The sequence below is a fragment of the Accipiter gentilis genome, chromosome 18 (assembly GCF_929443795.1).
Source record: "Accipiter gentilis chromosome 18, bAccGen1.1, whole genome shotgun sequence".
Taxonomy (NCBI): Eukaryota; Metazoa; Chordata; class Aves; order Accipitriformes; family Accipitridae; genus Astur; species Astur gentilis.
The window spans coordinates 18,751,323-18,860,175 of NC_064897.1; the positions used below are offsets into that span (position 1 = coordinate 18,751,323).

The 108,853-nt window shown below is 40.1% G+C and overlaps 2 protein-coding genes across 6 annotated transcripts; one reads left to right on the top strand and one right to left on the bottom strand.

The window, feature by feature from the left end:
- The first annotated feature begins 3,379 nt into the window (after positions 1-3,379).
- On the top strand, positions 3,380-45,277 carry DNM1L (dynamin 1 like). 5 transcript variants are annotated; one of them, XM_049821556.1, is made up of 20 exons: positions 3,380-3,601; positions 14,966-15,113; positions 20,964-21,002; positions 22,184-22,230; positions 23,365-23,436; positions 23,999-24,085; positions 24,559-24,721; positions 26,654-26,774; positions 27,396-27,527; positions 27,809-28,015; positions 28,221-28,341; positions 29,705-29,860; positions 29,972-30,061; positions 31,053-31,145; positions 32,722-32,778; positions 34,064-34,141; positions 36,362-36,529; positions 37,218-37,327; positions 39,686-39,845; positions 41,275-45,277. In XM_049821556.1, the coding sequence occupies exons 1-20, from the start codon at positions 3,500-3,502 to the stop codon at positions 41,329-41,331; spliced, it is 2,208 nt and encodes a 735-aa protein (XP_049677513.1). In that variant the 5' UTR covers positions 3,380-3,499; the 3' UTR covers positions 41,332-45,277. The 5 variants fall into 5 exon arrangements, with proteins under 5 accessions (XP_049677513.1, XP_049677515.1, XP_049677514.1 ...); XM_049821558.1 differs by lacking the exon at positions 34,064-34,141; XM_049821557.1 differs by lacking the exon at positions 20,964-21,002.
- Positions 45,278-47,192: 1,915 nt separating this feature from the next.
- YARS2 (tyrosyl-tRNA synthetase 2) lies at positions 47,193-52,800 on the bottom strand. The gene is made up of 5 exons (XM_049821561.1): positions 51,974-52,800; positions 50,949-51,116; positions 48,853-49,008; positions 48,352-48,522; positions 47,193-47,893 (listed from the first exon to the last, which is right to left on the bottom strand). Exons 1-5 carry the CDS (start codon positions 52,783-52,785, stop codon positions 47,734-47,736), a joined length of 1,467 nt encoding a protein of 488 aa, XP_049677518.1. The 5' UTR covers positions 52,786-52,800; the 3' UTR covers positions 47,193-47,733.
- Between the last annotated feature and the right edge of the window lie 56,053 nt (positions 52,801-108,853).

Genomic DNA, 108,853 nt, shown 5'->3' on the forward strand with positions numbered 1-108,853 from the left:
TGACAGAGTCCTCACCTGGGCTGAGGTAAGTGCTGTATTTTCTAAGTCGGTACAGGACGTGACACCTCATAGCAGAGGCATTTCCAGCTCTCACTTTTTAGCCAGAAGTGTACAATGTGTTAAACTTCGCATTCTGATGCTTCTTAGTCTTATCTCTTCTTTAGTGCTTTCTTCTTGCTTTCCTTCATTAATTCACTTCCTCCATCTGTGCTGTGCTTCTCCATTTGGGTATCCAGCCCTTGGTAGGACTTTCGACATCTCTGCTGGGCAGGCTAGGTTATCTCAACTCAGTTCAGCAACGGATAGTTTCTCTGTGTGTTTCTTGAAATATTATACTGATAAAATTCTAAGAATAGCTACACTGGGACAGACTAAAGGGCAGGCACACACAGTACTTCTGGATGATACCCTCCCAGTTTCCAACCATTGTCAGCTCAGAAACATCCAGAGCTAGATTTGATTCCTACATAGGTGTTTATTTACATGCAATACATTTCTCTTCCTTAAACTTGTCCAAACATTATCTGAATCCATTTCAACCTTTACTGTCTCCAACATCCTTTGGCAAGGAGCTCAACAGGTCACCAATCCACCCACGAGGGGCTACTGTCTTTGTTTTGTTCTGACCTGGCTCCTAGTTTCATGAGATGCTGCCAAAACACTTGTATTGGAAGGGAGAGTAAACACAACTGGTGGTCTTCCACCCACTCCAGGCTGCTAAAGATTACACAGACCTCTAATCCTCCCTACCCCCTGTCATTTCTTTTGTACAGTGAAGACTCCTAGCTTACTTAGTTGGTCTTGATATCGAAGCTGTTCCACACCTTTCACCATTCCTGTTGTCCCTTTCTGACTCTTTTGCGGTTCTACATTCTTTCTGAGATATCTCCCTTCTGGTCTAAATTAAAATATAAACCAGGTTGCACTTGCTCCATTTCACAGTGGTGTCCATGAGGTCATATGGCAAGATAAGGCAGGAGAGGCAGGAGAAAAGAGATTCACATAGAGAAATAAGCTGGTGCTATCTATCTACTTTACGTGCCAGCAGCCTCTATTCCTGTGCAACCGGGATGCTTTTTTCTTCTTCTTCTTTCTTTTTGTTGCGGTTTGGCCCCAGCTGGCAACCAAGGACCACGCAGATGCTTGCGCACCCCCCCGCCCAGTGCGATGGGAGAGAGAACTGAAAAAAAGTAAAGCTCATGGGTTGAGATAAAGACAGTTTAATAGGACAGAAAGGAAAAAAAAAATTTACAATAATAATAAAAAAAATAATTGGAATATACAAAACAAGTGATGCACAATGCAACTGCTCACCACTCACTGACCAATGCCCAGTTAGGTCCCAAGCAGCGATTTGCTCCCCCCCTCCCCCCAGCCAAATCCTTCTGGTTTATATACTGGGCGTGACATCACTTGGTCTGGAATACCCCTTTGGCCAGTTTGGATCAGCTGTCCTGGCTGTGTCCCCTCCCAACTTCTTGTGCCCCTCCAGCCTTCTTGCTGGCTGGGCATGAGAAGCTAAAAAATCCTTGACTTGGTACAAACACTACTTAGCAACAACTGAAAACATCAGTGTGTTATCAACATTCTTCCCATACTGAATCCAAGACATAACACTATACCAGCTACTTAGAAAGAAAATTAACTCTATCCCAGCTGAAACCAGGACACTTTTCTCTTCCTTACAGGGACTCAGGAAAGGAAAGGAGGCTCCATGCTAGACAGGGAATGGCAAACCCGTTAGGAAGAGTATTTGCTGTGTCAGGTGTACAATGCGGGGCACGTTTGCTATTGTCCTGGAAGCTGGAGAGGCAGATGCCAAATGGCATCCTGGTATTAATGATCTCTGAGAGCAGTTGGCTGCGGCACGCTGAAAGCTAATGGGTGAAATGGCTGGATAATCATGGCTATGACAAGAATTCCTCATCAACAGGTCATTCAGGACCTTCTTCACAAAATTTTACATGTGTTAACTGTCTCCCTGTGCTGAATACACTGATTTTTGAGTGTTTCGATTTGCTTAGCCATCTTTATGCTTTTATCACAAAATAGTCCTCTCATAAGCAGTGTGAAATTTCCTGGATAAGAATGAGAAACTTTGTTGTAAAGATATACAGATAAGAACATATTTCCTTTTTAAGTTCTTTCCATCAACATTTAAGGGTTTCGAGACATGAAGACTGGAAAAGACTAATTTGTTTAGAATAAGAATACAAATTCTAATGCCATCCAGAACTTGAAACTTTCGGAAGCATTTTTACTCTGTTGGCTTACAAGAAAGGACGAAGCCAGAATTCAACTCAGTGCTAGTGTATTCATAATTTATCTTTGAGGAAATGCACTCAGTGGAAAAACAATTAAAGATCAAACAGCTTATTTGTTGTGATCTTGCATCACAAGTCATCCTCTGGTTTCATTCTTTTTGTGTAACGCAGCTGAGTATTAGATCTCACATAGTTTCCCACTTGTCAAGCCCTGCCACACACCCCAACCAAACCTACTAGTATGCATCTGAGAAAATTCCAGATGCAGAGATTAGCCGACAGACTCGCAGTAAAAACAAAAATATCCACAAAAAAGCAAACAGAATAAATATAGCTGTTCCAAATGTGTCCCCTGTAACTCTGAATATGTGAACAGAAATGGGAGAGTGCTCTTTTCGCTGCACAGTTAGTAGGACCAGATCTTCCCCGGTTCTTTTCTCCCACTGAAGAGACCTCCATAATGCTTCCTCCCTGTCCCCAGCAGTTTTATTTTCCCACTCTGTTGGCTTCGTGACACCAGATGCCGACAAGGTCTAGCCATTTGCCATTCAGCACCTCTCCTTGCGGTATTCGGGCAGCAGGGCCGCCACCCCTGGAGAAGCAGCGGCGAGGGCGGTGGGGGCACACGTTTGGTTGTTTCCCCGCTTTTCAAGGGTTTTCCTGAACACAGCGCCTCGAATAAACGGGGCCACTCCATCCTGCATGCTGAAAATGGCCTCCCACAGCCGTCCCGGGGGCAGCCATGAGGCCTGCCATCCCCACACGGGCTGCGCATCTACTGGTGAGGGACCAGCTCTATCGCACCGAAAGAGAGAACAAAACCAGGGAACGGCCTGTAACGCACGACCACAGCGACCGCGCTGCCCGATCGCCAAACGCCTTCGGCCCCTGGGCGCTCGCCAAGCAGAACCTGGGCAGGGGACGGAGCCTCGGCGACGCCTCACAGCCCCCAACGGCCGCCGCCGCCTCACAGCCCCCAACGGCCACCGCAGAGGGCGCCCGCGCGCCCCTCCCCGGCGGGCCCTCCCCTCCCCGCACTACAACTCCCATGATGCCTGGCGGCGTAGCTGCGCCCGGCGGGCTCGCACAGCCTGCTGGGAGGCCGCGCCGTGCGCGCGGGGGCCGGCGCCAATGGCGGCAGGCGGAGGGGGCGGCTGACGGTGAGAGCCGTTGCCCCGTCGCGCCCATTCATCGCCGACGCCTTCCGCGGCACCTCGCCCTCCCCCCTCGCCGCTATGGAAGCGCTGATCCCCGTCATTAACAAGCTGCAGGATGTTTTCAACACGGTGGGGGCCGACATCATCCAGCTGCCGCAGATCGTGGTGGTGGGCACGCAGGTGAGCGTGAGGCGAGGGCCGGGCCGGGCCGGTGGTGGGCCAGAGCGGGAGGCGCGGGCCTTTACCGCCCTGAGGGCAAAGTCGAGGCGTCTCATCGCGCCGACGGTGCCGCCTGGCCCGCGGTCGCCTCCGCCAAGGGCACGGCGGGGGGGGGGGACGGGACGCGGGGCGGCCGAGGGCGGCCGGGGCGGGCGGACGCCCGCCCCGGCCGCCCTCGGCCGCCCCGCGTCGTTTTCCCCCCCCCCCCCCGGCTCCTCCCGTGGCCCCACGTCGGCCCCTCACACCGGGGCTGTGGGTGGCAACCGTGGGCCCGCTGCCCGGCCCTGTGCTTCAGCGTGACCGCCATCGCCGGTCGGGTTGGCTTCCCCTCTCTTTGACTACCGCCGCGAATAAAAGGGATGTATGTGGTAGCGGAACGGCGTCTTGGAGGCGTGGAGCGTTTTGCCTCGCTGCGAGTTCTCCTGCCGGTTTGGACCTCTTTGTCTTGGCGGAGGGAAGGTGAGGGGCGAAGGCAGCCTTTGTCGGCTGTAGCAGTCGCAACGTGCGTGTCTCAGGCCGATAATGTTGCCGCTGGGCTCGAAGATAGAGCTCGGAGCCTTTCAGATCCCTTCAGATGGGACGCCGTTCTTCAGCACAACTTCTGGCAGCAGAACATGAGTGACCAGAACTGCAGCAGTCTTAAGGGTAGTGAAAATGAAACGTTAAAGGCAACTAAAACTTTGAAGTTAATGGATCTCTCTGGTTTTGTTTCTGTGAAATTAACAGTGTGTGTTGAGTGTGTGGTGTTACTTGATAATAGCATGCCTACCTGAGACAGCAATACCAAGGACTCTGCAGTCCGGGATTTCATTATACGCCTTAAAACACGATCTCTACGTTTAAAGCTTGCGCACTGCTGAAGCATGGAATAGGTTTGCTCAAAGGCAACTACAGTGTCGAACTGGCTGAGAGGCAGCCGGCTGTCATTGTTTTGCCCATATAAATCAGATAGATTAATTGACTTTATATCAGCCATTTTATAAAATTGATCTAAAACACTTGAATTGGGTGGGAGAGATTTTGCACTGGTAAGCTATATTAGGCACTTTTGTAGATGACGGGAGTCCACCGCTTTATGAAGACATTTAATCTCCTTTACATTAAAAATCATATAAGCAAGCTGGGTATTTCCCCCTCTCCCCCGTTTTGTTTTAGTTTAGTTCTGCAACAGAAAGTGCAAGGCAGAGGTGTGGCGTTTTTCTGTGTAAAATCAGTATTTTTTTCAGTTTCATTTTATGAAATGCATTGAAGTGGCATTTTTAATTATCGTCCTTTTAAACAACTTTGTCCTGGTTAACTTTTCATAAGTGTGTACAGGAGATACTGAGAGTTAAGACAGTATTGACATGCATTTGACTCAATAGTCTGTCCATCAGTATTAATATCCATTCAGTGCGGTATTCAGTATATTCATAAAAACCCTTGAATTAGCGTGATATTTCCTAGCATGCCAAAACAAAGTCCTTTACAGACTTAAGGAAAATATATAGCAAAATGTCTAGCAAGCTGTATCTTGTTTTTTTTGTTTTGTTTTTAGTCAGGGTTGTTGGAAGGAATAATTGTCTTTACTGACACGGTAATTCCATAGATGGTTATTTTATGCAATTAGTTTTAAAATAATTTAAATAAAATTTCATTATTCATTTGAAGTTAGTTTATTGTAGACCAGATTTCTGGAGACATCTCAAATATGGCCTCAGATCTGATAGTTTTGCTGCTGGTAGCTTGCTTCCGTGGTTTTTTGAAACGTGCTTTGAAATAATCTTGTTTCTTGAGATATTTTTGGTTAAGTGCTATGTGGCCTTTAAGTTTGTTCACACGGTTTTGTTTGTAGCCTGCTGGCATATGAAGTCTTTACTTTTTCTTCTTTGAATAATATTCACAAATGATTTTGAAATTTGCACCTCCATTTTTCTCTCTAGGCAGCAAATGCTACCGGTTAAGATTTCTGTAACTCTCTGTTAATTGATTTATGCTTCTTTTTTTTTTCCTTCCGGTTTGCTTGTTGCTTTTCTGAAATGACCTTTCTATATATTCAGCAAGGAAAAGAAAAATGCTTTTTAAAGTAATTTTTGCTATTTATTTTTCTCATCTGTCTTCTGTATTTCTTCTCTACCCTTTTATTGTTTTGTGCTTGTGCCTTTCTTCAGTTCTGATTTATTTCTACTTCTGTGCATCAAGTTAATTCTTTCTTTTCTGAAGCATGTAGAACTAGAAACTGCTTATAATCCTTAATTTAGCTTTGAATGTTCTCTGTTTCCCATGTCCCCTTTGGCCCCCTCCGTTGTTTTGGGATTCATTTCCTACCAACCTTGTGTTCTGAGCAATTGAAGTGTCTCAATTTTTCCTCTTTCTAGATGGATTTTGGTACTAATTACAAAATATTTCTCAGTAAATTTTACACATTTAGATGGCCTCTTGCACTTCTAGTGGTGTTCCTGTGACTCTGTCATACGAGAATTCCTTCTCATTCTCTACATAAATACTGTGTAAGTTATTTCTGTGTCCTAGTACAGGGTCTATTCGGAAAATTGAAGGCTGTCCTGCTGGTAGAACTTGGAGCACACCCTCAGACTGCCAGCATTTCATCACTATTTCAGGGTTTTTTTTGCCATTCCCAGATATGTGTTCTATTTTTTTTCTCCCCAATTCAGTATTTCAGTTCCATTTTTAGAAGTGTATTACTGAAGTGCAAAAAAATGTCCAGGCTGGGAATACTCTATAAACTGTATTTGTTCAATAATACTGTAATACCCAACCTTCTGATGAATTTTATACAAAGGCTTTGTGATCCGTACTTGTAAGGGTTAACAAGGTGGTATTGAAGTGCCTCAACCAAACACATTAAAACTATAGTAAAAGGAGGCAAGGGGAAGAAAAGAAATTTGGTTAGTTATGGCCTTTTGTATGTTATGGGCACATAGATGCTATCACAAAAATGAAATGTCTGCACTATGGCAGTGGGCATGAATTTTAGAATAAATTTTAAAAAAACAACAAACAGCAAAATCTTTGCCAAAGGATATGTAAAAATGAATTGCCTTTATTTTTTTCAGGTCATTAATTCTTGGAATCTGTTTTGGGTTTTTAGAAGTCATTGACCTAGCTATATACAAACTTTAGTGTCAGTTTTGTAGCAAAGTTCTTCCAATACTGACATTATAAAAACAAGTTGTGGGCTTTATTTGTACTTGGTAGTGTTGATTCTAGTAGAGACATCATGGTGAAATTGATCTAGCAACTAATGTAATTCACAATGAGATTTTTAAATGACCTTTCAGGCGTACGTTTATATAGTACTTTTGCTCAGTCTTCTGTTAATGCTATTTTGGGATTTTAAATGGGAAGTTGTTAATTACAATATTTAACATAGACTGTTCTGTTGGATGTTTCCATCTGAAAGAGCTTTTTTGCTAGCCTCTGTGAGTGGCTCACAGATGAGCGATACATTTATTTATCTTTTTGCTGTTTGGAATAAGTATCATGTTTGATATTTCAACACTTAAGCCAATTTTTGTTGCCAAGGGGGAAGGTTTCTTGATCTGAGATAACAGATAGCCTGAGCATTTGAATATGTATAACTATATATTCTGTTAGGCTAAACAATTAGGACGGTAATTTGCCTGTTAAGAAGCTGACAGCAGTGGGAAACTAATGTACGGTCCTGGCTACTGGGATGAGGAGAGGAATCCAGTGGATGCTCTATCAAAGCATCTGGTTTGAGAGAGACTGGCATTGTGGTCTTAAACTTCAGATGCTCTACAGAGCTTCTGTGACCTTTCCCTGTCAGGGAAGGTCAGGGGAACAGAAATTTAAGCCACTTCAGTTTATTCATTTTATTCAATGTATCCTACATTGTGTTGGCAAAAAGCCAGTTTTGGGTGAAGGAAACTCCAGCTTATACCAAGCAACTAGGAAAACTCCATGCCAAGCTTAACTCAGGAATGTCTTCCTCCCTCCACTCTTTTTTTTTTTTTTTTTTTTTTTTTATTTGGTCCAGGGATCTTTCCTGTGTTTTCAAGCAGGTGCAAAAAGGCATTTGTATCTACACTTGTAAAAGGGGATGTAACTAGAGCATAGCTTCAGTGCTGGCTGGGGAGAGCTTGGTTTTTCTCCCAAATGTTTTGCAAACTTACTTCCTGGTTTGGTTTTTTTGTTTGCTTTGATACCTGACGTTCACTGTATCTGGTTTTGGGTGCAACTGTTTTCCTTTTTGCCATCCTTTTCTCCTGCCAAATCATGCCCTGACTCTTCTGGTGTCTGTTTCAGACAAGCACTAAAGCGAGGCTGACGTTAATTAGCTCTTTACATTTACCAGACATAATATAAATTTTGCTGCTAAAGTTATATAGTGCAAACAACATTTGCTGTTGTACTGTTTCTTTTCTCTGATGTGCCCTCTCAGTTTCTGAACAGCTATACTTTTTAGGTCCTGAAGGCTTTTATGACTGGAAGGATCGCATTTTCACTATGTCTATGTTAAGACTTTATATGAATTAAAATAAAATTATAGGTCTAATAACTGTAATCCTGCCTTTAATCTCTATAGATTTTTAATACGAAAGCAATATTAAACATCTTTTAAATGAAGATAGATTTCATTGTTTGCAAGTGCCCAGTTATTTTGGAAGAGTAGAGAGAATGCACAGTGGTAGAAGGATGTCAGTGAAGGTTTTTTTTTGTTTGTGGTTTGTTTTTTTTTTTTTTTTTTTTTATTCCCCTCACTAGTTTTGTATTCTTGCTGCCAGGGTCCTGTTCATCTTGTGATTGGCAATTGTTTTTCTTGGAAAACTTGTATTTTAATTTGAACGGATGGTTCTTGTATCTTGTCCGCAGGGGACAGTGCAAAGGAAACATCTTTTCAGGAATATTAAGAGGAAGAGTGTTACAGCAGACAGCCCTGGCGAATGTGTTTCAGAATCTGGAGAGAAAATGGCTGTGTAGTTTTTGGAAAAGATTTGTTCGTGTTGTAGCCAGAAGGTTGACTGGGTTTCTCTTTATTTATTTATTTTTTTAAAATCTCTGTTGATTATAACTTTTTTTTTAATTTGAAGATACAAATTGGCCTTGGTTTTGATTCATTTTACTGAAAAATAATGAATATAGTAGTACAAGCAAGGTCAGTCTTACATGGCTTTGAAATGTGGATCTTCAGATACTGCAGTTCCATGATCTAACTTAGAGAAATTCTGTACTCGTTGATTCTAATTACATGAGGTATTTTTTAAGTGAATTATTGGAGGACTTTGGGAATTGATGTATTGATAAAGAATATGTCTGCAAATCTTTTATCTATTTGCTGTTGGTTGGCATGTATCTACATTTAGATATGGTGTAAATACAGGATACCTGAAAAATTTTGACTAAGCTGTGCAAATTCTGGCTTTCCTTACTACTTGTACATAAACTGTCTGTTGTGGAGGGAGTTCCTTCCACTGGAAACTGTGGCTTCCAGTTTCTTCCTGACTGATTCAGGAAAGCTCTCTGCTCAAGGGAATGGGGAATGCCCTGCAGGAACAACAGTCTTGTAATCTGGACAAGATCTTTCAAAGATAAAGTGTATTTTGCAACAGCCATGAGTGCATTATGCTGGTTTCACTGCTTTCTCAAGTCGGGATCTGCCTGTTAGCTCTTCTGCATCTTTCTAGAAGTATAATTCTGTTTCAAAGAATGTCTTAAAGTAATTCATTGGGGCCGCTTATAACTTCAAAATTCTCTTCTGATTAGTAAGTACATTTTAAAATTTGTTGGCTGTTTAGAACCAGCCTTAGCTTGGGTTGTCTCTAGTTCACATAGGAAAATTTTGCCACAATACCTATTCTAACCAAAGCAGTTCCCTTGTGGAACTGCTCTGGAATTGCATGTGTGCTGACCTTTTATTTCAGAATAATTCATGTTTGCAAAACAAGGAAAGAAAAAAAATCTTGCTGCTCTTTGGTTATAACACGCTGAATTCTTCCAGGATAGCTACTGCAGAGAACTTCTTTTCAAAGCACCTATCTGGGTAATATTCCTATGGATGAGATCCCAGCAAAAATGCATTAGCTTGTATTTCCCAATAATAGAATTAAAATTTAGTAAACCATATATGTATATATTGCTAAAAGCATTGATATAGCCAGCAGGACTTTTATAATTCTTGTATCGCAGAAACTGCAAAATTGCCACCATTCTGCCTCAGGCATCAAAATAGATGCATTGCTTTTCGTAAGAGAATTCTTCAGGAATTATTATGTCTCCCTGAGAAATCTCTCCTACTTCGTAGTTCCTTACTGTCATTCTCAAATGTTATTGTTGTGCCACCACAAAAGTCATAGGGAATACAGATATCACTGCCTCTTCATTTTCTTGTGCTCTGCTGTAGTACATCTGTATTGTGTTGCAGGAGCTCTTGGCAGTTTTTTCCTATTTGATCAGATAATAAACATTTATCAGTTTGTCCTATCAAAAGCAATGAAGAAAGTTTACACCCCTTTCAGCCAATTTTCTTGTTGGAAGTTCCCCAGTAGTTTATTGGACATGTTTCCTTAAAGGTTTTTCCCACAGATGATTTCTTTTACATTGGCTTCACAAAGTGATTATAAAGTCTGAAGGTAGACAGAAGGAAGGCAGCAGATTCTTGTAAGACAACTTGAAATTTGTTGCAGCCGATACAAGTCCATTATCATTTTAATAATTCTTGAAATATGCAAAAACCAACAGTCTGAGCAAATGACTGTAAAAAATCTCACGGTTCTTGTGCATCAGTGAGACTCCAGGTGAGTCTTGTGTTTATTGCCTTCTTGCTGCATGGACGTCATAAGAATAAGAGCAGACTTTGGCTTATTTACTGAGCTAACTGGTGGTATCCAGTGAGCTATAGGACTGTGAAGCTCAAGAGACCTGGCATGCCTTTAAGGACAACCTCATTGGAGCACAAAACACTAGTCCATAGAAATGCTCAGGAAAGTGAGTAGACATGTGAGGAGAGCAGTGTGGAGGAAACTCACGACTGAGCATCAGCACAGAAGACTCATGCAGGAGGTAGAAGTGAGGACAAGCTTGCTCAAGGATATAAAAATACTGCCCGCATATGCGGAGATGGTATTAAGAAAGGCAACATTCCAGTAGAGTTGAAACGGGTAAGGGACATCAAATGCAACAAGAAGAACTTCCAGCACTGCATCAGCAGTTAAAGCAGAAAAAAGAGAAACGAGGGAAATACAGGCTTGCTGCTGACTGTGACAGGTAATTTGGTGACAGTGAATATAGACAAGGCTGAGGCGCTTGGTGCTATCTTTGCCTTGGTCTTCACCAGCAGGGTCTACTGGGCCTTTGTACCTATAGGTGGTGCTCAAAGTGGAAGGTACCTATCAATAGTGGAAGAGGATTTGGGTCAGGGTTCTCTTTTGGATATGGAGAAGGCATCTTTGCATGCTGTTGGGCATAGGGTGCAAGTCTTCTAAAATTAGGAATGCTAATGAGGACTTGGAAAAAGAATAAGAAAGCCAGTGAAGTAAATCTTTGGGATGAATGTGAATGGTTGTTCATAGTGTTACTTAAAAATTTTCAATACAGAGTCTCTTCCATTTGGCTTGTCAACAAATCTGAAGTGTTTTTGAAAGTAACATCTCCTGCTGTTAATGAAGCTGGACAGTTACAAAGTCATTCACTGCTGTCTGCTGCTTTGAATTCTTGAAAAATGTGGTTAGTAACACAGCAGGTTGCAAACCAGATTTTCTCATAAGAATTAGTGTAATGGATGGGAGCAAATGCCTTTTGATACTTAAGAACTGCACACAGTTGAAGTATGCAGGGACAAGTAAAGAAGAAATGAAGGATGGGGAGGCAGAAGCAAGATCATTAGGACTGTTAAACAGTAGAGATGCTGGCTTTTTGGAGTGGATCATGGTTCTTACAGATTTCAGCTTTTTAATTTGTGAGAGTAAGTACACCATCATTTCCCTATTATGCTGCCCTTCATCCTTGATTGTTTTAGATTAACCTGAAGATGATGTTGACAATGATGAAAATATAACCAGTAAGGAGGAAGTAAGAAAGCTGATAAGATTAACATCATGTATACTGTCAGTGTGTATTGAAACAAAATATTTAAGTCCCTGTGTGCATCATCTCATCTTAATACTTGTGGAAAAAATGGTTTTACCATCCATCAAACTCAGGTGCTTATCTGTGAAGCTGATGTCTAACAGAGCAGAATGCTCAACATTCAGCAATGGAAGTTTGACACAACGGTTAAAGCAGCAACAGACAGTAAGATGTTCCTGTATCTGCCCTTTTTTTCCTGAGCAATCTATATAAAGTTCCTCTAGATATCACTGCTTTTAGATATTTCAAATTAGGATCAGGTATTAGGGTCCAGAGGAAAACCTGACTGATCTGCTACAAAAGGTTAGAATTTGTTAATGCTTTTCTAGACCCGTCATTAAATGAGTTTATGGGTTTCAGTCCATGCTTAAAATCGTGATGAGCACAGTCCATGCTTAAAATTGTGATGAGCATTCCAATGAGATAACAAAGCAAGCATGATGCTGTTGCAGACTTACTCCTAAAAATTCTGTGGTACTTTTGGTCATCAGTATTGGTCTCTCTCTATGTCTGTTGTATGAAGGATGGGTTGAACTGAATTTGTATTCTGAACAGACCCATATCTTTCACTTCGCCCCACTGGCAGAAAAAGGTCATCTTTGTGTTTACTGCTTTCTTCACCACATTCCCAGACAATTCTTGGTAATAGACGTGTATGGGGCCCCGATTAAGGAGTGCGTCATTAGATACTGTATTATGTTTCAAGAACAGATTGCTTTAATAAGGGAATGTAATGCAATTTGAAACAAATTTCCTGATGCTTGGAGTACTGTAGTCTCTCATCTAATGTATGACTTCACATTTGCAAAGGATCCAGATAATTCGTTCTACATCCAAAGATAACTGTGGGAGTGGTGTAAGGCATAGTGTTTTAGTTCTATACGTAGGTTGGTGTGTGCCCATCTCAACTTCCTGCAATACCACTCTTTCGGAAAGACCAAACAATGAGCAGTAGCGTGCAGCAGTTTGTCCCATGGATTTTGATTTCCTGTCTTGATGAGGTTCTTGGTAAGGACTGGCTATTTATTACTGTCCCTCCTCTTCTTGGATTATATGTTCAGGAGAAGCCACTTCACCTAAGTGTCACCTCCAGCCCTTCAAGACTGAGTGATCATTCTAGCCGTGTGTAAGAAATCTTGCTGAAGAGGTGTTAAAGAGATTTTTAATAAATGAAACCTTGGTGGCTTTGTTCCACCCCCCCCACCCCCCCCGCCCAGTACAGCTGGTGAACCTTCACCATGTCTCATCTTTTTGAGCAGGCATTCCACTTGTTTTAAATTATGAAGTTTGTTAAGAAGTGGTTTGTTGTTTGTCATTCTGAAATTTATGTTTTTTCACATTCTGTAATATCAGTAATTCTTCAGAAGTATTCTACAATGGAAGCTCTCTCAGGGAGGCTTCCAGACCTGGTTCGTGCTTTGGCCAGATTGTGCTTCAGTTACTCTTTGGTAAGATTTCAGTGCCCAATGTCCTGTCATAAGCTCTTTGAATGGAAGGTGCCCAAAGTTGATTGGAGAAGGTCAGTTGAAGAAAATTATTCATTACTTTCTATGGGAGTCTTTTGAAGCAAAAAATCTTAATAAGGCTATCTTTCTGTTTCATGTGACCCTGTCCTTCTCCCTACTTTTTCTAGACAGTTGACCTCACTGCTGTCAAATTTAACTTAGATTTACTTTGAAAAATATACAAAATCTGCATTGGTTTGTTATTTACCTATTGAGACAAATGACATTGTTGATAAAACAGCATTTTTTTGTGCCATAAAGCGTAGTTATACAGTAAAGTGTTAGAAGAAAAGAAAGCTTTAATTTGTTGTCAATTGTTGAAGCTTTCTAGGGGTTTGGACTTGTTTTTTAATATTTATTATGTGTTTCTGCATACAAGTCCTATTTTAATAGGTTCAAATGCTCTCATATGATATGTTCCTGTCTTGTCTTACTGCACTCATAGAAATGTGCCGTCTGATAGTGTTGTGTTGCTTGATCTCTGCTGATGTGTTTCTCATTTTTAGAAAAGTCACCCAAGATGTCACTAAAGGTATGATATTTTAAAAGATATGCAACACTGCTTTTATTTCATTTTATGCTAGGTTATGTACTCATTTTATGATTTACTTAAAGTCTTGAATCTGTTCTTTCAGAACTGCTAAGCTGAACTGAGGTTGTATAGCAGTAATGCACATTCTAGCTGTCAGAAGCATCTGGTGGTGGTTTTGGGTTTGTGGGTTTTTTTGGTTTTCTTCTTAAGATAATTGCTTGGTAGTAGCATTAATATAGAAACATTTCCTAGCTGATGGCAATAATTGTCAGAGTAGGTTTTCTCATGGCATGCTCATGTTGACTTCCCAGCTGCAGAAAACTGGAAGAGTTTAATACAGTTCTATTAAAAAGCCAAAATCTTATCAGTCAGACTTTCAAAGTATTACACTGACATATCTGGGTCTGTTGTTTATTGTTAGTTTTAACATGGTAGTAGTCTTGAATCACTCTTAAAACCCATGTATTCACAGCTGCTTATTGGACCATGTAGCCCAATTCTGCGTTTTATACAGAGGTGCAATAGGACAACATTTTAAATGTAGACTCTCAAAGCAAATTTGTAATTCCACAGCTTTTAAGTACTTCACAATAGACAGATGTTTGCAGTCAATTCAGTTGTAAATACTTATAAATATATATATACACACACACAGATTGGGAGAGAGTATAAAACAATGGGGTTTTTAATATATTTAGAGTATAAAACAATGTCTGCACTTATGGAGCTTGTATAAGACACTATACACACACAAACACACACACACCCCAAACCTGAAAGGAATATAAGATTGTAATAGCTTAATGTACTCAAGTGTACATAGTTAATATCTTTTCATATAATGCTCCTGTTAGTATTAACATGAGCTGGCCATGTTAATACTAACAGAATGTTAAATTCCTTAGTCTACAGAGTGAAGTGTTACTGCAAGATGTAGAAGACATAGAATTTGCTTCTGAGCATTATAGAGAAAAATAATTTTTTCTTTTCCAAAACTGTTTCTGGAGAGATTAATATTTGGGGTGGAAAATGTTAAATAGGATATTAATTTTTCTAAGTCTATCAGATGCTCCTTTAGGCACTGAATAGCAGAGGACAGAATAGGGCACTGTTTGCAGGAGTGATGAAAGCAAGCTAAAACTAAAATATTACAGCATTTTGATGTTTAAGAAAATCATGTAGCTGTATTCCAATTTTCAGAGCAGTGGAAAGAGTTCTGTGTTGGAAAGTCTTGTGGGGAGGGATCTGCTCCCACGAGGTACTGGAGTTGTCACCCGGAGACCCCTTATTCTGCAGCTGGTGCATGTTTCCCCAGAGGATGGTCGGAAAACAGCTGGAGATGAAAATGGTAAGTGTGATCCAAGAGTGTGTTTTGCCTTGTAGGAAAGAGACTTCTAATCTTTCTTGTTCATTTGACTGAAAAATCAGTTGTAATCTTAAAACTCGCGTGTGCTTTTTAAAATTTACTTGGAAGAAAACGCAGCTGTTATCACATCTGTTCTGTCCATCTAGCAAATGTCATGAAGTCAAAATCTTTTGGATATTCAAAATATCTTTACTGTTTTAAGTTTCCCTGTTTGTTCTTAGGAAATGCTTTTGAGAAAAGCAGGCCAAAGAAAGCATTTCACTTAGGATGATGATTATCTGGAGTACAGAAAACATGATTTTCTTGTTTGTGCTTTTCTTCCCCTCCTCTTTTGCTGTATAAATAAGGTTTTGCCTTGAGAGGATGAGTATGTTACAGAGAAATGAAAACAAACTTGCAGTAGATGCAAACAATTTAATGGGCATATTCTGTAGCTTACAGATGCTGCCTTACTGGGCTGCACTGAGAGGTTCCAAGCACATCAAAAGCAACTCTTTAAATGTTCTGAAGCTGTATAGTTTAAAGCTTGTGTCTTGTGTATTGTTTCTATATTATCCTTCAGCAGATCAAGAAAGTAATTTCAGTTGTCCCTTGGGAGTTTAAACGTTCATTCTATACTAACTAGTGCTCTTGATCTTAGTGGCATAGCCACCTTCTGATCATAAGATAAATCTTAGCTTTTTGATGTAGACAGTAAAAAGTACACAGGCTTTTGATGGTGTGATAAACTTGGGGCTATAACTATTAATTCTCATTGTGTTCAGTCTTTTTGGAATTTATTAGCAATAGTAAGTCAAGGTATCAAAAAAGTTCCTCACAGTATTCGTTTTCATGTAATATTTGTAGCCTTTGGTTTCTGAAGAACAGTTACTAATATTGTGCGGTTTGAAAGGTTTAAGCTCCAATTTTCATTACTGCTGCAAGCAGAGAGCACAATTTGGGTTCATAACAATTAAGAACTTTTAGTGTGCGATCTAGGGTGTGCTGGATTGTGAGAGGTTGTAGGACAATTCAGGTTGGAAATGATCTCGGGAGGTCCCTAGTCCAACCTCCTCCTCAAAAAAGGGCTGACTATGAACACAAGACCAGGTTGCTTGGGGCTTTATCCAGTTGGGTCTTGAAAACGTCCAAGGGTGGAGAACTGTGAGAGTCTCTGGGCAACCTCTTAGAAGTGGCACATTTGATCTCTTTAAGTGTGGTTTTATGTTACTTACATTGTGTAGTGTATAGTTTCTGGTACTTTTCAGAATGCCTTGATTCTGAGTTGTGGGATAAAATGTGATTTTGTTTTGCTCTGCAACTTCACAGGTATAAAAGATGGTTTTGGGTCAGGGCAGAGCCTTTCTGTTGTGGGTTGCATTTGATCTGGGGATTCAGATTTTAAATTTAAAATGGGATAATGATATTATTGCATAAGGATGTTGGGCTAAATTAGTATTTATAAGGCCCATTTAGATCTTTGGGGGGGAATCAATATGTAAGATGTACATGTTATAATCTCTTCTTGATGTTCCTTAGAGAGACGTGGGCTTTTTTGGTAAGAACAGACAAGCCTTTATGACTTACCAGTTGTGTTTGAAATGCCTCTCTTCTACCTCCAAAATTCAGGCAAATTGCAGTCTGGTTTTGTCACTGATCTTGTTTACCATACGTATAGATTGTGGTGTTACATCTGAGAAGATGGGATCAAGTAGCTTGGAAGGAAAAAAGATGGCAACCTCTTATCCTGGCTATGCTGTCTGACATTGTAATAAGTAACTATACTATTACAGGTCATATTTTTGTTTGTTATGAGTTGGATGTTGAGGTAGGGTTGGATATGTGTTTGGGATTTCCCAGAGGTAAATCTATCCGTAGTCTTGCAGAAAAGGATTTTCTCCAGATGAGGGGTTTCTTCTTTATAAGTTGAATATTGGACAAGAGAATATCAGTCTCGGCATGCTGCTTTCTGAGTGTGCTGGTAATGAACTCTCTGTGTTCACAGATACTTTTATGCAACTGCCTCTTTGTTTTGTGGTTTGTTTTGTGATTTGTTACCTTTACCCATCCTAATGCTTGGTCTACATATGTACTAGTGTTATATATTGCCTTGTCTTTATGACTATGAAGGAAAAAATTGTGTCTCTCCAACAGCTTAATTTTGATATCTTCTGATGCATGTGAGCTGCCAAAGAGTATCAGTTCATATCAGTTTATATCAGTTTAGGGAGTTTGGGGGTTTTCTGGATTTTTTGGATTTTTTTTTTTTAATTTTTTATTTTATTCTTGGGAGCACGTTGTGAAAGACTGTTGAGAAAGAATTGCAGCCAGACACTTGAACTAACTTCTGATTTTCTGACATGAAACTTTAAAGATCATCTCTCCTGTTCCTCAAAGTCACTGATGAGCTATGCGATACCCTTGTACTGTGGTTACTGCAATAATTCAAGGTAATCAAAACCAGCAGAGAGATTAATTTTCCATTAAATAAGAAATGCTGTGTTTTCATGACATGGTATCTCATACTGGTACATATATTCTTCAGAGGTGTATAGTTTGGTGTGAAGGAAATGTTCTCATTATGCTTTTGTTGTTTATTGTTAGCCTCTAGTGGCTACATGGGACATATAGTAGCACATATGGTATGTTTTGATGTGGTGATACCACACTGTGGGGTTCTCTTATCAAATTGCAAGAGAAGAGGTGTTTACAAGAGAACTGGGCCTGGACTCGTGAATTATTAAATTGGTCTTGTAGCTAAGACCTATTCTGGTAGTTTATCCATTTGTTAGGAAATGGAGAAGAGGAGGAAATGTATGAATGGTCAATTAGTAAATGTTTATAGGTTCTTCGTCCAGAATAGGAACCTGAACATTGTTCTGAACAGATAGAATTGATAAGGAACACAGGAATAATTAATACAGATCAGTTGCTTGCTAAATCAACACTGTTTTGTCAGCTTTTTGTGCTCTACTTCAGATAGGAATCTCTTACCCCTAGCTCCCAAACAGTGTGGACTGCTTGATTGTACTTTGCTTTGTAGGAGCACAAGAGAAAAAGAGCTTTCACTCAAAAGAGCTTGCCATCTAGTTAGCGTCAAGGGTGGAAAAAATGGTACAACATACAGAAGGGACTGGAAGATGTGCACATGTTTTTTTCACAAGTTGGATTTTTTTTTTATTACTTATTTTATTTAAACAGCTAGGAAAGGATGAGGTGATGGAGGCGGGGGGGAAGAGAGTTCAGATGGTAGTCTACTGGGTCCAAGAGCTGTGAAGGTAAGGGAACTAGAAAGCTAGGAAAACAGGTAAGATTCTTCATGCTTTGCTGATTTTTATCCTTTTTAGTATTTGGGAAGGTCTTGTTGCCTGGCTGCGAGAAATCCTCTGTGTTGGTAGTCTTTTATGACTGAACAACTTCTTTGTGTTTCCATTGTCTATGAAGAACACTTCTGTTGCTTTATGAAGACAGAAGAGATACATGAATGACTGAAGTCAGTTAGCAATGTACTGTATTTGAACTTCTTAAAGGAGCATTGCAGTATAGGGGTTAACAGTCCTGAGAAAAATAACATAATCATGTCTAGTTTCCCAGTATATCAGTTAAAGTTTTCAGGTCTCACTCCAAGATATGAAAAGCTAGAAAAGCAAGCAGACTGTTGCTTTATTCAGGAGATGTTTTTTTGAAAGGCAGGGTCTGTTTATTCTTAATAGCTGCTGTTTTAATAATTTCTTACAATCTGTAATAATTTTATAATGACCAAAATGTCATTTGTACACACTTTTATCTAGCATAGAATCTTGAGTATAATCAGGAGATTAATTCACCTGGAAGTTTTGTCTGAAAAGCTTCCAGAAAGTAACATAACCAGGGGAAGACTGATTTACCAGTGAAACTAGTGATAAAAAAAATGTTCTACATGTAAACCAGAACATTGGGTTGTTGAATGTAGGCTAATTAAAATATTTTCTCCTTGTCTTGATTGTCCTTGCATTTTGAGTAATGCAAATCCCTTCTCCTTTTCTAAAATCTCCTTTGCATTCAATTAGAGCTATTGGGAATTTTTTCTCAAGTATTAAAGGAGTGTCAGTACAGACTTCCTCTGAAGAGTGGGGCAAGAGTTTCCCTGCTGTGTAAAATGAAACTTCTAAAAGCTTATACTTGGACCAGATGAGATTTTCTGTACATATCAGGAGCCTGCATTTATTCCTTAACTTTTTTCTTTTTTTTTTTTTTTTCATGTGCACCAAGACTGAGGTTAGGACTAAGCCACTTATCATGGCCTCAATCTTCTCTTGTGTTACATATAGCAAAGAAAACTTGTAGCTTGTTAAAGCTTAAAAAATTTTCAGTCTCCTTTGATCCGTAGATGTTAACAAGTTAAAATGCAATGCCTCTGACTAGAATGCATCTTTTTTAATATGTATTTTAAAAAGTTAATAGATTATACTAAACCAAGACACTTCTTTATACATAGAACTAAGCCTAGTACCTAGCTGGAAATTCCTATGCCAGCACAAACTCAGTAATTTAAGGCTAAAACAGTGTGTGCTAGGAGGACATCATCTCCTTAGGAGGGACGTAACAGGAGAGTGCTTGTTCCATACCTTTCACATGTAATGGTGCAGTACCTTGCTGTATCTTTTTCTTCTTGGCTTTATGCCTGTGTTTACTTTCTTAGATTCAATTTTTAAGAGGGGAAGGATGAGCAATACAATCCTGAAGATACTGTAGTTTCTTCCTGTATGTGCATTTTGCTTTATTTCCTCTGAACTGTAAATAAACTAAAACTGTTTAATAACCTGGAATTAATAAGCCCTGTCATTTTGCAATTAATTTGGAGACTGGTATGTAATTTTGCTTCTTCACTAACCAAGACAAACAAAAGCTGCCTCTTAACAATGGTTTCTTCATAGCTCATGTGCCTGCAGAACAGTAAGGATAAAAGCAGTTGGTTTTAAAAATTTGTTATCTTAATGGATCCATTCAATCTAAATCAATGTATTTCCACTGATGATAAAAACTTTGACTTACCCACCTAAGCAAGACATTAAAATAACTCCCCAGATGTACTAGGCTTTCCAAACTGAATTGATTGTTGCTGTGCTACTTGCATTTTGTGCCAGACAGGCATGTGCCAAACGTCTTCACCGGTTTGTTTGATTCTTGCATTTCCATGATGCTGTACTAGCATCACATAAAAATAGAGAGTTGTAAGCTCATCAACCCTTCAATAAAAAGGTTGGGGTTTTTTTGTAGTGGGATTACCATAAATATTTTCAGAAAATTAAAAGTTGAGAAGGATGATAGCTAATGTTGTCTCTTCTCAAATCTGTCTCAGAACTGCCATAATGAGTTTTTTTAATTGAGCATTAGAAAGACTGATAGAAAACTTAAGATTTCTTTCCCATACAGTAATGTGATTTCCAGTGACATGAAAAATGTTTCCTTACTCTTTGTCATTCTTGCCATGAGTAAATGACGAAGAACATATTTTGCCAAAGAAGTTCAGCTTTGCAGAACCTGATGGTGCTCTTTTCTGTGCTCAGATAAAAATATTGTGAGCTGTTGGAATTAGATGAACAGCAATAATAGAGTCATCATCAAGTAAACTTTGTTGTATAGAGTATCTGATTAATATGCATCATTTATCAGTGTTTAGTTAAGGTCTTATTTCTGTGCCTATTGTTAATATGTTACACATTCTCATCAATAGTAGAATAGCATGAACATCTGTCTGCATGCATTTGTGATCTTTGTAATACAATCTGGTACTGAAAGTTAACAAAATGCTATATTAAATATGAATTAAAATTTTAAACATCATTCAATGCTGTTTCTCTTTAACTGCAGACCCTGCTACATGGAAAAATCCAAGACACCTTTCTAAAGGTTGCCTTTATCCACTTGCTTTTCCTCCCTCCACATAAAGTGCATGCTTATATACACTAAACCACATACATTTCATGCCACTTTATTGTTGATTACACTTTTACACTTTGGCTACTGTGTTGATTGATTATTTTGCTGTCTTGTGATCTGGTTGATTTTTAGTTTTCTGACCTTGTTGCGTTAGAATGAGATGATTTTTGCTTTTCTTCTGTGCCGTTGCCGCTTCATAGAATTTCCCGCACTTTTAATTCCCAAATCCTTTAAAAAAATCTCTATTGCTCAGTATCTTGAAATTCAACTTGAGTGGCAAAAATGTTTTGAAAGATGACATGATTATAGGTAATCAGTGTGTTTGCCAAATGGCCAAATTTCTTGTAGACTATTCTTCTAGAGCAGATTGCTGTATCAGGGATCAGAGAGGAAATGACCACAAACTAAAAATTTGAAATGGAACTTATGCCTAACACTAGGAAGCCTAGCTGTGGAAGTGTGAGTATTACGCAGCGTTACTCAAACTGCTGCCTGCACTACAAAACAGGAATTGACAAAACCTCCTTTGCTGTTTCTGGGACTGCTCTTGAATAGCCCCCAAGTTATTCCGGACATCGGTGGTGACTGACAAGAGTTAAGATGTTCGGTCCTTGGCAGATTTGGGAAGAGACATGTTCTCCTAAGACTTCATTGTTATGCAGAATTCTTACTTATTTTCTGTTTGCTTGGTTTTGGTTCTACAGTTTTTTCTAACTTTTTCTTTCAGCTGTAATTTGATCTTACTTGCATGGTAAAAGAAAAGATGCTAAAAGCTGGTATTTTTTTCAGATTTTTTAAGCTATTGCTAATAATTCTTTTGTTTTCTGTTGCAAGCTGATATTTAATGGACTAGACCATTTCTGAAATATGGTAGGATAGCTGATTGGCTCAGTCACAATTAAGAAGTTGGACCTTGTGTAAGGGAGCCAAATGAAAAAGAGTAATGAGATGCAGTGTTTAAATAGGCAGAATCATAAGCAGAATCATAAATTTGTATTGAGCTATCTACATCTAACAGTAGAAAGCAGACTAATTTTTCTGTTGCTGCTTGGGAAAAAAAAAAGCATTGTAGTTTTCAACAAACAGGTTCTTGGAAAAATGTCATTGTACATTTGCTTCCTCTTCCTCATGTATCAATTCTTTGTTTTCAGAGATAGATGCTGAAGAATGGGGTAAATTTCTTCACACCAAAAATAAGGTATGTTTACTCTGCTGATAGAGTAACAGTGTCATAAATATGCTGTCATATATATGCTTAGTTCTATATCTCTTCCCTTGACTTTCCCAAAAAGGAGATTATTCTACCTGCTATACTATATGCCAGAGTATTGAGGATTTTCTGTTTTGCTTTTTATGAGTAGAAAAATTCTGGAAACATTCTTTTAAACTCAAGACAAAGTTTTATCAATGGTTGTCTGTTGTGTGGGTTATTGATTCTGCCGAGTTATTTATCTTAATCCTTTTTGTGTTATTTTGTTGTGGGTTTTTTGGTGTGTGTGTATTGGAGAAATTAGAATGGAAATTGCAAAGAGAAGGAAGTATATAGTCACAAGTCATTTCAGTCCACTGAAGAATTGGCTACTTCAGAGGTTTATTAGAAAGCGCTGAAGAGGAGGGAAGAACCTAATGCTCATCAAGGGGGAGAAGCAGAAACTGAGATGACCTAGGACTTCTATAAGAGAGTCAAAGCTTAATTCTTTGCTTGAAGACAGTCATCTTTTTGTTGGCAGATGAATTATTTAAGTGCTTATTACTTTAAACTTATTTCCTCACCTTCTAGGCAGTGCTAGAAATTGAAGGATATGTAGAGAGGAATGCAGAGGGAACCTGTGCAAGGGTAGCTCTGTGCTAAGTTATTTTGGATTGATGGAAGGAGAATAGATTTGACAAGAGTGGAAATGTTTTGAAATGAAACTCTGTCCTTGTTGTTTGTCCCCTTTGAGATGAGAAGGGGTTCAAACTACATTTTGTTTATTAACTTCAAAGGATTGCAACTAGATTAGAAGTAGAATTAAGTGTTTGAAATTCTCTGTAGGTGAAAAATATTTCATACCTTGTCTGACATTGATGGGGTAGTAAGTGCTAATAACTGCCATCTCACAGTATTAATCAACAGATTAAATACCAAGATTCTGATTTCTGTAATTTTTAGCACTGATGATTGCTGTTAGCATTAGCTTAAGGGCTAATAGTTATTCTTATTTTTCCTCACCTTCTGTATACTTAGTTACAGAGTTTTTCACTATCTCTTGGAGAAGAGAGCATTGTTTTGTAATTAGGTAAGTGTATGCCGTCTTTGATTTTTAAACAATTTTTTTTTTTCGTGCTTCAGATCTATACGGATTTTGATGAAATTCGTCAGGAAATTGAAAATGAAACAGAGAGGATTTCAGGAAATAATAAGGTAAATGTTGCACTGTCCATCTTTGTCTTGCTATAGAGATTCTCTTCCTGCTTAAACCTTTCTTAAACGGTTTTGGCAGCTAGAAGTGAAAAGCATTGAACTATTCTAATGAAGAACACAGTAATGCTGCTTGCTATCTTAAGATTTTTTCACTGTGTTTGTGAGATAAATGACTTCAGCTAAAAGAAAATCAGAGAACTGCTGTTGCTTTACTTCAAAGCTTCTGTAGTAATAGTGAAAAAAATGAACTTTGAGTTAAACTTGTTTCCATTTGTCCACATACATGGCTTTAATTATAAAAGCAAGTATTCTATTCTTGCCTATCTATGTAATTGCTGAATATAAAAGCTTCTATGCTTATATTGAGGGGGGAAAACATGCCTGCTTCCAAAGACAAAGGAATTGGTGGACAGATGTGGCTGACTTTTTTTTTCCTCAGTTGTAAGGTGCATGATGAAAGAAAGTTTTTTTTTCTCATATGAAACTACAGCTTTTGGCTTTCTAAAGGGTGCGTTTACCAATCCAGTACAGTGATTAATTTTTATTATTAATATATTTCTAGGGGATCAGTCCTGAACCTATTCATCTTAAGATTTTTTCATCTAATGTTGTAAATCTGACTCTTGTGGATTTACCTGGAATGACAAAGGTAAGATGTGGAATGCTTTTTTTCTGATTCATTGTGAACAGTGTGTTTTGAAATGAGTGTATGTTCACTATTTGGCATTATTCTGTAGGTGGTTATATAATTTCGAGATGTCACCATCTTCTGGTGTAAGATCTGGTTTTCTGGTGCTGGTTTCTGATGACAAGATGACTTCTTTCCCTGCCTATGCACACGTACATACCCCACTCTGCCAGTTGTGCAGGTGGTTCTTGTATACCAAGTCTTTTTGACTACTGTATCAAATAATTTGAATTGATTCTTATTTCTAGAAGAGTGTTTTTGACTTCTATACCTTGCAAAGTCTTGGGTTTTTTCATGGTTTTTTTGTGAAGGGAGAAGGAAAGGGGTGGAAAACTTTATTTTATACCATGGTATAGGGTATGAACTTTCAATGAGTGGTCTCACACGGCATAAATATACCATTTTGAACAGTTCTATGTTGTTTTTTTCTCTAGGTGCCTGTGGGCGATCAGCCTAAGGACATTGAACTTCAAATAAGAGAGCTAATCCTTCAATTCATCAGCAACCCAAATTCAATTATTCTGGCAGTTACAGCTGCTAACACAGACATGGCCACTTCAGAAGCACTTAAAATTGCACGGGAGGTGGATCCAGATGGTAAGCAGCAAGAACAACTGGATCCTGTAATTCAACTTCTCTTTTAAAATTAAATCCTAAAATAATAATGAAGTCATTTGGGCGAAAAATAGTAAGAGAAACAAATGTCATTGCATTTCCTAGAAAATACAATTACTATATTTGCTTAAAGACTCTGCTGCAGTCTCTGCAACTCCGAGGATGCCGTGATGAATTAATATCTAATAGATTTCTGGCTTACGAACCAGGCCGGATAACTATTTTAGTAGTCATAGGAGCTGCTTCTGTTTCCAGAGCAGCAAAATAGCATTACAGAATGTTTTGTGATTTTTAGTATTTTACAGAGCTCTGTTACGATGACTTCATGCTTTATTGTCCAATGTTGTTTCTTTTAGTAGAGAAAATATGCCATCCTGCAGCTAGTAATTGACTGTCTAGCTGTTAGTTTAGTGACTTTTAATAAGAATAAAATTAATTAATATATGTTGTCAGTATCCATTTTGGTGCCCTGCATTTATGTGACAGAACTGACTGATTTGATTTACTCTAAAAAGAGGATTATCATTTTATATTTACCTAATGACTTTGAAACAGATCCGACGTTACTGGGTACCTGCTTCTTGTGTGTAGAAAGTCCTCTCAGTATCATTGACTAATTAATGGCACTGTGTTTTGAAAGGATATGGAAAAGTATACTCTAAACATAGGTATACTGAAATTAGGCTAAAATTTGGTGTTGGTATGCTTTACCCTCAATTTTTTCTTCCCATAGAGTGTGATATTTCTTGCTTGTTTTCAATTTTCACAAGTCTGCTTTGGCCTGTCCTTAAGCCTTTCTGTGTTCCACAGCCACGTAACCTTGAGGGAGAACCTCTTCTGGCAGTCTTTCAGTCAAATTGTCCTGGTTCAAGGCAGCAGACCCTTTCCTTTTAATGTACCCTTGTAAAAATGATCAGCTGTGACTTTTGGATCACTTCCCAAAATTCTAAACCTTAAAGATCTGAGTGGCAACTCATGTTGCAGGTTCTGTAGGATTAATGGTATGTAGTGAAAACTTGAAGTACTAAAGTAGGTAGACTCTCTGACTTGCATTATTCTGAAAGTTTCAGGACAGAAGAATCTACTGATTTCACTGAGGTACTGGTTTAGTTTTAGACTTGAGAAGTGTGTTATATTTTAAAGAAAAAGTTCTCACCGTGTTTTTTTCAGACCCAAGAGCCCAGGAATTATTAAGGTCCCATACAAGTCCTGTACATGTTAGCCTACCTGTTTAGATGTGCCATATTTACCTATTTAATGAATTTAGGTCAGTTTTTCCTCCACAGTGTCTAATATGAAGCTTAGTTTTAATTTGGAAAACATTCAGTCACATATTCAATAAAAATTAAATCCCCTAAAGCTTCTTCAGTGGATGGATTTCAAGCCATTCAGTCTTGGGGCTTTCAGTTATGCATTTGATGCACTATGCTTGGAAGTGGGCTTGTTGTCTCCATTAGCAGTTTCTCCAGTGGGTAGTGGTATTTCAAATATAGTTCCAAACAGATTGCCATTACATCTGATCCTACATATATGCTAGAAATATGTTCAGTCCACTCACACTTATGAGTTCCCTGCCTTGCCTTACTTAGTCTTCTTTGCAAGTGCTTAGTAACGCCTCTAACCTCATGCAAAAATGTTTGCTGTAATCAGTAATTACTATAATTTCAAACTGTATGGTGCCTAAACCTTTTTCTTTAACCAGATCTGTGTGGAGAGCAGTACCTGCCAAGTACTTTCTTATACTCCTGTTAATAAGGGGCTCCAGATTGACAAATACCACATGTTCTTGCGCTAGTCTTTGCTGGTTTGCAGTATTAAACTTCATGCAGCTGTCTGAGGAACTTTTTGAATGATGAGTTTTAGCTAGCTTGATCAAGACAAAACATCCCTGTGAGTGAGTTTTCCTTCTGGTAGGTCGAAGAACCCTTGCTGTTATCACAAAGCTGGATCTCATGGATGCTGGCACTGATGCTATGGATGTGCTCATGGGAAGAGTGATTCCAGTAAAACTTGGCATCATTGGAGTAGTAAACAGGTCTGTCTGGACACATTGATGCTATTTTTAAAACTGTGTTAATATGAAGTAATGCTTTTGGCTTTTTTAACCTTTAATATGGTTTTAAGAATGAGGTGACTTGATGCTGAAATAAACTTCTGAATAAGCAAGCGAGAAGCTTGTTACTCACTTTTCAAAAGCCTGTCTGTTTTTCTTCCACTCAACCAACTGCCAATCTAGAAAGGAGTAGGGACACTTCTAAAAGAACTTTAGTGTCACTTCTTTCCACTGTTTTCTAGCTTGAGCAATGCTGCTGGTCAGCTGTTCACATTAGCACTGATCCCATACAGATCTTGTATGTATTAGTGCTAACTGCATGTGGCTATAGTACTGTTCACGTTATTTTTTGCATTAGCTAGGTCAAATCTCATGTAGTTTTGATAAAAGTGTTGCTTAGTCTGTGAGCAGCTCCTACCCGTACTGATTTGTTGACTATGCTGCATGAACAACAAATAAAAACCTTTATTGTCTAAGGAAGATGAGTTATGTGTGTAAAGCAAAAACCAGCTGTTAGATGTCCTGTCCTTAAAAGCAGAAGTGTAAACTATTTTTACTTTGCATCTATTAACTAGTGTGTAACTCTGTCTTTTTTAACTTCAGGAGTCAGTTGGATATTAACAATAAGAAGAGTGTAGCCGATTCCATTCGTGATGAGTATGGTTTTCTTCAAAAGAAGTATCCTTCCCTAGCCAATCGAAACGGAACCAAGTATCTTGCTAGAACACTGAACAGGTATTACATATTATGTAAAATAAAATAAATGTGTGCTTTTATATTTAAGATATAAATTGGTGTGTTAGAAATATGCGTAAACATTTATTTTTACCTTTCCTTTTTCTTTTGATGCTGTACAGTGATACATTAAGGAAAACTCTGTTTGGTTCCAAATTCAGTTTCTGAATTTACCGTAATTTTCCTTTGGTGATTATTTTCTGTCTCTTCTCTGTTTTGATGGAGATGATAAAGCTGAAACTTTTCCTCCCTTCTAATGAGGCACTGTTTTCTATTTTTAGACTACTGATGCATCATATCAGGGATTGCTTGCCAGAACTGAAAACCAGAATCAATGTCTTAGCTGCTCAGTACCAGTCTCTGCTAAACAGCTATGGGGAACCTGTTGAGGACAAAAGTGCCACTTTATTGCAGCTTATTACCAAATTTGCCACAGAATATTGTAACACTATTGAAGGAACAGCAAAATACATAGAGACTTCGGAGCTGTAAGTAGCGAATGGTTTTTCTAGACTATTGACTGAACAGTTAGATTGAGTCGATCTTCAAGTGGCTCTTGCCAATGAAAGCCAGCAATAGTATTACACTAGAGCATAACATACTCAAAAATGTTTGAATCCAAGTAACTGTACAAAATCTTTGCAATGAGAGCTTTTTTCTTGTTTGCTGCTTCAGTTGTTATTTTATTTTCAGATGCGGTGGAGCTAGAATCTGTTACATTTTTCATGAGACCTTTGGAAGAACTTTAGAATCTGTTGACCCTCTGGGTGGCCTTAACACAATTGATATTCTGACTGCCATTAGAAATGCTACTGTGAGTGTTCTTCTGTATTTATAAGTAGTGTTGCTGTATATTGGATTCGAAGATAAGGTTTCAACAAATCTGTGCTCCTTCAGTCCTGTGAATTAATGGTCTCAGCTGAATGACTTAATAGGAAGAGGCTGGATCCTGCTTTTTGGCATTTTAATTGGAATCCAAATTTGCAGCCATTATCCTATATGGAATGAGTTTAAGGTGAATGCTTACATCTCATTGCTAGTTACAGGCTGAAATAAAGCTCAAGCCCAGCTTTGGCAACCCTATGCTAAAGCTATTATGTATTACAGAAATGGTGATGGAAGACTGCCTCTGCATTTATTTTGCATTACGCACTTCTGTTGGTTATGAAGACTCAGTCTGAGATGTATGGGCTAGAACACATTCAGATATTTTAATTCTGTATAAGGGACACAACTTTTCAATGGTTCAGTATTTACATGACAGGTTCAGTTTCTTGTGAATATGGGAATTGTGTTACTAAGAATTAACAGAGTAAGTTTGCTTTTAAATTTTGCAATATATAGAATGTTAACTCCTTAGAGTTTGACTTTGGATGGCAAACACCTGTCTGCTTTTGTATTTTGTTCTGTTGGGTGTGGACAGACAGTCAGGTTCGTGCATGGTCAATAATTACTCAAACTTCTAGCGCATTAGGTAGTCTGCAGCAATGATCTGTGTGCATGCTCCTATCCTTCTGTAAATGTAACATGTAACACAGCATTTAGTAACAGGAGAGATGTCTTGTTTTTATGTGACGTATCACATATTTGTGTTTCTAAAGCTCATTTAATTTTCAAAAAAAGGAAATTTCAAGTAAAAAATGTTTTCTGTGTAGCTAAGCATTTGTCTGTATAGTCATAAATGAAATTACCCAAAACACTGTAAATCAGTGACACTGTATTATGATTATACTTAATAGAAAACCCACCTGCCTTACAGTAAGAATTGTATACCCAGGACTGTCAAATAAATAATGGTAACTTTTCTCTCTGAAGTTAGGAGAGAATGTCCTTGCCTTTTTAATAAATTTCATTTAAACTTGAATCCACAAATGTGAAAAGAATTGTTCATAGTTGTAAGCCTAGAGTGACATTAGTGGCTAGAAATCCTCAGGATTCTGTAAGGATGCTGGTTAATCATTATTTACCATACCGTTTGTCTTAAAGGTAATAACTTTATATTTTAGAGCTTTTATATTTAAATATTCTTGTAACATATTTTAAGACCTGTTCTGAGGGTTCTTTTGGGTGCGAGCAGTGTGACCTGATTTATTCTGGGCTTCATCAGATGCTACTTCTTACAAATACATATTGTTTTAATGCACAATTTAGCAGCTTTTTCCCTCCTTTTGAACTAGGGACCCCGTCCTGCCTTGTTTGTTCCTGAAGTTTCATTTGAATTGCTGGTAAAAAGGCAAATCAAACGTTTAGAAGAACCTAGCTTGCGCTGTGTGGAGCTGGTTCATGAAGAAATGCAGAGGATTATCCAGCATTGTAGTAATTACAGTACACAGGTAAAAATGCATATTTTAGAATTATGTTTCTAATTATTGGGCTCCTCTCCCGGCCCAACTTCCCTAAAAAATTCTGGAAGTCTTATCAGTAAATTTCTGTTTTCTTTTTAGGAATTATTGAGGTTTCCTAAATTGCACGATGCCATAGTTGAAGTAGTAACCTGTCTTTTGCGTAGAAGACTTCCTGTCACAAATGAAATGGTAATTTTCCATCTACTATAGTTTTGCTGGAAAAAGTGTGTGTTTTCTGGAGTCTTTCTTGATGGTTCTGTTTGCTCTGTAATGTCAGGAACCCAAATTATTAAAGGAATCTTAACTTATATTTGTTAAAAAGCTAGGGTTTTAGTATCTACAGTTTGAAACTTCTTCTATATTAGAAGATGGGTACATAAAACCCAACAAGATGGGGGTAACCCTCTTCAGCTTATTGTCCCCTATGTTTCAATTTCCCAAGAAGAATTTTACTAAAACTTGGATTTAACATCTCCTACTCTTTCTGATGTAGGTATATTTTCCTCCCTTGTAACAGAAGCTGTGCATTTACTGTAGATGGGATGCAATGATGAAAATTAAATTGTCCTTATTCTGTGTGTTTTGGAGATAAAATCAACACAAAATGTTGATTTTTGCTTGTAATGCCCTTTGGCTAGTGAGAACTAAAAATATAGTTTCTAGCTTTGAGTAAATATGTTTTAATATAGAAGTCTGCTTTGGGCTGCTTATTGGGGAGAAAACAAAGTGTTTCAGTTATTGACTCTGTGTATGTTTGATGTGAAAAGCAAAAATTGTTCTGTATGCTCACTATCCTCTATAGTGAGCCATCTCTCATTGGTTCAAGTGTTGTATATGGCTTGTGGCTGAAGGCTGACTATATAGCTTGCTTCATTACTATTTAGCTTACGCTCATTAAATTGCTGAGTTTTATTTATTGCTGGAGAGGGGTTAGCTTGATGAAGCTAACAAGTTAAACTGATGTAACATCCAAAACAGCTGAAGGTCTGAATGTATTGCAATGAATGAATGAATTCCCTTCTTGCCTTCTGGATCAGAACTTTAATGTCTTTGGGGCAGTAAGAATGGTCTTTTGCTATGGACAGTTAGACTATGCTTTCTAGCATTATAGGTCATTGCTCTTCACTAGCATTAGATTTACTCACTGAATTTTTTAACTGTGAATGACATTGCGTTGCAGGTTCATAATCTAGTGGCCATTGAGTTAGCTTATATCAATACCAAACATCCAGACTTTGCTGATGCCTGTGGTTTAATGAATAACAACTTAGAGGTAAGAAAATACAGCCTCTTAAAAGGTCTTCTGACTCCTTTAAGTGAGAGCCTAAATTATTGGTAAAAGCAAAAATGCTTCAATTTCTTTCATTGAAGCACAGTTCTACATTTTGAAATATAAAATTATGATATATTACAAATATGGTGTATACTCTTTTATTGTCTGATCTGTTGATTTGTTAGATGTATATTGTATATTACGTTCAGGAACAGTGGTTGATATTTCACTGAAAACAATTCTGCCTGTATTTCTGTCTGGAAAACAAGATGGGCACCTAATTGAGTATTGGCTGTGAAATGAAATTTTTGGAAGAGAAACTTCAGATAGAAAGTTGTGAAATACTCTTGAATATTGAAGTAACTGCATTTTGTCTCTGACAGAATGTATCAATATCTATAATGTTCCTGTCATTCATGAAAAGATAATAAAAGTATTGTTTCCTGTATTCAGGTTCTAATTTCTGCTTCCTTTTGGCATTGTTCTTGAATCCCTGTGTTACCACACTTCAATCTCCCTAAGACACTTTCTCCATCAATCTCCCATAAGCCTTTTACAATTTCAGTAGTCTTTCTGTTTTTCAAGCCCAGCTTTGATTGATAATAGTTGTTGCTGTCATCATCCTATAGAAGCAGTTGTTCTGCAAACGATCTGCTCAATTCTTTCTTGCAATCTGATTTTGTTGCAGTATTTCATCCATCTGGCTAAGAGCTCACTAATATTCTTGTGTTGCCCTGCTTATCCAACACATACTTTCATAGTAGCGTTCTTTTTAAATGCTTCTGTTAAAATTTCTGCTCTGTAGGTCTAACCTTTTACCTTCTTCTATATGTAAATTTTGTATTGACTGGGTATGCAATTGAATTTGCCTTGGTAGACTGCTCTTGAACCTAGTTCAGAAGCGATGTGTGTGCAAACTGCTGTGAGTACAAAAATTAGGACTTTGTAAAGTTGAACATATGAGTTTATTGTATTATCATGTGTTACACAAACTAGTTCTTTCCCAATGTTTTCCTGAACAGGACATTGAAATTTTTGAAGAAACAAAGCATGTAAAATATCTTATCCTTATTCAGTGGACAATCAATTATTAATTTCAAGAAAAATCAGATCTTTGTTTGTCCTGATTACTTCAAATTCTGTTTCACTATAAAGTGAATTCTGCCTCCTTCCTTTTGGGCTAATGGTAGTTAACCCTGCTGGCCACAGAATCAGATCCTTTTAGATTACTGCGAAGATTTAAAGCTTAATGAGGCCTGTAGGGTATCTATGCTGAGCCAAACTGTAGCTTTGATCTTGTTTTTTTAAAGGCTCTAGTTTTGATTATGGAGTGTGTTGCAAAAAGTTTTGCAGAAGTTTTTATACTGAGAATTTACTTTTGACCAGGTAATCAGAGCAGTTTTATCCAAATAATTGAGGCTTTCATAGGATCATATAGCATGACTACATGCTACTGGATGAGATGAAATTACTAGTGTTTGTCTCTAAAATGTAAGTCATCTGTAAAATGTGAATCTTGCATATGTGTTGATACAGAGTAATACATAATTGAGGTCTTGCTGGATTGTTTTTAAAGGAACAAAGGCGTAACAGGTTAGCCCGGGAATTGCTTTCTACTGGGCCACGAGACAAGGTAAATAAATGTTGATTTTTATTTATTTATTCATTTAAAGTTGATCAGTTTTAATTATTGGAAACTTTGGTGTGCTGCCGTAGTAACAGTCCTGGGAGCTTCCAGGTATTGATTATTTTCTTTCAATTTCATAAGATAGAAGTGGAATGTTATTGTCTTCTTCCAAAGATGCAATTTTTGGCAGGTTTTAAATCTGGGATTTCTGAAGACTTGCCTATAAATTTACATTAATATTACCCTTATTACTTGAATGTCATCTGAGGTAAGGCTTAAAATACCTGCAGATGTTAAATATGGAGTCAGAACTTTCAGCCATAAATTTAAGCATGCGACACACTGATTTCAAAAGATACGCAAGTGATTTAAAATATTCAGTGTGCCAACATAGTGACTTGGTGGTGAGTTTTTTTGGTGGCTTTTTTGGGTTTTGGTTTGGTTTTGGTTTTTTTGTTTGTTTGTTTGGGTTTTTTTTGTTTTCTGTTTGGTTGTGTTTTTTTTTTTTTTTGCAAATGGCTTTTAAAACTGCAATTTATTGCAGTCTTGCTTTCTTTGGGAGAAGACCGTAGAGGTGAAGTTTTCAGTTGATCATCATAATCCAGTCATGTATTTTGTCTCTGGAGCTTGCTTACTTTTACCAGGTTTTGGGGATTAGTTCAATGACAAGTAAGTACATGGGTGGAAGAACCAAGTGTCATGGAAAACATTGGCTGGCTGTAGAAATGAATGGTCTGACAATCAGCTGGAATTTTAGACAGTTAGGTATTTAATACTATGTGACATATTTGGAATCCAAATATACAAAATACAGTTTAAGCTCCTCACAGGTTGTAACAGGAGTTACTACAGCTGATAGAAATTGGTTCATAAAGTTTGTTAGCTTAAAAAGTGAGACAAAGTCCCAGAATGGATCTAGTATTACTGCCTTTAATCAGTAGAAGCCAGCTGATGGAGGAACTGGGAATTTAAGATAGCTATCTAGAGATTGCTTTCAGTGCTCTTTGATCCTTCTTTTTATTGACTTCATATTTATATCATCAGTGTAGGAGCTGAAATGAAATTGAAGGCCAGATAAGCCAAAAGTCTCTTTAACTGTCTTGGAGATTCTTTTTTTTTTCCTGCTTATATTACTGTTCTGCTTGTGAATTCAAAATATTTTCATCTCTGTTTTTTTAAAGATACTAGTAGGTAAAAGTGTATGAAATTTGCTAGGTAGATTTGGTGGTCTTCAGTTGAATTTTATTTTATTTTATTTTTTTCCCCTCCCTGCATTTTTTACCTTCCTTAGTCTACTAAAGCTCCAGGTGCATTGACACCTGCCTCCCAGGAGACTGTTACTGCTGCTTCTGCTGAGGCTGATGGCAAGGTCTGTCTTGATTTTTCCTATAAGCACTGCATGCACATTTCTGTTGTGGTGCACCGCAGATAGTATGGAAAGCAGTTTGTATTTAGTGTTCTGTCACTGACACAGTATGCCCTACAGAGTATAGTCTACTTGGCATTACTGATATTAGTATGTGCAGTGGCAGGTAAAGATGTGCCGTTAGGTGGCAAAGTCACTGCTTTCTGTTTGAACTCTTGGTTGCTATATATTGCGGTGCAAGTATGCAGCATAATTTGTCTCAAACTATAGTCAGTAGATTGTTTGGTGCAACAGTATTGTAATCAAAAGTGTTCAGCATGGTTGTTAAACTGCATGTTTTTTAATGTGTTGACAGTTAAAGAAGGAGGACAGAAGATAAGCTAAAAATGTGAGTTTCCTGCTTCCTGCAGGGAATCCTTATAGGCTTTGTTCAAACTGAACCTCCTTTTTGTTGTTTCACGTAATTGTTCAGTCCTTGGATTACTTATATTTGTGAAATGTGTTCTGCAGTGGTTTTTTACACTTTAGGTGTGCTGTCTCTTGTGTTAAAATAACAGCTTATTATTGTAAAGACTTTTTTGTTAATTGCCTTCACGTGGAGTCAGAAAAGATGGGTAGTCAGAAGTTTGTGTATTAGTAGTACCAAGAGGAGTTAGGCTTTCAGCTTTTTGCATATGCACATTCAGCTTCTAGTGCAAAGCTGTCAGTCTGTCTTGAACAAAGTCAAAATCTAGTCAGGAGTAGAATTTTAACAATTATTTTCGTCAGAGTATTAGAGGTTCTGATATGCTGCAAATGTTAAAAAGAAATCAAGAGCTACTGTGAGGATACTGTTGTGACTTAAGATTAACTGCAGGAAGCTGCCAAATTTGGTTTAATTTGTGTTTCCCACAAAACCTGTCCTTTATTAGGTGGTACATACCCAACACTTTTTCTTGTGAAAGAATGTAGCTCTGTTTCTGAAACTACTTTGGAGATAGAGCAGGTTCCATAGTAAAGCTGAATGAGAGTGGCATAGGGTTTTTTGCATGTTGAATAGCTGACTTGCAACCAGAAATAACGTAGTGGAGCTTTCCTCATCAATGGTTCTCTCTTATTAGCAGGGGTTGATTTGAATTCTTACAGTGTATTTTTTACAGCATCTCTGAACAGTTGTGCAATTTTAATAAAAGTTCTGATGTGCACAGTTTAGCAGGGTTTCCTCCTAGTATGCAACTGTTAGTATTCTGTTTGCTGTGCTTTTTCTCATTTTTTTTTTAGACTCAGGATCAGCCTGTGGTGTTTTAATTGTAAACACAACAAATAAGTTTAGCTTATTTCCTCCTATATCTGAAACAAGACATAAGTAGTAGTAGTTCAGAGCCTTGAATGACCTTGAATGTTTTTTTCATGAAAAGGTACAAAATAAAAATTACCACTGTTCCACATCAAAATAAACTGTTTGTTTTTCAATATGAATTTAACATGTGGTGGATACCATCTACTAATATTTCTTTTGTCCAGTGATTCCTAATGTTTGAGTTGCGTGTTATGTCCTTTTCTCAGGAGATCAGTGAGTCATTCTTTGTCTGGAACTTCCAGAAACTCTGATCTTCACTTCCAGAGGATGGAGATTTTTAATTTCTTTTGATTTGGTACAAAAAAAGCCTTCTGTAAATTGAGGTCTGGCAGCACAAATATGTTCATATCTGTGGTACCTGGAAACATAAATGTGCATATTTTTTAGCGGTTATTGTAAGACACTTCAGTTTATATTTAAATAAAATACCAAAGAATTTAAATTCAAGCCTTCCAAGAGCTGTGGTAATCTTCAAAACACACTTTCAGAATGACCCTGATATTATAGGTTGTATTGCTCCAAGGATGTATGGTAAAAGTGGTAAAAGCAAAATGATTTAGAAAGACCATTCCATATTTCAGAAGTGATTTGTAGACCCTTAAAATGCTGGGGAGCTTCTCTATGTGAGGCATCTTCGTACCATCATTAGGAAGAATATGAGTTTTAAAAGCTTTCATTTTACTGGTACTTTGTGTCAGCTGTAAGCAGCAAAGGGAGAACAAAGGTGGGGAATGTGAAGAATAGAATGAAGGGAATATACATATGAAAATCTAATTTTTAGTGAGTCTTACCTATAGCTCAGTAATAGTAGATTTGATCAGACACTACTTTGCAATGCCTAAATTCTAACTCTCCAACGTTTCTTCATTGTGCTGTTTGTGCAGGCTGCTCCTGGAGCGGGAGATATGTCTCAGGAGCCTGGAACAGGCGTCTGGAGAGGAATGCTGAAACCTTCAAAAGTGGAAGAGGTATCAGCAGAGGAAAAATCCAAGCCACCTGCAGCTCTACCGGCTAGTCCTCAAAAAGGACATGCTGTAAACCTATTAGATGTGGTGAGTCATGAAAGACAAATACCTCCTCTTTGTAGTTTGGGCTCAGGAAAAACATCTGAATGTTGTAATTTTGATTATATCCAGATCTTGTAATTTTGCTACTAATGTATGGTATCTTTGTAAATAGATTCAACTATAGGGACAGGGAGCTCTAGCCAGTCTCTTCTGCTTTCCTGCTTGCCCAGTCTTTCATCCTTCCCCCCGCTCCAGTTTCAGCATATGATATGGGCTAACTGGCTTCCTTTCACAAATTTCTGTGCAAATGCACTCCTTGTCTAGATAGCTCTTTGTAGAGAAACAACCTCAGTTCATGTCTCAACTCAAATTCCTGCTCTTTTTTGCTGAAGTTGGCATTTTTATATTAGAGGAAAAGAATCATTAAAAAAAACACTTAAGTTAAAAATAGATTGGAGATCCTTTAAGTGTTTGGAGAGCTTAGTTCTTTTAGTGAGCTTTTAAAAAAAAATAAATTAGTGGTGCCCTCTGACCTTTGTTTCACAGATCTGGATTTTGACATGTCTCTAATTTTATTTCTGAAGACTTAAGAGGTTTGTTGCACGAATAGTTACATCTATCAAACTATCAGACTAAAAGAGCAATAGTTTATTTTAGACTGCACAGTTTGTGTTTTATTTACTTATGCAAATGAGCAGAGTTGGTAAACTGTGGTTTCTATTTTTTTACATAGCCTGTACCTGTTGCACGCAAACTTTCTGCCCGTGAGCAACGAGATTGTGAAGTGATTGAACGACTTATTAAATCTTACTTCCTTATTGTCAGGAAGAACATTCAGGACAGGTAAAACAAAACTTCCTAGAAATACTTAAGGCATACAAATGTTGTGGTATCTCAAGAGTCATGTATATAATCTTGTTAGTTTATCATGTTCTTATGTTTGTAAGCAGAAAGAAAAAAATTATTTTTTTTCTTTTTAGAAGGGGCAGCAACAGTAAAACTTGACCCTTCACAGAATTAAGAAGCCTGAAGAAGCACTTGTTTTCTTTAATGGACTATTTCCTCCTATTTCAAACAGGAAGGTGGAATAGGAACTACTGCAGCTAAGTTTTCTAGTACTTAGCTATAAGGATGGAAATAGCATAAAAGTAATGTTTCAGCTGTGTGCCACTATGGAAAATGCCTTTAAAGTTTTGCTTAAAAATTGTTGTACTTTTTTTTTTTTTTAAGTGAAGAATGATGTAAAACTTAGCTTTGCTTAAGTTTTTGAGGAAAGACCTAACGTATATAAAATATGGGAAATTTGGGGGGAACTACAGGAGTCTGGAAACCAGAGTTTAGAGCAGATTAGTGAGGTCATAGAAGTTTTATTCTATCCAGTAAACTAATACTCTCCTCAATTTTTAGTATTTCATGGCAAGGAATTGCTTTGTTTACCTTAATTTTACTGCGGTGTTAGTACTAGTAGTGTTACCTCCTTGTGTATTCTAAATAATCCCTTCACATTCTTTGCAGTAAATATGCATACATAAGGAAAAAAATAAAATGCTATCTCAAGTATTATAAATTTGATGTATTAGGACATCCTCACCTAATTCAGAAATATTTTTAGGAAATACCTTTTGAAGATAGTACTCATGTCCATCCCATATCATACTTGCAGAACTAATTCAGGCTCTTACTTGGATGGTTTGGATGGTATCTGTACCCACACAGCTTTGAACCTGAGTTTTGGGTTGCTTTCACTCTTAGCCAGGTGACTTCCAAAATATTCTAGGCTTCTTTCTTAACCTCTTCTTTGGTAGAACTTGCAATGTATTGGTTTGAAAGGAGGATGTAAATTGAGTTATTTGACTACTAATAGATCTATATGGTCTCATCATAATTTCCCAGAAGTCTTTCCACAACTGGCTAGTAAAGAATCATAACGCAGCAGAATGTAGTGGCAAAATTCCCAGCCAAACTTGGGAGTATGATTCCAAAAGTTCAGATGTGTTGATCTTGGGTCTGTCTGTTTAGACTTGCATGGTCCTTGTCAAGTTAATTCTTCAGTGACAATTGCAGCACTCTAAGAATGAACAAAAATTCTTGATCACCCATGAAAATTATTTTGATTTAGGTGTAGGGCTGTGGGCACGTTGGAAGAGTGATGTGGTCACTACTTAATGAGTCAGTACTGATGATACGTCAACTCCCAGTCCACTCTAGTTGCAAAATACTGCTGCTAAGAATTACACCAACAAGGTTGCCTAAACTAATATGTTTTATTTCTCAGTTGGGAACACCCATCAGTATTTTTATTGTCAGTTACTGTTACTCTGAAATAACCTGACGTGCACTAATTCAATTTTTGATGCTGTGTTTATATCCCCAGATTTTAGTATGCATTAGTATGATGATTTGATTTTGTCAATACTCATGTAAATATTTTCCCTCCCTTTTCAGAAGAGTACTGCTACACATATCCTAAGTCCCAAAGACAATCAGGTTCAGCTAGATTCAATACTTGGAATTTTTTTCAGGAAGCTTAGTGGCATGGAAATCAGAGCTAAGACAGTGGTTTCTTTCAGATGTTTAGCCTGGCAACCGAGCTGAAAAATGTCACTCTACAGATTCTGTAGTGTCTTTCTGATGGATTATTCTTGATTCTTATTGGTTGCTGCCTGTCCCCATTCCAGCATATATTTTTTCACACTTAAACTCTATTTGCAGTTTTAATTTGCTCTCACATTATGCTCTTTGATATCAGAGATAATGTGGCCCAGTGTTTGAACGGTGGTCCTGTTTTCAGTTCATCTGCTAAGTAAGATCAGATATATGCATTCTTTCTTTGCCTCTTTCCTTTCTCATTCTCGCATTAAGATTGATTTTAGGGTTGAAATGCTTAGCTTTTTGTCATGCCTAGCACAGTGGAGACTTGGGTTGGTCTCTAGTGAGCAATTTTTTACACTATATATATTCATGTATATCATATATTCATATATATCATGCAGCTATCCTATTTGGAAGAAATTCAACAGCTCTTAAATTGCACAAGATACTGCATTTATTTGAGAGAGAGTTTTTATTTACAGTAGTGGTATATTCCTGGTAGTTTGAGCCAAGGCTGTGTGTAGCTGCTTACTTACACTGTGCATTCTTCAATCTAGAGCAGAACTCGTTTTGAATAATTCTGAAGAAACAATCTTTATGTGCTTGCAGTGTGCCAAAGGCAGTGATGCATTTTCTGGTGAACCATGTGAAAGACACTCTTCAGAGTGAGCTGGTAGGCCAGCTGTATAAATCCTTGTTGTTGGATGACCTTCTGACAGAATCTGAGGACATGGCACAGCGCAGAAAAGAGGCAGCTGACATGCTAAAGGTATTAAAAAGATGAGGAGCTCATGGGAGTAGTTAATTAAATTGAAACCATATAAATGTGAGATTTTTTGAAGACTTGCCTTCCTTTTTTCTTTGCTGCTTTTTAAGAGTATGCTAGTGTATTACTCTCTCTGCTAGAGGAATTAAAGCAATATGTGATCAGAAAGTATTATGTAGATTGAGTACTTGGGAAGAAGTGACTTAAACTATATTTTGGGCAGAAAGCAGAAGCTCTAATCTGGTGTTATTTTCAGTTATACATTTGCTTTTAATAATGTGCTTTTATTTAACTTTATAGTGTTCAGCAGTTCTCTTTTGGGGGATTAAGCTTACAGTGTTTTAAGTGCTGTATGCTTCACACAGAGCCTGCTGGCCAATGGCTGGTGCATCTAGACAGTAACCCATAATACGAACAGTGGGAATGTTGGGATTCACTTATGATGAGCCCTGTGTACATCTGTATGACAGGGTGTTTGTGACATGTCTGTGTGACAGAACTCTTCGGTTTTTTTCATTGTTCAGTTACGTGGTGTATCAGTGTCTGCATCAGCTGCATCAGAAGTATGCTGCTTTGGGTTAAACTGCGTAGAAAGAGTCCCTTTGCCAGTTCAGCTCACTGAAGAAGTAGCAAGAGGTGCTTCTCCCTCAAGTGCAGTGTGGTCAGACAGCAGGTGTTTGAGAGATTGGATACTCTGAGATACTGCTTGTCCAAGACCACCTGCAGCAAGTTTAAGCTTTGCTATTATATGATCAATTTTTGAGCGAGGGGAACTGTTAACAGTCTTCTAAACTGTAAACTTTACAGGGCCAAACTCATAGCTCAGATTTCCCCAAACTGGGGTAATCCTTTAAATAATGTTAGTATTAGTTGGTATTCTGAGCTTTTAAACTTGCAAAGTTTAGCAGGCTAGACTGTAATGAATGCACCAGAATGCTAAAAGCGATATAAAATACGTACAGTTTCCCTTTTTATTTTGAGGAAGGTTTAAAGCATTAAAACTGTGTGTGGTGAGTCAGCCCTTTTTGAGAATTTATTTATAAATACCAAATGTTAAGAGGCGTTATTTGGAACACCAAGTACTTAAAAGTTGTTCAAAACAATGACAATGAGCTCTTCTTGCTTCTAACTGGAAATTCAGTTTTCAATTTTTAATTCATACCTCTCTAGCGAAATGATTTAATGACACCTATGCTATGTTTTACCATTACCTTTTGCTTGGTAGTATTTTCCACTTGCCTAATCTTTTGCAGATGGAAGGCTTCAGAGTTGTTAAGCAATGTTGTTGCAGGTAGTCACCACTTATTTCATAATGAAAATGATTAGCTTTAATTTGATTAACATGACACTTCCTAGACTGCTGCTGTTCTCTTTGAGAAATCTCTTCAGAAAAAACTAGGTAACTTTGGTTTTTCTGTCTTTCTATGTGCAGGCCCTGCAGCGAGCCAGTCAGATCATTGCAGAGATTCGTGAGACACATCTTTGGTGAAGACTGTACCAGCCACACTATTTATATGCATTGGAGGTTACATTGACTTGAAAATTGCTAGGCATGGTATACGGAGTAGAATTTTTATTTATGAACTCTTATCTGTGTACTGCAACTGTGTAAATCTGCTCATGTAAAGACAGTTGGTTTGATTTGCAAACAGAAAAATATGCTGTATCTTGCAAGATAAGTCGTATTTAATCCACATAATAAATGGCTCTAAATGTTTCCTTACCAGCTTTCTGGTGCAAATTAAAGCAGACCAAGTCTACTGTCTCAGTGACAGTCTCATTTGAACTTGGGGAAAAAACATTAAAGTTCCAGTGCCTGACTTGCTAAACAGGTTGCCTGTGGTTAAGATGGACGGTGTAGTCTTGTGGCATAGTTTTAAGCTGCTTTTACAACAGAAGTTTAAATACTGTGAAGAGAAGAGAGCACCGAGTATTTTCTTTCATGAATATATTGCATGCACTATGACAGATGGAGGTATCAATTTTATAGCACAGTAGAGGTGTCTACCGTATTACTATGTATGTGTGTCCCCATTTTTTTTCCCCAAACATTAAAACTGCAGACAAAACTCTGAACTTCATTTAATGGAGTATCATGTAGGAAGAATTAGCCTGGAGCTTGCAAACGATAACAGCCTACTAAAATGTGGGTGCAAAGTTATTCATGTGCACTGGAGCTTGTGTATAAATGTTGGGGTTTATAATCAGGTACAAGAACACCTTCCCCTTCCTCCCCCCTGGGACCAAGCCCCTGGACCACCCGACAGTAGATTTGTCCTGGCAGACCTGAAAAATAAAAATGGATTTCAAAACTGTAATGGGATAATAAGTGTTTCTTTTAAAAACAGATTAAGTTGGCCAGGGAGAAGGGGATCCCCACAACTTCTTCCAAATTTTGGAATGTATGTCAGTATGAAAGAAAGTCTGTGGGATTGGAATATTTATACCAGAGATTACAGTTACTTTTGAGGAAATTTTACTGTGCTGTAAGTAGCTTTTTTCTTCTTTTTTTTTTTTTTTTTTGAGGACAATCCTAAAATTAGGGAATTTTAGGTTGGAAATTAAGTTGATGAGTTATTTTCTTCTGTTTATAATTCATACAGATAAATATTGATCACACTAGCCTTTAAAAAGTAAAGATTTTAATTTTTATGAATAAAAATTTATTTAAACTCCAGCCAGCACACTTGCATGTACTTTTCAAGCAGATTCACTTTTTTTGTATAAAAATGTTTACTATGGTGTTGCTGATATTTTATCTTTAACACAACTTGCATGAAAAATAGGTCACTGCTGTTAACATCCATGGCTTGCTTTTATGATATTGGGCTAATATAGTGAGGTTTTTATTGCCATATTCAGTTCCTTCCGCATTTCATCAGTTAACAGAAGTGTAATTCCTTTTGTAAGCTGCTAAAGATTGAAAATCTAAAAACTGTTAAGACCTCAGTTTACAAGAAGGTCTGTTTAAAAATGTGGTTTTTCTCACGGTAATCTTCAGTTTGGCACCAGTATAAGCACAAGGAATTAAGTCTGACAGATGCAACTTTTGGGTACTTTATGCACAATCTGAAATAACTTGTGCAGAACACACAAATATATTCTGTATTTTTAAACAGCCTAAAAGATCATGATGTATGCTCTATGTGTAATGAAAACAAAGGAAGTAATTTTAACTTCTTGCATTGTATCCGGGGACGGTAGTTCTCAGATTTAAGAAATGTGACTGTAGTGAAGAGCAAGCCACTTTTCAAATCAATTTTGGTGAACAGTGAAAGCTTCTACTAGTTTTGTCAAAAGCATTACATTTCTGTTTGGAATTCACCTGACGCCTCTTTCCCTTTTACTTTCAACCTCTAAAAAGTATGTTTTCAACAAGGTAGAGCCGTCCATAAGTGAACTGCTACCTAAGCTTTAACTCTGAAAGTTCAGTCAACAGTCTCTTGTGAAGAAATATTCTGACTTGTAAAGTTTTCAAATGTTGCATAAAACAAATTAATTCCATTTATTTAAGAAATTCCTGCAAGTGTTAACTGGCTCTGTAATATCACGTGAAATTTCCACAGTGTTAATTTGTTTTTTGAAATGTTATGATTTTTTTTTAAGTTTCACAAAAATTTTCAATTTGGTAATGTTTGAGTGCCAAGAAATGAACTTGATTTGTAATCCTTAATGCAAGTCTTTAAAAATCCATGCTGTAACAATCCTGTTATGAAATAAACAGATAATATACAAAGTTAATTATCCCAGAAATAAAGTTTTGAATGACTTGTAGTTTAGGTGGCAGGACTTACATGCTCTTACAAGTTAATAGTACAACTACCTATATTTGTACAGACAGACTTAGGTGTGTTTGCAGTTGCCCTCATGCAATTCTACATATTTAGTTGCGTAAGTAATAGTGTAGACAGGCTGCTAGTGGCATTAATGGTTTTTAAACAATCTGTTGTCTGGAATTGAACTAAAGTACTTAAAATGCTACTGTTACTCCAACCATTAAAATAAATTATGGGGGAACTATGGAAAAAAAAGCCTAATGAAGGCTTTCAGCAACTGAAAAATTCCCAGATTAGACAAGACAGGTTTACAAATATTTTCTAGTCAATCTTATTTAATTTAAACTTGAAATACTTTTGTCATCAATGCACAAATTTCAGCTACCTTAAAATAACTTGTGTTCCAGTGAGACACACAATCATGGGGGAGAAAAACCACTGTAGCTAAGTTTAGATTACTAAATGTTTGACATTAATATCTGACCTATGTGTGGTACTACTGTAAATAAAACATAGTATCCCTATGTGAACAGTTTGTCAATAAATTACTTGGGTTTTTTAGTAGTTGGTTTCAAATTTCACTTAGTGGAATAGATGGTTAAGGGGGATGTCTGTGTGCTTTAAACTGTATTCTGAAGTAAACATAACAAAACTTACATAAAACTTGCTTTTACTCTATGCTTTATGGAGGATTGACTTTGAAAGATGCCAGATTGGATATTGTGAACTCAGGTCCCTGCTTTATGGAATACAGCAGGGGAAACAACACGCCAATCTGTTGTGCCCCTGTTGGTGACTTGAATTATCTTGAGTGTTTTGGGGTGTCTTCCCACAGTTGAAATCCTTTAGCTATGAGAGCGAGTGTGAGCTGGTATTTTCTGGAGATATGGAAGATCTCAAATGCATCTGCTTTTTAACTTGTTGCCAGTAAAACTCTTGTGCTGAGTTGAGAGCTAGATGATTAATACTTCAAAGTTTAAGAGGCAAACAGAGTAGACCACCTGAATATGGTGTTATGCCCAGTGACACTGTTTAAACTAGCAAAGGTGCTTTCATGCTCTTGAGGGCTCCCTTTTAGTTTACTTGCTGCATGCCCTTTCTTCATTGCTAACTGCCAGAATAATGTTAAATTCAAGCCCTCCACATTTTGCTGTCCCGAGATACTGTCCACATGTTTTTTTTGTTTTGGATTTTTTTTAATGTCTGGCCCAAGTAATTACTTTTCTTCTTGCACTTCTCCAAATCATACATTTGTAGACATGTTAAATACTTTATTATTAGTTACTACTTGTTTACACTTGAACAAGCTATGTCTCCAATTACCTGAACATACCTATTTTGGGGTATATGAGAAATGAGACCAGGCTAAGAAAGAATACTTGATTTTTTTTATTTATTTTTTTTGGTCATCCTTGATTCTTGGCCTAAGTGTTCAAATGTTCGGTTGTGACATCCTGTATGGTTATGAAAAGTAGTGGTTTCCAAAGTGTTTCTTTGGAAAGAGTCAGGGAAGGGTGTGGATTGCTAGGAGTTGGTCAAAAAAGAAGCATGGACTAAATTTCTTGGAGTTTATGATCTTATTAAAAACCTTGTATGCAAAGAATTTAATTTCCTTTTTTTTTTTGTATTTGTAAAAATAAATAAAATCCTTTTAATACTCAATCCAAGTGGGTAGTAATGATTTAAAAAAAAATATTTGAAATTTGTGGATATATATGTATCTGTACCATTTGGAGTTGAAGGAAAAAAGGCAGGAGAGAGATCAGACATGAAACATGACTTAGTCTACTCCTAGACTTAGTCTACTCCTAGGAGTTTTATTTTCTGCAACCAGAAAGTAACTGTCAAATCTGATCTGTTACATTTCTCTGGAAGCTAACATGGGTGTGTAGTGCTACATTTTTGTTCCTAGGTGCATGTTTCTGTATTGTTATAATGGTTCTGCTATTTAAGAAATGAGACAGCTCTATTAAGTGGATGAACGCAACATTCCCTTCCCTTCTTCTATCCTTTTCGTGTCAAAAGTTGTGATTTTTTTTTTTTTCCTCCATATGCTTTCTCTAGGATAGTGCTGATCATTACTGCAGCTTAAGGCAAAGTAAAAAGCAACAAATTGGTTCTGAGAGCTTAACAGGGTAGGTAGAGCTTTTTTTTAAGGCAGGAATGACTCTACTTTTTCTTTGTATAGCAGAGATTAGGATAGAGAGATCTCATTATCAGGCAGATAAATGGGATCTAGAAACTGAAATTAATATTATTAAGAACTCCATGTGGTGAGGTACTGAAAGGGCTATGATATTACAATTTAATAATCTGAAGAAGCTGTGATGTATAAGCAGCAAGCCACTATAATTTATCACTATTGAAATCTTGATTGACAGTGCAATTAAAGCCAACATCAAATTGATCACATCACTTTGATCAACATCAAGTAAAATAAAAACCAAACGAAAACAACCCACCTAAAAAAACCAACAGAAACTCCACACCCAACTATATAATATCTGGATTCCTGAGACTGACTTCTTATAACTTCCCCATTCTTCTCATAGGCTGGGTGGTTTTAAACTAGCTGAAATGCCATGACTTACTCTAACAACATCAGAGATGGTGATGAGGTAGCTAAGATTAAAGCCTCTCCCCTTGTGGCTGCAAAACTATTGTAGCAGTTTCATGGACTAGGAAATGATTCTCTTTGGCCTAAGTAAGTGTGAGGGTTACCCTAAACCTCAAAAACAACACTACAGCCAAGGCCCGAAGCAATCAATCACCTCATAAATCAGACTGAGGGCTTCATCTGTGTTTGCACTGGGACAGGGAGGGTCCTGTAATAAAAAACGTTCTGAGCCTGCCAGCTACATTACTGTGTTCTAAGAAGTTAATTAACCAGTTCTAAGTAATTAAAATACAGGCTTGTATGACAAATAATCTTGGTAACCACATGTGGGTTGTGGTGGTGGTGGTGTTCTTCTACCAACTCTCAACGTACATTCTTACTTTCATGCTGTCTTTACAAGAAAATGAGGATGCTGTGATCCCCAGCAGTAGGATCACTTTCTGCTCTTTTATGAAGTGCAGCTTTTGCATGTTGCCCTATCTGAAGGGACAGACGTTTTAAATTGCAAAAGCCTATAGCTTCCCTCACATGTTTCCTGGTCCAGATACCCTTGTGGTGCTGTTCACCCACAACCCTTAGGCATCTAAAATTTAAAAAAGCTTTCATGTACATGTTTCAATTCTTCTGATATGCAACTGACAGTAGACAGTACAGCAACTGACTGTGTAAAGCCCACAGAACTAGTGCCAGGGTATACCTTCAACAAAGATTCTAGATAGTACAGATGCATCCATGTAATTCACAAGACTAAGTGGATTGGGTGGCATCCACATTGTAAGTCACACTTAAGTACACAGAAGGCATAAAAGGGATTTATGAATCATCAGGCTGATTTAACCTTTGAAAGGCTCTATACTGTTACATTTCAAGAAGTGAATTTGCTATTTATTACCATATTAAGGGTGGAAAGCATTTTTGCAGTGTGCCCCCATACATAACCAATAAGAAGCTTATATATTACAGCTTGATCATTGTACTCATTTATTGTGAATCTTCTACAGCTTCCTTCAAAACAAACCTGTTCAGAAAAAAAAAGGTTGATCGTAGGTTGGTTGTCCTTACCCACTTATGCAGGTTTTACAGTTAGAATGAAGTCAAACCGACAGCAGCACACTTCCTCTGTAAGTACTGGTTTCAAGTATGCTTTTGTTCATCTCGCTGTGGATTATGCTGTAGAGTACCTGGCCACTGTTCTCCTCCTCCAACACAGAAGGTTGTTAAAGGAAGGGAAAAGCATCTCCATCTTTGGACTCCGAAATCACTCTTTTCATCTTCTTGTGCACATCCTCTTATGGTGCTTTGAATAAGGCAGAGTATCTAAAAATCTCTGCAGTGGTATAACTTAGCTGCCTTTATTTGAACTCTGTTGGTGTATTTTGAGAACAAACTATGATAGCAGTGGGCAGTCTGTGATAACACACAGTATAGAAACATCTTCAAATACATCTTCAAGCAACAGAGTCAAAACGATACATCATTTCAGGGAGAAGTTCTGTTGTCACAACTGCAGCCATTTTATAATGTAGTAATTTTTCTTTCCAATCCTAAGCAATGATACTCCATTCTTGAGAATGTGCTGTCCGAGAACAAGAACAGTCTCAGGATTAGTGACTCGAATCCCATTTACTGAAACTCCACCATCTGCAATTTTCTGGTACCTTAAAAAAAAACAAACCAAAACCAACAACTGAAGCAGCTATTTATTGCTGTTAAGTATTGAAAGTTCAGTGAGGGTTTTTTTTGGTTGGATTCATAATTGAATAAATTTTAATTCTCTTGCACTTTACTTTCAGTCCAGGTCAAGAGTGACTGAAATTAACCTTAGCTCTACCACTCCAATTCTTTCTGAGAGGTATGAGGAAACTTAGGCTGTTGCCTTCAACTGTCTCTTCATCAGGTGTAGACTTTACAGCTAAGGTACGTAAGACTGCATTACCCTACACTTTCACTTCAAAATGGAATGAGGATGCCTGCTCCCCTCTTCTTTAATGCTGGTATGTAGATCACTAGCCTGTTTCCACTTGATTTGGCTGTCCTAATCGTTTAACTTCTGAAAGCATACCACTACAACCTATTTACATTGAGGTATTACCAAAGAGCACAGGTGATAACATACCCACTAGGTCCATCTGGAATGGCATTTGCTTTGCGACACAAGTCAAGAATGTTCATTCCAGGTTCAAGCATCAATTCAGCTGAAGGAGCTTGTCTAAAAAGTTCCTGTAACTCTTGGTCAGACATAGCTTCCAGTGCCTCCATGCTGCTGTGATAAAGGGCCTTAGTACACCTGTCAGAACAAAGATCGTTCAAAATACAGTGCTAGTCTCATCTTCACACAAAGTGCTACTCTAACTAATCAGATCCTCCCCACCCCCAAACTTCTTCTGAGAGTCCACACAGTAACAGAAGTAGTTAAAGTACACCCCAATTTTTTATTATCATAACCCACTGCATTTTTTTTATACTGTTAATGTATTTTTAAGTCTACAGAATTACTAGAGTCTTCTCTTTTAACAGCTGAGCAACAACTAACTACATGAAAATAGTTCCTGAAAAGCTATGGATAATTACCATTGAATGAATCTGAAAGAAAACTGCTCAACAAATCAAACTTCACCTTTTAGCAGATTCTAGCCCCTCTCTCCCATGAACAAGCTTGGTTACTTCTGCAGCAAGTCGCTTCTGAGGGCCCCATTTTTCAGGTTCTTTAGCATGCATTTCCATGATGTGGTCAATCTCCTCAAGAGGAAGGAAGGTGAAGAGTTTCAGGTATCTACCAGCAAAGAAAAAATGATTTTGTCTATATAGTCATCATTACAGACTTCCTGCCTTTGTCATTCAAACTTCATTAACTACACTAAAATGATTCTTAATCAATTTAAGAAATCCATATTACAGATATTCTGTCCTTTCAAACAACAATTTGGTTTTGCCCACATGCTTCAGCTTACCCGGATAACTCATGTTTTATTTAATATTCCACTTGGGGTAATGTCTTCAGACATAAGATAGTGTCAAATGCTCTTTTAAAGCTTGCATTGCAATCAACAACTTGGTTTTCTCTTGAAACATTTACTTTACAGGATTTATTGCAATTGTGTATCAACTTAACAATGTTTTATATTACGTTCTTCGTAGTTGCACAATATGCTAATGCAAAATACCACTGCCATTCTGTGGTGATCACGAGACACAAGTATGCTATGTACTGATGAGTACCTCAACAGGAAGATTATTTAGGCTAATCAAGAATTTAAAGGTGCGTATCTAAGCATATTCCCATTTTAATGGGCTTGCAGTAATATGAAATGCAGTGCATTAAAAAAGGTACTTTTACTGTTACCAAGTCCGAAGGCATGAAACATTTTAATGCTAAGTACCCTCATGCCCTTCTTATCGGTCTGAAAAGTCTGGATGCAGAACCTGAATTTGAAATATCAGGGCATAAACCTTTGAGAGAGTTAACCGAGTTATGAGACAGGTGGTTACAAATACAAAAGGGAAACACCTGTCTGAGGTTTATCAAGACTCACATTTGACAGCGATTTTGGAGCTTAAGGAAAAGCAGATTTAGAAGTGAACATATAGCAACTTACTGAAATTAACATAATGCCCTGAATAAAGCTATCGTCGGCTATTTGTTTTCAGCCATGTCACTGGCACACCAGCATGGAGGCTAGCCGTCAATGAAGGCAACCTGTCAAATGGTATTTCTTGTATTTTTGCTACCCTTTCATGTTCTCAAATATTTTTACACTTGTAAGAATATGAGTTAAGTGTGGTTGACATGGATTCAGAGATAGCACAATGAATCCAAGACCGCATTTTGCTCATTGCAATTGCTCTCCCCTAAGTAATGATTACTCAGAATTGTGTCTTTGTACATGCTACAGCTTTAAGTAGTAGTTGGGCAGTGTTACCTGTCTCCTAGGCATGTTTTTATCTAGACCAGTGGCCTCCAGAGTGGGGTGCCAGCACCCCAGGAGGTACGCAAGATGATCCACTGGGGTGCCGGAAGAAAATTTTAGAACTTCAGTAGTACATTTATATAATCTATAAATAAATATACAGGTATTGGGAGTGCATGCTCAAAATTTTTTTTTACTGGTAGGGACACATGATCAAAAAAAATCTGAAGACCGCTAATCTAGACAGTTAATACGATCATAAATAGGAACTTCCTGGCTTTTTCCTAATAGGGCACTATTTCAATTTGCTTAGGGATATGCAGTTTTTAATGTGATGCAGTTCTAGAAGCTGAACTTTATGTGTTTGTTTATAACCAGTTAAGTAGCTTCTTGCAATTAGAATGTGGTGTTTCTGGATACCTCGTACTAGGTAAAAACTTGTAGTAATTGGTATCCACTAAACTGCAGTTGCTTATTGTATTTCCTTCAATACTGTGATGTTACAGTACTGAAACTAACATAGCTCATAAGATAAAGTCACCCCACTGGTAGAACAAAATGCTTTGTGCTTTACTTGTTTGTTCATCCACATTCTAATTTTATGATGCGTATGCCAGCATATGGAGACGGGTTCCACTGTCCTGTATACTTATGAACCAGTCATGCCTGTTTCTTTAAGGACCGTACAGTTATAATTAACATATACTTCTGCCAGTAGCTCGCGTTGCACACGGAACAGTTACAGAGAACAGTTAGGATCAGGTTTTGTAAACAATGACAAAAAGCAAGATGAAGAAGTACTTACTTTTCAACTATGTTATCTTGTTGCCTGACAAAAAACTGATATAGCTCAAATGGAGAAGTCTTATCTCTGTTTAGCCAAACTGCATTGCCCGCAGTCTTTCCCAGTTTATCTCCAGTAGTACTGGTAATAAGAGGTACAGTAATTCCAAACACATCTGTTCCTGTCATCCTGAGAAAGAGAAGAGTCACCGAGTGTTTAAAAAAAGTATAAATAAATCACTTCTTGGTAAAATTGACAAAAATGTAAGCATTCTGTACGATTCTATCCTTGATAGAAAGCAGTTAAATAAGACAGGGGGGCGAGGGGCAAAAGATGCCAGAACGCTGTTTTGCAAAGAGTGCTTTAGGGAAAAAACCCCCACCCACCCCACCTTGAACTTCGAAGTTTTCTTTTGTGTGTAACAAAGAAGTTTACACGCTTTGAATGAGCAGTTTCATGAGCAACAGCGCTAGCAAATGCAGGCGTCCTGTACGTTTTGTGTTGCACTCTGCGCGCTAACCGAGGCTGCGGGTGTGGCTGGGATGCTCGTAGGCAAGGCTCTTCTTCTGTGCTTGATGCTCTCGCGTCTCCCAACAGTCAAGCGCGTAACACGAAGCAGCAGCATCGCCCCGTGCTCACCGACCAGCCGCTTGTACACACGTCTGCGGATTTTGCAAGACTCGGGCCGAGTCTGGCGGGGAAGCGAAAGCTCGCCGTCATCAGGCTTCCTTCCGAGGGAAGGAACGGAACCACCCTTACCAGCAGCGCACCACGCCTGGCTGCGCCCCTGCTTCGGTGCGACGACGCCAGCAGGAGACCGGCGGCGATTTCGCCCCGCGCTTCGGGGCGTTTTTGGTTCCTGGGTTCGCCAAGGCAAGAGCCCATCCTCTCCGTTAAAAGGCCACAGGCGTTTCGCGGAAAAGGCTCGAAACCGCGGCCAGAAGGTGCGGCCCCCCCCCCCCAGCATTCCGGGGAGAGCCGGGGCCCCTCCGCCCGCCCTCGCCCGCCCCGGTCCGCGGCCCCCCCCCCCCCCCCCCGGCGCCCACCTGGTGACGAGCTCGTAGCCGGACATGATGTTGCCCATCTGGTCGGCGCCCCCCAGCTGGATGCGGCAGCCGTGGTGCCGGTGGAGGTGGAGGAAGTCGTAGGCCTGCAGCGCCGGGTAGAGGAACTCGGCCAGGCTCATGCCCTCGGGGCTGCGCAGCCGCGCCTGGCAGCTCTGCCGGCTGAGCAGCGCGCCCATGCGGAGCCGGCCGCCGGCCCCGCCGAGGAAGCCGAGCAGCGGCTGCCGGCCCAGCCAGCGGGCGTTGTCCAGCAGCGCGGCCCGCCCCAGCCGCTCGCCGCCCGCCGCCCCCAAGAGCTCCCGGTGGTTCTCGAAGAGCCGGGCCAGCCCGGCGCGCAGGGCCCGCGCCTGCGCCCTCACCCGCTCCGCCGGCGGCGGCTCCCGCGCCCGCTGCCGGCCGCTGGGGTCCCCCAGGCGGGCCGTGGCCCCCCCCACCACGGCGACGACGTTGTGGCCGGCGCGCTGGAAGTGGAGCAGCGCCATGACGGGCAGCAGGTGCCCGACGTGCAGCGAGTCGGCCGTGGGGTCGAAGCCGCAGTAGGCGGTGAGGGGCGGGCGGCCCGGCTCCAGCAGCCCCGGCAGCTGCTCCTCCGCGCTCGGCGCCGGGAACACCTCCTGGAAGAGGCCGCGCTCGCACAGCTCCGCCAGCAGACCCCCGGCGCCCCGCGCCCGCCGCGGCTGCTCGTGGGCTCGCCGCCGCAGCGGCAGCGGCAGCAGCGAGGGGACGGCCCGCCGCAGGCCGCCCCACAGCCCCGCCGCCCCGCGGCCGCGCCGCCCCAGCCTGGGCGCCGCCATCTTGCCCGGGGGACGCTGGGAGCGGGGCGGGGCGGGGCTGCCCGCGTTTCCGCCCGCGTCGTCGTCGTCGTCGTCGTCGTCGTCCCCCGCCCCCGCAGCGCCCCCCGCAGGCCGGGCCGCCGTGAGGCGGCGGGAGCGATCGGCCGCGGCCCTTCGGGGTGTGAGGGAGGAGCCGCGCGGAAACTTGGAAGGAGGTGTCGGCTCCTCCTTCGGGTTTTTCACGAGCCGAAATAAGTAACCGGGATGGCGGACTGCCTCCGGCCTCCGATAACGTGCGTTGGAAATCGGGCCTTCGGCTTTCAGTTGGGCGCCTGGCAGCAGCCGCGCCGCGTGCCTGTACGAGGAGCTTTGGGGCTTTAGCACCTACAGGCTCCAGAATTTGTAAACTTTAAAAGCCCGAGCCTGTTTAAGACGCTGCCGTGGTGGGACTTAGCAGGAATGTGGATTCACTATCTTCAGGTGTATTTCACTTGCCCGTGAACTTCCTCGTTCTTCCCAGTCGTGTTGTGTGTTAGTTGAAGTAAATCTCTTCTGTGGGCATGGCAGCGCGGGGAGAGGGCTTGCACCGGTCACCTGCCACTCTGAGGAACTACCAGTCCAAGAAAAACAACGTTCGTGGTGTTATTTTTCTAGCATCTTCCCCAACTGCTCATCCCTCCTGTGGCTGACTTCCTGCTTCAGCCTAACAGAACAATGGGTCTACTTCAATTTAATGAGAGTAGTAAAAGATACTGGAAAAACTTCGGAAACCCCATGTGCTTGGTACACTTTGATGCTTCCCTGAAGCACTGTAGTAGGATGAAGTCAGTAGTAGTTAAAAAAAAAAAAAAAAAAGAAAGAAAAAAGGTGTGAACAGCACAATTGAGTATGGAAAATAATAATAAGTCATTTAGTGATCAAATGACATCTTTTTTGTAACAACCCCTTCCAACCTCGGACAGTCCTGCTCTGTATATTGATTACATAGGTGAGTATTGGCAGACTGTTTTTCAGAGGGGAATGTACGTCATCAAACAGGAGGTATTTAGATTAATTGTGAGTTCACGCAACCCGGAGAAGATGTTTCATTAGAGATTTCAGCAGTTCTAAATAATGACACCAATACCAATCTATCTTTTAATTCATCCCTTTAGGTTTGGGGGAAAGCATTTACCTGTGAGTAGTGGTTGTAGGTCAATGCCTAGTTGTCCTGGTCAGCTTCTCTAATTCACCAGACTGCTCTCTACATGGCATACAAATATTGACAGGGTGGGTCCAAGGTGGTGTCAAAGGTGAAACAGAGTATACATGACTCCTATGACTCACAGGAGAGAAGGAAGATATAAAAGCATTAATTTTGCCACTTGAAAGCTACTATCATTGAAGACTTCTTGCTAGCAGACCTGCGGGTAAGTGAAGTACAGAATCGTTCTGTTATATCACACTGAGGGTAAACGTGATGGAAGAAAATCAGGTTTTGGTGGAAAATAATGAAAGAAGGAAAAGAAGTCCGTTAAGCATCAGTGAGGTAATCCTAAAGTGATGAGGTGTCTGTCAATGGGAAATACTTAGTGCTTGTGCTAATGGTGTTTTATATAAGAAGGTGCTGTGAAGTACTTTGTCATTGGTTTGGTAGTTGCATACTTAAAGGGGATGGTACATATTGTTTGTGTTTTTCTGAAGATTTATTGCACTGACAAAAAGAAAGGGGATCGGCAATACAAAACACCGGATTTTCCTTTACATTTTGTGTGCATTTGTGTGGGGCGAAGGGTGTTTATTGTTTTTAAAACATGAATAAACACAAGCAAGTTACTGTTCGAATATACATTTTTATATATATATACACACACATGCACATACACATATATTCTCTTTACTACAGTGCTTTGCTTCAAAAGTAAGTTAAAAGGAAGACTTGTTTTTTTCCTGGGAAGGGGAGACCCTCTGGAGCCGAGGACATGGAGGATGGTTTGTATCTCTTTGCTCCGGTTAATCATCTCAATATAATCAACTGAAACGGGTACATCACTTCAGCTTCAGGAAATAATACAAAACCAAGACATTGCGACTGAAGTTTGGCTACTTCTTTGTAGATAGAATGAGCAGCGGGAGTTTAACCACAGCCCAGAGCTTTTCTTTGGGTATTAGTTTCTGTGGGGTTTATTAGTTCTGTTATTTGCATGATGGTATTGCTCTGTGGCTGTTAACGAGCTCAGCATTGCTTAGCAATAAGTGGTGCGCTCCTTGGGCAACACCGGCACAAACTTCTCTCTGCCTTACCTGTATTTTCTGACATTTAATCTATATGTGCAGTATATTAATAAAAAAATAATGTAAAAAATTATATATTTCTATGTTTTCCTTTACCCAAATATTCTGCCTTCATTCCCCATATTACCAAAAGTGCAGCAGTCAACACTGTCTTTTCTGTAGCATGAACCTATTTGAATTTGCCTACTAATTATGACCTCTTTATTTGGACCTGTTCAGAAAGTCATCCATGCGTACGCTTAGAGAAGAAAGATTTGTGTATGTTTCTAGCTCGTCTTATGGAGGAGTCTCCAGAGTGTCATGCCCCATCTGACGAGGTATGTAACAAGTTGTCATTGCTAGAAATATTTTAACTGCTTGTTTTACTGAGAATTATCCTTTAAAATATCTAATGATATCCCTCAAACAAAACATTTATAAACCTCTCTTGTACAATTGCCCGCTTTCGTGGGGGAGTGAACTTGCTGAGGTAGGTGGTCAGTTACTTGTAATAAGCGATGCTCTTAAATTTTTCACTGGCATCTGATAAAGTTACACAAAGATACTGGATTCCTAAGTATCGATCAATAGCAATTTTTTCACTTCCCATCATTATGTCACATCACTGCAGCATACCAACATGCCCTAACTGTTAATGAACCCTGTAATGGAATGGGAAGAGATTGCCTTGGAATAGTGCCACTGTCTTGTGTTTGCTCTCCGTACTTGAAAGATGGGGATAAAATGATACTCAGTTGTCTACATGTAGGGACATTGTGAAGATTATTTTGTGTTTACCTGTGATTTAAAATAGTAAATCAGTTTGTGAGACAGTTGTTAGCCTCCCTCTGTCCTTCCTGTGGGTACCGAACCCGATTCGGTTTCTGTTCCCGGTGATCCTGGTGATGCACATAGTTTCAGTCATTTAGCCAGAGCTGTCATTGCTTTTGGGAATGGTAGAAAGCAGGTGAAACACCCAGGTAAAAGAATATTCATATATTCAAATTGACAACCTTGTCAATAGCTAGAATGGTACTAGACAGCATGGATAGTGGTAATATGTTTCCTCCATGGAGTTGTTTACTCAGGGAGTACAATTCTTCATGTGAATGTCTCTGAAGACATTTTAATACTTTGTCCGTGTATGTCATGAGAATAGAACATATCACAGGTACTAGCAAGCCCAGCATGCAACTCTGCCTTTTGTGTGCCCGACTTTTTCATTGTTGTGAGTCTTTCTCGGATGCATCTCAGCAGAGCTGTAGGCTGTGAACTCATTCACGTGAGGATTGGTTTAGGAAGGACAATCAGTAGGCGAGAGAAAACCGAAACCTTTCTCTGCGCTAAGTACAGCTGTAGCAGCAGTAGCTTGTTAAGCAGAGCTTCTTAGTCCTTTCCTCACAGGCCAAGAGTGACAGGCTTTGCAGTTTGGGCTTGGACGGTGCTTTAACGATAGCTGAATCAGTCCCAGACCCTCTAAGGGCCATTGTGCTTTTCTGAAAGAAATAACTGAAACTCCCATTTTATCATTTATTCGTGTTCTCATTTCCACAGTTAAAATCCATCCTAGCTTAATTTTAGTTTTGGGTATGAAAATATTAAAGATTTTATCTTCAATTCTACACACTGTTTTGCTTGTGTAGAAAGCTTTTCCTACGCCAGGTTATCTGAGAATGTTTTATAAAACTGTAGATTAAATACTACATAGTGATCGAGTTAGCAGATAGCAGTAACAGTGATGGTTACACTTTTAAAAACTTTAAGAAATACTTCTTAAATATTACTGAATTTATAAACAGTTAATCTGGTATGGGACCTAATAATAACAACCAGCTTTGAATGTGAAACAATGGAATTGTAGAAATGGGCTGAAATAATCTAATCCATTTTCTTCTAGTGAAGCAGGATCAAGTCTAATTACACCACCCTTATCAGATACTTGTCTAACCTGATCTGCAAACTATTTTATAGGAGCGATTTCTCAACCTTCTTATGTCAAGCTTCAGTCTCTCTCCTGAATTTTTAGTGTGTGTGGTTTTTTGTTTTGTTTTGTTTTTCAAACTTTAAGATTCCTTCCCTAGATTCTCCAGTGTGCTTGCATTTTTTTTTAGAGCAGGACAAAAACCTGATGCGACACTCCTTCAGACTGAGTAACTACAGCTGTGCAATTCCTGTAAACATCTGTTGTACGTGGAGGTCAATAGTAACGTTGTGTTGTTGGTCTGGTGAACTGCAGTTCACGATAGTCTCCTGACTCTTGTGGCTAGAAGATGTTTCTGTATTGTATTTGCTTGTTCAGTTTCTGTTTCCAAAGTAGGATCTTGCTTTGCTTGGTTTTGGTTTCATCTTACTGTTGTGCAGCCTTTTCTGTATTCTTGTTTGCTCTCCTTTCCCATTCTGTAATGTAACCATGCCTCCTTTTATTTTCTTCGTGCAATTTTATATATACCCTTTTCTTTTCACCTTTTGTATTCCTTGCTAGTGGAAAGCATCTGTGTTTTTTTCAGTAATTTAGTCTTTCTTATTTTATCTGTACATGCTATACTATTCCTTTTTTGCTCATTCTTCATACCGCCTTTACTTCCTTTCTTTTTTTCTGATTCTGGTTTTGATAAAGACCTGTTGGTACAACCAAAGCAGTCTCATGGTGTTACTGACTTTTCCTTTACATCAGGATATTTTACTCCCGTTTCTCTTCTAGTAAGTCAGACTCTCATAGTCCTTGGATTGTTTTACCAAGAGACTTCCTAACAGTTCCTTAAATTTGCTGATATATGTCTTTCTGAAATCATTATCCTCATTCTATTACAACATCCTTTCCTATGTATCGCATCATCATAATTTTCATTAGAATTACTTTCCATTTTCAGATTTATGGTCATTTCTTCTGTGTTAGAATCAAATGTAAAATATCTGTTTTCTCATTCATTGCTGTAATGAAAATAGGCTACGGCATGTGTCCAGAGCTGCAGGTGTATCCTGAACATATTTTTACTTTTCTAGCTGCTATCTCCAATAGTTAGTCTACCATTATCAAAAAGTTCTTGAATGTATCAGATGATGGCTTAAAGGATTAAAAAAACCCAACCCCCCAAAAAACATGTTTATGGTCTTTTTGAAAGATGTTAGTGAATCCCAAAGCTGCTGCTCTTTTCTGAAAAATGGCACAAGGTATTCAGTTCCCATGCAGACATCTGTCGTGACAGGCAGAGCGGACCTGCATTCAGTGAAACATTCCCTGGAGGTGTTACTGAACTTCAGAACAGTTGAAACTACAGATGATCACCTAGAATAGATTATTCCAACTACTTCTGTGACAGAGAAGACAAAAACTGTTATCTAACTAAGAACTGAATAATCTGATCTAATTTTGAAGTTGGCCCTGCTTTGAGCAGGGAGGTGGATTAGATAACCTCCAGGTTTCCATTTCAAATCTAAGTTACTCTGTGATTCTAATTTGTTACCATGTAGTGCATCTACCAGCCTTGTAGGGGGGCTGTATCCAGCAACAGCATAATTTACTTTTTGCACTATTGTAGCAACAGTGGGCATTAGAATACCTGCCGTTACATGAATGTACAGAAGATTAAAAGAACCTGGATGCTCAGTATTAACTTTAAAACCATTGTCTCCTTTTTTTCCCTACCACATCTAATATAGTGTTTATAAAGAACCCATATATATATATATATACACACACCTATATATACACCTATATACGTGTGTGCGTGTGTGTGTGTATATTCTTGGAAAAATTTGGCTAAAAGAAACAAATACTTCTGAGATTGTTTTAGAAATCTGTAGTCTGATCTTCGACTGATTCCAGTTTTGGTTTCATGTGTCTCTTAATTGGAACAACACTGGATTTCTTGAGAACGAAGACACAGAAAAAAATGAATTCATACTAAATTTACATTAACTTTTCATAAAGAGAAGTTGCGATCTAAAAATTGTAGGACTAAAGAGCAGTTATATGTAATACAATGTGGTAAAACCTATAGCATGTTTTTGAATCTGTATAAAGCATGCATGCTTGTAAAATCAAATCTGCTGTGAAAAATAAGCTTTCTTTTTTTCTCTTCAGTTCAATAAGACTGGGATTGTAATATGCGAATCAGACAAAGTACACAAAATCCTAGTTATGAGTTTCTCCAGAAATGGGCTGCATGCTGTACAACAAATCATTCGGTGTCTTCCCTCTTCTTTGCGTGACTGCACCGTGTATTTGTCCAGGAAACCATGCACAACTTGTACCACATTCCTCATTCAAGGTATATAATACATTTTTAATCAACCTGTGTTAACTGCAGTTCTACCTGAATAAGAAGTCCATAAATGACCAGCTAAACATCATATCTAGAAAAATGTTGTACATGGCTCAGTCCAATAAATACCTCCTTAGTCAAGTAATTGTTTTTTATGCAGATAGTCTCTTGGAAATAAGTGAGACTGCTTGCTTAGGAAAGAATCGGCAAACCGTGGGAGGTCATTTATAAAAGTGAAGTACCAGTTGTCGCAAGAGTTCTATATTCAATTCAGATCCCATTGCAATGGGAGTAGTTTAAGCCTGTGGATAGCTATATAGGCTTTGGACTCCAGTGTATACACAGAACTGCAATGCAATGGAAAATTCAACACATTTCAGACAAAAACATGTCAATTGAATGTCCCACCCAACTGTATGGCACTTTAAGTGACTTTCAGTGTTTGTCTCTAGGTTCAGTTTCTTCAGTCTATTACTGGCCAATAGCTCCTGAAAAAAAGGGAGATTATTCCGTGGTTAATGAAGATACTCAACGAGCTGACCATATGTTTCTCAGAAGTCATATAAGTAGCAGTGTGCTCTTACCCATGACGAGATTTGAAACTGTGAAAATGATTGCAAAAAAAATACGATGCAAAGGACAGCTGACCAGAAATTTTAAGTTGCCTGATTGTCAAACTCAAGACTTTGAAAAATATTGTTCGCTGCATAACATACATAGCTGCAAAGATACATGTCTCAAACGGATGGAAAATGCTTTTCATTGCTATGATTTTTTACTGGAATGTTCCCAGCTTGAGAAAAAAGAACTGAAGGAAAATGTTCATCGACATGCATTGCAGCTTTGTTATTTTTTAGCAGCAAGATCTGGTAAGTTATGGTGAGACTATATAAAGAATAGTAACCGCATATAAAGAATTAATTACTGTATGTTTATTTTTTATTAGTCCCGTTGATTCATTCAGCTAGTGCAAAGAGTAAATATTTCACAACATATGTGGGTATAAGAGAAATTGGCATGCTTTCCTAGCATAACTGCTAAAATATTTTTCATTAATGTATTTGTTGCACTAATGTTTAATGTTATTATTTATAATGTTTGTTGCAATAGTGAATTTAAACCTAAAACAGAAGATGGAAACAAGTATTATAGAAACATAGAAAATAATATTGTATCACTTCATCCATTTTGGAGGGGGGAAACAATATTATATATATGAATTTAAACATTCTTAGTATGTTGTTAATGTACCTAGGTGGACTTCTAGTGAAGCAGCAAAGATCCTCCTCAATGGAGGATCTTGGTGTATTTATAACCTTTTATATTCTGTTATCAGGATTTTGTATCAAGTTAATACTCTGCAATTAGTAAGTACCTTGAGGCAGATTTTAAGTTGTTGTGTTCTTCTGAAATCTGACATCGGTTGTACTTGATAGTAGTTATGCCTCATTGTGTTACTGTGTATGGGTATCTGTCTAGAATTGGACAGTGTATATGCATGGAGGGATTCTTTCAACATACAAGCAGTCACTTATGCCTTCCGTTTCCATATCATTAAAGCACTAAAGCATGTTAATCTATAAAATATGTTTTTAAGTATGAAAAAAAGTATGGTTTTAAGTGACATGAAAATCTTTCTCTCTTCTAAAAGATGATCCAAACCGAGGTGTGGGGTGTACACTCTACAGTCAGGATGGATATTTTGTAAGTAGATTGAATTCTCCAACGCTTGCAAAATTTCTGTTCAATGCTGCAAGGGTTGCACATCTGCAGTGTAGATGCCTACTTCTGAGCTACTGGCCCTGGTTCCTGTTTATAGCTGGTGGAGATCTAGAGTGTCATTCATCCCAATCCGGAGTCTGGAATAGACCAGGTAGACCTGGTTTGCTCCCTTGAATATGAAGGGAGTCTAGGGTGACTAGTTCAGGTGTAGACGAAGGTGTAAAGAAGTTAAGGGAGATAAATTTCCCTCATGAACACATTCTCCCATAATAAATATGCTAATAGTGATGATAACATTTTATCATTTAACTTTAAAAAAATAATCCTTGAGACCCACTAAAAAGGAGGATCCTAAGTTGCTTGCAAAGATAGAGAGACAGAAAGATGGTGATGAAATTGATGGAGAACAATGACCTTACTGGATGCAAAAGCAAAATTAGCTCTTGACTATGTTGAAAGGGTTAACGTGATAGGGTGGTAAGATGCTCGTGGCAAAGTGTTAAAGCTGATCAAAAATCTAATATAAATACCTATAAAAACTTCGAAGACATATGTACCTAGAAATACATAGACAGCATATATTTAGGTTTTGAAGCTGTATTAGTAGATGGTTAAAATGTTGCTGATGTTTGGAAGGGTCTGTTAGATTTTGATTATTTTATTTCATTTGGTTTTTTTGGCAGTTTGGGGCAGGTTATAATGGATTCCCCATCGGCATATTATATGCAAACTTGCCCTCTGCGGGGAGAAAAAAACAAAAGACTGGACTTGCAAAACGGGAAGTTGTTCTCCATGCTGAAACAAATGTTCTTCTATACAGGTTATTGTTACAAACCTATTAACAGAGTGACTTTGCAAGCATTCTTTGTAACAATAGATGTGAATAGTGTGTAATGTGAATAAGTTAGTGACAAACCATGGATTTTCTCTTTGATCTTTCCATCTGCTCTTCACCCAGTAATCCAGTTTCAAAGACTTAACATTTTAAAGCTCTGAGCCTAAAACCAATATTTTAATATGAGTGTTTCCTCTCCTCCACCCCCAGAAAGGTGTGGTACCACCTTGTACACTGCCAAAATAATCACCCAGTCCCATTGTGATGAAGCCCTTAACAGTTTTTGAAAGATACAGTCTGCAGCATTCTGCCTGGCAGTCTTTTTTCGTGGTCCTTAGGCTAGCAAGAGTAGTGTCAAGTCAGCCAGAGCCCTTAAGACTCTAGCTGTCAATAGCTGGAGAATTGTTAGTCTGTAAAACCATATGACTCATAATGGTAGCACTTTTATATACACAGAAGTAGAGGAAGCAAGAAAGATCAGCTATTTGAAGGGAAAATCAAGATCAAATAGGAAACTTGGAGGAGGAGAGAGAGTAATCTAATTAGAAATAATAGTCTTCAATGAAAATACTGGTATTATTTTAAAGAAATGTAAACATTGTGTTTAGTTTTAGTTTTGCAGAAAATTAATTAATTGTGCAAATACATATATTTTTCAGATCAAAGCCCAAAATAGAGGAGAGTGATATTCTTTACTGCACCAAACCTCCCTGTCATGACTGTCAGAAACTTCTGAAGCAAGTGAAGATCAAGACAATTCATTGTGTAAAAGAATCGTCCATACAAAGTGGAGAAGTATGCTTATGTAATATTATTTATTTATTGTCATAATGTAATTATATGTTTGGGGGCAGGAGGGTCAGTTTATTTGTAGTTGACTTACAGACAAACATATCAGTTCTTACCCTTCTGTGTAGGAGAGGAACTGTAGCAGATCATCACCTAGGAGGTGCTTCATTCTTTGTGCTCATATACAGCTGAAATTTCATGGCTTGCTTTCTGTCTTGGAAATCTTTGCACTCAAGTGCTTCTAAAGTCAGGAAAGGAACAAGTTATATATTTTAGGATCTTGCACTAGGGAAGTCCAGCCTCCTGTTTAGCTATATCTATATGGCAGAGCTCTGGAGTGCTCCCTGATTTTGCATCTGGATGCTTATTCTGGTTGTGCCTGAACTTTTATGATGGTGAGACCTGGATATGTGTCTTGGTTGCTCTATGCAGGAAACCTGGGCATAGATGCTGAGGGGAGCTGTGGCATGCTTCATTAAGACCTCAGATACGAAGGAGTACCTCTGTCCTGCGTTGCACACACTTAACTTTTAATCCCTTGGGGTAAATGCAACAGTCTTCTTTTTAAGTCTCACATTCTCATATTTGAAGTGTCTGATGAGTTTGGCTTCACTGTTTACAGGTCTGTGCCAAACAAGGTATTTTCAGATTCATCATAAGATATCACCCTCCCTTTAGTGGAAAGAACAAGTATTTTCTGAGTTTGCAAAGCAGTACTATTCCTTTCAGGGAAGTCCCAAAATTACATAACATGATTTACTTGGATGTATTTTAAATCAAATAATTTGTGTATGGCTTTGGAAAAAATCTTTCTGATGGAAAAGGTCTCAGTTTTGGTTCAGGCCCAAGTATCCAGTTAATTCCCATGTTCTAGATTAAATTCTACCCCTATAAAGACAACCATGGCCAAGGTATTCAAAGTCTTCTTTGCCTTGGTTTTTACTGCCAAGATTTGCCCTCAGGAATCCCATGTGCCTAAGACAGGTGGGAAGATGTGGAGCAATGAAGGTTTACCCTTAGCAGAGCAGAATGTGGTTATGGAATATTTAAACAATTTGGGTGTATACGACACCATGGGACCTGCCAAGAAGGTGACTGGGAGTAGTTAGCATGGATTTATGAAGGGGAAAACATGCCTGACTAACCTGACATCCTTTTGTGATGAGATGTCTGGCTTGGTGGATGAGTAGGGAGCAGTAGATGTTTTTCATCTTGACATTAACAAGACTTGCAACACTATCTCCCACAGCATCCTCATAGACAAACTGATGAAATATGGACAAGATAAGTGAACAGTGAGGTGGATTGACAACTACCTGAACTGCCAGACTCAAGAGGGTTGTGATCAGCAGCACAAAGTCCAGCTGGAGTCCAGTCCCTAGTGGTGCACCCCTGGGGTGGTAATGGGACCAAACCTGTTTAATATTGTCATTAATGACCTGGAGGATGAGTCAAAGTGCCCCCTTGGGAAGTATGTAGATGATCCAAAACTAAGAGAAGTGGTTGCTACACCAGATGGTTGATTCAGAGGGACCTCAACAGGTTGAAGAAATGGCAAAACAGGAATCTCATGAAGTTCAACAAAGGGAGGTGCAAAGCCTGTACACCTGGGGAGGAATAACCCCATGCCCCAGTACAGTCTGGGGCTGACCAACTGGAAAGCAGCTTTGCAGAAAAGGACCCGGTGGCCCTGGTGGTTACGTTGACCAGGATGCAGCAATGTGCCCTTGAGGCAAAGGCCAGCTGCCTCCTGGGCTGCATTAGGCAGGGCATTGCCAGCAGGTTGAGGGAGGTAATCCTTGTCCTCTGATCAGCACTGGTGATGCCGTAGTTGGAATGTTGTGTCCAGTTCTGGCCTCCCTGGTATGAGAAAAATAGGGACATATGAGAGCAAGTCCTGCTAATGGCCATGAAGATGGTTAAGGGATGGGAGCATTCCTCATATGAGAAGAGGCTGAGAGAGCTGAGACTGATCAGCCTAGAGAAGAGAAAGCTCAGGTGGGATCTTATCCATGTGTATAAACACCTGATGGGAGGGAGTAAAGAAGACAGAGCCAGACCCTTCTCAGTGGTGTCCAGTGATGGGACAAGAGGCACTGGGCACAATTTGAAATACAGGAAATTCCACTAAAAAAAGCTGTGTAAGAAAAAGGTGTTTTGCTGTGAGAGTGATGAGCGCTGGAACAGGTTGTGAAGCCCCCATTCTTGGAGATACTCAAAACCTGAGTGGACATGTTCCCAAAAGATCTGCTCCAGTTCACCCTGCCTGGAGCAGGGGCTCTGGACTGGAGACCTCCAGAGGTGGCTCCCAACCTCAGTGAATCTGCTAGTGCCTGGTTTATTTCTTTGCTTTTAAGTTTCTTTTTTTCTTTTAGGATCATCTACATGATTTAAAGAAAAACTTTGACTATCATGAGGTAGGTTTGCATATTGAAGATTAGACTCAGGGTTGTATTACTAAAAATTATTTTTCAACATTCATTTAATAAAAGCATGGAATAGTTTGCTTTGATATGTGTCATCCTTCTGGTTTGCCTTGTTTATTTGTTTGGGGTTTTTTTCTGTTGTTTTTAAGAAACACATATTCATTAGTTGGAAAGTTCATTAAAATACATTGCGTATTCATGAACCATTTGATGATATGTAAATATGTATTCACCTGAGTATATGCATCAGAGCTTTTCAGTCATTATTTTGAAATTCATCAGTAGTTTTGGGAGCCAGTCATTCCCAGATATAATAAAAAATTATTCAGCAGGTAGAAGGCATGTCAGAAGTGGAAGCAGATGATGTAGAAAAATATTGCTTCACTTTTCAAGATCCATTGGATACCTCTGATGGATGTTAGCTGTCTGAGTTGGGAAAAGAGGGAACTGGGACACACAAGACTACTGATGAACTGGGTAATCCTTAAGAGGAGAGTAGGCTATGTAATCGACTTTTATCTTCCTTTATAGAACAAGTGCTTAGAACTGGAATAGACAAGAATGACTTCAAGGACCCATGTTTGTCCAATGGTCCAAGAAATCTTCATAGTAGATAGATTAATAGCTGTTAGATATAATGACAGATTTGAGCAGACAAATTGTGGAAAGTACTAAATAAATGTTCACGTATGCTTTAAATAAATTTATTGGGGTTTTGTTTGTTTGGTTTTTTTTCCAGTGGGAACAGTGCAAAACTCAAATTATGGCAGGTAGGGTTAAGATTAATTTCATTGTCCTTTTGTACTGTTCTATTTGCTGCCTTTTGGTATTACTCGGTGTTTAAATTTAGAAGCATGGTATGTTACTGAGTATTTTTCTTTAAAGCCCTTTTCCCAGCATGTAATAAATACAAAAAAAAATCTGGTTATAAATTGCATATAATTACTATAAGTTGAATTGAGTTACCCTTAAATTAGTTCTGCTTGTTCCAACCTTCCTTTGGAACAATACCTTATAAATATCTGGACCCTGCAGATTCCACTTCTGCCGCAATACTTCTGAATATGCAGAAGACAGAATTATATAGAAATGTTGCCCTTGAGGTCTGTAGGTGGCCAGACCCCATAACTGGTTACAGTTGAAAAGACAGAGAAGTAACATAGCAAGATTCTGGGGTTAATGGTTTCTGCTCTCTCTCTTAGTCATTATTTTTTTATTTTCCCCAAATGACCAATCGGCATCCTTCATTATAGTTTTCTTATTTCAAGCCTTTTCTGTGAATTTCTTCTAGCCTTAAATGGATATATCCAAATCTTTGGAGGTACTGGGCTTGAGTCTTCTCCCCATGCCACTGGCTTTATGCTGTTCTGAGTTATGCCAGTTAGGGAGTCAGGTCACCTACCACATAATAATGTCATTAACACTGAAATTTTCTTAAATAACTTATAATTTTATTTAGACTAGACAACCAGGAAAAAGAAATTTTTAAGAGCACTGCACAACATTTTGAGAATTCACAAAATCTTGTATACTTCTTGCTTGGTTTAAGCAAAACCAAACTTAGAACTGAACAAAAAAATTTGAAACCTTAATGATTTGTAAGCTGAAGAACCATTGCTCCTACTGAGGGAGAATAGAAATTTGAAATCAAATCAAGAATTGGAACAAAACTGAAATTAGAAGATAGAAACTCAAAGTTGTTGATCACATCTTCATGGACTGTGAAGATACAATGGACAAGTAAGCTGGGGAAAACTAAGTAACTGAAGAGGAGTAAGGGATAGATTATTTTAAAATTGAGGAGAACAGTGTATATTTGCAGTAGAATGAAATCAACCTGATGGGAAGAGTGAGAACCAGGATGATGAAGTTTGCTTAAGGAGGATGACAGGATGGCAGAAATGAAGAGGCAGAGACTCAGTATCAAAGACAAGAACAGGCAGTCCTGCGTGTGAAAGCAAAGGGGGAGAGGAGACAGTGTAGGGATTGGCCATCCTGTACGTGAGGAAAGCATTACGGATTTGCAGGTTAAAAAGGTGGAATTCAAACTTCTAAAAAACGCCAGCAAGAAAAACCCAATCCAACTCCCTTGTCACTACCACTACCACTGGGGAGCCGTATTTATTTCTACGTGAGATTCAGTTAACTATTTTATATCTGGGCAATTCCCATTCATTTGAATATAGTTTCTCTCTGAATAAAATATCAGAGCCTGGACTTTGATGTCCTGACTGTCAAACATTGTCCTAAACCAGTCATGGCTTCTGAGATGCCCAACTCACAGTGGATAGTCTGTTGGTGTTGATAATGAGAGGAGGAGGGCTGATACACTGCTACACTTCACATAATGTCTTTTTATGTATTATTCCTAATCCAACCTTTTTCTTTTCTGTATTCCAGTACCCAGCGGTTCCAAAGACAGTGGAGGAACAGAAGGAATGGATGATGAAGGCAAAGTGAAATCAATTTAGTAAACTTTTCGCTAATTGTCAGTTTTTGGTTTCCCTTATCTCATTTCCTTAAACAGGGTTAAATAAATGTAACTGTCCTGAAAACAGTGAGTAGATATTACACAGCACAGAGAGCCGATGCACAAACTTCTGACATATCTCTCTGGCAGCATGTTTGTTTTCATTTTAGTTTTACTTTAAGTAAACATAATTATATCTTCCCCCCCATACCCCCAGTCTTACCTAATGCTATTGAAATCCTAGCAAAAAATATAACATAAAACATAAAAAATATAACATAAAAGGTTTTGTACTGTGATAGTTGAAAGAGATCAATTTTGAGGAAGGGTATGACATAGGGGAATAGAATTGGCTGTTCCAGATATTGGAACTGTTTCTTCCCTCTTGAAGTCAATAGAAATCATTCCCTATACCAGCAGAAAAGAGTAGATAGCATTAAAAAAAACCCCACCAACAGGAATAAAAGAGATCCACTATACCTCTGGGCTCTGTCAAGCAAAAGCTCCTGGGATGATCATTAACATTTGTCTCAAAGGACTGACAGGCATAAATGGATGGGTGATGGGTAAAGTGCAAAGATAAGGCTCTTTACAGGGTAACTGGCTCATCGAGCTCTGATACATTGTTAAGAAACAGTTCTTTAATTCAACATGCATAGAATTTATAACACTTTTCCCCAACTTTTCACCTAGGACTGGAGAGCTAGATAATTATAATTTCTATCCCATTACCAGTAATTATTATTTTATGACATTATCTACTTTTTCACCAAGACTGTTTTGATTAGCTCTTCTGTCCTTTCTTTCTTTCTTTCTAGGTCCTCCTGTTCCACACCTGAAGAAAGAAGACTTGTGCATCTTTTTAGCACTACATATGGAAAATTCACCAAGTGAATCACAGAAACCCGTGAGTTAAGTCAACTCAAGCGTATTCATTGTTAGCAAGGCTAAAAAAGCCTGTGTCAAATAGCATCTTGATTTGACGTACTGATTTGGCATTGTGGGCAAAATGATCTTAACTTGGGGAATTTTTACTTAATTGAATTTATTGCCAATAAATACAACCTTCTATTTCCTGAATTGGGTATTGAGGAGAAAAAAGAGAATATAAGGACTTAAACACCAAAGTAAACATCCTTCCTCCATTTTTTCCCAGGTTGAACTTAAGCCTAACACCTACCCTCCCACCTTCCTAGTCTCAACTTCCCTTTTTTTCACTGTAGGTTACTCTCAGTCGGTCCCAGTTTTTTGCAGTGAGGCGATGAGTGGTGCAGGAGGTTGGGGCTGTGTGCGTGCTGGTTTGTCTGCAGCTCCTGTGTACTTTTTCCCAGTTTTTCTCTGCTCCTCTGTGCTTCCTGCTGGCCCTGCCCTGGCATGGGTTGTCTGCTGGCTGTGGTCCCTCAGAAGTGTCCCTGCCCCAGTGTGGGTCGCTTGTGGGCCACAGTCCCACAGTTAGGATTTTAATCTATTGCATGCTTAGCCTCTTAACAATTCATGGTAAATCAAAGCTGTTTGAGGATTTGAAGCTGCATAGATGGCTGGTGGTTCCTACCGTGAGTATCCTTTGAATAGTGTTGGTATTTGTTTGAAATTACACCGTGTCACTCCTTGCTCCCATTCTGGTAGTCTGCAGTAGACCAGCTATTGGGATAGTCATCTCCCTACTTTTTTCATGCTTTTACAGACTTACAGGCTTTCCGAAGTTCTGTCTACCTCTTAGCCCTTTCTGGACTCCAGTCAAAGTATTTGCGGTGTTGATCTAGAATACCACAGTTGAGTTATGTGCTGTAGACACACCAGAACTGACTGAAAATCCGCAAGAATTAGCATGTTTCTAGACTGATCCCTATCCTTTTGCAACGAAGGCCATTCTTTTTCTGTGGGATCCTTTGATTGCTCTTACTTTAAGTACACATAATCTGGATGGACTGTCATTCACTGAATGGTTATGCATTCATTTGTATATGTGTACATTTATTTGTGTATGTGTATGCAGTATCGCAAAACTGGAATTGTCGTCTGTGAAGCAAGCAAGCCAAAAAGGATTATTGCCCTGGGCTGCTCAACAGAGGAACTTCATGCTGTGCCAAAAGTGCTGTTAAGGTTTCCTAATGCACTGAAAGGCTGTGAAGTTTACATGTCTCGGATGCCTTGCAATTATTGTGCAAAAGTGCTGGTTCAAGGTCAGTAGCAGAACTGAAATATCTCCTAGACTAAGATTGCAAATGTGGCATACTCACAGGCTGGTAAACTAGTCATGCCAGTCATTTCTCGTCTTTATTTTCTTCCGGTTTGCTCTCTGCATTTTTCCTCAGTTGGTTCTATATGAATCATTCAGATCACTGTCAGAAGCTGATGTAGCTAAATATCTTACACAATAAGTAGCTGTGATTATCAGAGAATGTTAAGATGGGATTCATAATGCCATTGTACAAATTGTTGGTATCTACTAACATATGGATCGTGAAGAGTGCAAGTCATTAAATGAAAAAAGAGCCAGCAGAGCTTGTATAGATGCTTGTTAAATGAGAGGAAAAAATTAAAGGAGTGCTCCCAAGGGATGTGGAAATCCTGAAAAAAAGATAAATAAAAAGAAAACAGCCATTCCCATTTAAGTCATTTATCAGATGAGAAATGTACCTCAGGTATTAGTATACAGGATAACAAGGCAAGTAGGTAGATATTTTGCAGATAAGTTAATCTGTAGTACTTCCCAAATGATAACACACTACCTATATGTTGAATTTTCTGGGGTTTTTTAGATGCCTAATTGATACACATATTTTTCCTCTACAATAACTTCAGTAACTTCCTGTATCTTGTTTTAAAACAACCTCCTTGCTTTGAAAATTTTTATTATTTGGTAAATATAGGTAGAGACAAAAGTTTAATCACCTGGAAAGGAAAAAGTCATGAATTGTATATTAAGTTTCCCTTTTGACTATGAAAATAATGTGTTAATAAAAAATATTTTAATATTATTTTGCTAACATGGGGAAAAGCTGCGGCTTGCTTAAGTATATTCCATATCACTTTACATTTATTAATGGAAAGAACAGCCACTTGTATATTTAATATTAATCTTGCATATATATTTTCTTTATTCAGCACAAGTCTCACAAGTGTATTACTGGCCAAATTTTGAGATTAATACGGCAGAAAATAATCCGGGAGGTGATCTGGTAAAACATGCTAATGCCATCTTTAAAGAAAGTTATGTTGTTGCAGCAGTATATGTACCAACAATAGACAATCAAAGAAAGATACAAATACTTAATTCAAATAAAAGAGCATCTTCTGATGGTGATCTAATCCAAATTACATCTGTATTTGATGATCAAATTGGTGCGGAAGTTTTAAAGCACTTTAACTTGGAACACCTGAAAGAAAACGAACGGAAAAAGTATGAAGAAAATCTTACTACAGCAAAGGATTGTTTTAAAAGTCTGGCAAATTGCAAAGATGAAGAAATAATAATCTTAGAAGAGAAGGAATCCACTGTAAAGACTAATCCTAAATACACCCATGCCTTACAGATCTGTAATTTATTAGCATCCAGAAGTGGTAAGTAAATTAATATTACTAAATTTACTCAGTAATTCACTCAGTGTAGAAAAATCCTATACAATTGTTAGTCATATTCCTGGAGATGTAATATACTGAAAAAAACCCTTTAATTGATTACATTGCATTCTGTTAGGTAATTCATGAAACTCTGCATATCTAGCCAACTTTAGTATCACAGTGGTATTTCCTATGTTATAAAGTTAATTCATGTTGCATCATTGTCTTACAAAACATGTTCAGGTTATCTGAAGAAGGCTGGTAGTGCAAACCGGGCAAAAATCTCCCTAAGAAAAAATGGAGCATATCATTACTACCAGCTGGAGGTTTCTTTGCTGGAGGGAGAGTTGCTCCAGTGTGAGCCCCACGGCTGAGTAAGACCCAAAGAAACACAGTGCAGAGGTATTTAGTTGGGCTCTTTCTGTACCGCGAGCCAAACTGGAGGAAGAGGAGGAATGTGCTTCTCCTGTCTTCCTCACCAGGTGGGGATTTCTAACTCCTTAGGCTGATTGCAAGAGACTCTGGTTGGGGCCAGTTTCTCAGTGGGATCGAACGGCAGGTGGTCAGTTCCAACACTGTTTTTTGGCAAGCTTTCCTATTTTTGCATGAAAGGTTTGCAAAACTGAAGAAGCACTGCTACGATAGGTAGAAAGAAAACAAAACTGGAGAGAATTATCTCTTACTTTCTCATGTTGTCCATTAGGCTAGCTGGTTGTGTTTGGTTACACTGAAGATATTAGGCTGGTTTTTGTTCAGTCCTACCTGTGCAGGTTGAGAATAGGGTTCACTCAGCAGCAAAGCAGATGTTTTCCACTTTATCCCAAATCCCTGCTACTATTACCCAATGCTTCTCCTACTGTTAGCTAAAAGCATTTGGCTGCTCTATTGGAAGAGAAAGCATTGCAGATCTTGATTGATTTTAATGATCGTAACAGTTGCTCTTTGCTTATAGATAAAAAAGTGGAGTCTTATGGTTCCCAGCCATATCACAGGCAGTCCCTGTCAGCATCACACCCACACCAGCTCCCCTGGGTCACCAGAAAGTGGAAAGTTTCTAGCTTTCCTTTCCTTTTCCAACGAAAGACAATTCTGGGGGTTGTTACCCCTTGTGGGGGGAAGAGCGAGGGAGAGATCCTGGGCAGTAGATGTCATTGCATGTGCCTGTGCCTTGAGGAAGGTCTAACAGAACTTGCTGTTCAGGCAGAGAAAGTAGTTTTAAAACTCTTTCTGAGCTGCAATGGTAGAAAGCATGCTAGTCTCAGCAGTGGAGAAGTTTAATGGTTTTGGTATTTCTACACAAGAGCACTAAATAAGGCAATAGAGATGGACTGCAGGAGGCAGAAAGCTGTGAGGACTGGACGTAAGTGCATTGATTAGCCTAACATCTGGTTAACCTTCTTGTTAGCAGCTTACTGACTTGATATTTTTTGGAGGCAGTTGAGCAAAGAACAGCAACTCTTGTCCCAACAGGTGTGTTCTGCATCTCTCTGGACTAGCAGGCATGAGTAGGAGGGTCATACCTTTTGACCAGGAGGTTTCTTGTAGTATCATAGTGGTGTATGAATTTATAACTGTGATTATTTGACTGTTTGTTCTCAGACAATAATAACGGAGTGGGGACTGTGATTTACAAGGAAGACAACATTGTAAGTAAAGGTTTATGTGGTCTAAGAAATTGTGCTTTTCTTATAAAAATGTCTAACCATGATCTATTGTCATATGAAAATAATGCTTGTAAGATTGCTATATAATAAGTTATCAGGCATAGAGATGTTTTTAAAAAGCCTATTTCTGCCATAAGAAATGCTCTTTAAGTTTACTAGGCTTGTGTTTATGCATGTAAATCAGGAAGTTAACTTGCATTGTATGGAGTCTCTTAAAAATGTTAGTGGAGTTGCAGTAATATAAAACAACTTTTTTGTGAAAAAAAAGTTTGTGTTCCCTAACTCTGTCTCAGAACATTAAGAAGATGGATTATTTAATATACAGTCAGCAGTTAGAAGAGGTGAAGTCCCATGTTTGCTAAACTTCAATGTAATGGGCTGCTGTTCCTGACGACATTGTTACTGTTATCATATTGAAATTCCATGCTTATTTTTATTTTACATGTTTCCAAAATGGATACAGCTAGGAAAACATAGCTAACATTTTTTCCAAATCATTTTGGTGACTCTGTGTTTAGCAGCCTCTTTTTTGTTAATTTTTTCTTCCTAATCAACTTTTCCTGTGATGATTGTTTATAAGCATTGTATTTCATGTTCATAGGGAAATGTATTTCTGGAAACTAAGACAAATTATCCTTTTGGGGAAAAATAATATTAATGATTTTCTGAAACTTCGCATATTACACAAATATATGATTAGGATCCACAATCAATCATTTTGAAATGGAGATCTGCATAAACATTACCAAACAGCATCACATGAGGACTCTCACTAAAGTTATTAACAGCTATTAGGAGTTGGATTAGGCTGTAAGTAACTAAAGGTCCCATAAAAACATTACCTTTTGTTTCTTTCTATGTTGTTTCTTTCTAGGTTGCCCTGGGCTACAGTGGATATCCAAAAGGGGCAATGAATAGTTTATTTTACAAGAAAGCAGATGTTGATTTTGACCAGCATGCAATTGTATGCGCAGAAGCTAATGCAATTATTATGAGGTAGGAACTCATTAAATGTTTTGAAGGAATTAAACAAAAAAAGTCTTGGTGTTGAGTGTCTCACTAATGAAGAAATAGATCTCTCAGTAATCTATCATGGGAATTTCCAAAATGTAGAAAGGAGAAGTAATGTTACATAGCATGGAAAGGAATTTAGTCTTATAAGGCACTGAGTGCAACTGTATCTTATAGAGATCTAGGTCCACATCATCTTATATTCTAATACACCCAGCAAACTTATGTGACAGAGTCTCAGAGGTTCCTGCTAGTCCCCTGGCTCTGGCCTCATGTAAGCCCAGTTCCCATGGGCAGTCATGGGCAGGGGTCTTCACATGTGCTGGGGACGGGAGTAGCCAGGAGCAGAGCTGTTGCTCCTGTGTGGGCTCTGGTATTACTGAGCCATCGGAAATGCAGGATGTCACAGCTGAGCGATCAACTTGAGCTGCCTCCTTTGACACATACAAACTGAGTTTCATGAAGTTTCCTGCCTATGGGAAATTCCTCTGCTGACTGACAGTGCTGTTGCAAATGCTTCTGTGTGCGTCCCTGGCTTACAGTCCCTCTTCTGACAACTGCTTAGTGGGCAGTGTGTTGACTGAATGCTCTGCTGTCACCTATTCTCATATTCAGGAGATTATGGTTTGGGGGTGAAATGATTCCTGAATACACATTTCATAAACCAGAGTTGCTGTCTTTATGGTGCTGTGAGTACACAAAGAGTAGGTAGATCCATTTCGTAAGGTGGCAAGCCTACAGTACGTACTGCAAGTATTTGCTTGTCATGAGCTGGAGATCCCTTACTCACCTCCCTTGGCCAGTGATAGAAGAGAAAAAAAGAGAAGAACCTACTCTAGGTTCCAAGAGAAATAATTCCTCCTGCAAACTCACCTCGTTTGTAATTGTGACAATATTGTATTTTTTCAGTTCTGAGAGAGACCTGTGTAATGCTGAACTCATCACTACACGTGAACCCTGCCATGACTGTCTGAAACTGATCCGAGCAAAGAATATAGCAAAAGTCATTTGGCCTCTGCGAGACAGAAATGTAGGTGGTATTAAAGACGGTTAAAAGCCGTGTGTCATGGTTCAAGGCTTGCTGTTCCTTTATCCCCTCCCTGAGGACATCTTCCTAAAAACCTTGTGCTTTCCCTTTGCTGAGGAGGAATTGCACACTCTTCACCCTTTCAGGCTGGGCCCTCTTCTGCATTGCCAGCTTCCAGCTTGTTTGCACCACTGGAGGTAGTCTGAGTGCCAAGGGAAGGATACTACTCGTTGGCATGTAGATGGTAGAGATGGCTGCGGCCACTCTGAAAGGCAAGGGGACAGGGATGAAAGTTCATGCGCACAAACTGTCCTTCGTCTCCTTCAGCAAGTGGGGAAGGTCCTGCCTACCAAGGCATATAGCCTTTAGACAGAGCTTCATGGGCCCACCTTGCCCTCCTGCTCCCCAAAATAGGCTCTGCACTCCTGTCCACCTACATAGGGACAGCATTGGCTGTGGCAGTTCCTCCCTCTTTGCGAAGCCACATACTCTTTCTGAACAGCTCATGCTCTGCTGAAGGCATGTGTATGGCTTCCTAGACATCCAGGGTCTACATGCTTGCCTGTCTTACAGTCTAAATATCCTAGCAGGGGCAGCTCTTGCCTTCCAGACTGTGGTAAGGACTTTACAGACATTGTTAAAATCTTTGTCATTCTATCTTGGAGGTGATTGTACAATGGGGAGAGCAATAGGAGAAAATACTATACAGAATGAGAAAAGTTTAGATTATTCACTATCCAAATAGTACCGACAAGAAGAGAGTATTTAGTTGTTGCACATTAGAAACCAAAAAAGTAGCTGTTATCTCCTAAGGGACCTGGTACTGTTCTCCCATGCATGCTTTCACACTTAGCAGAAGTTGCTATTCTGTATCACATTTAACTGTCAGCGATGACTATGGAAGTTCTTACCTGCTGTAGATTCAGGTAAATGCCTAGTTGGAGTGGATGGTTAGATCCCTTTGTGCTGGTAGGGATCACTGACTTCAGATAATCCTTGCTTGCTCTTTTTGTTCATGCTGTCCCTTTCTGAATTAACTTCATAAATTCACTCCAGTTTGCAACAGTATTAAAAACATAGGATGATTCATAGGTGATTACAAGTGTTTCCTGATTCATCACCAAATCTAAGCTAAGCAAAACAGGTTTTTGGTGAGTAAAGACATTTTTAATACTTTTCTTGAGACTGGCTAGATCAGAACATAATTGGATGTAAAGTACCCAGCGTGACATCTAAGCCATTGCAAGGTAAGAAGCCTCTTATGTGCATTGGCCCAAGAATGGCGATGCCAAACAAGTAGTGCAAGGCAGGCAGTGTCACAGCTTGCACTCTTCTGAATTCATAATTTCCTAAAGTTGCACAATTCTCACTAGTGACACAGGATGCATGGTGGTCCGTGAGCCAAAAAGCATGAGAACTTCTCTACAAAGTGGCATTCAATGTTAAAACGTGGAAATGTATTGCATTAACGGACTTTCTTTTCCAATAAGAAAGTGCTACTCTGTTTCAAGCAGTCAAACAGAGTTGCTACAGGAAATCTAAGTTTGAATTTGTTTATATATCACCAGCCATAAATTGTGTCACAACTTTGGTACTACATTAACACAGCTGTATTTAATAGAGTGCATTGGGACTACTATTGGTGTTCATTCTTGCAAACAATTATCTCAGTGGATATGAGCACGCAGATCTCTGTAGAACTGGGGCGGTACTGTTTTACTGATATGAGATCAAGTTAGTGAAGTAGAATTATTTTTTCCTTTATCAAAACATAGCTCGCTAACACGAATTATTTTTAACGAGCTTCACTTTTTAGAGGCTTTCTAGCACACTATTAATGTACATCCTAGGTGATTTAGTTTATTTTAAAAAAGCCTGTCAGACAATATAAAAATAGAAATATGAAATCAGAAAATTGTTTTAAAAAGTCTTTCATACTGTTTAATGGCATATGTTATATGTTTGTCACTCACTGTGCTGTTTTCTTTTCTTATTAGCAATCCAGAGGATTAACTGAAGCTCCTTAAGGTAATGATGTCCAAATAAGACAATAGCAAATATGAAAAGGACAGGTCATATTAATTTTTAGCTACAATTACAACTGTCTCTGTTAATATGACCATGTCAGAGGAGGAGTGGAAGAAACTAAACTGAGTGAGGTCACGACATGTGCTAAACGTGAGACCGAGACATGAGCATTTTGATTACATAGGTGGTGAGGAATGCTCTGTTGGAACAGCAGCAGCTCACACCAACTTGGAAGTGGAAAAGATACAATGATTGCATCAAATGACTTCTCTGAAACCTCTGAGATGCTGCATCTTGTTAGCATCCCTCCTTTTGCAATGAACTAGTTAATGCAGTTACAGAGCTCGTTTTTGCCAATTGTTCCTTACTCACGTCTCCTGTGCTTCTGCTTTCATTTCGCAGGGGCAGCCTGTGGCTCCTGCCCATGGTGAACCAGCATAAAGCTCCACAACTTCAACACAAGCTTTAGGCTCCAACGTCCCCAGGCCCCCCAGTGTATTCAGTGGTGTTGGGATAATCACATTGCAATGGCAGCCGCTTGGGTCATGCCTTTCCCTTCCAGAAAACACCTCATACCAATCCCCCTGCCACCTCTTTTCTTATTATTGCTTCTGCTGTGCTCTACAGGGATTTGCTTCTGTGTGTGGCTTAAGGGTGGGAGAAGCATTTGCTTTCATTGTACCTCTAAAGGGTAATCATGCCTAACTGCCGTGTCTGTAGCCATGAAGGCAGTGGTTATTTTCTGCAGTCCTTGTTCCCTCTGCAGCTCCTCTTTTGGATTAGTCAGAGCATTTGAATGAGCATTTTTCCTTTTCCTTTATTGCGGTTTCATACTCTCCCTCACATTTATTTCATTTCATTTGATCTTCTTCTTTTTCAATATATCTATTTTTTTATCCTGTAATGTTTTTCAACTGAAAAGTAACTAGATCCCCATTTCCTTGTTTGTCTCTGCCTAGGGGTATTTGGTGTTTGTGTGTCCTTTCTCCTTCCTTAACCCTTTTTCTCTAGTGTAATATATTGTTTAATTTTGTTTATTATTGATGGGCCTCTTTATATGTCCTCTGATAGGTGCATACCCATTTTTAATTGGTCTTTGTGCCATGTTGATCATGTCTTAGACTTAAATTTGATCTCTGTCCTTGAAATATCAGACCAATTAATGTGGAATATGCTTTCATATTTTTTCAGGCTAAATAATTTTGCTCTAAATGAGCCAGGGGTTTGCAGACTATGGTGCTGACAGCTGCTTTTGCTCTTGCCTTTAGAATCCCTCAACTGGAGTTTCAATACTGGGATTTTCTAGGATGACCCCAAATCCAGAATCAACTATGGAAATCCTCTTGATTTTTGTAATATTGTTGTGAGAATGCTATTATCTGTGGCTTGTTAGCTTTTAGCGTTTATTCCTTTTACACAGCCTCTTTAGAGTGTGATCATCAGTGTTTTGCACGGGATTAAATTGAAAGTTATGTCACTTTAAAAAAATAAATTTGTTTGCAGTTTTCAACATGTGTCCTCTGACTGTGTTCCCTTGGGAGTGGATGTTGCTATGACCGGGCATGTATTTGTTTTTCTCACACAAGGTACATGCAGGTCTTTGACAAACCTCTGTTCTTCATGTCACCCTTTCCCTCTGTTAACTGGTATGGAAACCTGTGTAAGCTCTGTGCTTAGTGTGGAAGCTGAGAAGGCAGCAGCAGAAAGAGGATTTTGATACAGGGTAGCACCGTAGTGTGTGTGTGCATGCATGCAGCAGGGGGGTGAAGAGTAGCTGTCATTTCAAAGGACATGCCACTCATTATACGATGACTAAGCCATGCTACAGGCATCCTGTAAGAGGACCTTTACAGAGCTAAATGTTATGTAAAAATAACCTGATGGTATCATAAGTCCAAAATCTCTGCATTCTCCACAAACAGTCAGGCACAGGCTTAATTTTCAAATAAAAAAAAAAAGTCTTGGGGAAAAAAGTTGTCCGTCTCCCGTTTTAACTCTGATGATTTTCCCTGGGTCATGCAGAAACCCGTGAAACCATCAGAAATGGAATCCCCATTGTCTGGTGTTTTAAGTGTGTACCCATCGCTCCCAGCAAAGATGGAGCAAGAACTTGTGTAGGAGAAGTTTGCGAAGAATGCTGGACTGCTGAAAGGACAAGAGGAAATGGTCTCAAGTTGTGCCAGGGGAGGTTTATATTGTATATTAGGAAGAATTTCTTCACCAAAAGGGTTTTCAACGACTGGAACAGGCTGTCCAGGGAAGTGGTGGAGTCACTAGGTATTTAAAAGACATGTAGATGTGGTGCTCAGGGACATGGTTTGGTGGTGGACTTGGCAGTGCTAGGTTAATGGTTGGACACGATCTTAAAGGTCTTTTCCAACTTAAACAGTTCTATGATTCTATGATTTTCTTCCAGCCAATGTTGTTAGACTGCATCTAACTCACTGCATAATAAAAGAACTTACCTATCAGAGACTATGTTTGTATATGTCAGAAGCTGGTCTTTTTAATCACTGAATTATGTATATTTTCATGTATATGGATATAATGTATAATTTTTAAAAAGTGTCATGCTATGTTAATGACACTGAAATTTAAATGATCACACAATGTGTATATGCATATAGTATCTTTTTTTGTGGGAAGCTTCCAGGTTGGTATCACTTGCTAACAAAATACTTGCTTGTGGCATTACTGAGAAAATTTTCATGACTGTTTCACCACCCTGCCATATTGTAACTGTCAAATTATTTGTTCTAAGAACCATTCACTTAAAAGAGTAAGACAAAGCCTAGGGTGATCTCTCTTGGCTGTATTATGGGATACCAGTAATGTAACCAGGGAAAGCAGGAAGTATTCAGACTTAATCCTATTAGAAGACAGGCTAAGCCTAAGCAGAAGAAATGTGGATACAGTTAGAGATGATTAAGGTACTTAGCCTTTTTATTATAAAACATCAAGCTTGGTGTGTGATTGTCTTCCTATAAATCATAAAGCAATTTATCTTAGCCTTGTAAGCAAGTGATTTTTCCAGGCATTTTGCAAGTGTTTGCACAAAAAAAAATATAGAACTGATAGTAAAGGCTTAGCCTTCCCTGTGATAAATAGCTTAGCCACAAAAGGCTAATTATTTTCATGACAATGAAACTTGGATAAATAACATAGATTAGAACAGGAACTAACAAGAGCTAATAATGAGAATAAGAATGTTATTTTTTCCAATTGAGTTGTTAAAGGATGAGTCCTTTATCCTGGTTGTCTGATTTTGGATTCTGGATGGTGCTGATATTGAAGGGAAGGAGGAAATCATTCTGATTTCAGAATATAAAAACACATGTGAAAGCTGAAACTCCCTCTGCTTGCCAGTGCAGGTATACAAGAGTCTTGGTGGTAATCAAGGAAATTACTTGGAGAGTCCAGGGAACTGCTATGTGAAATTAAAGTAAATATAAAAGGCTAGTATGAAAGGCCTTTGTGGAGACTGGTGACTGTGTGTGACCACACAGTTCTCTGGTCAGTAACTGATGTTGCTTCCAGTGGAAGGCACCCCTCCACCTATGTTTTCCTCCTTGTTCTTCGCTGGGTCCAGGGATCCTTTGTCTTTCCTTATTCTCAAGTAGATGTGGACATAATCAAATTCAACCGCTACAGTATTGTGGGATCTAATCCTCAAAATAAGGTAACATTTCCTGTAAACTACAATTGTCTCTCTATTAATTGAATTTCAAATCACCCAGAGGCCTTGGAAACTATTAAGTAATCCTCAGAAGGATTACTTAGTTGGATTAATTGTGAAGTTTCTCATTGTGTCCCACCAGCAAGACTGCCATGCTGAGTGAGGATTGCACAACTGACACATCACAGCTGGGGTGGCTACTTAACTTTTCACTTTATGCTTAAGTTTTCGCCTAGTATTTGATTCTGTTCTTCTTGCAGAGAAAAGTCTCTTTCCATTGCCAAGTGTCATTATTAAAGGTAACTAAATTTAAAATTCTGCTTTGATTTATGCCAGCATTTATTAGCTTGTTACGCAGCACAAGGAATTCCTTACCTCCTCTCCCCCCCCCGCCCAAAGTGAAGATATACGTGCGTTAGCCACGAGGTGGCAATACAAGAGCTTGATATACTAAATTTTGCTGGTATTCGTAGCGATCACGCAGGTTAGGCGCTGGGGTATTAGCTAAGTAAATATATTTGCAGTGTTACTGCAGCGTTTGACTCTGTTTGCCAGTGTGTGATATGTGCTCCACATCTGCATAATTGACTTAATGCAAAAACCAAGGAAGACTAAGCTGATTTTCTGGATCAATAATTTATGCCTTTTATGTAACTAATAATTGATAACTGTATTTAAGTGGCATAGTAGTCAATGAGAGATGTTATGCTAGGAACTCAGCTGCTGTTACAGGCAAAACATCTTAGGAAAGGGGATATACTGGTGACATCCAACTGTCCCACTGTGAGTCCTCCCCTGGCTGTAACTCCTGACCTTCCTGAGGTCTAAAGGAACCTGGACACCTCATACGTGGATTTCCCAGAGAGCTGATTTCTTCACTCTGTTGAAGTCTGCTTCTGTCATCCAGGTTTTTGATTTACTTTTTGGCATGGCTGATGCTTGTTTTTCCTGCATTAGAAGAGCATTCAACAGTGAATCAACAGTCGTGTCAGGTGGAAATAATTCATTTCCAGCCTTTTTTATCCTTTCTTGTAATTAAAAGTATTTGTCTTGTTTGTAGGCATAGGGGAAGTAGTAACATCTCTGTTTTCTACACTTACTTTCAAGGACTAGTTTTCCATGCACTGTAATGGAGAAAATATTTTAAGACATTTTCTATTTCGATGTTACTTCTTTCAGTAGAAGTCAAAGCTACAGCTTTTCAGAAGGTGGGTGGTTTTTGTTTTTGTTTTTGTTTTTTGTTTTGTTTGTGGGCTTCCCCTCCCCCCCCCCCCCCCCCCATTCAAATAAGATATACTAAAAAACTTCTAGCATAAGAAATGTATTGTGGACTTGGCAGATGTCTCATGTCACTATATTCACCACAGTATTTATTTAGACGTTGGGAAGTTATTATGCACATTTTGTTATTTTGCACATAAGTGATAACAGCCTGCTGCTGTCTTCTCTTGACATGGTACCAGTTTTCCTCTGAGCACTTTATAGGAAATCTTATTTTCAATCAGATGATACATTGCAAAGTCAGTGTGTTAGCAAATGCATCTTTCAAATACATGCAAGTCTGTGGTTTAGTAAATAAATAGCAATGTAAAGGAGAGGAACACAGTAGGAAGCCTGGAAAAAGTAAGTAACTTCTGAGATGGGAACTTCTGTCAGAAGGATTTGAGATGAAATTCTGCCTGTGAGCTGGGTGTTCAGGCTGCCGGATCTGCTGTGGGCACGTGTGCTGAGACTGCTGTGTATTTCAAATAACATACAGCTACTTCTGCAAGGCCATCGTAAGCCTGTGTCGGTTCAAACACCTTGCCAGGCCAGGGGCATTGGCAAACTCCTGCCCTTGTCCTCTCAGAATTTAAGATTCACAGTTTCTAAGGCTTGAAGGACACAGTTGGCTGATCTGCTCTCTGCATGATACTGACCATGGGATTTAAGAGTTAAGACAAATGGGGACCTGTATTTGGCAGGGGCACATACTTTTAAAAGGCACTTGGGCTACGGTGTATCTCTAACCCTATCTGTTAACATCAAGCTGCCTGCTTAGACAGTTGATAAACAAACTTTGTCTTTAAAGCTGATAACAGCAGATTTCTTCTGGGAAAACGTGCGTGATCCCTCAAGCTTCTTCTGTTTCTGGAGATTGTTTGCATGCATGTATCAGCATTCTTCTTTACATACCGCACAGCCCGCAGCCACACAAACCTCAGGCTGTGCTCCTGGCGGGTTGCATAAAATAAACTTTAAAAGCTGGCTGGTGTTTGAAGAAATGAAAGTGAGCGTTGGGACATGATGTTTGAGGAGCTGGGTGGCTACTGCTTTTCCCTTACAGCTTTCTTCAGCGACATTCACCAGCTCATGGGTGAGGAGTTAGATATAAACCTGACACGAGCCGTTTCTCAGAGATCACATGTAATTGGCTGTGTGAGCAGAAGGCTAACTCAACTCAGTATCGATTGTAACTGATAAGGTAGTATTTCTGTCCACTTAAATTGTTCTGTAGTGTCAAATAAAGAAGATATTTTCACACTTTTATTAAGCCATGGTTTTGGACATTACCCTGACAACTGAGACTGTACAGAATAGCATGTGTGTCTGGGAAGGGAGAATTAAAAAGGGAAAAGAGGAGCAGAATATGACCGCTAGCCTGAAAGTACAGCGCTAAGGAGAGAAACTACACACCGTATCCTTTTCTTCCAGAAAAATGAAAACCATTCTTGGAAATGCCCAGTGTTCTGTACTGTAAATTCTTCTCTGTGAATGAGCATTTTTAGTGTACTGCTTCCTGTAGCAGCCACTTTATTCTTCTCTAAATTTTGGTGCTCATTAGCGTAGGTAGGATATGAAAAAGGCAGAGAAGAGAGAAGGATCTAAGCATTCAGAGGCAGCCACAGAAAGCTTTACTGAAATACTTCTGCTTATCTTGCTAGGAATAACCCAGAAAATCTTCCTGGAATCTAAAATCTTCCTGGACTGTACCACAGTGTTTCAGTGGGACTTGGGATGGGGCTTGGGGCAGTGGAAGTGAAGTGCTCTCCAGGGTCTATTCAGAACAGCAGCTTGAATTCTACCTATGTTTCCTCCAGTCTTCTGCCTATCTGTTCTGCATTTGTTGAGCTGGGAGTCAGGTTTCAATGAAGTCAGTAGTTTTAATTGTAATATGTTTTAATATTGAAGTATGTTTTAATTGACCTTAAATGCAACGTCCAAATAAATCCTGCTGAAACTCAGCTTGTCTTTATCTGATATCAGAAGATGTCACGCTGCTTTGAGTCGACACATTAAAACATTCAGTGAGATGGGCTGACAATATCTTCTTTAAGATGTAGTATAGATGATAAAATATTCCTTACTCCGTCCAACTCCATTTTGCCTTCCTTGCTTTTATACCTCAAAATGTGGTTTTCAAACTCTAAGCAAACTGGAGTTTTCAAACTGAGTAAACTTTAACTATCAATAGCTTATCTCCGTATTCCATGAGACATCTGGAACACTTTGTAGCACTTGGCATTTGTATGTAATATGATGATGCTGTGTCTTCTCTTAACTGTGTAGCTGGTTTTTCTTATGCATATCGTGACATGGATACTGAATGTTTGTTGTATTGCACATTTCTGTTTCTGATTTTAGGTATTCAGTATATATTTAAACTGATGAGCAGGAACCTGGTGACCACTAAGCAAATGATGAAATACGATGTTCCCTGATGTAGACAACAGTGTCAGCTTTCATTCCAGGTTAGTGGTTATTTCCCTTATACTGCATCATGTATATAAATAGCTGTCATTGATGTTCACAGATGATTGATTTGATGGGTTTGTGGCCTGAAAGCTAATAATTTACATTCCTGCACCACTCCTGGAAGGGAGGTGCTTGCTCTTTCTTCCCAGGAATTGCTAGTCAATGCATTCTGTTCAGGCTACTCATACCCTGTGTGTTGCTACGTGATAAGGGGAAATTATAGAGTGGGATTCTACCTGAAGTCTTTTAGGCCTGTGGGAGTTCCCCCAAAACGTCACAACCTTCTCCACATACATGATAAGGCAAGCTGCACATACTCATAAAAGATAGAGAAAAATGTTCATTTTTTTCACAGTGGAGGGGAATTACCATCTGGAATACCTTATGGATGTATATTAAGCTCAGTGCTGTTTGAAATACCTATAAACAATGTGGAAAAGCAGGTGGTTAGTGAATGGTTGATGATGAAGAGATAATACCAGCTCCCAAAGACATTTCAGGATGCTCTAATCTAATCACGTTTAGAGATTTGCTGTGCATTGAGGTGCTATTGTATCTAATCTGGCTTGTCAGATATCATGGAGATATCAGAATGAAGGCTGAATGGAATTCAGGAGGAGGAGAAACCTTAAAATTAATGTTTCTGCTAGGTTTGTAAGGAAAAAAGCTTTGTTTCCAAAGCAGGATCCACTAAGAGGAAAACCACTTGTTCCTTCTGTTATCAGAAATGCTTTGTTACAAGGCCCACTTATAAACAGGGAAAATAAAGGCGGTCTGTGGCCAATGCATTTATAGTTTAAATACAAAGTGAAGCAGTAGTTGATGCAGAAAGACATAGAATATGAAGAAACAATGGAAAATGATGGACAGCTGTAGTCTAAATTACAGCATGACAGGAAATATATTTAGACTAATGAATATAAGTGTATCTTTGCAGTTTCATTTTTATTTGGAGACACATACCAGCGTTTTTGCAATAACAGTCCAAGAACTAGATGAGGGTTTTGCACAATGCAGGAGTTTTTTTGGGTGCAGATGCAATGTCTAACTGCTCTTATCAGCTGATAGAAATCTTAAGAAATGCTTTATATTCCTGTTGCACATCTATGTGTTTATATCAGAAAGCTCAAGCATGGGAAAACTGATACAGTGACAATTTTTTGTCTATCCTCCCAGTAAAACAAAGTCCTATGTAATGAACAGGCTTGCGGTAGTGCCTAAATCTCCACCAGAAAAAAAATGGCAAAAGATATGAACCTTGGGCATCTTAAACCCCACCCCTGAGGGATTTAGGTACCATGTGGGAGGAAGGTGTTTCTATCGCCAGATGGAATAGATAGGTCTGCTCTCTCCTGGTGATCAGTCCCTGCACTGGGTCTGTCCCTCTAAACACAAGTGTCAGAGCCAGCAGCTGTCTCCCTGATGATACACAAAAATCCATTACCTGCAGTTCTCACCCAGGATGTGGGCGTGAGGCTCAAGTTGCTCAGATGAGGGGTCAAACAGATATTTGGAGCATTTGGTAACACTGGGCTTGTGGATGAACCCAGGTGCTGTGTGAACAGTGTCATGCTCCGCTCATGTAACGCGAGGTCTGGGAGCCTCCTGGTATCACAGGCGGAGAGATGCCCAACCTTTCTCTCCTGGGTTAGGCACTGACTTTTAGTGTTGTCATGGTTTTTGATGTTTCTAGATCTGTCAGGGAAGGTCTTCGTGTGTTGGGAAGTTTCACTAGTAAAAGACCATTGTGCAGCCAGAGAGCTTTGGTATGCCCAGGGATGACAGCAACGGAGCAGTGAATTTGCAGAAATAAAACTGAGGCCCATGTAGGTAGGTAAAACTCAGAAGTTAAGGGCTCAGAACAGCTAAGTTTCTGTGTGTGCCTCCTACTTTTAGGAGCCTCTCTGGCTCCTGAGGGCACTACCAGCCCTCATGGCCCTGCCCAGCCTCCCCTGGGGTCCCCCCACCCTGACCGAGGTCCAGGACCCCTTTTCAGCTCAGCCCTGGGCATCTGTCCTGGCTGCGTCACAGGGGTGCCCCTGCCCAGCCCTGTCTCCAGCCACAACTCCATTTGCTCCTGATGGGACCCCCTGGTCCTGGCTCACCCCTCCACGTACCCTGCGGGGCTGAGCCCCTTGATGAGGTCTGTCGGGTGGGGGGTCGCCCTCAGCCCCCTGCTTGTCCCCTCTCCTGGCGCAGCCCCACACGTGGCTCCCCAAAGTGCTGGGCAGCCTGAACGTGGCATTACGGGGCACGCGTAGAAAAGGCAGGTCCGTCAGTGGAACACAGGGTATCTAGGGATGCTGGGTGTCTCAGAAGGCTGCATTTCATTTTCTGGGTTGCCTGAAAAGTGCTTACCTTCCTCTGCGGTTCCTGGCGCAAGCCTGTTCCTAAATCTCACTCCCAACCCTTAAGAGGCAGCCATTTCTCGCCTGCCTGAAGCTAACCACAAGATCAGCTTCATTGCAGCTGGCGTTATTAGCACTACAAGGACATGTCAGCACTTCTACATAATGTACTTCTACGTTGATACCGGTAAAAACTGACAGCCCAGAACCATGATGTTTTTAAGAAGCAGTGGGTTTTGCTGGCTGTAAGCTGCAGCGAGCGTCTGGCTGAAGCGTCTGTCGGCCCAGAAGCCTTGTTTTTTGCTGTGAAGTTATGATGTTGGCCAGACCAAGCCAAGAGCAGCCAGAAATACCAGCTTCTCCATGGTGATTCAATCCAAGCCCTAAAGCTTCCCATCAATGTGAGGAGCGAGCTCCTGGAGGCGATGGCTGCTAAAGATCAGCCTAACGCTCGCTCTCATTATCAGCTGTAAGCATGGCCGTGGTCCCACGTGTCCCCAGAGCTGTGAAGTGGTGGGGTTTGGCCCATTATTTGCCTTCCCTTTGCCATTCCAGCCCTATGCAGCAGCTGCAGGCTGGGAGACGTCCATGGAAATTGAAGCTGCTCAGTCATGGTTTGGGTAACAGAGACTTAAAGATTTCCTTAAGCTGTTGAAACAGACCTGGGAATGGACAATCCTCCTTATTTCTGTGGGACTCCAGTGGCATGAAAACCAGGCAAACAATGGCCCTGTATATCCCTGTCTGCAATTGCTTAATTAACCTTGCAGTTAAGCAGGGTGTAAGTAAGCAGGGTGACAGTTCCTCAGTACGGTGTGTATCTTAGTGTTATAGTCTACTATAGGGTATTGTTAGCCATTTACATTGCTTAACTTTAATTCTAAACAAGACAAGCTGCTTCAGAGCTCAGGATAACTCCTGACTGCCAAATAAAAGGGAAGAAGTTCAGGTGCAGCTGTGTAAGCACTTAATTTTTTTGTGTATGTGAACCTCAAATAACCCTGAGGAATTCATTATTCAATTTTTATCACAAGCACACAAACAAACATGTTTTCTATAAATAGCAATTTCATTAACAGTGGTAGGTAAAGGAGCCTCTTGCACGTGTGGCCTTGATATTGTCATTGTGCATAAGCAGTTGATATAATTTTTAACATTTATTAGCTATAACCATGATTACTATATAACCTTTCAGGTTGTATCTGTACACATATATATGAAAGTTGTTTTTGAAAAGGTATATAAAAATAAATATACACACATACACATACATATACATAAATACAACCCTGTAGCTCTTTTAAAACACACTGAAGCTCATGTGAGGAAGGAAGAGCAAAGCATGGAGAGATTAACCTCACTGTTGGAGACTTTCCCAGCTGGCTAAAACCAATGCAGCTGGCTCTTTGCTATCTGTCCTCCAAAGAATTGGATTACGGCCTGCTGACATTTGTTTGGTCAAACACCTTTGAGTAAAGAGGAAGAGCAGAGGTAACTTCAGAGGCCAGCTTTTAAAAAACCCACAACCCCAACCAAAAAAACCCAAAAGCGTGGTGCCTGCACTAAGCACAGGCAGCTTTGGCAGCTGTTGCGATGGTCCTTCAAGTGCTACAGAAAGCTTGGTAATCCAGAGCAACTGCTACTTACCTCCAAATCACGTTGAGATATTTACTAGGGACTGACCAATGTTTTAAGTCCACCTATTCACTTACTGTGACTAATTGCTTTTGGTTCTTTGGAGCTCTCCACCCCATATGTCCGGTCACATCAGCCTCAGAAAAGGCCTTTCTTCCCAACTACAAGAAATGGAGATGTTCAGAGCCATGTGCTCTCCATAAAGTATTGTTTCATCTTAAATTGATGACAAGTCCTGGGAGCAAACAAGGTTGAAGATGGGGAATGGGAAGAATGCAGAACAGTCAAGTCAGGTGGCAAAAAACAGCTGGGGGAAAGATACTTCAGAGAAACTTTCTTTACCTGAAAGATTTAAGAAAGGTGGTCTCTTCAGTCTTTCGTCACAATTGTATTTTCTTTGTGTGGCTACTGTCCTATAGTAAAGAAAAACATTGAAAACCAAAGGGAAACCTTTCTGTCCACTGTAGTCCCTTGACTGGCTGCCTAGGTAAGATAACATTTGTGTCTCAGGGCAAATAAATATCCCCCTCCCCCCCCCGCCCCCGCTTTCTTCTTGGAGTTAAATTTTAGTGTTGATTTGAATGACAGATAGCAAAGCAGAATCAAAGAAAACATTGATAAATGATCAGGATAAAAAGAATTTAAATGCAGCCATTCAAAGGTAAGTGGTAAATCCATTAAATGCAGTCAGAATTATTAGACTATAAATCAGTTACAAAAGCTTCAGTGACACACCAGCTCAAGATACCATGCAGCAGCTACTGGGACAAAGTACGTACTTAGAAAGGTAGGCAGTCATTAGCCATGAATTGTGCCTGTTCCCTGTGTGCTACATGATATAAACATTTTTTCATAGCGACATTTCTACTTCATTTATTTTATTTGAAGCTGATAAGTCATCATATTTTGCAGGCAGTGTTTTTTGCATAAGACTGCACTTCAACAGTTGAAAGCCTTTTTGCTCATTTGTATTCCACTCGCTTTTTCCAGCTTACAAAGAGGTTTCCATGTCAGCATCTTCCCTTCAGATTATTTATTATTTTTGTTTGCTGCCTGGTACGCAGTAGCATTGTCCTTGTATCTTTTAGCGCTTACCTCAAGGGTTATGCCAACTATGTGCAAAAACTGGGGAGAAAAACAAGCTGACTTGCCAGTCAGCAGTGCTTTGGGGTGGAAAAAGACTTAGGGTGTGGAGGGTTTTGCCGGAGAACTGAAGACGTCATTTCACGTGGCTAGCCATACCACGCAGAAAGCAGCAGCAGCACAGACCCAAGACCCCTGGAGACCCCCCCAGCTGCTTGCGGACACTCGGAGGATGACTGTAGCCCCAGCAGTTGCCGCTGGTTCAGCTGAGACCCCTCAGGGCTTGCTGGAGGCTCCCGCAGCTGGGGAGGTGCTCGGTGGTGCTGGGATGTGGCCACCCTAATCCTTCCCACCGTGGTGTCCCCCGGGGTCCTGCTGAGGGGGTGGGTGCTGGGTTCCAGCCTGCCCTTGCCGTCCATCGGTCCTGTTGCTCAGGCCATCCCGGGTGTGCAGCTGGGGGAAAGAGGGGTGATGCTGCAGGGCTGCGGTCCTCAGAGGTTGGGTGGCCATCTCTGGCCAGGACACAGCTTCAGCCTGTCTTTGGGAATACCATGTGCTGCAGAAACAGAGGCTCAAGCGCATTTTTTTATGGTTTGTGTTTGGGTTTTTTTTTTCATTTCCCCCCCCCCCCTCCCTTAATAGTGGAGTTATACCAGGAATTAATTTAGCTTTGGCATGTATAATTTCCACTGTGTTTATAATGGGTTTCTTTTGTGCTGAGCAGCTTGATTTTTTGTTTGGTTGTTTAATATTACCTCATCTGTTGCACTGTGATGGATGATTATTCTTTACCAGTTGTGTTATTAAGCAGTTCCTACAAAGTATGAATTCAAAGGTCTGCACTTCCCGTTCTCCCCTGATAGAAAGCCTGGGCACATGTCACATTTCATTTCTAATTACATACATTAGGGTGAATTATGCACTATTACTCAAAATAAATTGCTCTTTGATGTAAGTTCAGCATATGAATGGCCGGTTATAATTACACCAAGTTGAAACAGAATTTAGTACTATTGTGCCTAGTCCAAAATAATTCTGTGTGTTTTACAATAGAATCAAATCAGCAATTTTCCATTGTTTCTCAGTTCAATGTGGCCATTGTGAAAGAATTTTTTCCTTCGTAGATTTGATCTAAAAATTCAAGTGGTATGTGACTGGCATTGACAGGCAGAGGAAAGGTGATCCTTTCTAGCCTGCCGTCTCTGATTTCCATATCCCTTCAAAAGGAGCGGCCTCTGGATGACTCACTGCACTGTCACTTCAGGTCACTTCACTTCTGTGAACACGCTGAGTTCCCAGCACACGTGCCGGTATTTATCATAGGAAGACACAACTCCAGTGTCTTAGCTGCTCTGTGGAGTAACATAAACCAGAACTGTATACAGTTTGGGGTAGGGGGAGAAAGGGAGGACACACACTCTGTTTTCAGTCATTTAAAGATCTTGTGGATGTTCCTGGGGTTGTTTTGGTGATAAATACCGATCCTCTGCCACGCTGGAATGCACAGACAGTGCTCCGCTGGAGCAAATCAGGCATCTGCTTTTATCACAAACATTGGACTTTTAAATGAGAGGACTAAACACATTCCTGGTGTCAGACCTTAACTTCAAGGGGTTTGGTTATTTTGGTTAATCTGTAGCTGGCACACATATTGTGCTGGATGGAATTTGTTATCAGCCGTGGATACAGGCAGCTCCGAGGCTGTATGGGGCCGTGAGGCTCTTCGGCACTCACAGTTCTGCTGTTGGGCTGCCTATTTTACCAGTGTGTGTGTGTGTTTGCTCCATTTTGCTTTTAATTATTGGTGGTAAATACGCTTCAAGAGTGAAATATGTTTTGTCAGGAGAAATCTGGAAGTGCTTTCTCAGGAGGAAAATAATTAGAAAGGTTAATGCAATCCACTCTGTAAAAGACTTTAAACTCATTTACTTGGAGATGTGAAGCAGATGCTTTGTTCACAAAACTATGTTAAATTAGCCCGGGGAGGGTGTCCCATTACTGTTTCTCAAGTACAGCAAAAATGGCAAATTAAATATATATCAATTTTGAGTATCGACGATAAAGTTGGCTTTCAAAGGTATACGGTGCCCCACGCAAACCACAGTCATTTTACTGCGTGCTTTGTTTCACACAGACCTTAGGAGAGTGAAAATTGGAACTGTAGCTTTTCTGTATTAAAATCACAGATCTCCTTGGACAGGCTGTGTAGGAATGTGATTTTAACAGGATGGCAGAATCAATACTGAAAGCTCTGATCTGCAAGTCAGTTCCTTGCAACAAATGAAGACCAACTTTGGGAACAATTTCCTATTGAGGTGAACAGACAGAGCCAATGGGTTGCCCCTGGCCAAGAAGGTCTTGCTCATTTTTTGCAGGGAGGTTTTCAGGACAGGTTATATGTGCATACAGAATTGTAAGAGGCCTCATCCTGCTCCTTTTGGGCTTTCAAAGTACCTGTGCTGGGCCATGAGAAGCTGAAGTGTGCTGGGAGTCCGGCCCAGCAGCAATCTCTCTCTTGTTTGATATTGCCAGGGCAGTACACCAGCTTCTATCAAGTTTGCTCTGGCGCAGCGACAGTAACACTCACCTGACGCAAATCACATCCGTGAGTCTCACTCGACGCCTGCTTGTGCCTACCCGGCTACAATTTTGTCTGCGGTTCCAACATGCAGACTTCCTCGCAGGACGTTATAACCCAGATGTTTCAACCAGAAGAGGCAGAGGCTAGCCCTCAGTGGAAAAAACTTTTTGATTAAATATTTTAAAGTTAGATAAATCTGTTGTTGGGCTGCATATAAAAACAGTCTTAATCTCCCATCAGTTTTAGAAACATCGGTTGTGCAGGTCATGTTTCCTCCTGTAATCCAGAGAGGAAACAGCTTTTACAGCACAAAAAACCTTGTTCAGGTATTGGTGCAAGCTTGCCTCAAATGTGTTGTGACCCCACTGTCAGTGCTAATGTGGGTTGAATTGCTGGAGTGAGAGATGCAAAAAAATGACTTAAATGGGAAATTTTGATTCCTGTGAATTTCCTTCCTTTGAGGTTAGCAGTTCCATCTGTCATTTCAGTTATGGTAAGTTTATTATCTCTGCAAATAAATGTTCACTACTGAAAGCATAGCCATCCCTCTGCTGGGATTAAGGCAGAAATTTGCAAGTAACAGCGGTAACTTTGGGGCTAAGATAAGAGAAGCTGTTTCTCAAGAAAGCACTTGAGAGGAATTAAAGCTGCTCAATGTGTTTCTTGATCATTGCTTGAGCCAAGATCTCATGTTTTCTCTGGCTGATGGGACAGCAATATAAAACTTCTGCATTTTATTCCCTTGTTCTATATGCTCAGATTTATTACTTCCCCTTTGTCTGGCTAAACCCAAAGATATATGATATAGGAAAAGCTACTTGGCATAAATACAGAAATGCAGTTCAGTCCGAGGCACAGAGAAAACAACTGCAGAGGCAGATATCTTAATGGAACATGAGGTTTTCATTTTATCACTTCACTTCTTCCCAGGTCATCTGTCTGGGTGACCTCTAAGAGTAATATTTGTTAAGCACAATAAATGCATTCCCCTCAGGTATGCTGCTGAAGGGCCCAGCCTCAAGGTCTCTTCTCACAATTGTGAAGTGCTAATAAGGCAGCTGCCCAGTAGCCTTCCATTGTTTCCTGCTTGCATTTTTTTTTTTACAGCATTCCTGGCATCCGAAATGTGATTTATTTATCTTCTGTCTCTATCCAGCTGAAGACATTAGAGCACTTGTGCTGGGTAGTAACTCTGTTTGGCTATGCCTTTCCATTATTTGAGTCCAAGTGGACTTGCTTGGGAAAGAGAAAAGCCCACCTCCCCGGCCTCCATCCTATTCTCTTCCTTCCCACCCAAGCTCTCCCCCATGGGAAACGGGAATCCTCCTCTATAAATTTGACATGGGGTACTCAGCCATGGTCTGCCTGGCTAAGGTTCCTTCTGTCCAAGTCATGCTGGCTGTAGTTATTTCTTTTCTTTGACTGGCATTTTACTCTCCTCAGAATCCAAGTTTACATACCCCATATTAGCCAAAATATCCCCAAATTCTCTGTAACTGAAAGGAAAGGTGGCCCGTGCCATTCTTTTGTTATCTCCTCACTTAACAAGAAGTCCTGGGGAAGGGAGTCTTGCCCTAAAGAGTCGCTATCTTTCTAGAGTTCATCAAAAGTTTCAGAATCCAGTTTCTTGCCTTCCAGGACATTTGGCACCTGCCTTGGTACCAGGAGCCTGAGTCTACATTGGAAAATGTAATGAAGTCCAGCTCAGCCTGTTCACATACAGTCATTCACAAAAGTACATGAAAAACGGTGGCAACAACAGGCTTGAACTGGTCTGCTGAATTTGAAATTACAATGTCAAGGTGTTTTCCAGGCACCTGGCATAAGAGGAAACTAAAAAAAAACCAGAACCAAAAGAAAAAAAAAGCCCCACACTCCCTAATAAACAACAGAGAAAAACAAAAGCAAGAGATGTCTGTAGGGTTCACACCACTGAAGTGCTCTGGCTGGAGCACCTCCATAAGCTGTGTGTGGCCATAAGCTACTGTTCATGTGGGGAGTCACTGCGGAGCTCAGGGCTGCCAGACCAGTGTCTTCTCCTGGGTCTTCAGGCTCCCACAACGCAGCCAGGTTGTCCACTTGAGCTAAAACCCACCCTCCAGCAAAGAGGCCCATTGGCTTCTGCTAACTCACCTATGGTATATGAACCTGGACTTGCCATCTTGCCATCTTCCTGGTCCCGTATTGCTCCTCATCATCCTGCTTTTATTTTCCGATCTCTCCCACTCTCTCTTTTTGACCCCGTACTGGTTTCCCCGGCCAAAGTGACTCTCGGAGAACTGCTACAAGGCACTAACATCATGCCTTTAAAAGCCTAGCTGCTGGTATGCCAAAGGGAGTTTGTAGTTAAACTGCTTTTACTTCCTCAGCAATAATATTGCAAGTTGAATAGAGTGCCAGGGTCAAAAGTGTCTTTTTTCTGGCTTAATTCCTTCCTCTCCTCATTTGTACGTGCTTGTTTTGTAGCAAACTGGAGCATGTTCCAACAACAGCAGCTCTGGCCCCAGTAACTTTTTCTCATTCCCCACAAAGTCTCACGTGCTCAATACCATCTGAAAGGACTGTCAAACTGTCACAGAGGAGTTTCACCTATCAAAGGTGTCGCATAATGAAAATGAATAAGACTATTTGGTTAAAAGTGCATTTACCCCATTAGGCTGAATGCGTTTTTTCCTTTTTCTATTTTTCAGTGGTAGTTTTCACAGTTGGAATAGGGGTACTTGCACGTGAAACTGCAGACAATAGTTCTTAACTTTTGATCGGCAAACATTGATTTTATTGTCAAAATTCCTCTTGTTTTACTTGGACGCCTTCTTATCAGAATCAGAGGCCCTACGAGATTCCAAAACAATACTCTTGCTTTGTTATGTGGTAGCCTGTCAGGTTTTATTTCCTAAATACGTTTCAAGTTACATCCACACCCTAAATGCCTTTAATAGTTTGATTCTGTTATGTTAAGGCTACTAACCCTGATGTCAAAATGCTCTTGGGTCCAGCTCATATTCACTAAAACTCTCTTATGTGGCTACGTGTCCTCTTGCAAAATTCCTGGAAAAGTGATGAATGTGTTGACGATTAGGAAAGCACACATGAGTCCACCCTGCTGAAGAAACTAGGCTTTATTCAAGGAAGGGTGGGGTTAGTGGTGCTTTGTTAACTAAAGGATTTAATGAGAAGCAAACTGTTACCTCTGGAAATTTGCTATTCAGCAGCACAGGAATTCGAATTAATTGCTCCCAGCGGTGTTATGTTACACCTTCACGAGAAAGGCTCACTGGAACAGGACCTGGACTGTCCAGTCCCTCCTCCCAGTGCTCTGGAAGCATTTAGTCCTGTTTTGTGTTGTTACCTTGGGCCTAATTATTTATAGCACCGTCTGTGAAAGGGAGATTGGCTGGTCCTATCACGCTGCATCGTGGAGGAACACGATGGTATGTGCTCTGTGGGCTTCTAGGGTACGTGAGCTGCAGAGATCGAACTGGGGTCTGTTACCTCTGAGGTTACTGGGCACTTTTGCGCGTCTCTGGTCCTTTTTATTTTTTTTGCGTGTCCTCCACTTCCCTTCGCTTGTGGTAATACAAGAAAAGAAAAAAACTAGCAGTAGGAAAATATTTTGTTCAGTCCAAAATAGAACATTTTTTTTGCCCCCAAATGAGTTTGTTTTCCTTTTCTTGTAAATCTTAATTGAAACGTTTTCCAGGGTTTCTGAAATGGTGGTTTCTTACCCGATGCTATTGAGATTTGGTTTATAGGAGAAATCACCACGGTTTCGCTTCCAGGGCAAATGGGTTAATATTATTGGGGACCTGCTCTGCAGTGGGAGTGCATGCCCAGCAAGTAGGGAAGATTATGGAGGGTTGAGTAGAGTCGGGGGTACCGAGCCGCTTGTGCTGAAACAGGCGGATGGGAGCAGAGGGGCACCGCTCGTCCCTCTCTGTCTGGCGTGCTGGGGAGGGGGTGCAGCAGCCCCGGCTCGTGAGGCTGCCTGGGGGCGACTCTTCGTCCCCCTCCCTGGCGCAGCGTCGGTCCTTGGGGATCCCCTGTTGTCGTCGCCGCGATAAGTAAGGAGGCAACGGGCGTAAAGTCCCAGCGGCGAGGCCGGATCCTTTCATCGATGACAACCAAAAATTATTGCCCCTCCGGATAAGCCCTCGGCCTGCCAGGAGTGGCGGCGGGGACGGCGCCAGGGGAGTCACCGCGCGCTCCGCGGTGGCGCTTCCAGGCGGGGGCCAAGGCCTGCCCCTCGCTGCTGCGCTGGGCACCCTTCCAGCGAACCCCGCCGGTGGGCGCCGGTGGCGATGACGGGCTGTGCCGGGCACGGGCACGGGGTTGGCGGGAGGGGGGCAATGCTCCCCTCCCGCTGCGGGGCGTTGATTCGCAGGGACGCGTTGGTTTCTCGTACGCAAGCTGTGGCCGCAGTAAAGCACAGGAGAGACTCTCAGTGGGAATTACAGGTGGAAAATGAGAGTAGTCCCATTTAATCTGAAGTTGAGGATGGGTGCGGTTCTCCCGTCCAGAGTTCAGCTGGCCAGCTGTAAATGAAATAGCTCCGACAGCCCTTTATTCCTGCGAGTTATCAGATATCCCTCGTCAAGTGTAGATACGCTGTGGTTCGCAGGGCTGAATCCCAGCTATAGACAAAGGACTCAGGGGAGGGAAACCGTGTTAGTCAGTCCCTCGCTCAGCACATACGGCACAGAGCTAATGTGTAAACACGGCCCCACCCCGAGTTTCCAACTCCTCTGTGCTCAGGCAGCCGTGGAGCGAGGAGATCGCCTTGTGAGCAGTGGCACCTGGAGACCTGCACCTCCTCTTCCCATCCCACATCTGGAACGGCTGAAACCTGCACAGCTGGGGCAGGTTCCCCTTGGGTGCTTTTTCTGTTTTCTTGCTTGTTCAAGAAGACTGAGCGGGTACCAGGGAAGTGTGGTAGCACGAGTTAGTGTTATTTTGGACGCCAGAATTGTAGCTTTTCTCATGACTGGCAAATATAGGTGAGGGGAAAACACGCAGCCTGAGTCACAACCCTTTCTTTTAATAAAGATCTAAACGTTGGTCCCTGTTTCTCCACAGAAATTATCCTAGTGAGTCCTGGCAGTAGCTAATGAGGTCCCTCCTTGACAAGGTCAGCTTTTGACTTGGGCACCTCCACTTTTCTCAAGCCTCAAAACACTCAGTTAGCTCCTTCCCTAAATCCTGTTGGCTCTTGTGGGATCACTGCTTTGATTAGGGGCTACCAGTGCATGGCCCACCTGTGGCTGGGATGCTGTACCCTCTTGGAGGTCTGATGCTGCAACTTTCCACCATGCAAGTCCTCAGCTAATCCAGAGGAAGAGCTTGCTTTGGCCAGCGGTTCAGAACCAAGGCTCTAAGTTACCAGGTAACATTCAAACAGCTTGGGTTTGTGAGTTGCATGTAACGCATGCTACTGCAGCTCTTCCAAGATTAATGAAATAATGGGCTATGATATGTATCTTTATGGCTTGTTTAGTGGTTGTGCTCCCGACTCAGTGGGCAATCTAAGAGAATGCTTCCTGAAATTAATTACTTTTGGGGCAATTAACATCATCCATGATCATGAAACAATGCAAGCAACAAGGCTTCTGGTTTTTCTCATCTCCCTAGGGAGGAAGTACAGGTCTGGGACCTGAGTCAAATAGCTTCGAGCAAGAAGAGACTTGAAAAGGATGACTCCTCTTGTCCTCCGAAGGAAAGAGGAAGGGAGAAGCTCTTTCCAGACTCTAACATATAAGGTTATGACCCACTTTCCTGGCTCACCGCATGAACGGAGCATGATGGTGTGGTATGACAGGCATGCATGCAAACATCGAGATACTCTTTTCCTGGAGTGTTTCTCTTCTGATTAGCTAACGCTGGGTTTCAAGGGACCTGGCTCACTCGGTCGTTCCTTGAAAGCCCTGACCTGCAGGTGTGGCACCACAAACCAGCCAGCGATGAGACTGGCTGGAGAGCTGTGACAGGACTCGGGGACCTCACTGAAAGGCACATATAAATCAATTGCATGACATAATAGCAAGAAAGGGGATAACTAAGAGATCTCGTTACTGTCATTGTGGTCTTGATTTCTCCTGAGGACTGCAGCAAGAGTCTTCCTCCTCTGATGAGTAAGGTGCCCGTCAGGTCATGCACGTCAGAGCCGTAGCCAAGGTTGGTGACACGCTAGATCGAAATGTGCCGGGGCAGAGCCTCAGCCTGCCCCTGGCCATGCGTGCCTGCCCTGAAATATTGCCATACGTGCCTGACATGTAGGCAAACTGTCTGGAGAGCTACACAGGCTCAAAGAGGCCACAGCAAAGAACGTGAAAAACAGAGAATGAGTCAAATAAATGCTGGAACTGATGCAAGAGAGGGCAGAGGGAAAGTATAGTCATGAAGGAGGAAAAGCAACAATTTAAGTTTGTTTAAACTATTGCAAAACCACACTCCGAGCCAGCAATGAGATGAAACACAGGATTTCCCTGTCCTGTACGATGCTGTTGTGGCTCCCTGCCTTTACCTTGTTCCGCACAGTGAATGTCCTTCAACCCAAGCTTTCAGCTTCTGTGTGCTGCATAAAACTGCTGAATGACCATGTGTTGAATAACATCACTAAGGAAGCATTGCAAATACTTGCCATTTGCAACTAGTTGAAAACTAGTCAGCAACCAGAGCAGACTGGAGAAGTGTTCTTTACAAAGAGGGTCGAAGTCCAATTAACCAACGGTTCATAATACCTTCAGGCAATCACTCTGGTTTCAGCCATTTGTTTTTTCTCTTCCAGTTCAATTCAAAGTCAATTAAATCTCACCTTAAATCATAGGACATCTTTTTGCTTGATGCCGGTCTGGTCTTCTTTTGTTGAGACTGTGTGAAGATACAGTGGTGATGGCAATGGCAAATCAGGGAGTATACTCACCTACTGTTGCTCCAGCTTACTTTCAATGGGAGAAGCATTTTTCAAATTTGGGTGACAGAAGCCATTGTGAGATCACCTAGTAAATCCTTAGCAGGCAGTATTAGGCATTCTCAGTCTCTGTCCTCATTTATTGTCAGAATGGAGCTTAATATATGATACCAGAGATCAGGTTGCTTTGACATCTATAAATTCCTGGCCTGCCTTTTACCCTCTCTACAGATAAGCATTATGCTTACCGTCCTGTGGTCCTTCTGAACCTTGCCACTTGTGCTGGAGATAACTGGTTTTCTCCAGAGACTTTCAGTTTAGTGTATTCTAAGCATACGTTTTACTAGACCCTAACAATGCAAACCATATTTTATTAGATTAGTAATTAACTTGTTTTCTGTCCAATTTGTCTTGTTTCACCTATCATCTCCTTTATCTTAGCAAGATTTTGTGAGTAGCTCAAGGGTCCTCTTAGAGCACTGCCTGTTCTATATGAAAAGTTGAAAATGAGCTTAGGCATTTGACTTGGCCAATTCTGATACTGTACTGGGACTAAGAAGAAAGCATTTAGGCCACTGAAATTAATTCAGTTCAAGCTTCTTAGATGGCTACATAGCCTCGCTGGAAAAATTTTCTTCATTGGCCTCTAGTTTAGAACTGGAAGAGAATATATAGCACAGGTGAAATGCATGTATGAGGAATATTTTATTAGGATAAACACCAAGGTGAGCATTCTCTGTGAGAGGAAACATATTATCCTAAGAAGAAATCTGAGCAGATCTCAGCTTCTGTAAAATAATTTCTGCAGAGCTATAAAACTATAGAGCTGAAATCTCTGTGAGAGGAAACATATTATCCTAAGAAGAAATCTGAGCAGATCTCAGCTTCTGTAAAATAATTTCTGCAGAGCTATAAAACTATAGAGCTGAAATACAAAATGTTATTGCTCTCTCTGAAAATCTGGTTATTTTAGTTAAGCCGTCTTCTTCCATTCTGGCCAAGTTATAAATGTAGTTTTCTTGAATGCTTAGAAGATGTTTTTAGTATTGTCATTAAAGGAGTTACGTTTGCACAAAGCCTTGAATGCTCTGAGCATGAATTGGGAGAAGTTTGCAGTCAGGATCTCCAGACAGTTCTTAAAAAAACCAGTTGGATTCTGTCCTCCCTGGCAGGCAGACCTGCCTGGCTTTATGATCCCAGGGGAGAGCAGCACCGGCGGGTTCCCACCCTTGCAGGTAGTGAAATGCCATACTGGTATTTCAGTGACAGCCCCGGGCGCAGGTTTCTGTACTGAGGCTGCCTATGAAGACAATGTTGCTTTTAGGCAACCTCCCCACCAAACACACACACACGTGTGCACACACACGTATGCACACACGCACGCACACCTTGTGGGAAAACTCTTGTTAGCTGTCTGGAGAGCCAGAGGGTTGCTCTGCCACGCTGACACATCTCCAGTGCAGCCAATGTAAATTGTTTTCCCTCTGGAAATGTTCAAAACCGGCCTAGATGAGCAGTAGCTTCTCCAACATTTCACATGTTAAAAGAATCCATTTTCTTGTGCAGTTTTTCTGATTCTGACAGAAATATGGTTTGGAAGGCTATCTTTTCATATACGAGTAGTATTGCCATTATGAGAAGGGTATTCAGAAATACAAAGTGTTTGTTTCTAACAAGGGGTTCCCTGCCCAAACCGGGCTAGAAAAACCAGCTGGTCTAGTTTACCTGAGCTGTTTACCCTTCTAATTCTCTTTTGCAATGTGAGTGAGAAACAGGGTCTTGTTGTTCTACTGTATTTGTATTTTCTCAGGTGCCAGGTGAATTGTGGCGCTGGCACGTAGATCAGTCACTGCTGCTCTGGTCCACGCAGAGTGCATTTAAAAGTAATATTGTAAATATGCCACGTTCTCACTTCTCTACAGTTAACTTTTGGCATGGGACTTCACCTTGTGGTTGTAAATGCACTGCAGACATGTTTTAATGACAACATTCAAAATGTAGCAGAAGCTTATACCTAAACTTGGCACCTAAACGCCTCCTTCCAGGATTGTGGGCATGGGTTGCCAAAGTAAGTTCACTTCAGCATTTATCTGTGCATCTGGCCCTCTCTTGGCATGGGATGGGCCTGTGCAGCGTGAAATGAAGCTACAACTTCAGCATAATGTTGAAATGTAATAAAGCCTCTAGCCAAATGAAACTTGTAATGGGTATGTCACGTTCAAGTGAGAGAATGGCTCAGGCAAGTTCAGTGTTCTGCCTGAGTTGCAGAACGGCTGTAATTACCCTGTGTGGTTTTTAATACTGCTGAGAAAAAGAAAGTGCACTAATTTTTAGAACTAGTTTGCTGCCAATATGCAGCTGGCATCTAAGCGTTTCAACCAGATGAAGTGTTTGTGAGCAGTAAGGCAGCGTCAAAAATTGCTATTGCCAACACAGGCTGAGTTATTTGTAAAGTACTGTGAATTCTCGTGGACATAGACATTAGACTGTCATTAAGATTGTAATTTAATTTCAAGATTAAACTCTTCCTTTCTGTTCCAATGCAGAGCATATGCTGGAAACATGCAAGGACAGCCTAAAAAATGTAATTTTACTGCTGGGCCTTCTTAACTTTCAATGCTTGACTTTTTTCCCTCATTCCTGAGGTCATTCTTCTCATAACCAATGTACCTAAATTTGTGTAGACACAAACAAACACACACGGGTATACAGAGAGAGACACTGGAATTTGGCGTGCCTGAATAGATTTCACACCTTTCTAGAAACAACCTAGGTGATATGAAAGCTCTCTTGGCAAAAGGGTGCCCTTGAGCTAGCATATTGCATGAGGAAGCTCTTATAATAAATATGTGTGGGAGCTGCTGAATATATTTAATCCACATTTGTCTGTCAGAAATAATAAATCAAAAAAAAAAAAAAAAAAAAGTTGATACTTATTTGACCTTGAATGTGGAGTAACACACAACTAACTCCTGAACCTGCTGTGCTTATAGCAGTCCAAATGCTCACAAATGCAGGTAGTGCTGCTCGGAGCATTGATGCTCTTTGATACCAAATTTGTTTAATAGCTATCAAAAAGTAATTTATCAGGAAAGAACAAAAGAGAGCACTTTATCTGAAGCAGGTACTTTCAATTCATGTCAATATATATAATCAACATTTCCAAAAAATAAACTGGACTAGTGCATTGTGCATCTGCCAATTACCACCTTTGAAAAGCAACACAGCTCTTCTAAGCTTCACCCTCTTGCAAGTGTCTTCAATTATTCAGTGGCCAAAGTCAGATCAGGGAGATAAAAATCACTGAAATCACCGCCCATCCAAACTGTAAAAAATTGGTGTTAAAGGACAGATTTAGCCATATCCTTGTGGTCTTTCTGATCTCTCAAAAAATTTCTTCAGGTCTTTGCTCACATGGCTGAGATGCAATAGTGTAATTTTCCTAATCTTAGGTCTGAAACTGAGTCTGGGCTACAGGACTGTCTGCATCAAGTTGGTTTATACAGCTGACTTGAGGCATGTTGAGCTGTAGTGTGGGTGGATTACTTACATATCTGGAAAATCTATGATTTATTTTTTTAATAGTAAGAACAGACTATATATTATGAAAAAAAATACTAAACCAATACATTTCTGTCTTACCTAATGCCTGCCCATTCTATAACTGTAAGGTACACAAACCTTCCTGTTCTTATTTCTTTCAGCAAGGACAGAAGGTGATGTATGGCCTCGCATCCATGTGTGCTTTATGCTCAGGAGGCCTCCACGGGGTCCACTGCTGTTACAGGACATCCATCAGTAAAGAGCAGCTCCCTTCCAAACCGACATATCTACTGAAACCAGAGTGGACTATTAAAAAAAACAAGCAGCAGCAGATTTTCAAGTTGGTGTACAGTCACATAACTGCACTTTTTAATGAAAAGCTCTCTTTTGTTCTTTCCTGATAAATTACTTTTTGATAGCTATTAAACAAATTTGGTATCAAAGAGCATCAATGCTCCGAGCAGCACTACCTGCATTTGTGAGCATTCGGACTGCTATAAGCACAGCAGGTTCAGCCTCCAGTTCTACAGGGATAAGTGAGTATTGCCAGAAATGGTGATTGTTTTGTTTCTAAACTGTTACACTGCTCTGAAACACCGAGTTGCTATGGATATTCCCATTGCCCTAAAGAACAGCTTTGGTAGTGTCTTTGACTTTTTTTTTTTTTATTGTGGCATACAGCCCTGTACATTCATTTCACATACACGTGGGCTCCTAGTAGACACTGGGAAAATTCCACTTGCTGCAACAATAGTCCTTTCAATAAGCTTTTTCAAAGCATTAAAAAGCAGCATCATCAACAGTGAACTACCACATCAGTACTTTGCTGAGGAAGTGGCATGGATTGTCACTGGAAAGTAACCTGAGGTGAGTATTTTAGGGTAGAATGGAGCTATGTCCCTATGTGTTTGAGATGGCAAAGGTGAGGTTAATTCACCCACTGCTCTTGTAGATGATGCCAGAGAAGACTGGTTGTTTTGAAGGGCACCTAGTTCATAACAGGTTTTACTGATGCCAAGAGCCTTTTGTTGATCTAACAGGTAAGCAACAATAAATAATTACTTTTGGGTGCAGGAATCCAGTAAACTTTTCAGGAACAGGTAAAACTTGTTGGTTTTTTTCCTGCAGTACATTGTGAACCATAACATTTATAGAGAGAATGAAGTTTGAGCACAGTGTTCAGGTTGTTATTTTCTCTGTACTTTTGTATATGCAAAGGCTTAGATATGCAATATCTAAGTTCCCAAGTGGCATGATATGATTTTTTCTTAAAGTGCCTACATGCTTTAGGAATAAAAATTCCCATTTTTCTATGTGACTCATGATGGCTACTAGGCTTCTGAAGGCCTCAAACATCTTGAAAGGAAGACTCCAGAGTAAAGTTTTCCTCTATGATGAGGTCTTTGATGGTTGTTAAACCACTTGCCTCCACTTATTCAACCATCTTGTATCCGGACTCTGTGCTTGGGTTCTGCAAGGTGGCACGCATCTCAGTTTTGTAAGGAGAGAACTAACTCCTCTATTATTAATTACTGCTGACTAGTTCATATATTTTCACAGAACTATAACTGAGGCTGGTCAATACAGTGTTATTGCTGAGACATGGGGCTTTTAGCAGATATTCCTTAAATTTTACATCAACTAAGAAAGAAACACAGGATTTATCTTGTGAACAAACTACCTCCGACTCCATTGCTGCTGTTAGAATAGCAGATTACTGTAGCATTCTGCCTTGGAGGCATAACAAGTAAATTATTTCAGTATGAAGTTCTTTCATATGATTTTGGGCTGTTCCCTCCTGAGCTCTGATACCTGTTCCTTCCTTTTGCTTTGTTCAGCATTTACTAAGTGACAGATGCAGTACAAACCTTACTCATCTATTAAGTGCTACCCACAGGTCCAGGTCTTTTCCCATTCCCCTTACCTAAGTAGGAACAAGGTTTCTAAATATGTTTAAAAATATAGGCCAAAATAAATCTATACATCCAAGTCATAGTGCTTTAACTAACGATAACCTCTAATATTTCTACCTACTGAACATGGTAATTAACATTAATGTGGTAACTGTAATGAGAAAACAAGTGCCACATTATGCAAATAGTTGTACTGAGAGCCCAAGACTTGAGTCCCTCTGGAAGCCACCTATTGATTATAGCTGGTGAAAACACCTGATGAACAAGGTTAGGTTTCCTCCTTATCTGAGAACTTTTTCACAGTTGAGTGCATTGCTCATTCATCAGCTAGGCAAGACTCAAAGTCCTTTAAGAGATCAGACTGCTTCTTGATGTGGGGCTCATGTATAAACTCCTGATTAGCGAGTTGATTAAAGGAACTTCCAAAGCTGGCCCAGTCTGACGGTAACTATTACAGCCGTAATGTGAGAGTTACACTGAAAGGAGATGACAAAATGATAAAAGTATGGTAAAGGAAGCTGTCAGCATTGTAAAAAATCAAAGCTCAAGCACAAGTACAGTAGATTCTGAAAATAGATATGGGGAAGCTCTTTTGTAGTGATGATTTTAAGATCCATTTCAGGAAAGTCTGTAAGTAACACAGAAGTACAGAAGCGTTCAAAAACTGCGAAAAACTGCTTTGTGCTAGGGAATAAGAGATTTTCTTTATGCTACTAGAAGGTCAACACATCTTGTTCTAGTGTCATTGGCCACTACAAGCTTGTCTTTCACAGAACTACCTCTCCCACACCCCCAGAAGCCCTTAGGGTAGAAAGCTGCTTATGGGGAGAGGTGTCTCAAATAAGGAGCCTTTAAAAAGAGACTCCAAAGAGACTTTATCCTATGAAATCTCTGTAGTGGATGCAGTTATTGGTCAGGTGCAAAGAACTAGGTACTGCACACCACAGGTGTGAGAAAGCTGTCGTATCTCCTTACCTGCAAATTCCAAGGGTCAGAGTTATACAGGGAAGGGTTCACAGGTTTGAAAAATTCACAGCAGAAAGAAGAAAATGGCAAGCGATGCAGTATGGGGATGGTCTGCTAAATTCAGCCATGGGTGAAAGCCAGTGACAACTAAGTGACCTGGCATCGAGGGAATATGAGCACGCAGGGCTTTTAAATACCACTTTGCACAGAAATGCTGGAGCTGGGGTATTGCCACAAACCACCACCTCAGACATCATGGTATGGTTTCTGAGAAGTATGTTTGGGGAAATACAGGACTCCAACAACTAGAACAATATTACTGAAGATGTCTTCCATCAAAGCTCTTCAGGGAGTAATAAATAGGCATAAGACATTTGCCATGGCTCTCTTGTCCCTTCAGAACTAAGTTTCAGTGAGATAGGCTGCATATGCTGTCACATCCCTTCCCAGTGAAATGGCAAACTGGAAAGCAATCCTGAGAGCCTCTGAAACCTCTTGCCATGGACAATGAGCTATCCCTTATTTTAGGGGTATCCCTCACAGGGCCCATGTTCTGAAATTCCCTCTCACCCCCCCTGGAGGATTCAGTTCACTGTATATAGAGGTACTACAAAACACCAGTGTGTGTGTCTGTGTGTGTGCACCTGGGGCACTGTTAGAACCTTAACCCTCCCCACCTGGGGAGAGCTTGTAGACCCATGAGCAACCATTGTATTAACACAGCTACTGTTGTAATGAAGAAAGACCCAAACAGATGTAGCTCACTTTGTTTTGGCAAGAAAATCCTCAAGCCACACTTGCAACATCCTTTGTTTTGGGATGCTCCCTTCCCTCCACCCTGTGCTGACTTTTCTGTGTCTGGGAATGGGTTTTGGGTTTTATGGAGGTAAGCAAAATGTTACCCTGACTTCACTGCTAAATTTATAGGAGATGGAACTGACTTTGATGTGGGAGCAGAGATGGGACTGCTGGATTATTTCTGGTCTCAACCTTGTCAGCGAGACGTCACCTTCAGAGACTGTCTGCTAAGCCAGAGCAAAAATGATTTGTACTTTATAGCATGTGTGCAGTTTTCAGCAAGCCTGCTGTGCAAAGGCCCTCCCCAAAAAACATTATTGGATTTATCTTGGAAGGGCGTGGGGAAAGAATCATATTTTGCTTAGTTTAGGAGGAGAGTTATTGTTACGGCCCAGAAAGAGAAAAAATGTTGGGAAGATCTTCACAGAAACCCTCCTTTACTTTTCCTCCTCGTCTTCCTCTTTCCTCTTCTTACTCTGAAAAAGCTGTTGTTAAATGACATGAATGTTAAAATTAAACTATCCCCCTCCAATAAAGATGCCTCTGCTTAAAGGACAACAGTACAAGTCAATGTAAACTATGGGCTGCAGGTCATGCTGGGGCTTTGCTTGCAGCCAGAGCTAAACATCTTGGGGACTGCCTGGAGTGAAGGAACGAAACCTTGTCAGTAGTGCTGGTAGCAGTCAGGAGAGTGTTTTCTTGCCCAAACCACAGGGTCATGAGCATTTAACAAGAATTTAATGTTTAACAAGAATTTCGTTAAAAGATTTCTCTGGCTTGAGATGTTACACTGATTTTTAATTTTTTTTTTAGCTGTGTGTCTACAGAGAAAAAAAATTCTAGCCAGGGCCCTACAACCAGACTGCATCTGAATGGAAACAGTGACAGAGCAAAATATACATCTGCTGCAGGTGGTTGGTGTAAACACATGAGAGATCAGGGATGATTGTTCAGGGCTACACCTTATTTACCTTTGTTTTCTTCCCTGGCTGGGAATCAACTAACTGCTGTTTGCTGACATCAATGGAGAGCCTGAGAGCAGAAATTATTTTTTGCACTTTTCAAGGCTTTTGCCAACCACAGTTAACACAACTGTTCGATCGATGCTGCTAAGCGCATTTTTCCCAAGGAGCGAGTGCCCACAGAACAGGTAGAAAGCAGCCATTCGCCTCGCTGCTGCTGAGAGCCCACAGCCTGCCACGTTGTGCCCACCCCAAAATTTGTTCAAACAATCCTTGCCAAAGCATCTCATCCATCCCACAGGTCACGTGTCTGCTCCATAAAGCTTCCCGGTGGACGTCCCCGCTGCGTGGCACTGGAGGGGACCCAGCCGGACCTGCAGCATCGGGCTAGCGGAGAGCATCGCTTTTGCCATGGCAGCGGGGAGAAAAAAAAGGCACCTATTCATGACCAAACGCAGAGGGTAGAGCCTTGCACGGCTCGGGGATGGGCCGGGGTGGTTGCCGTGAGTCTGGCAGCTCTCTGGCCCTGCGGGGAAAGCGGGCGTACGCGGTGACAGAGCATCCGCCATGCGGCTGCCATTTCGTCGTTGAAGTCACACGGCGAAACTCCCATGTGGACCAGTAAATGTTCCTCCAGAGCTGCTCCAGTGCTGCGCTGCGGTGGATCAGGCTGGGGGTGCTGTTTTGTTTTTTTTTTTCTTCTCTCTCTGAGTCAGAACAGTAGGATTTGAAAGCACTTTTATATTGAAAAATACACAAAGTGGCAACAGTGGGGCCCAACTTTTACATCTACATGTAAACACCTGTTTAGATCAGGCCACCTCAGGTTCCTATGCTTTTTCTCTTTTTTTTTCTAATGCCAGTTTAACAAATCTACATCTGTAGCCACTGCAGTAGATGTGAAGAACATGAGTTTGCTGTAAAACGCAGGCCCTTGTCTTTCAGGTGTACTAAACACCTCTTCTTTTATAGGTGAGCATATTCTAGACTACAGAATTCATTGTGCCCTACCTACTAATCCGTAATTACCACCACAATAACTCAGTTACAACCCTAAGCCCAGGTAATGGTGAATCTGTCCGCCTTTCTTCATAACAGTAGAAAATAAGCCCTTAAACCTTGGCAATACCCACTCCAGCTTCTTCTTCGCTCCACGTACAAGTTGGGAAGGGAGTTGTGTGCGACCCTGTCAGGGTTTGCAGTGAAGGTCTCCTGAGGTGAATCCTCCTTGCTGGAGGTGCTGAAAGTGCCTCTGACCTGGCATCCAGATGGTCTTGCTTTCTGCCAAGCGAATTTCAGAGCTTCTGACATTTTTCCTTTCTTTTCCACACTGCTTGCTTGGCCTTTCTCACCTTCACAGTCTACCCACCTCACTTTTTTTGCCAGGGTAGCCTTTGCTGCCTGACCCGGTCTGGTAACACTTCTCACTGGAGGTTTGGCATCCCTCACTTCTCAGCAGAGAGAAGCCGGCTCCCTTCCCTCCTCCCCATGCTCCGGCTTTCCTGCCCCTTCCTCAGTGATCCACTCTGACACTCACACCTCTTCAAACACCTCTGCTCCAATCTTTCACACCAGAAGACAATTTTTCCTCCATCTCTTTGTGTCGTTTAGGCTCTGCCAAAACTTTTGCAATAACACCTGCAGGAACTTTACTGCTATCCAAAGCACCCATTTTTGACTTCTGGGTTTTAAGTATTTTCAGGTTGAGTAGTAGTATCATTAAAAAAAAACCCCAAACAAACAAAGGACTACAATAATGCTGCTTGCAAATATTACTTTGCAGATTGTCCTTTTCATCAGCACATATATCACCAGGCCTGGGTTTCTCATCCCAGCCTCCCTTTATTAAAAAAACTCTAATCTTTGTCCGTATGCTTTTAAAACAACAAAT

What these genes read in the sequence shown, in the direction of transcription:
- YARS2 (XM_049821561.1), bottom strand. Translation starts at nt 52,785, where the DNA reads ATGGCGGCGCCCAGGCTGGGGCGGCGCGGCCGCGGGGCGGCGGGGCTG. An exon ending in CAAGATAACATAGTTGAAAA is followed by an intron (nt 49,009 to 50,948) that starts GTAAGTACTTCT and finishes CTTTGCTGGTAG; the next exon opens with ATACCTGAAACTCTTCACCT. An exon ending in ATTCCAGATGGACCTAGTGG is followed by an intron (nt 47,894 to 48,351) that starts GTATGTTATCAC and finishes TTTTTTTTTAAG; the next exon opens with GTACCAGAAAATTGCAGATG.
- DNM1L (XM_049821556.1), top strand. Translation starts at nt 3,500, where the DNA reads ATGGAAGCGCTGATCCCCGTCATTAACAAGCTGCAGGATGTTTTCAAC. An exon ending in TTCTTCACACCAAAAATAAG is followed by an intron (nt 22,231 to 23,364) that starts GTATGTTTACTC and finishes TTCGTGCTTCAG; the next exon opens with ATCTATACGGATTTTGATGA. An exon ending in CTGCTGAGGCTGATGGCAAG is followed by an intron (nt 34,142 to 36,361) that starts GTCTGTCTTGAT and finishes CTGTTTGTGCAG; the next exon opens with GCTGCTCCTGGAGCGGGAGA.